Source organism: Arvicanthis niloticus, chromosome 3 (genome assembly GCF_011762505.2).
Source record: "Arvicanthis niloticus isolate mArvNil1 chromosome 3, mArvNil1.pat.X, whole genome shotgun sequence".
NCBI classification, from domain to species: Eukaryota; Metazoa; Chordata; class Mammalia; order Rodentia; family Muridae; genus Arvicanthis; species Arvicanthis niloticus.
The window spans coordinates 108,831,547-108,972,477 of NC_047660.1; the positions used below are offsets into that span (position 1 = coordinate 108,831,547).

General features: G+C 48.2%; 5 protein-coding genes and 2 long non-coding RNA genes across 13 annotated transcripts in view; 4 read left to right on the forward strand and 3 right to left on the reverse strand.

Annotated features, from left to right (window-relative positions):
- The first annotated feature begins 14,742 nt into the window (after positions 1 to 14,742).
- Ihh (Indian hedgehog signaling molecule) lies at positions 14,743 to 21,561 on the forward strand. Of its 2 annotated transcripts, none has more exons than XM_034498453.2 (3): positions 14,743 to 15,900; positions 18,277 to 18,538; positions 20,100 to 21,561. In XM_034498453.2, the coding sequence occupies exons 1-3, from the start codon at positions 15,586 to 15,588 to the stop codon at positions 20,756 to 20,758; spliced, it is 1,236 nt and encodes a 411-aa protein (XP_034354344.1). In that variant the 5' UTR covers positions 14,743 to 15,585; the 3' UTR covers positions 20,759 to 21,561. The 2 variants fall into 2 exon arrangements, with proteins under 2 accessions (XP_034354344.1, XP_076787767.1); XM_076931652.1 differs by lacking the exon at positions 14,743 to 15,900 and adding an exon at positions 17,087 to 17,227.
- LOC143441791 (uncharacterized) lies at positions 21,554 to 31,307 on the reverse strand. 2 transcript variants are annotated; one of them, XR_013109476.1, is made up of 4 exons: positions 30,855 to 31,307; positions 25,435 to 25,520; positions 24,266 to 24,315; positions 21,554 to 22,180 (listed from the first exon to the last, which is right to left on the reverse strand). It is a non-coding gene; the product is annotated as an uncharacterized LOC143441791 (long non-coding RNA). The 2 variants fall into 2 exon arrangements; XR_013109477.1 differs by having other exon boundaries at positions 24,266 to 24,336.
- On the forward strand, positions 31,199 to 65,300 carry Cfap65 (cilia and flagella associated protein 65). Of its 4 annotated transcripts, none has more exons than XM_076931648.1 (33): positions 31,199 to 31,294; positions 33,592 to 33,766; positions 34,818 to 35,002; positions 37,650 to 37,752; positions 38,539 to 38,705; positions 38,818 to 39,017; positions 39,279 to 39,424; positions 39,879 to 40,101; positions 40,471 to 40,736; positions 41,495 to 41,695; positions 41,906 to 42,280; positions 43,848 to 43,985; positions 45,302 to 45,547; positions 46,681 to 46,905; positions 47,590 to 47,748; positions 47,951 to 48,101; positions 48,393 to 48,521; positions 49,533 to 49,758; positions 50,049 to 50,177; positions 54,939 to 55,115; positions 55,359 to 55,425; positions 55,592 to 55,702; positions 58,882 to 59,073; positions 59,180 to 59,338; positions 60,227 to 60,370; positions 60,651 to 60,764; positions 60,949 to 61,056; positions 62,337 to 62,381; positions 62,591 to 62,793; positions 63,233 to 63,361; positions 63,836 to 64,270; positions 64,889 to 65,026; positions 65,139 to 65,300. In XM_076931648.1, the coding sequence occupies exons 2-33, from the start codon at positions 33,638 to 33,640 to the stop codon at positions 65,245 to 65,247; spliced, it is 5,529 nt and encodes a 1,842-aa protein (XP_076787763.1). In that variant the 5' UTR covers positions 31,199 to 31,294; positions 33,592 to 33,637; the 3' UTR covers positions 65,248 to 65,300. The 4 variants fall into 4 exon arrangements, with proteins under 4 accessions (XP_076787763.1, XP_076787764.1, XP_076787765.1 ...); XM_076931649.1 differs by having other exon boundaries at positions 58,951 to 59,073; XM_076931650.1 differs by lacking the exon at positions 45,302 to 45,547.
- A 6,212-nt stretch (positions 65,301 to 71,512) lies between these two features.
- On the forward strand, positions 71,513 to 77,209 carry Cryba2 (crystallin beta A2). 2 transcript variants are annotated; one of them, XM_076931653.1, is made up of 5 exons: positions 71,513 to 74,220; positions 74,422 to 74,586; positions 75,241 to 75,382; positions 76,533 to 76,675; positions 77,007 to 77,209. In XM_076931653.1, the coding sequence occupies exons 2-5, from the start codon at positions 74,426 to 74,428 to the stop codon at positions 77,152 to 77,154; spliced, it is 594 nt and encodes a 197-aa protein (XP_076787768.1). In that variant the 5' UTR covers positions 71,513 to 74,220; positions 74,422 to 74,425; the 3' UTR covers positions 77,155 to 77,209. The 2 variants fall into 2 exon arrangements, with proteins under 2 accessions (XP_076787768.1, XP_034354621.1); XM_034498730.2 differs by having other exon boundaries at positions 74,157 to 74,240.
- Positions 77,210 to 79,432: 2,223 nt separating this feature from the next.
- Fev (FEV transcription factor, ETS family member) lies at positions 79,433 to 84,272 on the forward strand. Its single transcript, XM_034498787.2, is given in 5 exon segments — positions 79,433 to 79,480; positions 80,397 to 80,531; positions 80,534 to 80,633; positions 81,304 to 81,378; positions 83,144 to 84,272. Coding segments are annotated over 5 exon segments (945 nt in total). The 3' UTR covers positions 83,731 to 84,272.
- A 19,338-nt stretch (positions 84,273 to 103,610) lies between these two features.
- On the reverse strand, positions 103,611 to 106,063 carry Cdk5r2 (cyclin dependent kinase 5 regulatory subunit 2). The gene has a single exon (XM_034499248.2). The coding sequence runs from the start codon at positions 105,933 to 105,935 to the stop codon at positions 104,826 to 104,828; it is 1,110 nt and encodes a 369-aa protein (XP_034355139.1). The 5' UTR covers positions 105,936 to 106,063; the 3' UTR covers positions 103,611 to 104,825.
- Positions 106,064 to 133,580: 27,517 nt separating this feature from the next.
- LOC143441792 (uncharacterized) overlaps positions 133,581 to 140,931 on the reverse strand; it is a 9,112-nt gene continuing 1,761 nt past the window's right edge. Inside the window, exon 2 of the long non-coding RNA XR_013109478.1 lies at positions 133,581 to 136,776. This is a non-coding gene — a long non-coding RNA (uncharacterized LOC143441792). The remainder of the gene's footprint in view (positions 136,777 to 140,931) is intronic.

A 140,931-nucleotide genomic window follows, 5' to 3' on the forward strand; every position in this document is an offset into this window, starting at 1 on the left:
GGCTAAGCCATAATGTCAGGACAATTATAATGTCTTCAAGTAGTAGAGCTAAAGTCAGGTCTCATGGATGGGAGAAAAAAATTGACATTTGTATGTGTGTGTCTGTGTATCTGTGTCTTTGTGTGCCTGTGTGTGTCTGTATGTCTCTTTCTACACGCACACATAACACCACCACTCTGGCTCAAGACACTCTGTGTAGCCCCAGCTGGCCTGGAACGCACTATGTAGACCAAGGTGGCCTATGAACTCAGAGATCTGCCTCCTAGGTGCTGGGACTAAAGGCGTGTACTGACTTAAACTATGTACAGGAGGATGACCTTGAACTTCTGGTCCTTCTGCCTACATTTAAGTACTAGGATTATAAGCGTATATGCTGCCACACATGGTTCATGCAATGCTGGAGATCAGTCCAGAGCTTCCTGTATGTTAGGCAGACACTGCCAAGTAGACTACACCCACTCCTAAATTTCACTTTCTCTTTCTTCACTCTACTTTAGATAATGAAGTAAGGATAGCTAGGGTGCTGAGGAGCAGGAACTGACCCCAGAAGACTCCTAGAATAGTGTCTAGTAGGGAAAAGTGTTAAGGCTAGGATTCCCCAAGAAGGTTGCTATGAGTTCGAGGCCAGCCTGGGCTGCAGAGTAAAAGTATCTGAAAACAAGAGATGGTTGTGTGAGACAAGCAGAATCTAAAAATCACTCCTGGGCACTTAGGCTTGTTTACACAGCCTCTTGGACTTCTCTACCATGTCTTTCTACATAGTAAGACCATCTGAAACCTGACCTTGATAGCAGTGGAGAGTGAACTCAGGACTGCTGGGAACACTATGGTAGCAGGACAGGCAGAGGCAGATGCAGAAGCCACTTTGGTGTGCTTGCTTTAGAGGGCTTCCCTATCTGTGTCTCCTCCCTCTCTCCCTGAGAATGATGTCTCTGCCCAATGTCAGTCCATGGAGACAGGACCATACAAGCCATGATAAAGTACTAATTATTACAACATTAGAACAACAGTAATGAGCCAGGCGGTGGTGCCACATACCTTCAATCCCAGCACTTGGGAGACAGAGAAAGAACTCTGAGTTCAAGGTCAGCCCTGTTTACAGAGCTAGTTCCAGGACATCCAGGGCTATACAGAGAAACCCTGTCTCTCACAAAAAAAAAAAAAAAAAGGGGGGGGGGGGGGCGGGGGAAGAGCCACAGTAATAAATGGCTAGCTTTCTTTGAGCAGTTTGTGTACCAGGATAGTCTGTCCAGATGAGCATCTCACAACATCACCTGAAGATGGACCAGTAACCCAGTAGGAAACCTAGTCGTGAAATTATTGACTTGTTGAAAGTCATGCAACTAGTGAGTGACAGCACAGTTCATCACACCTTATTAGGTGCTTGACTAAAAGTATTTCCAGGAAGATTTTTCATCTTCTTGCAGTCTTCCACAGTCCACACCTCTATCCTGGACCCTGCCTTCAAGCAGGACGGCTTTCCTCCATGCAGGCTTTCCAAGGCAGGAGCCCCTGGGGATGCTGGAACTTTCTGCCAGCCACACATTCTCCTGTTGCTGCTTGCATTGCTTTACCTTCGGGCAGGGCTGCAGCACCTCAGGGTGTGCCCTGTGGTAGACACTCTCACCACAGTGAAGCTCTGTGTCCTCCCCTGGCTAATCCTTCTGCCCAAATGGCAGCCTCAAGCAGGCATTTTTAATTATGAATCTCCTAAAATTACAAGGAAAGTTCTCCAAACAACTTTGTTCATCTTCTCATGAGATTGTGGAACTCTGTCAAAAGAGTATGCCTAATCACCTTCTAGTCCACTGCTCCTGTGTTCCCAAAGGCTGCTCCTGCCTTGGGGGTATTGGAAACATTACTGCCAGAAGCCCTGGCTCAGGCATCACTGAAGCTCTTACCCCTGAGCTAGGGTGGTGTTTGAGAATCATTCATCCCAAGGCAACTCCAGGGAAATCCCCGCTTTGACAAATTGGCCAAGCCAGGCTCTATTCCAGCCCTGCCCCCTAGCTTGGGCCCCTCCCTGAGGCCCCCAGCCTGGCCCAACCCCCATTCCCCATGCACATAAAAGGGTCGAATTCTCGTGGCTGCTCCATAAATTTTATTCCGTAAATATTAGTTTTCCCTGTGTTTAATAAAGCAGTGGCCCACCTCCCCGCCTACCCTCCCGCTCCCCGGGGCCAGGGCTGGGGCCAGGGCTGGCTGGTGGGAGAAGGGACTCTTTCAATTGCTTTGGAGTATTTTTAGAAAAAAAAATAATATAAGGTGGTTTACATGAGCAAGCCAGCAAGCCAGGAGCAGGGTTTGGGACCTCGAGGAAGTTCCTGCAACTGGACCTAAAAAGTAGAGAAACAGCGCCACCTAGGTCGCAAGCCCTACTTGGCCTTGCTGCTGATTCCCCCATGCTGTCAGCTAGGGACCAGCCCGCCGGCCAGCACAGATCACTCCTTGCTGAAGGGAAAGTCCTCTCTGTACTCCAGCTGGGTAGTACTCCCTTACCTGGTGTCTTATAGGGTTTCCCAGCGGCCCTTCCAAGCAGAGACCAAATTGGGTTCTGGAAAACCCCCACCAGGGCCATTCCTTTCTCTTGACACCAGGAGCTAGCCCCCTGATCCAGGAGTGTTTTCAAGGGATAGTGATGTAACTGAGAAGGAGGAAACCACCTCATCTCCATCTTCCCTGGAATTCCTAGAGCCCAAGGCGATGAAGAGAGAGGTCTGTGCTTCTGTACTCTGGACTGTCGAGGTGCAGCCTGGCTAGACCAAGATCTTTGCAGGATGGCTGGCAAGGCTCATCCCAGTGCACCAGGGAGGATACTCCTTGTTCATTTAAGCCTCCCTTAGCTCCCAACCCTTTTTCACCACTACAGGTGGAAGCCATCAGGAGAGTCTATCAGGAGCCCCTGTTTATGTTGCAGAGATGGTGGGTATGGGAGGGACAGGGATAAAGAATTGCACCTCTCCTACCTGGCTATTGATTCTCCATCATTCCTGGGGTTGCCAGGGGCAGTTCCTTCTCTTCACTCTGTCTTTTATTTTCTCCTACTCACAAAACTGCAAAGATTTGTTCCACAGAGTTTAAGGGAACCCTAAATGACTTCAACCTGACATGAGCTAACCTCTGCTAACCCTATCACTACTAATGTCCCCTATGCCAACAGACACTTTTCTTGTGTGCTTCGGCTTCCTCTTTTCATATGAGAGTTTCTAACTGGCTGGGAATGTCACCGTAATGATGTTATGGTACTAAACGCACAACTATGTTAACAGCTGTTTCAACAATCAAAGTGTATTTTTCTAGGTTTTTCTCTGAGTAATTTGTCTTTTGTAATGATCTTTAGGGTGGGAGGAGCCTGTTTGAAAGGAGTAAATGACATAGTGTGAGGAAGCCATCAACCATAGTTACTCATCCCTGGTACCTGGAAACGTTAAACCAGATTATACTAGATAGGCCCTCAGATACAGGAGAACCCTCAGGCAAAGGAGGAAGTTGCTTTTTGGGAGTGGTCCCTGGTTGTCGATCCCAAGTAAACTATATGGTACACAAAATCAAGGTTGTTTGTTTAGCTTGCCACCTTCCTTGGTCCACTTTCCTGGGCCTCAGAAGACCCTCCCGTGAGTGAATGAGAGGATTGGGTTGAGGCAGCTTGTCTGTATGTGAGGGATGGGGACCCCAAGGAATCCCTGTTAGAGAAGCTCCAGTACCCATCTTCTCTTTAATCTCAGAGCTCTTTTAGAGAACACTTCCCCTCACAGGTACTGTATGGCAGTCTTTTATGTATCTTCCCAGTTCTGAGTTTTCTACCTCTCATGGGATGTCATTAGATGCTACCAAAGTATTCTACCAAGTGCTTGCTCTGTTTTCCGAGCTGGTAAGCCGCACACTTTCTGCTTTTCTTTATCCCTGCAGACTTTTGGTTGCTTCCCACACCCCTGGACCCCTGTGAGTGAGTGCTGGCCTCTAGACACCCAACTCTCATGGACTTCTGAGAATCAGACCAACCTACCAGGGGAACCCGGAAGAGGCATTGAAAGAACTCCAGGGTGTGGGGAGCACACAGCCATTGACTCACCTGGGAAGATTGTGCCAGGATTACTTGTCCTGCTGGGCCAAGGGCCAGTAGTTAAAGGAGCATGCAGTACACTCTACCTCCTTGAGCTTTGGGGCCCAAAAACAATGGCAGAGCTGGAACTGGGGAGTGGGACTTGGGGGCTTCTGGGAGTCTCTTCTGAAATCTGGGTGTTATATTTACTTTTTCATATGGGCAGCTGGAAGGGGAAGCCCATCCCAGCCCAGCATTGTTGTCTAACATGGTTAATCAGATCCTATAATCCTGCTGTGGAAATATTGGGCCTCACTCAAAACAATAGAGACCAAGAATATTGTGGTTAAATTTCAACCAACTGCCTCCCTGGCCTGTTTGCCTAACCCCTACCTCCCTCTCTCGGGCCAGAGTCCTCCCAGCTTTATGGACCCCTGATAGGATCGACAGCCTGGTCAGAAATCAGTGACAGGAGAGGGGAAGATAGAGGAGGGGAGAGACAATCCTCTCAACTGCTGTTCCATCCTCCTTCCCTCCCTCCCCAGGCCTTGAATGGGGAGCAGGGCTGATGAGAGAGGTCAAGAACAAGCACCACTTGGTATCATGAGTGGTAAGGAAGTTCCATATTCAAGACATGGTCAGGAAAGACTTCTGATATTATTGTTGTCATCTGATGTCCTCAGGACACTGAGCAGTGCCAGTGGGTCTTGCATCACTCTTGGGAGGGATGGGAAGGCACTGATTGGGAAGGTGGAGTGCTAATAACCCAATAGATCAGCAGCCTTGGGGCTAATAACCTGAAGGTCTGCTGAGGTGATGCTCATGACAGGTTGAGTGGTTTAATGGTGGTGGCTAGCTCCGTTGTATTCTAACTTTGATAGCTGTGAATTAATTGCAGCAAGATAATTTAAGTAAATATAAGTCAAAGGAATAAATTGAAATTAAAAAGAAAGTGAGTTGTGAGTCAAAAGATAAGAAGCAGTGTCTGGGTTATGATGTGTTCATCAGGAGACAGAGAGAGCTGCCTCTGCAGACTCTGAGCCTCCTTGGGTTTGCACTTGGCCATCGTACACCCCAGATGTACAGGCCACAGGTTGCAGCCACACTGCTCCTGGAGGTGTTACCAGTCTGTGACGTGAGTTACAGTGAGGCCCCAGTTCCAGCACTGTGGACTATTGAACGGTCAAAGTATACATGCATTTTTAGGATTTGAAGAATGGAAATAGCAGACTTGTGCCAAGTGAAACTGTATTAATCTGTTCGTACAGGGCGGGGCGGTACAACAGTGAAGAAGTCTTGAAACTGTTTTTTTCCTAAGGGTGCTGAGTGATGGGTGCCAGAGTTCCTGAAGGAAACTCTCCAAACCCATTGTAAAGCAGACACTGCTTAGTGGGAACTGAACTTCCCACCAGAAAGAGGCCTGGAGAGCAAGCAGTTCCTGGAAGTAAGCATCTAAGACAGGCATATGCTTCTGGGTGTGAGTCCCCAGAATAAGTTAATGGCGGTCAACAGCTGAGACTGAAGCAGGTACAGGCACAGACAGCTTGATGATCTAAATAAAATAGAAGCACATTCACATTCAAGTAGTTGAGACACTGAGTGGGAATGCTTCAGTGGGAGAGAGGTCCCCACAGAAGCTCTAGACAATGGGCCATGTCGTTGACCAGAGAGTAGGACATGAGAAGCCAGAACGGCTGTTTAGACCTCATGGTGCCCATGGACTTGAATTGTACATGGAAAAGACCAGTGGGAAAGAACAGTTACGATTACTACAGAAGACTTGAAGGGGCTGGCATAGGTTTGTTGGCGAAGTGTTGGGAACAGATAGAAAAAAAGGAATTACTGAACTCACATTAACTCAAACCATATATATAAAGAACATCCTTACCAACTGGTGTTGTGTTACCTCTGTGTGGCCACATAGACACATGCCTTGTTTTCAACAACCTTCAGAGGCCCAAAGCAGACATTTAAAGGACGGGTTTTGTTTGTTTGTTTCATATACTCAAGTATATGAAATAGAGCCTCTCTATCTCTTCTTTCCCTCCCTCCTTCCCCGTCCCTCTTTCTCTCTCTCCTTCCATTTCAAAATCTTATAACTATTATCCTATACTTACTCTGAACTATGTTATATTTATCTACTTTTACATATTAGTACCTTTAAAGGGTAGAGTATCTTCATTTTGAGCTTCATAAAAAATTGGAAATCAGCTTCGTGGGCTGGAGGTGTAGCTCAGTGGTGCATCACCTGCCCAGCATGCTCAAGGCCCTAAGCATGCTGGTGGGAAAAATGAGTAAGGTGGAACTTTTTAACAATAAAATTTCTTTTTAAAAAGAAAGAGAAAGCCGGGCAGTGGTGGCGCACGCCTTTAATCCCAACACTTGGGAGGCAGAGGCAGGCGGATTTCTAAGTTCGAGGCCAGTCTGGTCTACAGAGTGAATTCCAGGACAGCCAGGGCTACACAGAGAAACCCTGTTTCAAAAAACCTAAATAAACAACTAATGAATTAATTAAGTAATTAATTAATAGCAAGAGGAGGGGCTGGTGGATAGGGTGGTTCAGAGCACCTACTGCTCTTGCAGAGGACCAGGGCTCAGTTCCTACTACCCACATGGTGGCTACGTAGCCACTCCTAGCTCTAGTTCCGGGGGATCTACACCCTGTCCTGAACTCCATGAGCACCAGGTATACATGTGGTGCACATTCATATGTACATACAGGCAAGACTCCCGTACACATAAAATAAGTTAGATCTAAAAACAACACATTTTAAAAGGAAGATGAACAGCAGCAGGAGCCAGAAAGGAAACCATTCTTGCTCAGAAAGTAGAAAGTCAAGCTCACTCCCTGGGCTGACATATCTTATCTTTCTCAGTCTTTCTCTTTGCTCTGTTGGGGGCTTGTCAGGCTTCTCAGGGCCCCACTCTAGGCTATTCTGTCTACTTAGACTGATCCTCCCTTAGTTTTGTGCCTGTGTCAAACCTCTGAGTCTTTCAGGTCTTTGCAGAGTGCCCCTTTCCAGGGAGGTCTGTGCTCACCACTCTACCCGCTGACCGCCCTTTCCTACACAGGGCCCTACAAGAGGGTTGATCCTCAAGCCCTTGCCTTGTTCACATGTTTTATTCATTGTCCTCTCTAACACAATGTATATTTTACTTGATTCATGTTTGTTTTTAATTGTCTATCATCCTAATTCTTCCAAGTAGAATAAAGTTTCATGAGAGTCAGAATCTAGGTTTAAAAAAAAAATTATGTCCCTGTTCAGTGAGTGATTTGCACTTACCATCAAGCTTGGAGGCCTGAGTTTGTTCTTTGGGACCCTGGTGGTAGAACACAAACATACAGGCACATGAGTGCTCACACACACACAAATGTGTACACACACTAATTTTTATCTTCTTATATCCCAGCGACCAAGAAGAATTATGTATTAAGTAAAAGTCTTTTCATTGAGTTAATAAATGAAAAAGATTAACATGCATTTCCATTTTTATATCAGCAGGATCTAAGAATGTCTTAGAAATGTGTGGGTATTAGCAATATATAATTTGAATTGGGGGCGATCTGATGCAGTGGGGCTAAATATCTCTTATCAGCTATTACTGTGGTGGAGTGAGTTTTGGTTTGTAAAAACTAAGACTGTCGGCAAGTAGAAAGAAGTAAGTATGTTCCTTCTTGCTTTTGTTACTCCAGGTCAGCAGTTCTCAACCTGTGCCTCTCGACCCTTTTGTGGTTTGGGCAACTCTTTCACAGGGGTCACCTAAGACCTTTGGAAAACACGGCTGTTTACATTATGATTCATAACAGTAGCAAAATTACAGTTGTGAAGTAGCAACGAAAGTAAGTTTATGGTTGGGGAAAGTGTATTAAAGTGTCAGGAAGTTTGAAAACCACCGCTCTGGGTCTTCAGCATCCTTTGGGTGATATCTACTAGAGGCACTGGGTGGGAGTGGGAATGGAAAAGTACAAACCAAGCATAAAAAAGCCGACAGGCGTGGAAGAGCATTACTCTAGTGTGGGATGGTGCCCATGGCTGAAGTCACTGAACTAGTATTTTCCAAGATTTTCTCCTAAGCAAATAATTCCAAATAGAGCCACTAGGGCACAAATAAAGCCCACTAGTAAACACACCACCATCCTGTACAGAAATACATTTTAAATCAGTTCTTCAAGAGCTGGAGAGATGACTCAGTGGAAAGAGCCCGTGCTGCTGCGGCAAAGAACGTGAGTTTGGGTCTCATTACCCATATCAGGCAGACGACAACTGCCTTTAACTCCCGTTCCAGGGGGATATGATGCCTTCTTTTGGTTTCCATAGGCCTATGCACACACACACACACATGCACACACATGAAATATAAATTTTTTTAAAAGTTAAAATACAAAGTAACAGATTTTGTTAATGACATGTGCATATGTTCATAACATTTTTTTGATTCTTTCTTAGTCATCCTCTTCCCACTGCCCCACCTTCCTCTCTCTTTCTGGTCCCCTTTGTCCCCCCCAACAACTTCCCACCCCTGCTTTTATGTCTGTTACCCTCTCTTTCCCCCCCCCTCCATTTATTTTACATTTATGATACTGGACGTTGAACCTCGGGCTTGCACTTTCTGGGCAAGCCCTCTACCATGAGCCTTTGTGAGCCTCTCTTTTCCTTTTTCTTTTGAGATGGGGTATCATTGTGTTGTCCAAGATGACCTTGACTGTTTTCCAGCCTCAGCTTCCTAAGGAGGTAGGGTTGAAGGCCTGTGGCCCAAGAAACACATTTGTATGATTGTGTATCTACAAATGTTTGTCTATAGGATGGCTTTTCCACCATCTTTGTCTCTGACTTGAGGGATAAACACTCTGTGACTAATTCTGCCTTTCCTTGCTGATTCAAAGTCATCAAAGCAAAGTCTTGAATGCCCGAATCTCTCTGAAGTGCCTTGTAATGAGCTTATTGTTTGGCCAAAGGTACCTTGACATTCTCATTTCTAATCAATAGCTAACTTTCAAAGCATTGTTAGATTTGAGTGGCTCTAATTGGGTCTCTAAATGTGTTCTGAACTTATTTGAGGGATGAAAGAGAAGCACACTTCTTCCAGATAGGACAAACATGTTGGGAGTTGCTAACCTCTTCCCAACCCCCAACCCCAAAAAGTCAAAATAGGAGTCAAAATGACCTCAACCAGTTGTGGAATTAAGAGTATGAAGGCTTAAAAGCCTAAGGTAACAACTCTTGAAAGGAAAAAAACAATTCTCTAGATTACACAGAAAAAAAATAACTGGCTTGAATAAAGGTCAGCAACCCAGCATGCTTGTGCAAGGAGTCACTCACCAAGAAAGCATGCCATTGCAGACGCACATGAGTCTGAGTTCCGAGTTCCACTCCCTCACGTGCAAGGTCTGAGCCACACTTGGGCCTTTTGTAAATTGTTTCCTCATCTATACAATGGGTGAGGTGCCAGCTTTCCTAAGGGTTTTGCACTAGGTCCTGCCACTTGACTCTTCATTGCTAGGGCTACCATTGTGTTTGTCTCACACCTTTGAGTGGCCTTTTTGTCCACTACAATCTTCCTTTTCGGCTCTCAAAACTGATCTTGCTCTGGAGGTTTCTGTCCCTGAGCTAATTGTTTCTTGATTCTCGATGAAGTTCGTTTTCTCTATTAACCTATCTAGTTTACAACGTGCTTCCCTATGCTCATTTATACACAGCATTTATGGCTTCATAATCGCCCTTGAATGTGATGGTTTTTCTAGAGACTAGAATAGTAAGTTCCTGGGGATGAAACTGTATCTCCTGTTTTGCCAGTTGCCTTCTCTTTCCCTCCATGCCTCTTACCCTATCATGTCCAGGTGTTCCCTGACAGAAAGATGCAGGACCTGGGGATGGGCAGGTGGCTAAGTGGGCAAAGCACACGTGTAAAGATCTGATGACAGGTATCTGCAGTCCTGGCCGGTGCTCCCACCAGGAGATGAGAGGTGAAAACAGGAGAATTCCTGAAAGCTCACAGGCCAGCGAACCTGCTGTACCCACCAGCAAACAGCCAGGAGGCCCTGTCTTAAGGAATGTGCAGTGCAAAGACGAACACTCAAGCTTGCCCTCTGACATGTACACCGTGATCACCCTGCCCTCACATATGAACACATGCATATGCTTGCATACGTGTACATATTACACACACACACACATACACACACACACACACAACTAGTTTGTTGTTGGTGGTGGTGGTGGTTTTTTGAGACATCATTTCTCTATGTGGCCCTGGCTGTCCTTGATTCACTCTGTAGATCAGCCTGCCTCTGCCTCCTGAGTGCTGGGATTAAAGGCATGTGCCACCACCAACTGGCTAACATAACTGATTTGGAAGGAAGGAAGGAAGGAAGGAAGGAAGGAAGGAAGGAAGGAAGAAAGGGAGGGAGGGAGGGAGGGAGGAAGGAAGGAAGGAAGAAGAGAGGGAAGAAGGAAGGGAGGAAGGGAGGGAGGGAGGGAGGGAGGAAGGGAAGGAGAGAAAGAGAGGAGAGAGAGAGAGAGAGAGAGAGAGAGAGAGAGAGAGAGAGAGAGAGAGAAAGAAAGAAAGTTAGTTGCAGAGCCTACTAATGGCTGTTAGTCACACAAACCCAATGTCTTCAACTATTCCCAGTAGAAAGATTATACAAGTCAGGGAAGCGCCTCCGTTTCTAGTGAATGCAGCAGAGAGTGAACGCAACTTACACAACAACACAGCAACAGTCAAGGATAGCCTTGACTGTTCGTGTTTTTCACCTTTCTCAACAACTCTATGAGGTAGGAATTGTTTTTGTTTTTGTTTTTGATTTCTTGAAATAGGCTCATGCTTTGTCACTAGCCCGGAATTCCTGGTCCTCTTGCCTCATCTCCCTGGGTGCTGACGTTCCAGGCAGGTAACACCACGCCTGGCATTATTCTCATTTTATGAATGAGAAGACTGAAATTCTGAAAGGTCATGTGAGCAGAAATTACAGAGACAATGTTCTGCTCCCCCCAGGTCTAATGCTGTTCCTGCTGGGGGGCGGGAGAGCTGCCGGGGGAGTGGCCCTGAGTCACTAAGGACACTTGACTATTCCTGGAACCTCTCTGGTTGTGACCCAACACCTCTGGGGTTAAAGCTGAATTAACCTGCTCAGATGGCATAACTGTGATGGGGGGATGGTACTTTAGCAGTATGGATCCTATGTAGTTCTTATGTGTACATTAGTATATAGTCTACATATATATATATCATATACCATAAATATGCTGCACTTCTATAGCATTAAAATAAAATTTACTAAAAATGGCAAATGGTTGTTTACCAAACAGATGTTTAAGTTATCAGGTCCTATGGTGTATTTTCAGATTCTTTATAAAACATTTTTTTGTTGTTGGTTGTTTTGTTTTGTTTTGTTTGGACTCACTGTGTAGACCAGGCTAGCATGAAACACATAGAGATCTGTTTGCCTCTGACTCCTGAGTGCTGGGATTAAAGATGTGTATTACCATACTGGTCCTTAAAAACATTTTTATTAAATTTAGAGAGGAGAGGAGAGGAGAGGAGAGGAGAGGAGAGGAGAGGAGAGGAGAGGAGAGGAGAGGAGAGGAGAGGAGAGGGGACGGGAGGGGACGGGAGGGGAGGGGAGGGGAGGGGAGACAGAGACAGATAGCAACAGAGAGACAGAGAGATGCACACACACAGATGGGGGCAAGAAAAAGAGGGGATATGTTTGTGTTTGTGTGGGCAGAGGACAACTTGTGGGAATCTGTCTCTCTACTGACCATGTGGGACCCAGTACTCAAACTCAGGCTCTCAGGCTTGGCAGCAAGCACCTTTACCTGCTGAGCCGTCTTGTCAGCCCTTCCAATCCTTTACAACCCATTTTTTCAGACCTTTGCACCATGACATGAAAATAAATTGTATTTCTAAAGCAATAGCTTTTTCTTTGTTTTTCAAGACAGAGATGACTGAGGTGTAGATGAGAGCTAAGTGGGAAAGAAACACGCACCCTTGCTAACAATCCCCAGCCTGAGCCGCACTGTGCTCTGATGAGGCAGCCACTGATGCTGGCTCCTGAGTATGAGGACAAGGTATCCCAGACCATCGGCGCCTCCGGAATGACACATCTCAGATCTCTCGTTATAATGCTAGCAGCTTGCTGGTAATCAGAAAAAGCATTAGGCTTTTTGATATGATGCAGGGACTGGCTTAGTTCAGAAGCCATCCAACATCTGAGTGGCTAAGAACACCAGCAGCCACAAATTTGTCTAAGTTCTTTAAATTATGATTTTTTTATTATTATTATTATTATTATTATTATTATTATTATTATTATTATTATTGGTGGTGGTGTATGTGTTTTTCCTGCACATGTGCCTATGCACCAGATGTATGCAGTACTCATAGAAGTCAGAAGAGGGTGTTGGATACCCTGAGACCAGAGTCAGTTCTGAGCTGTGGGCGCTGGAACTTAGACCCAGGTCCCCCACAAAAGCAACAAGTGCTTTTCTCTGCTGAGCCATCTCTTCAGCTCCAGTGATCTAAGTTCTTAGAGCCCTGACTTGAAGTGCTTCAGGATGCAGGGTATAATGGTGCATGCCTATAATTTCAAAGTAGAAGAGACAGGATTGCCAGTGCAAGGCCAGGTGAAAGCTTGTCTCCAAACAAATAAGCAAAAGGAGCTCCAAGTGACTTCTAGAGAGTCCCGCCACATCCCTCCAGCACTGGGGATTAAACCCAAGGCTTGGTGATTTTCCACAAGCATCCCAACACTCTTTTCTTGGATGAAATGGGAGCAGGTAAATATGACCATATGTCCTTTTATGCATTCATGAAACTTTTAAAGAATACCATTTTTAAAGGACTGTTTTGGGGTTCTAATGTCTGGCTATCTATTCTCTTTAACTTGTTTCCTCCTTCAAACTGTGATTCTTCTCCTTTTGAATGTAGGTCTCTAAAGATCTGACACATGTCAGATAAGAGCTACTTAGGCAGTGGAGCTGCTGCTGGGCATCGAGTGTGCCTCTGCAGAGCGCTGTCTCCAAGACTCAAACCTCGGCCAGGCTGATCACTTAGACGCAGGAACTGAAGATGTGTACACGTCAAGAGGCACACTGGGGGTTTACCTGTTGCAAACGTTCCTTCTATCTGTAACAGGAGCGTTATCTAATTAGCAAAATCTCCAGAGTTACTTCTCTGTTCCTCTGAGCATAGGTTGCTGGTGGTGGTGGCAGTGGTTGTGTGTGTGCTTCTGCGCGCACACACACACACACACACACACACACACACACATGCATAAGCAATACATGCATAACCCCATGCCCAGCAATTATTTCTCTCATTTTTTTCTTTTACCAATTTTTACAGCTGAGAAATTTACTTTGAGATTACTTTACATGTTAGGCTACACCTGAAACTCCAGCTCAAAGAATTTGGAGTTTGGTTTGGTGTAACATCCCTGTGTTCCTAGCACTTGAGAGGCAGAGGCAGACGTGGGTTCAAGGTCTACATGGAGAGTTTCAGGCGGTGCAGGGCTACGTAGTGAGACTTTGTCTAAGAGGTGGAGGTGAGGGGCTGGAGAATGTCTATACTCCAAAGCCATCCTTTTATCAGGATGCAATGGCGCTGTGCGATCTGAATCTTCAGCAAGGCAGTAGTGGCACCTTAAGCGCTTATAAGCCCTGCACTTGGGAAGCAGAGCTAGGAAGATCAGTAGTTCAAGGTCGTCCTCAACCCTGTGGCAAGGGATCAGCCTGGCTACCTGAGGTCCTGTTTCAAATACATGAACAAAATAAACAACCTGAACTTCAAATATAGATTAGCAGCAACAGACAGGTCTGCTTTGATAGAGGAAGCTGTGCAAGTGTGTGTGTGTGTGTGTGTGTGTGTGTGTGTGTGTGTGTGTGTAGCATCATGATTTCTCTAGCATGTCTAGCATGGTGGTACTCTCTTGTAATCCCAGCACTCCGGAAGTGGAAGCAGGAGAATCCAGAGCTAAAGGCTATCCTGGACTACATAGCTGAGACTCCATCTGTAAACAGAGGAAGGGGGTGAGGGTGAGGGAGAAAACCTGAGCTTTTTAATTCTAACTTTATTGAGTTTGTGGAACCCGTCACAAATGGCACACGATTTGACATTGTGGTGGTTATCTTTGCCCGTTAGCACACTTCTTCTGGTTTGGGCTCTATAGATTATAATTCATTCTGCCTTCCTGAATGTTTTATTAAAGTGCACAACCCTCATTCGCTTCCCTGGCAGCCTCTGTAGAGTCCATGGCTTCTAACACTTGTGAAGTAGAGCAAAGAGCGAGTGATTCAGGTGCAGCGCCTGTCTGCAGGTGGTTTGGGATCCTTTTGGCTTTTTTTTTTTTTTTTTTTTTTTTTTTTTAAATCCAGCACGCTCAGTGCTCTTCCATCTCTGTGGATGCCCTGCTTTAGATGTTCTTCTGCCTTGGCCTTTCCCTTTTCACCTTCATCTCCCTTTGTTTATTTTAACAGGGTTTTCAGCCCTATTTGACCCTTGACAAAGCTACATTGCCTCCACCCCCATCCCCCAGTTCTGTGCCCCGTATAGGGTCCCGAGCTGTGCATCGGGTCAATATAGAGCCCTGCTCCTCCAAGCTGAGAAAGGGAATGTTGCCAGGGCCAGGGTGGGGCACCAGGTTATGAATGACCTCCAGCTTTTGGGTTTGCTTCTCCGCAGGGGACACCGTAGGCGGTTGTGCGGTCCAGCCACTGCCCCCCGCCTCTTGCGTCCGGCTGCGACGTGGGTTGCGGTCTCCGTGGGGGTGGCATCTCCTGTCCAGGAGGTTTGCGCCTGGTGGGGCTCCCCGGAGCCGCGAGGAACGGGAAGGCGAGATCAGGGTGGGGTGAGGCCCATCAGGACGACAATCGCAGGCAGCGCAGGGGGCGCAAAGGGCAGCGGGCGGGTGGACGCGCGGCTGAGGAGCGCGCGGGACAGGGCTGGCTAGCCTTGGGGCCGCCCGCCCGAGGGGGAGGAGGCTGTGCCGCCCTTGCTGCAGGTTCGCTGTCGGGCGCGCAGGAGGCAGGGACATGGATAGGGTGCGGTCTGCGCGGGTCCCGAGCCCGGATCTCTTCCATTTCCCCTCTCACTTGACCCCGGGCTGCGCCGCAGACGGCAGCAGCTCCCGCTCTGCCCGAGCCGCCTGACCGCCGGGCCGGGGTGCTAACCACGGGTCCCTCCAGTCCGCCGGCCCGGCCAGCCCAGCCCAGCCCGCCGGCCCGCAGCCCCGCCGCCCGCCGCCCCCCGCCGTCGCCGCGTTGCCAAAACAAACGGGCCGGCCTATTTATTGGCGGCCGGCGAGCCGGGCAGCTCAGAGTCGAGGCGCCGAGGGGGACAGCACGCCGCCACCAGCCAGGGCCCCGGGCCCCCGCCCCGCACCTGAGTCCCGCCGGCCTTGAGCCGCGTCGCGCTGCCCATGGCGCCCCCGCCTGGAGTCCCCAAGAGCCACCCAGACGCCTGAGTCCCCGAAGCTGTCCCAGCCACGCGCCCACCCATCAGCCCACCAGGCGCCCTCGCCTGCTGCTCTCTCGGGCTACCCGGCCATGTCTCCCGCCTGGCTCCGGCCCCGACTGCGGTTCTGTCTGCTCCTGCTGCTGCTGCTTCTGGTGCCAGCGGCGCGGGGCTGCGGGCCGGGCCGGGTGGTGGGCAGCCGCCGGAGGCCGCCTCGCAAACTCGTGCCTCTTGCCTACAAGCAGTTCAGCCCCAACGTGCCAGAGAAGACCCTGGGCGCCAGCGGGCGCTACGAAGGCAAGATCGCACGCAGCTCTGAGCGCTTCAAGGAGCTCACCCCCAACTACAATCCCGACATCATCTTCAAGGACGAGGAGAACACGGGTGCCGACCGCCTCATGACCCAGGTGAGCGCGATCGGTCCTCCCAACGCGCCATCGAAGCATCGCCACCTGCCCGGCCCAATCCTCCCGCCTGGCACCTTTTCTCGACTGCCTGGCACGCCCCTTGGCACCTGCCCTTCTCGTGAATCCCGGGTGTCTTTCTGCCCAAAATGGGCTGGCCAAGGGACCCCGCGGGAGTGTTGGCATCCGGGATTCCGCCCGGTGTCTTTGAGAGGAGCTCTTTACTGCTGCCAAGGCCCACAGCTCAGCAGGTTGGCGGGCGGCCCCTCTGCCCGCGAGTGCTGGCAGCTAAGGTCAGATCTGGCACTTGAAGGTACCTCGACCTGGCTGCCTCTTGTGCCTCCGGGGACCACGAAATCCTTCCCCGCCTAACATTTCTCACAGCCCAGCCCTAGTCATTTCGAAGCCTTTTGGCACCCCCCGAGGCGGAAGAAGCCCAAGACACCAGGGACCCCGTGGCCTTTCCTCCCCTTGTGCCCTTGGTTAGCTGCGCTGCCCCCTCCTGGAGCAGCGTCTTGGCTGGTTCTGGGCTTAAGGACTAGCAGGGAAAAGTTGAGTGTGGAGGCAGAGGTAGGAAAGGGAACCAGCCGAATGAGCCCACGTGTCTGTCGCGAGGGCTGAGCGGCGCGGTTGCGGTTAAAGGGTGGGGTGCTGGAGCCGTCAGGCTCTGAGACCAAGCTTGGGGGATCCTCGAGCTTGGTGGCACGGACAAGAAGGATTGGAAATAGGAGTAGGGATGCCTAGGAAGGCAGGGAGCATAGCTGACATTAACTTATCTCTGCATGCTCGGAGCAGGACCCGACTCCACCAGACATCAAGGTCGCACACTTCTTTCTCAGAAGCCTGGTGTGCCTTGGGAGATATACACCCCTTTCTGCTAGGGTCTATCGGCTCTTTCCCGGTTAGTAGGCTGCCTTTAGGGAGAGCAGCTTAACCACGGCCTTCAGCATGCGCCCTGGCGCCGGGGCCGGCCGGCCGATGTCGGGGCCGAAGGTTGGCCGGTGGCCGGGCCGGGCTGGGCGCCGAGGAATGCAGATAAGGATCCGGGCCACAGGCTGGGCAATCATTGACAGCGAGCGCCCAGGCTCTGTACCCGAAGGAGGGGGTAGAGGGGAAGAGTCAAGCGGCCGCTGGTTAGTAAGGCAGACCGATGTACGTGAGGTCAAGAACTGGACCACAGGGATCTGGAAGGAGCTAACGGAGCCGAGCTATACCTCCCGGGGGGCGGCGAGCACCCTCAAGCCAGGCCTCACAATACGGAAAGCCTTGACTGTTGACTCCTGAGGTTAAGTCCAAGGGTCTGTAGGGTCTGAGTTCCCTGGGGGCAGAGGTAGGTTGATTCTTGGCGGGATCTCACACCTTACCTGAGTGTTAAAGACTGGTGGAGGGACCCCTCCTCGTAGGGTGGAGACTCCACCCCCTTTCCTCAGTCAAGTGCAGGGTCCTCTGGGCAAAGGACGGGGAATCCTGAATAGGCAGCCACCACTGCTGATCTCTCCTGTCCCCGGGGTGCAGCTCTACACTCACACCGTTCAAGGAAGATCCGAAGATTCAGAGCCAGTGTCTTCAGGTCAAAAGCTCGGTTTCTTCTAGATTCTTTCCTAAACAGAGACACTCCTCCCTGATAGAAGTGTGAGAGATCCCTGGTCCCTTATATGGGGGGGTCCCCTCGTGTTCAAGTCAGATAGGAGGGGTACTGGCTCTCTGCCTGAGGTGTCTCCAGCTAAGCATAGGCAGGTGTGCGTTGAAAAGAAGGTTCCAATGGGAATGTTTCGTGTCATTTGCTGGCGGGATCTAAGTAGAACTAGAATTTTCTTCCAACACACCCCCAGACCCCACTGGCTGTTGGGTCTGCACCTGCCAGTGCTGGCAGGGCTCGGTGTCTGGTGGCCTCAGCTCTGGGACTGCGGTGACACCTACTGGGCACCTTTGGCCTTGCATGCCCAGCAGGCCAGCCCGCAGGCAGTGAACTGTTCAATTTTCCTCCCTCGCGGCAGAGGACCCACCTTGCTGCCTAGGTAAAGCCTGAGCTACCCGGCTCTGGAAAAGCAGAGCTCCATTTGTGGCGAATCCAAACGCCAAGCAAGGGAGAGGGAGGGAGCCAAGCGGATCTCCACAGACTGGAGAAGAGTCCCCTGAGAGTGCGTGACTCCATGCGTCCTCCAGATTGGTGGCGCCACTGTGGCCTAGTTCCCTGGGGACTCCCGGCTGCTAGACGAGGAGAACACATTTAGAGTCCTCTATTCCCAAGGGAAAATGGCAGAGGTCCTCCCAAGCTTTCCAAGTCCCTTGGGTGCTGTGGGAGAGCCGGTCGAATCTTCTGTCACCTGCACCCGGGTGGGCTCCTTTCCCTAACTTCGAGCTCGCTCTCCTCCACAGCGCTGCAAGGACCGTCTGAACTCACTGGCCATCTCTGTCATGAACCAGTGGCCGGGTGTGAAGCTGCGGGTGACCGAAGGCTGGGATGAAGATGGTCATCACTCAGAGGAGTCTTTACACTATGAGGGCCGCGCGGTGGATATCACCACCTCAGATCGCGACCGAAATAAGTACGGACTGCTGGCGCGCTTAGCAGTGGAGGCCGGCTTCGACTGGGTGTATTACGAGTCCAAGGCCCACGTGCATTGCTCTGTCAAGTCTGGTGAGCCGCTGCTGCCGGGGGGCTGGGCCCGGGGTCGGGGCCGGGGCCGCAGGGCGTGGGCAGGCAGCGCAAGGCCCGCTAAGGCCAAGAAGGAGAAGATGGCTTCCAGGGAATGGAGGCGGGGACCCAAGGGAAGAGGATTTCCGAGGCGACAGCAGCGCTCTCTGCAGCTGCTTTGGACTGCTTGCTCCTCCCATGTCCGGTAGAGTTGCGGCAGGAGCCTAGTGAGACAGGGCCTATTCCCGAACCACTGAGTGCTGACCTGGTGGTCCACAGCCCAGAGACGGCCACAGGAAGTGCAAGACAGAACAAGTTGAAGAGATGGAGGAAGCCAGGTTGGCAGGCACCACTGTCCCCCATCCAGGCCCATGCAGAACAAGGCATGATGGGGCTAGGGGCCAGAGTGTGTCTAGACATCAGAGTGCCCGACCAGAAGCCCAGAGGTTCAGAACCTACCACCCAAATGCAGGTCAGGCCTCCCAGTGGGACGCAGGCCCAGTGGGGCGCAGGCGTCCCCGATCTCCTCCCCAGAGCCCCAAAGCTGGACATTTTGGAGGTAAATGGACTCAATAAAGTGGATTTTCCCAGATTGGCCGCCTTGTTGATCAAAACTGGCAGGCACCGGAGCCTTGCCCCTCATCCCCAGTCTCACCAGTGTCCCTGTCACTTACACTTACCCACTCATGAATGCTTCACATGGTTGTTCTATGGGTCCCACTTGGCTGCACACCCCCTCTACATGGGATTATATAGTTGTTACACTCCCAGACCGGCACACTAGACTTTTTTTTTTGAATTTTTGATTCATGTGGGTTCAAGAGGGTGATCCTACCTCCCCCTAACCTGACCCTTCCAACTGTATGTACCTGAAATCATACCCACTTCATCTGTAAACACCATCCAGAGGTCAGCTCGCCAAGTGACCCCTTCTGTTCATTACTCCTGACTCCAAACACCGATCTCAGCCCACCATCTGATGCCACTATACCCAGCCAACACATGAACTGAAAGTGATGGGTTTTGTCCTTGCCATTGACCCACCCCTGAGCACTCGCTCTGAGGATGCTTCAGGAACCTGTTTTCTCTATGGGCTGGTATTCCTCTAACTTGTATAGACTCAAATGGTCAGCTCTGTCACAGCACTTGGAATGTCAGTCTGGGAGGGCCGTTTCTTGGAGGTATTTGATTAAGTCAAATCTAGACCCAGCAAAGCTAAGCCAGCTTCCCCATTTACACAAGTCTGCAGCTTTCCTCTGTTCAGGTCACAAGTAACCAGCAGCTTTGCTGACCTCCAACCTTTGGAATTCATGGCAGAATCTAGTGGGGACATAATCTGGTGTTCCAGACCCTGTGTGTTCCTCTCATTGGCCAGGGTTTGGGCTAGGGAGATTCAAGCTATGGGTTGTTGGTAGGTTATCAGAGGCTGAGGTATAGTGATGGGGGTGAGGGGTTATCCTAAAACAAGAGACGCTCTCCTGGGCTAGGGAGCTGGAGGGAGGGACACTGTGCCTGAGAATGTGAGCATCCAGCAGTAACACCTTCATGTCCCTTCTACCTACAGAGCATTCTGCTGCTGCCAAGACAGGCGGCTGCTTTCCTGCCGGAGCCCGGGTCCGCTTAGAGAATGGGGAGCGTGTGGCCCTGTCAGCTGTGAAGCCAGGAGACCGGGTGCTGGCCATGGGGGAGGATGGGAACCCCACCTTCAGTGATGTGCTCATTTTCCTGGATCGTGAGCCAAACAGGCTGAGAGCTTTCCAGGTCATCGAGACTCAGGATCCTCCCCGTCGGCTGGCACTCACGCCCGCCCATCTGCTCTTCACTGCAGACAATCATACAGAACCAGCGGCCCACTTCCGGGCCACATTTGCCAGCCATGTGCAGCCAGGCCAATATGTGCTAGTAGCAGGGGTACCAGGCCTCCAGCCTGCTCGGGTGGCAGCTGTCTCCACCCACATGGCCCTTGGGTCCTATGCACCTCTCACAAGGCATGGGACACTTGTGGTGGAGGACGTGGTAGCCTCCTGCTTTGCAGCTGTGGCCGACCACCATCTGGCTCAGTTGGCCTTCTGGCCCCTGCGACTGTTTCCCAGCTTGGCATGGGGCAGCTGGACCCCAAGTGAGGGTGTTCACTGGTACCCTCAGCTGCTCTACCGCCTGGGGCGTCTCTTGCTAGAAGAGAGCACCTTTCATCCACTGGGCATGTCTGGGGCAGGAAGCTGAAGGGATTCTAACTACTGCCCTCCTGGAACTGCTATGCTGGATCCAATGGCCTCCTCACCAGGAAGGTTCTGGCCCTAGAAGGTACCTGGCCTGAGGATGTCTCCGTTCTCTGCTTCGAAGTGGAGACACCATTGAGACTTGACCAGGTAGTGCTGGGCCCCAAACCTTCATCTTGGTGTAGAGCTGTGAACTGAGCTGACAAGGGGGTGCTAGGCTCTCTTTTCCTAGAGACCTTAAGACCCAGCTAGCCCTGACTGTGATTCTTCACACCTCCACCTCCCTGCACGGGAAGGTCCCATTCCATCTGTCTTTGGACTGCTTATTCCAGTGTTTCTCGGGGCCTGGGTTTGTGACTTTACTGTTGGCAATTGGTCACAGTATGAAGAGAGGCTGCCCGTAGGTGGGCTTGCACCTCAGTTGATGCTGCTAGATTCCCTAGGAGCCAGCAGGGAGCTGGCTGGACTCACTGCCTCCCAGAACTGAAAGGCCACTGCCAGCCTGGATACCCTGAAACATGACCTCCCTGCAGGCTACACTCCGCCAGACTCCTGAGTCTTTGCTGACAATGGGCAGAGTCTCTGATCCAGGCAATGTGACCCTACTACCTGGGACTGGGGAAGGAGCCTGGATGTCCTTGCCACCCTTGCCCAGGCTAAGCTCCTTCTTCTGCTGAACCACACCCCAACCCCTCCTCCAGTCTGTCTCCTTCACCTTATTTATTGGCATGGAGGGGGAAACCCATGGGAGAATTTTGGAAATGTTTTGGTCTTTCTTTTGTAATAAAAATTATTTAAGTTGTTAGAGCCATGGAATCCACCCTGCTGAGTAGGACCAATATACAGGTCGCTACAGCTACGAGGCAAATGTCCCTACAGGCCCTTCCTCACCTGGCATGAAAATGGGGAGAGACTTTCACACAATTCTCCCTCAGCACGGCTGTGCCAGCGATAGGACAGAGGTAACCATCATTATTTCAAACACCCAGAGCCGCATACTGTGCCCTTGTGAGAGTTAGCTCTCCTGTTTCCTCTGAGCCTTCTCAGGCTCTGGGTTCAAGACTCTTTTCTACTGGTAATGAACTCAAGTATGAAAAAGAAAAGATTCTATGGAATTCATGTCTCTTGGTGGCCCATTCTGACTTCTTGGGTATGTCAGAGGTCCATGGCAGCTGTCAGCTATCATAATTCCCTGGGCAGCTTGTTTAAAGGCTGTTCCTCACTTCAAGTCTTCTGTCTTCATAGTTCTAAAGTTAGGCCCCAGGAGTTAATTTTTATAAATATCCAAAACATGGTGAATGGTCCAGGTGGCTTTTTGTCACCAGAAAAAAATACTTGAGAAAACAAGAGAAACTATGTATCTTGTCTCATGGTCTTTGAGGTTCCATTCTGTGGCCTGACAGCTCCACTGATCCCTTCATGACACCTGGGAAACAGAGACAGAGAGAACAGAAGGTCTGGGGTTGATATCTACCCTTCAGAAGCATGCTTCTGACTACCTACTTCTTACAGCTGGGTGCCACCATCTCACAGCCCGTCAGTTATGAACTCATCATTGAAGATGTTAGTGCCACTATCTGGGACCAAGCTTTCTGGGGGGGGGGGGGCATTTCCTTCCTATCCAAACCACACACAGTGCTGCTGTGTCTGGAGAAGACCCAGACATAGACAATGCCAAGTCAGAACAGCACCCTTCATATTCAATTCCTCCAGCCTAAGACAAATATTGCTGCACAAATCAGATCAACTGAGCAGTAGGCAATGATGGCCAGGGAAAAGCAAGGAGATCAGAAAAACAATACAAATCAATGCTCCTCAGCTGGATAAGGTGTTACATACCTATAGTCCCAGTGAGGCTGAGGCAGGAGGATCATGAATTGGAGGTCAGTCTGGGCTAGGTCATGAGACCCTGTTTCAAGACAAAATATAAACATCTTTGGTTGGCTATGGCAGCGCATAACCATAATTCTAGCACTCCCGAGGCAAAGGCAGGAGGATTGTCACAAGTTCCAGGCCAGGCAGGGCTACATAGCAAGACTTTGACAGAAAATAAACAAGCAAGCAAACCAACAAATAATCACTGCTCTGGGGGTCTGTGACATATGCCCCCACAGGCTGTGATCTCATGACGAGTAGTAATTGCTAAGTAGTTTTCTAGACTTTATACTTGCAGCCTTTTTAATGCTTATGACAACATCATGTGTCATTTTTCAAATGACTAAACACTGGCAATGATACAGCAAGGAATTTGTATCCTTTTAGTGTGTATCCTTCTCTGGCCCACCAGTGTCATGAGCTTTCTTTTCCTAGGGTGAACTTGTGATCTAGCATTCTTGGAAGTCTGTTGTATTGACACATCTAGAACGGACCCATCTCTCTCCGGCAGATTCTTGCTCACCAGGCTAAAATGTCCAAAGCTCTTATATAATGAGAAATATAAGGTGATGGTAATGATGTCCATTTTCTTTCTCATTCTTTCCCAGTAGACTTTCTATCTGGTAGATCAGGTTATCATGACAGTTGGAGAATGTGGATGGCCCTCCAGGTCATGGAGGACAGAGGGAGATGGAGACGGGGAAGAGAGAGGAGGAAGGTAGGGACACAGATCAGGGAGGAGAGAAAACAAAACAAAAATAAAAATTAAATTAATAATAGTGGTTATGGTGACCATCATCTTCATCACTAAGGTGGCAGGAGTGGGGTGGGGGGAAGGTCTGGAGTCAATGAAAGCAGAGTGGGGGCTCCTGAGCTGAGTTTCTCAAAGATCTGTAGGGAAGAGACATTTAGTTGGGGCAGCACGGAAGGAGGGATCCATTAGCTGAAGGAAGAGCATGGGGTTGGAAAAACTGGTGATAGATTGAAGACATTCAAGTAACACCACCAAAGACTGAAGGCAAGATGGGGGGAGGGAGGAGTCATGGTGTTCAGGAGAGGACCAAGTGAAGCGCAGCAATTTTAATCATGGGCGTCATCTCTCCTACTCACAAGTGCCTTCTGGCCTCAGTGGCTGCTGAGAGAGGTTTCAGATACAGATGCTCTACCTCCTTGTTTCTGAAAACTGGTTTTCCCCATGTACATGAGACCTCCTAGACCGGGGTTCTGCTCTCTCTGCCTGTACCCCACCCCAACTCCATCTTACTTTATTTAGTGCCACCGTGAGAGTCAACTGCAGGCAGAGTAGTTAGCAATGAAAAATCATTTCCTTCTCACAGTTCCTGAGGCTGGATGTCCACTATCAAGGTGCTGGCATCTTGGGAGGGCTTCTGTGCTGTGCCAGCCCGTGGCAAGTGCCAAATGGCTAGAGGGCTAAAAGAAGGGGCCGCACACGTCCTTTCATTGGGACCTCACTTGCAATGACTAAGCTATCCCCAGGACGTAGGTATTTATGCACACACAGGAGCAGAGCCCCCCTAACGACGCTTACAGGTATCTTAACACTCTTGACAATGATACATTGAGGATTATTTTTACAACACACGAATTTTTAAATTGAACCATTGAACCCCCATACCTTGAAAATGGACGGAGAAGGAACTCAGGCTATGCTTCTGTCCACATGTCCTGGGGGAGAGGGAGAGAGACCTGGAGAGAGTGAGATCTGGAGTGTTGGGGGTTCAGGAAACAAAGTTAGAGAACTTTCTAGTTGTGGGGGTTTCTGGAGCTGCCTGGGAAGACTGCCCTCAATGGGAGACCCCCGTGCAATTAGGTACCTCCTCTTGTCTATGCTGGGGCCTCTCTGAATGTACCCACCCCAAGCCATTCCAGTAGCTTTCCTCCTTGTTTAGAAAGAAGTCTGAGCGAAGTCCCCAAGTGGGCTTCACTCCTCTCCTTCTGCACGCATTGAGGGTGGACAGTGGGTGGACCCTGTTTTTATCAGAGCTGAACCCAGGCAACAGCTCTTTAGGCGGTAGTCTAGCACCTGGGAAACAGAAATAAGCACTTTCCATTATAAAGAACTAAGGCTTGGCCTTTATGGCCCTGCTTTACTTGGGCAAAGGTAGGCGAGTAGATCGTCAGGAGCTAGTGTGTGGAAGAGAGGTTCAGGGCACCCCTAGGAGCAGAAGGACATACATAATGGCTGTAGCTACAGGTGTCAGAGGGAGACTAGGATGTTGAGTGGGAACTAGAAACCATTGCAGCAGCAGGGCAAACAGCCCATGTGACCTGCCCAGCAAAACTGCCCAAAGAGGACAGATTCTAGCAATGGAGTCTGTTGATGGAGAAGCACAAGTCCTGTTTTTCACTCCAGAGGGTTCTTCTGTGCAGATAAACCTCCCACCACCCCGTGCCCTCTGGCCTCTGGATGGCTGCACCTGCTGAGGCTCAGCCCCCACGTCCCACACCCCAGTCAGCTTCTCAAAGCCTCTTTGTTTCTCAGACTGAACCTGGCCAGCCCAGATCTGATAAGGCCTCTATGGGTAGATAGCAGCCCAGCCCCATGTTCTGCACTGCCCTTAGCCACACCCACTGCCTCGCACGCACGCATCCACCGCATGCATCTACCCAAGATGGGCAGAGATTGGGGGGGGGCTTTCCTATCCCAGTCCAGGCATGTTTGTCTCTGGTGTAATCCTACCCACGGCCCCCTTAAAAAAAACTCTGTCATCCTACGGAGAGACAAAATAGAATGAGTATCACAGTTTCAATGATGAACAAATTAGCTTCCCAGGGAGAAAGTACCTTGTTTGCCTTTGTTTCTTCCAGTCTGGAACTCTTTCTATACATCAGGTGTGCTAGACGCACTATTCACACCAGGGCTTCAAGTCCTAAACACAAGTGAGGATAGCATTATTTCCTCATTTGCATGAAGAAACTAAGGCCTGGAGAGGTGTAGTTGATTTCCTAAATGCAATAGCAGAGCCTACATCAGAACTGGTGAGTCCATCTCAAGGGTACGAGAAGAAGACACTCCTACCCACTAACTAAAGGACCAGGAGTCTAGGAATGATCATAACTCTGTCAGAAAACAGTGGCCCTTGGGGAGGAACATCATAAATGCTGTGGGGTTTGGTATGGGGTGCTTAAGATATATCCATGAGTTCTCTGCTATTCCTCATCTTCAGGAAGGGCAGGAGCGGGTGTGAAGCTAAGTGACATCTAACAGGTAAGCTGTACGGCGGCTTCTGTCTGGTTCCACCTAAGTTGGGTGTTCTGGTCCATGGCCTGACAGAGCCCCTGACCAGCAGACAGCAATAACTGTCAGCATGGGAGGGCGCCTTCTGGACATCATTCTAACATGATTCTGGGTGTCAGACTCCTTGTCAGGCTTGCCCAGCAAGCCTCGTACCCGCGGAGCCACCTTGTCCCCACAGCTTTAATCTTTCAATCTTACGAGGAGCAAACAGTGGGCAGAATTAAAATCTAATAAAGAATAAAGTAGCAAGTTAATACTGGAAAAGCTTGGCAGACACACTTTAACAAAAAGATCAAGGTTAACAGCACCAATAATGCAAACTGGCATGATAAAAAAAAATTCTAATGAAGACAGAACCTTGCGCACGGACCACAAGTGAGCTCTGTTGCCATCTTGGTTCAGGAGGTCTTTCACATCCAAAAGAAGCCTGCTGTCATGTTAAGATATCTTTGCTTTAGGAAAGAAGGGTCTTGATCAGAAGTGGTCCTTTCTTTACCTTGTTGTTTGTTGTTAAATCTTATTTTTAAAAATCTGATGTGCATGGATGTATACGGATGAGTGGCCTGCATGTATAGAGGCCAAAAGATGGTGTTAAATCCCCTGGGACTGAAGGCATAGATAGTTACAAACCACCAGATAGGTTCTGGGGATCGAACCTGTGTCCTTTGAAGAGCAGCTAGTGCTCTTACCCACTGAACCATCTCTCCAGGCCCTCTTTTTAGAAGTCCTGTATCTCATGCTTCACAAGCTTTGAAACAGCTGTTCAGTTTTCTCTGTTGGCAGATGTCTTAGTTTCTTTTCCTGTTGCTGTGATAAAATACCCTACCAAAAACAGCTTAATTGTAAAGGTGTTCAGTTCAAGGGAACAGTCTAGCATGGTGACCAGCATGGTGAGTCAAAATGGGAGACGTTTGAAGCAGATAGTGATGAATGTCTGTCTATGGAATGTTGCCACCCACAGTGGGCAGACCTTCCCACCTCAGCTTCATCTAGATATTCCCTCACACGTGTATCTTGTCTTCTAAGTGATGCTAGACCCTGACAAGCTGACAATTAACGCTAGCCATCACAACTAATAAGGAGACTGGATCTTAAAAAGTAAAGGAGCAGGCTTTTATAGTAAATGAGTGCCGGGGTTGAATTCATATTTAGTGTGATGACCCCCAGGCTCTTTCTTAAGCACCCCAATTTCCTGTCCTCTCAGGGGTACCCTCTCTCAATTCCTTTTGTATTCTGGAGACTTGGTATTAGGGAAGAGAAGCTGGAAAGCAGAAGGAGAGAGGAAGGGGGATGGCCAGGACTTCTGGAGCTGTCCGTGGTGCTGGTGCCTCAGTAAGCATGGAACTGGTGAGCCAGAAGATCACGTGGGCAGAAAGGGAAGGACAGTTAAATGTGACATGCCCTCTGCCAATGAGGAGGATCAGTAAGTGGAGACTCAGACTTGAAGGACTTCATGTTGAAACAAAGACCTGGGTGTGCGGTTGCTAGTAAGGTAAGACTGTCCTCAACACTGAGTTGAAACTCATAAAGCATATCTTTACTGCCCATTAACCGACCACCACAGCCCCACAAACTGTAAGTTTGGTTTCTCAGTTTTTTTCCCTACATACCCAGGCTCTATCCCATGGCCAAAGAACTAAAAAGTCAATACCTGGCACAATGTAGGCTCTAAGACACTGCTCTGGCCCATGGGAAGGTGATGTCTGATCTGAGAAACCCAGTGCCTATACTTTATCATTTGTTAAGGTTTTTTTTTTTTTTTTAAATAAAACTCTCATTTGTTCCAATTTTACAGATGAGTAAAGAAAGGCTTTACAATTTGTCTCATATTGTCCAGCTATTGAAAGATGGAACTACATGCCTTTACACCCAGCACTTAGGAGGCAGAGCCAGACAGATCTTTGAGTTCTAAGCCAGCCTAATCTACAGAGCAAGTTCGGGATAGCTAGAGCTACTCAGAGAAACCCTGCCTCAAAAAACAAAAGCAAAAAATCAACCAGCCATCCAACCCCCCAAACAAACAAACACCAAAGAGAAAGATAGAACCAGAACCTAAACGTGAATTTTCTAAGAAGATGGAATGTCGAGTGGTTTTAGTCTCCATTTCCTTACCCTTGGCCCACGTGGATTTCTACTCTGTGGTAATTTAGGGAGTAGGTGGAGGGAGAAAATTGTCTGAGAGGTAGGCTTGCATAGGAAAGGTAGAAACCCACAAGTTGGTCCTGAGCAGGTAGAAAGTCTTTCCTTTGAATTCTCCTGTCATATGACAGCTGTAATGGCTCATCTCTGTTGTCAGCTTGGCTGATTCCTTCCAGAGACATACCTCTGGGCATGCGTACGAGGGTGTTGACAGAGAGGTTTACCGAGTAGGGAAGATTTACTGTGAATGTGAATGGCATCATTCCATGGTCTAGAGGCCCTGGGCTGAATAAAAGGAGAGACGTAAGAAACTCGGAAGAGTGAAGAATGTCAGCACTGCCCTTTCCTTGCTTCCTGATCTATGAAGATGTGAGGGGCCCCAGACACATGCTCCCACTGCTGTGAACTCTGCCATGCCTTCTCCACTGTGCTGGACTAGGTCCTCTCAAGTCTTGAGCCCAAACAAATCTTTTCTTCCTTTAAATTTCTTCTAACATGTGTTTTGTCGCAGCAATGGGAAATGTAACGAGTGCTCTTCGGTTGTGGAGGGGCAGTCATTTCATCTGCAAGGGATGGGTGGACTTGTTTACTGGTCAGCAAAGCATTCCTGGCACTTAGGTACACTGTGTTTGGCTTTCCATACCTCAGGACAGCAAAAGCAGCCTCCATCCTCGGAGAAACAGAGGAGGGGGTGTGGAAAGGAGAAGATGCTCCCTTCCGAGTGCACTGCAGAGAGGCTGAGGCTGGTAGAAGGAGAAGGAGCACAGACAGATGCGTGGCTTATGTATAGAGATCAGAGGGAGAAAGTGTTTGTTCACCCCGTTTTCATGTGCTTAATCAACGAAACACTGGGTTTTGGAAATTAATCTATAAACCCTTTGTGTTGAAGGCCTACATCCCTAGAGGCCAAGGCAGGGCGATTTCAAGTATGAGGCCAGTATGATCTACAAAATGAGGACCTGTATCAACAGACAAACAAAAGAGAAAAAAATTATCCACAACAAATAGATAAGGAGGTCGAAGGTCAGAGACATTGTGACTTTTTCAAAGCCTCACATTCAGAAATTAATAAAGGTGGATCCCAGGCCTGTCTGATTTTCCAGTCTGATCTTCTCTATTCCAGGGGAAGCTAGTGAGAAGACACTTGGGAAGGAAACATGTAGTGAAGCCCAAATTGCTAACTGTGCTTTGTCCCCCAGCCCCAGGCTTCAGACAGGGGTCTCAGGGTTCCCATCTATCCTTACTTTTTCCAATACTTTGGTTCTTATCATTTTTCTGAATCATTCACAGCCTTGAAGCAAACAGCACCTGTGTCTGTGGGCCTAAAGAGGACATGGCCACTCAGATCCAATGCCTAGTATCTTCTAAGGGGATTTCCAAGGCAAACCTTCCCTCTCCTCACATCCAGTGACCAACTATGACCTTCCCGGTATTCACCTTCTTGAGCAAAGCCCAGTATGTGGGGGCCTCTCCTTGGGAGTCCCCAGATAAGTGGAAGTCACTCTTCAGAGCTTCCACTTAAAATTTCATAGAAGCACAAGCCACAGGGCTTGGGAACAAAAGAAACTGTCCTTCTATCGTCCTAGCCTAGAATTTACCAATATATAAACAGAAGATACAGTGAAGGAGTTCCTCAGGGGGAGAAGACCAAAGGACACGTGGGCTCAGAAAAGTCTGATGTTTATCATCAGCTTTTTCTTACTGGGATCCCTGAGGTCCCCACCAACCCTGCACCAAGGGTCAATGTTCTCAATCTTTTTTGGCAGTAAGTATGGAAAGGGATTTTCATTTATTCATTTCTATTCATCATTTCATTATCTGTTATTCCATTATATCATCATTCATTCACTTATTGCCATTTACACCCCCACTTTTTTGTCCATAAGGTCCAGCCGAGTCAGGCTGATTTAAAAAAAAAAAAAAAACTTGAAGAAAAACAAAAAAGGAGAAATCATTATAGAAACTCCAAACAGGAAAAAAAAAAAAAAAAAAAAAAAAAAAAAAAAAAAACCTGGCATCACGTTCAAAGTACAGCCTCCAGATTCTGAGAAACCAGTGAAACACTCAACTGAATTCCACATTCCTTAATCCCGAGAGAATTCCAGGCTTAATCAGGCCAGCATGACTTAACTGACCTCCTGGCCCTCCCTTGAAGCAGTCCTGCCCTCCCCCAGTCATGTGATCCCTCAAGCAAACTCAGGTCACCTTGTCACTTCAGTCCATCGCCCACCTCACATAAGTGAACCCCAATCCTCCAAACTTGCTTGCTTATTTTCTGGATTTGCTTGCAGCTCTCCAAGTTCTCCCTCTATAACCATACCACACCCCTTTCATTCTGAAGAGAAATGGGTTCACTGTTCAGGCAGTAAAACTCTTTAATTGCCAAAGAATGAACTTTGAGATTCTTGGCTTTGTCTACGTCACCTTCGCCCAATGATACCTTTCTCGCAGCATGTACACCAATGCGCAAGCAAAAAGAATTTCTTCATACATTAACTTTTGTCTCTCTTCAAACAAGTTAATTTATCTTGGTCTTGGACCAAAAGACACCTGGAAGAAAATGCCAAAGACATTCTCTTTCAGCAGCAGAAGGAACACATTTATAAGTCCTATGCGGTAAGAAATAACCAGAGACCGTTTTCAGTGAACCATTGTGACCATAGGGTACTAGGCTCTGAGTCTCGATCAGTGTCTACTTCAAGAGATTAGGAATGACTCCCGTTCAGGTAACCTGTGAGTACTGAGCCCAACAGTCATCTATGAATAAGGTTGTCAACTAAAGTAATAATTGCCAGGACATTATGAAAATTGGGGGAACCGTGTTTACCTTGTCTGGAATGGAAGAAGACCACAGCTGATACCACAGCAAGGACAGTCTTGGACTCAAGACTTAACATTAGGGAGATTAAATTTGAGCAGGCATTGACTGGGTGATGCTTAGTGATGCTCAAAGCTTTAGTTCTTAGCACAAAAAGAAAAAAAATATAAAGAAAGAAAAAGAAAAAAGAAGAAAAAGAACAGGAAAGAAGAAAAAAGAGAGAAAATAAAGGAAATGAAATGAAATGAAAAGGGAAAACAAAACAAAAGAAAGAAACGGACTCATTCGCTTTCTCTGATCCTTGGCTCTTTTGGGTTGCCGTCGTTGCCATGGGATACCAAGAGACGCTGTGTCCCGCGCGTCCTGTATCTATGGAGACGTCAGCCTGGCGTTTGCGTGAGTTCTGAACGTTGGAGCCCAGCGAGAGGAACAAGTGTCAAGAAAGGAAGGTATCTGTACCAAGGCCCCCTTTTACAGGAAATCGTCGCGGGTCCTCAGAAAGCCTTTTTGTTGTGGGCGAGATTAATTAGATGCAGGAGCCAGGAGACCCTAAGAAGCCCCCTAAGTAAATTTTGTTCCCTTTGTTTTCCGGTTTTCTCCCTCAGCTCTACTTGACCACTTCCTACCCCTACCTCTACTCCCTGGTTTTTCACCGGTCAGTTTGGAAAAATTTAAGATCAGAAATTAGGCAAATAAAAGAAGCTGGTGAAATTCTTCCAACCCCTGAAACTTAGAAAATTGGTTTAAAACACAACCTCCCCACCCCCCGCCGCAAAAAAAAAAAAAAAAAAAAAAACCAAACCCACAACTGCATGGTTTTTTTTACAGCAAAATGTTGGAAATGATTTCATTTGTCACCGGACAGGCTCCATGCTTACTGCCTTAAGCCCGGGCTGGACCACTTTTCTACCCTATTTCGTCTCTTCTTTGGCCTTTCAGAGATAGATCTGTGTGTTGAGTGGGGACTTTTTCAGAGGGGTGAGGCAGGAACCATCTATTGAATCTCCTGGTGTCTGAGAGGGCAGGGACTAGGGACAGGAACTAAAAGCTATCCAAGGACAGAAAAGTAGCAACTCTCCTCCCTGCCTCCAGCTTGCCTTTCTTGGGTCCCGTCTGAACACTCACTTTACATTTGGGGTAGGAACCTTACTTGTTTTGTGTGGAGTGCGTGCTATATCCGATGTGTTTGGTAAGTGCTCTGTGAAGGAATGGATGAGATGAAAGCAGGAACCTGAGATGGTTTCTCCAGTGGTTAGAGAACCCTCTAGGAGCAAATGAGTCAACAGAGGGTTTCTCTGGTTGGTGGAGAGAGAATGAGATTGTCTGTGGGAAATGTGTAACCTTCCAAAGGTGATCATGAGATTGTTACATCTCATGGAAACTTAACATGGGAAGCTTAACTAGACATCAACTTGAAGGAGATTTTTAGGTCACAGCCAAGCATGATGGTGCAGACCTTTAATCCCAGTGCTAGGGAGGCAGGGGCAGGTTGATCTCAGGGTTTGAGGCCACCCTGGGCTATAGAGCTAGTTCCAGGACACCCAGAGTTACACAGAGAAACTTTGTCTAAAAAACAAAACAAACAAAAAAAAAAAAACAGGGAAAAGAGGCAAGTCACATGCAATCATAAACAATTGCAGGGATTAAAACATCTGTCGAAAACCTCAAAACACTGCCTGGCTCATTAGTTCTCAGTAGATGACCAGCTCAAACTGATACTATTTGGATATGGATAATCTTACTTAAAGAAGTGAAAAGGGAGCTGAACAGGGTGAACTATCTAAGTAAGTTCAAACTAAGTATTCCAGCTTCTCTGTCCAGTGTGGTGGCTACTAGGCAACCTTAACTATTGAGCACTTGAAATTTGGGTGGCCTGAATTGAGATAAATTGTGAATATAAGATGCACTGGACTGGAGAGAGGATTCAGTGCTTAAGACATTAGTTCTGAACACACACGTATTGTGTTCACAATACGTGTCCCACAGCTACCTCTAACCAGAGCCAGGGGATTAAATACCCCCTCTGGCTTCCACTAGTACCACCTGCATGTGGCACACACACACACACACACACACACACACACATATATACACACAAATTTAAAAATTAAAAAAGAAATAAGATGCACTGTTGGGTGCACTCTTTTAATCCCAGCACTTGGGAGGCAGAGGCAATCTGATCTCTGAGAATTCAAGTCCAGCCTAGTCCATATAACAAGTTCCTAGCTAGCCAAAGCTACATAGTGAGGCTATGTCTAAAAAAAAAAAAAAACAAGAACAAACAAACAAAATAGCAAGCTAAACAAACCACAGAGTATGCCAGTAAGCAGTATCCCTCTATTGTTCCTGCCTCCAGGTTCCTGTCTTGAATTCCTGCCCTGACTTTCCTGAGAGTTGTAAGCTAAGATTAACCCTTTGCTCTTCCAAGTTGCTTTTGGTCATAGTGTCTATTACAGCAATAGAAAGCAAAGTAAAACACATGGTAATGTCACGTGTAGCCATGCAAGGAAAGGGCTGAACAAGCCTTATACAAAGCCCCTCCTCCATGTGGTTTCTGGAGTGGTACTTTAGGCCACTGAGCAAAGCTCTGGATCTTGTGTTCAGGCTTGTCGCTCATGGCTCCGCCCCTTATCAGTAGCACTTGTCAAAATAAAGAGCAAACCTCTCCTCCGTCTCCACTACAGACTCCACTGGGGTCTCCTCCACCCAACTCACTCTTTCACTTCCTCCTCTGCTCCTCTCTCAGCTCCAGATTCATATACAGATCTGGTAGGAATTTTTGGCTTTGCTAGATGCACATCCAGACAAACCAATGCCACATCATAAGGACCAGGGACAGTGGAGACTGTACTGTGAACACCATGAATGAAGAGTCCTGCCTGAGTGCCAGCACACTGGGAAGTAGCAGTGTCACTACCCAGGTGAGGGTATGGATGGGGTGGTAGATCAAGTATGACAAGGCCAAGTAGCGGCATGGTCATAGTATAATAGGGTGAAAGTCTGGGGGACTGACTTTCCCATGTATACTCTGACACTCACCCCCCCCCCCCAGATGGAGCCCTGGGCAGACTTGAGTGCAGGTGGGTGCTGGGAACTAGTTTATAGTGCTATAAAAGGTAACTTTTATTCACCTGATGTAACTGTCATCTCAGAAGCATACTGCCTCCATCTGTTAACCTAGGCCTAGTCCTGGAAGCCTGTAACCTCCACACAGTCTTACCTAAGCCTAGAATGTTTTCAGCCTCAGAGGCTCACTGCTGAATAAGTGCACCCTTTCTTGTTCTTTCTGACCTTTGGCTGGCTGGTTCAACTCAGCTGTTCTGGCTCAGACTCCTCTTCACACTGACTGATTCAAACTGGATTCTTTCAGCTTCTCCTGAGTTGTTCTGCTTGATCTCAAACTAACTCTGGAAATCTGTTCTAATCTTCTGGCCCCTTTTCATTCTCTGGCTCATTCTGTCTTCACCTGTGTCTAGCTTGGTTTGTATCTGCAACCTGTCCTCTATAACTGTCCTGATAAAACTGCCCCCCACCTTCTGTATTGTCCCTCAAGTGGCTTCTCTTTCTGCTCTCTCCTCATGAGAGTTGGGCATATCCTACTCTGTCAAATCTTTCTCTGATTTGTCGCTTTGTCTGCCACTGGATTAGACATCACTTTTAAACATGGGTACTTCTTCTACAAACTTTACCTTGGTTGTTTGGGATTAAAGATGTGTAATAAAGGCCTGACTGTATTCCAGCCAGAGGGATTAAAGGTGTGTGCTAAGGCTGATCCACACCACAACTAGAAACAGGTTTGTCCAGTAAACAGCACAATCTTGGGGTTCACAGTGTGATCACATATCCTGCAATGCTATGCCCAAGGGTGAGGCGACGTCATCATCCCTTAAGTGCTAAAAGCAGGATGGAGCTTGGAGATCTTCGTCTGTTTCCTGAGACTCAGTTTCTTCTCCTTTTATGCCACCTGAACAGCTTGTAGATCCCCTGACCAGGCAAATATGCTTCATAAGGAAGCGAAATGATTCGAAGAAGAGAGTGATCTGGGGCATCGAGGTCGCCGAGGAGCTGCACTGGAAAGGCTGGGAGCTGGGGAAGGAGATCACAAGGACCCTGGTTCTGAAAAACCTCTCCTTGAAAACCCAGAAGATAAAGTACAGGTACCAGAATGAGGGACCAGGGACCTAGCACCCGAGCCTTCAAGTTCCCAAAGTGGGTTTCTCTTAAAAAGAAAACAAAACAACCTTTAAAAGGTCACCCAGTCAGAAGAACATTCAAAACACGTGCAGTGTGAAGAATCCTAGAAATAATGACTAACTGGAGCCCACACCCTGGGACCTTCCTACTTGCAGAGAACAACTATCCTGCCTCCTGTTCTAATGACTTTCTTGCTTTTCCCAGATGAATTTGCCATGTGTGTTGGCATCTTTAAACAATACAGTCCAATTTACATTATCAACTTCAAAGGAAAGGGTATGATTTGCCTTTGTAACCTTTTCTTTTTAAATGCAATTTGTCTTTCTGTGTGCACCTCTAGTATTCCTGTTTTTCTAAAGAGCCTTTCAAAATGTTCCTTTATCTATATGTAATTGCTTTTGGGGAATGGTTTGGTGATGTATTTCTTCAACTGAATGTGCAGTTTTCTCAGCACTATTGTTGGCCCCGGTGCACTCCAGTTGATGGGCTCCCTCAACTGTGGAATACTGACTGCCGAACTGTGTAGGTCTCTAGCTGGAATATGATCTGTGCTCCTGATTTACCAGTAGAATCCTGTGGTTAATTGGTAGAATTTGCAGTAAACTTACTTGGTCATGTAAGTCCTTCATCTTCTCAAGATTACCTGTTGTTCTTATCCCTTTGAACTTTCATAAAAACTTAAAATCAGCTCAATATACATATAGCCAATTTTTGGTGTGTGAGATTTGTGATTTGGCTGAACACATGAACGGACTTGAGAACTTACTACACATTACAGTACTGAGTCCTCCTACATCTGGTTCTCAAGTGCTGGCATTATAGGTATGTGTCACTGTGCCCGGCTGTATGTGATGTGCTTTAAAGTTGTTTTCATCATTTGTTGGCTGATAGTTTTTTTTGAAGGTTGTTGACTTTTTTGTTTGTTTTGAGATAGGATCTTATAATATAGGCCTACCTGGCCAAGAACTCACTTTATAGACCAGGCTAGCCTCGAACTTGTGGCAATCCTCTTGCTTCAGACTCCCAGGTGATGGAATTACAAATATGAACCGCCATGACTGGCTAGGTTTTCTAATACTTTCCAAACGCTTGTAAGACTTACTTTTATTGATATGCATATGTGTGTATGCCTGCATGTGTATACATGCACATGTATGTGGGCAACCTTGAGGCCAGAAAGGGGACACCATTGGATCTCCTAGAGCTGAAGTTACAGGCAGTTGTGACCTACCATGTGGGTGCTGGGAACCAAACTTGGGTCCTCTGAAGGAACAGCAAGTGACCCCAAGTAGTGAGTCAACTCTCCACCCACTAACATTTTTTTAATTGGGTATCATTTGTTTTGTCTTTTCCCTATTTTGATTATATGGTAAATTATATCAACTGACTTTCTGCATTAAAGTAGTCATGCATATTTGGATAATTCCACCATTATTTTCCTCCTCCTCCTCCTCCTTCTTCTTCTTTCTTCTTCTTCTTCTCCTTCCCCTCCTCCTCCTCCTCCTCCTCCTCCTCCTTCTTCTTCTCCTTCTCCTCCTCTTCCTCCTCCTCCTCCTCCTCCTCCTCCTTCTCCTCCTCCTCCTCCACCCAATACTTGTATCTGAGTAAGAGTAGTCTAGTTTTGTTCTGCCTCTGTTAGAATTTGGTAATAATATATGGTTGTTTCAAAAACAGTGTTAGGGAGTGTTTCTGTATTATCCTGAAGAGTTTAAAACCAGAGCGTCTTTCCTCTAGTGCAAGGCAGTATTTGCTATGATCCCTCTGTTCTAGCATGTTCTTTATGGGAACGTTCTTGCCTACACTTTCCGTTTCTTCAGTGGTTTTGAGTGGCGTGACTACAAAGTTGATTGACTAATTCTCGGGTTGGTTTTGTGTGCTGCATTTTCTGTGAATATGTTTGTTCTACCCACACTTACCAGGCCACTGGTGCAGCCATTGTCAACATCATGTTCTTTCTAACACCCTCAAAGTCTGCTGCTCCTGTGCACCCCTGCTGGGTCCCTCTAAAGTCAGGACAATTTATCCTAGCTCTTTCCGTGACCGTCATCCTCAGCAGAGACACGAGTCTTGGTGTGAATAACGGGAGGAGTAGGGAGTAGGGAGCCAGGTGTGGTGGCACATGCTTGGAGGATCAGGAGGAGTTTGAGGCTTCATACAGCAAGTTTGAGGCCAGCCTGTGCTATATGAGACCCTGTCTCCAAGCAAACAATGAACTGTGTATATGAATATGTGTCTATGTGTATACATACATGTGTGTATGGTGGGAAGGACTTAAGGATATAACCTATTTGGTAGACTGCTTAGCATGTATCAAGCCTGGATTTGATCTCCAACACTGTATAAACTGGACATGGTGGAACATGCCTGTAATCCCTGCACTAGGGAGGTAGATACAGATTTGAAGGCAGAGGTCACATTTAGCCACATATCAACTTCAAGGCCAGCCTGGGCTACATGAGACCTTGTCTCAAAAAATAAAATTACTAGGAGTAGGTACACATGAGTCCCCTTACAATTCGGCCCCTTAATGAGTGACTTCAATCTTCCAGCTTCCTCTGGTGGTTCTGAGCCCCGCCTCAGACGTGCTCACCACCTGGCTCTTCTCTGCAGGCCTCCCAAGACCAAATTCTTCTTCACTATCATTGCACAGCCCATCTTCCTGAGCCCAGGCATAACGCTCACACTCCCCATTGTCTTCCGGCCTCTGGAAGCGGTAAGATCAGCCCGACACGACACACAATGCAGTGTGGGGAAGGGCAAGAGACCTCAGAATAGAAGGAATGTCTGAACAGCAGGGGTCTCCACACACACCTGTACATCCCACATTTGGGAAGCAGGAACAGGTGGATCTCTCTAAGTGTAAGGCCATCCTGGTCTACATAGTAAGTTCAAGCCAGTCAAGGCTACAGAGTGAGATCCTGTCTTACAAAAATAATCAACCAATGAAACAAAAAATAAAAGAAAAAATAAAAGAAACTACAGCTTGTGAAGACCCCAAAAGGGGCTCCAGACCTTGATCTTGTTCAATAAAGGGGTGTTTCCCATGAGACATGGGGTCAGAAAGGCTGTAATTATCACCAGAAAGCTCTGACTCATTAGGCACTGAGTCTCTGCAAGGTTCCTCAGAATGTGTTTGTGTAAAACTTTCTGTCTTTGAGGCTCATTATATTGGGTTACAGCTTCACTCTGTTGCCCAGGTTATCCTAGAACCTCTAGACTCAAGGGATCCTCCTGCCTCAGGTTCTTGAGCAACTGGGATTACTGGGGTTACACCTGGCTCCTCAGAATTCCTTATTTCTCACAAAAGTGGCTTTTCCCCCCTCAGAGGCCAAGACAATATAAGCATTCAGGAAGTTCTGACATGGTGGGTTACAGCCCAGCCCTCCTGCCAGGGATTCACTGGAGGGGTGGCTTAGCAGGAGTGGAATGTCCAATTCCTGACAAGTGCCTGAAAACCACTCCCTGGTAAATGCCTCTTCCTCTGCTTCCTGTCCTACAGAAGGAATACACAGACCAGTTGTGGTTTGAAAAAGAAGAGGGGGTGTTCTGTGTGACCCTGAAGGCCACCTTGCCTTGCTACAAGCTAGCCTGCCCGTCATCTCTGCAACTGCCCATGTGTGCCCTTGGGGACACAGTGGAGACTTGGTTCTGTCTGAACAATGTGGGGTGAGAAGGCCTTGAAGTAGAGATAGTAGCCCCAGGGGAGAACTGTAGTGAGCAGGGGAGACAGGCTCCTGCCAGCAGAGCTCCAGGACCTGACCTACCCCCTCACTCTTAGGGACCTGCCCACCTTCTTCACCTGGGAAGTCCCAGCCCCATTCCAGATACTTCCCACTACGGGGTTACTGGAGCCAGGCCTGGGTTGTAAGATCAAAGTGACCTTTGAGCCCCTCATAGCTGTCATTCATGAAGTTGAGGCACTGTGCTGGTATGGAAAGTCAAACAAGCAGAAGAACAGCATCCACATACAGGCTGCAGGTAAACCTGCCTTCCCACCAGAGACCTTCCTCAGCCCTCCCTGAGCTTTAGAGCTCAGTGACCTGCCCCCAGGTCCTCCCCTGCCTCTTGCCCTTCCACCTGCCCTAGGCTTTATCTTCTTTAAATCATAGACTATCCCTGGGAGGGGGGGCAGGGGACAGGGGCAGGGGCACATAACATGTGCCTTGTAGGGACTCTTCAGTTGGGGCTATAGAGGCCCTGAGAGGTTCTCCCCAAGACATTACCCCTTCTCTGCCCCAGCTAAATGTGCACAGCTGCTGGTGAGCATAAAGCACAAGCAGCTAGAGGACCAGGATCAGGAAGGCGTCCAGAAGGTGTTACACTTCGGCTATGTCTCCGTGGGCTTCGTCGCAGAGCGGCAAATCACGCTGTATAACCCATCTGCGGTGTGCATGCACTGGGAAGGGATAGGCAAGCGGGGATGGGCAAGGCTCAGGGACCCCAAGCCTGGGTATACTTACAGATCCCCCTTCCTCCCCTGCCTCAGACCCAAAGCCTTGCACGTTCCTGTCTCTTGACACAAACACAGAAAACACATCTGTCAACAGCTGTCTGTCCTCTCAGCAGAACCTGGGTTCACGTGTCTTGTAACCCACTGAACATCCTGACCTAAGGCTAGCTCTCATGCTAACTTTGAGAGAAGTAAAAGATACCCCCGCTCTGGGCAGCCTTGAGATGGGACACGAGAGTGGCCCCTTTCTCCTAGTGTTACCTGACACTCACTAAGCCAGCCTGGATACCATGTGTCCCTGATCCCTCATGTGGCTTCCTCAGTGTGATGCACAGACCGACCAAATCTGTGAGTAGAACCTTTCCTCCCCGCAACCCCTGGCTCTACAGGTTAACGCCCCCTTCAAGATTGAAATGGCCGAAGACATGCATATTAAAGACCAAAGCTTCTCATGTCCCACGAACCAAGGCATTGTGCCCCCAGGGGAGAAGAAGAGCCTATCACTGTTCTTTCACCCCAAGACCTTGGACAGCAGAGCTACAGACTACTTCTCCATTGTGCCTTCTGGCTGTGCCACCCAAACTCTGCTCCAGGTTGTTGGTTTCAGTAGAGGTAATGGCCATCCCAGGATGTTGTGCTCCTCAGAACGTGAGCATCCCACTAGGGAGTCATTCCCTTGAGCTCTTTGTCTGCTCCAGAAAGACCCATTGCTTCCTGGTCCCTGAGCCTGGGTATCTGCTGTCCCCTGGTGGCCATTGTGGGGAAGCATTGCGGATATCCGGTGATCCTATCTTTCCATACAGTAATGATGGAACTGAGAATTTTGCAGGGGTCCTGGGCCTTATCCAGCCTGGCCATCTGGCTCTAGGGAGGACTCCATCCAAGCAGTGGGATTTCATATGAGATATCTTTGAGGCTGGCACCCCAGCCCACCCAAAGGGCAAGGCCTTCTCACAAGGACCCATCATCTCCTCTGCCTAGGTCCTGATGTAAAACTGCAGCATTACTGTGTCAACTTCAACTGGGTTGAGCTCGGGGAGCACCTGGAACAGACTCTCTGGATTGAAAACCAGTCGGACTGCCCGGCTCACTTCCAGTTTGACATTGACTGCCAGGAGAGTGTCTTCAGCATCAGGCCTGCCTTTGGAACCCTGGCAGGCAAGACCCGTATGACCCTGCTCTGTGCCTACCAGCCCACTCACCCTATCATCTGTTTCCGGAGGGTGGCCTGTCTCATCCACCACCAGGTGAGTGATGGAGAAGGGACCAAGAAGTAGGGAGGAGGCCCTGAGACTCAGAGGTGAAGGCAAGGCTTGGTGGGCACTCTCCTCTTTGCAGAACATCTAAGGAATCTGACTGGGTCATCTACCCCCTTAGAACCTCTGCCATGGCTTTGGGGGCAGAGCATGGCCAGGGGCATGAAAACTCACTGGTCCAGGTGGGTGTGCCAAGTTCTCCTCGACTGCCCTCGGGCCATAGGCTCTGCTGCTTCTGACGTCACTGCTGCCAGGCAGTGAGCTGAGAAGGGGATGCTTTATACCTCACCTCACTCGGGCATGTGCAGGGAGGGGAGACCTCGGAAGCTAGAGCCCAGCCCCCATGAGCATGGTTCTCACAAGTGCAACATGAGCTCTGGGAGGCCTTGGAGTGAAGGGACAGAACAGACATAGTTTGTGCCACTCCACCCATGGGTGGGGCTAAATGCTGGGTCCGATAGGCTCCTAGTTGTCCCTGGTCAGCATGGGAATGGCCAGGAACCATGGGTAGTGGGAGAAGAGCAGCCAATAGCTGAGCATCCTACCTCACGGTCTAAGGCTACCCTTGACTTGCCCTGGGATACCACTATCTCCTCAACTAGCAGGCAGCTCTCAGGATGTTCCCCTGACTGTGTTCCCCTGACTGCTACCTTTCAGCCTCTGCTCCCTGACTATCCTCTGTCCAGCCCCCACTTCCCCTTGCCTCACCACCTACCCTGGGTTCTGTCTTGCATGGACAAATGTCTCAGGACCCACTGTTTCTGGACCTGATTGGGACCTGCCATTCAGACAGCACCAAGCCAGCCATCCTGATGCCTCAGCACCTCACCTGGTACCGAACACACCTCGCTCGGGGTCTGACCCTCTACCCTCCTGACATCCTGGCCGCCATGCTAAAGGAGAAAAAGCTGGAACGGGATGAGACTGGGGCCCTCATGTTGCCCATTGAGGTATGTGAGGTGCCAGCATTCCAACCCCACACAGAGGCAGGCTGCTCTCTCCAGCATCCCAGCCCCTCCTTAGCAAGTCATTGAGTAGGCCTGTGCCCTGCACTACTGTAGCTGGGGATGACCTGCATGGAGCACTTGAAGTCTTTTCTGGAAAGGAGGGAGCCAAAGAAAGTCATCGGCAAGAAGAATGACATTTGAACCCTGTCCCAGTCTCTCCCTATGCAGGATCTGGAGGACTTGGCAGGCCAAAAGTACCCCAATATCCCCCCCATGACGGAGTACTTTTTTGACGGCACCAGGGACCTGGCCATCTTTCCCCCAGCTGTCTGTCTAGAGCCTATTGACGTGGACTTTGGTGCCTGCCCTGGGCCTGAGGCCCCCAACCCTGTTCCTTTGTGTCTGAGGAACTACACCAAGGGCAAGATCACCGTGGTCTGGACTCGCAGATCTGACTGTCCTTTCTGGGTGACCCCGGTCACTAGTGACGTGCCCCCACTCAAGTCCATAGCCCTGCGCCTGCACTTCCAGCCATCCTCCCCCAACTGCCTCTATGCTGTGGAGCTAGAAGCCTTCGCCGTTTATAAGGTGTGTGCATACAGACTGAAACAACTGTGGAAGTTAAGTCTCTCCCTGGAGCCCAAGTAGCAGAGTCTGGTCACAAGGATGACTGGTGGCTATAGGACCCGTCTTTCTCCATGCGGCTTCTATTTTTTTCCTTGGCTGGACAGCGCCCTCTTCTGGTTTTATCCTCCCAGGCCCTTCTGAGTTTCACTTCTGTGTGGTCTCCCCTCCTCCTTCTCGTTCCTCTAGGGAAGAACTCACTTTGGGAAAATTTAGTGCCTAGGGAGGAGCTCCCTAGGGGTATCAGGTAGGGGTCCCTGGCTACTAGTTCTTAAAGAAGGTATGCAAAGCAAAAACATTGTTTTTATTTTGTAGTTTGTGGGGTTTTTTTTTTTGTTTTTGTTTTCTGTATTTTGCTTGTTTTGTTTTGGGTTTTGTTTTGTTTTGTAAGACAGGGTTTCTTTCACTATACAGCCAGGGCTACTAGCCTCAACTCCTTGCAATCTTTCTGCCTCAGCTCCTAATTCTGAGATTACAGATGCAAACTCACAACTTGCTCAAAGCATGGTTGTGGGGTTTTTGTTTTTGTTTTGTTTTTGTAGAGAAGATCTTGTCTGGTATAAGCTAGTCTTGAATTTGCTGCATAGCCAAGAACAACCTTGAATTCCTGTTTTTTTATGCCCTCATTTCCTGAGTGCTGAAACTACAGAGATGAACTACCACACTTAGTCAATCTGGTGCTGGGGTCCAAACCCAGGGCTTGATGCAGGCTAGGCAAGAACTATACCCTCGGTGTCCACCCCCCTCTCTCTCCTTCTTTCAAGACAGGGTCTGATTGTGTAGCCTGAGCCTGCCTGGAAGTCCCTATGTAAACCAAGGTATACGCCACTGTTCGACCCAGACAAGTTAGAGTCTTTGACCAGTCCATTCTCATATATTAGCAGGGCTATGGGAGACAGGTAGAAATATGATGCTAACTTCTGCTGGCCAGGACTGAGCATACCAGATTATAGGCTCTAGACCTGTGCTGATCCATAAAGCAGGCAGGCACCAGCCAGTCATTTGTGACCAGTGAACACCTGAAATAAAGTGATCCAAGTAGAGACGATGCACTGTGAGTATAAGATATACCCAGATTTCAAAGGCTGAATATGAAAATGGTGTAAAATAGCTCATTAATAGCCTTTATAATGAAATGTTTGCATGCTGAAGTGACTGGAGTTTGGAACTACTGAGTTAAATTTAAAAAAATATATTATCGATATTTCACTCTTTAAAGAATGTGGCCATGGAAACATTTAAAATTGTATTTTTAGCAGAATGTGTGGCTCATGTTATATTTCCAATGACCAGCACTGTTCTGGGTTCATTCCTATAGAACAAACCCGCTTAGCCTCCCACCCTACTCTCCTCTCTACAGAGGCTCCAGGAGGAGGGATTATGCATGGCTGTCCTAGGCAGTCTCCCTCAAACCTTCCTTTCTAATGCCCAATATAGGATGCCTACAGCACAGGGCTAGGGAGGGGCAAGGTGACTGTCTTCTAGGGTCAGACCCTGGATTCTGAGTCCCCTCGTGGGCTGGCCTCTGCAGGTCCTCCAGTGCTACAGCAATATTGAAGAGGACTGCACAGTGGTCCCGTCCTGGTGTCTGAAGGTTCGGGCTCGAGGCCACAGCTATTACCCTGCCTTAGAACACCACATCCCTCACTATTCCCTGGATGCACCCAAGGTGAGCATGGCCCCAACAATACCCACAGCAAGATGAGAGAGGGACCCCAGCCTGTACTTCCCTATTTCTCTTTTTAATGGCCTCAGTAATAGATCTCCATGTCCTTCCTGGCCATCCTAGGGATCTAGGCCAGTGAATAGCTTGTTTTTGGATCATGTGCCCCAGCACAAGAACAGTCTAGAGTCTGGGCACCAGCCATTCCCCTCTCCACCTGGGACCTATACTCTCTGACTCCTTCATTTGTCCTGGTCACGGAGCGCCTGCTGGCTCCCAAGCCCTAGGCTAGACCCTGGGGACTGAGCGCCTGCTGGCTCCCAAGCCCTAGGCTAGACCCTGGGGATGAACCAGCCCAAAGCATGAGCCCTTCTAAGGGTCAGAACTCCCAGACCTCTTCCCTAGGTCCTTGGAGGTCTTGTCTGTCCTGGGACGTAGGATGACATAGAGCTAATAAGTGCACAATCTGGGTCCAAGTTCCCAGAATCCAATTCTGCTTTTTCCCTCCCAGATTCTGCCTGTATAATAAATTTTTCACTATTTTGTTATTGGGAAGATATCACTTTGAGACAATGGCTTGAGACAGTCCCATCTCCTCCACCAGCTGCATTTCTGCTCTCTCATCCCAAGTCTATGTGGCCTTGATACCCATCCCAAGGTCACCTCTCCCTAAAATAAAGCTCTCCCCGATGCTCTGAGTGCCTGCACTGATGCCCTTGGCCCCTTGGCAGTTCCCCTCAGTGTGACCTGATGCCTTTCTACAGTCTAGTGGCAGCCTCTGTTGCCTCTGCACTGACTCACATAAACTTGTTGGTGCAACTGGTTGGGAACTTGGATCAGGGGTTATAGTAGGCCTTGCGTTGTGTAGCCTGTTTAATTTTTAGCCTAGTTATGGCCAAGAAGTGTGTAGGAGCTGGAACCATTGGGGCTGACATCATCTGAGTGACATTCATCTAGAAAGATCGAATGACCCCAGACTTCTGAACCAGGATAGCTGATTCTCTAAAGAGTAACTGAAAGACATTGCTAGAAACTACCTTCACCTCTAACCACAAGGACAGACCTTCAGAGGCCTGGCTTTCCCTGGGACCTGGGATCATCACATCCCTATGTCTGGAGGTCTTTGGAGGACAGAAGTATTCTTTGGTGGCAGGCTGTGACCTCCCTTAATTACCAGGAATTCTTTGCCGGCTGGGCTGTACGCAGAGATCTTGGGTCTCCTTGCAGATAGCATCATCCAAACCTGAGTGGCCCCAAACGTGTGTCTAAGGATGTAGATCTGAGAAAGAATCCCTTTTCCTCTTATTCTCCCCAATTCCCAGACCTTCCCAGCAGTGTCTTCTGGAAAACTCTCCTACAGAAGTCTGCTTTTGGTCAACAAAGGCTCCATGTTGCTGACCTTCAGCCTGGCCCCCAATAGTAGCCCGAACATCACCCTGAGACCCTCCTCTGGTCTCATCGCTCCTGGAGCCCACCAGATCTTCCTTATTAGCACATACCCCAAGGGCACCTTGTGGAGACAGCACATTTTCTACCTGAAATTCAACTTTTATCCCCAGTATCTCAAGGTAGGAGGCAGGGACAGAGGAACAGGGTCTTCACTGGTTCTTTAGGCCACAGTTTGGCACTTTTTTTTTTCAAAACCACATTTTTAGGGTCCCTGCCAGCATAGATGGTGGGAGAGGGGTGGGGAACACTCCCCTAATAAGGAGGAATGTTGGGGAGGGAGCTCTGGGCTCCATCCCTGACAACTCAGCTGCTTCTCAGTGAGTTGTCTGCTCCATGGAGTTTGGGGTTAGGAAAAAAAGCTGCAAAGACCCCAGACACATACCTGAAGGGAGTAGAGGGGGTGTTTGCAGCCAGCCCAGGGACAGGAATGGATGGTTAGACCCATATCTGACCCCATGAAAAACTGATACATCCTCTCTTGATCCCTGAGGGTTCAGTGTTTGTTTGTGTTTTTAAGACAATATATCTACCAGGCAGTGGTGGCATACTCAGAAGACAGAGGCAGGTGACCGTTGTGAGTTTGAGGCCAGTCTGGTCTATGGAGTGAGTTTTAGGGTAGCCAGGGCTACACAGGGAAACTCTTATCTTGTAAAAGGAAAGGAAAGGAAAGGAAAGGAAAGGAAAGGAAAAAGGAAAGGAAAGGAAAGGAAAGGAAAAAGGAAAGGAAAGGAAAGGAAAGGAAAGGAAAGGAAAGGAAAGGAAAAAGGAAAGGAAAGGAGGAAAGGAAAGAGGAAAGGAAAGAGGAAAGGAAAAAGGAAAAAGGAAAGAGGAAAAAGGAAAAAGGGAAAAAGGAAAAAAGGAAAAGGGGAAAAAGGAAAAAAAGGAAAAAGGAAAGAGGAAAAAGGAAAAGAGGAAAAGGAAAAGAGGAAAGAGGAAAAGAGGAAAGAGGAAAGAGGAAAGAGGAAAAAGGAAAAGACAAGACAAGACAAGACAAAGACAGGACAATATATCACTATATAGCCCAGGCTGGTCTTGGACTCAAGGCAATTCTCCTGCCTCACCTACTCTAGTCTCCACCACACCTAGCTCTGGGTTCTTTTTAATCTGCTTTTGAGAGAAGCTGATGTGTCCAGGCTGGAAGACAGCTTAGGCTGTCTCTTCTCAAGTGTGAAAATCTGCACAGATGCTTCCTAGAAATGGAGGGAGAGCCAAGAGGTCATGGCATTGTCCTTCCTTCCTTCCTCCGGCTCAGGAAGTGAGCATACAGAGCAGAGAGGAGCCTCTGGAGCTGAAGCTGGATACCTGCAAAAGCATCTTCTTCAAGCCTACCTGGGTGGGCTGTTCCTCCACCACCAACTATACCTTTCACAACCCCTCACGGCTGCCCCTGCAGTTCGAATGGAGAGTCTCCCAGCAGCACCAAAAGATGCTGGCTGTCCAGCCCTCCAAGGGTATCATCCACCCTAATGAGAACCTTGTGAGTGCATGGGCCCGTTATCAGGGGTAAATAAGAGGGTATTTGTCACCTTTAACTTTACCTGTCTTACCAGTCCTGTGGCCTATAATGTACACCTGCCTAAGCAATCTCTAGTCACACCCCCAGCCTGTGAGTGGGTTTTAGTAGCACCTTCCTCACCCCCATGTCTAAACCTCATCACTCATGATACCCAAGCAACAAGATTCCTGTCAGGTAGTTTGAGTCAGCTGGATATGGGCCAAATGGGTGACTCTCTCAGGAAGGGGTTAGAAAGGAGACTAAAATAACAAACATTGTCCCTGTTCTGAGGTAGGTCAGACTCAGAGCAGTAACTACCAATACATGGTACCCGTAAATACCCAGGGGTGGGAAATAGGAGCCTAGGAGATTACACAGATGTAGAAACCCACTTGAGTTCTGAGCCCAGCCTCTGGACACCAGGTTTCTGACCCTGCTCAAGATATTCCACTTCTCTGAGGCTCCAGTTTCCATCAAAATGAGTCTGGAAAATACCACCAGGTCCTTGTCATGAAGATGTAGGAGATGAGATTATATAATGTGTACAAGGTGGATAAACAGGCAGATGGAAAAGTGGTATAAGCATTTGTAACAGGATCTCCTCCAGCCAGGATGGGGACATCCTGGACACATGCATGCAAGAATGAACTGTCTCTGTGACCCCAGACACTGACATGGATCTTCAGCCCTCTGGAGGAGACCAAGTACCTGTTCCGAGTGGGGATATGGGTCTGGGAAGCCAGAGAGCCACAAAAGACCAAGCCCCTAGCCACCGTGCACTACAGGATTCGGCTGGTGGGCATGGGTGTTACTGGATGCCTCTCTGTGAGTAGAAGCCCTGTTGGGGGAGGACCCAGGACCCGGGTGGGAGGGAAAGTCGCCAGTGCTCAGCCCTAAGAAGGCAGGCGACAAGGTAGAGGACAAGATACAGATTCTTGCACACAGCCTCAGATCTGCTTTTCCTTGGGGGATGGTCTGAAGACAAGGGGTTGGGGCATCCCCAGAAGCTAGCTGGCTGTGATCTCAGGCAAAGCCAACGGAGCTGGACTTTGGGAACGTACTGGTGAACAGCCAGGAGGTCAAGTCTTTGGTGCTTATGAATGACGGCAACTGCACCCTCTATTACCGCCTGGTCCTGGAGCAGCACAGGCCCAAGGGCCTCAACAATGACCCCTGTGGTACTGAGGCCTGGGCTGGGTCTGGGGCCAGGGAGGGGTTTGTGCATGTGTCTGTATGTCTGTGTGTGCTTAAGATAGATGGCCCATACATGGTATGGGTCAGACAAGACAGCTGAAAACCTAGCATTTCCACCTTTTAACTGTGACAAATGCCAGTGGCCTCAAGATGCATGGCTCTTTCTGCCCTGGCCTGCTCTGCCATTGGGGAGTGCTGTGGTGACCCAGGGGAGAGTTTACCTGAGGAGGACACTTCTGTCCAGATACCACTGATGACACCTCTGCCTACCCCAGCTCTAGAATTCGACCATTCTGAAGGGACCATGCCGCCTCATTCCCAGGATACCGTCTATCTGACTGCCCGTCCAAAAGTCCGTTCCAACTATTCCTGGACAATTAGCTACTGTCTTCTGTCCCAAAGAGGTACCGGGGCACTCGGTAGAGATTCAGTGCCAGGAAAGTAGAGAAAGGAAGAGGTGAATTGTGAGATGCAGAGCTAGAGGCATGCTAACTTCTAGACAAGCTGGCGCAGCGAGTGGGGGCAGGGTGGGCTGTGCCTTCAATCTGATGTGCGGAACTGTGTCTGTCCATGTGATGTCTACATATGTGTTCCTGAGCTGTGGAGACATGAGAGTTAGTGAATTCGCTGCCTCCTGTTAGAGTCACAGGCAAATCCTCAGTGAAGCTTCAGCTCTCTCCTCCATGGGACAGAGTTGCTACTTTCCCCCATGCCAGCATTGGGATTGAATCTGGACTCTCCCACATTTACTGGCAGTGTGGCACTAGCTAGTTGTTTCAGTTAAATATGCCTCAGCTTCTCCATCAATAAAAGGGAGATGGTCACAGACTATAGGACACACACACACACACACACACACACACACACACACACATACACACACACACAAATAGCATATGCCACCATATTGATGGACACTGACAGCAAGACGCTAAGTGAAAGAAGCCATTCAGAAAAGGCCAAGCACTGAGTGTTTGAAACATTCAGAAAAGATAAAATACACAGGTGGAGAATAGATTAGTAATTGCTGGGAGTGGGGTATCGGTAGATGGGGGTGGGGAGTGTTAACTAGTTGGTACTGAGTTTGGGAGGGGGACAATGAAAACTTTCTAAAATTAGTGGTGGTTGCATATGTCCGTGAATACATAAGGCCTACTGAATTATGTGTGTTAAAGAGTAGTTTTTACAGTCTATGCAATGAGTCTATGTATTTATTGCAATGAGTTTGAAAACAGTGGTGTAAGTTAAATGCCAGGATCTATGTTAAAACAGGACAGTGCCCTGCACATAGAAAGCCTTAGACAGGAACTGTCGGCCACTGAAAAATACACTCAAGATGGAAGCTCAGCCGCTGTTTCTGAGCAGGGTTCTGCACCTGACCCTAAGGGAGCTAAGCTCTCTGCTCTGCCTGACAGTTACTCCCCCAGATAGCACAGATGGCAAAGCGCAGGAGCTGTGCCATGTCTCCCTGGCAGCGGTGTACCCTTTACTCTCCATCCTGGATATCTGCTCCATGGGCAGTGCCGAGGGCATCACTCGCAAGCATCTGTGGCACCTCTTCTCCCTGGACGCACTCAATAGTTACTTGGCACGTGACCCAACTGTCAAGGAACTCACCTACAAGGTGCCCACCCGGCACAGGTAAGCTAGGCTTGGGGGCAGGGCAAGAAACACTGGATGTTCACAAACCATCTACCAACACCCCAATACCAGGCCTTTCCCAAGAAGCTGAGTCTGGGCGGACGGGGGCGGGGTGGGAGCGGGGTTAGCAAATACTTACTGGAAGACAAGGATTGACTTCAGGGCTAAGACATTATCTCACTCACCCTGAGTTCCAAATTTTTCTCTTTGTGCCTGGGGATGGGCACACAAGGTTAGAGTCCTGAGTTGTCTCCATCTCCTGCACCGAGCCATTTCTCTCCTTCACACAGCATGAGCCGTACACCCCCCGTCTTCACACCTCTGAAGCTGGACTTCAATTTTGGAGCAGCACCACACAATGCCCCTCCCTCGGTGGTGCTCCTCGTACTGAAGAACAGTGGGCTGGTGCCCTTGGACTGGTATGGCTACGCAGAAAGGGGGCTACTACGGGGGTCTGGGGACAGAGCCCTAACAGCCAGGAGTAGAGAATACCCATTTCCTGGGTCTTCCCGGGAAACCCACATGTGGTCTGCAAGTGGGACTCTCACTGACAGGGTAAAAGGGCTGGGAGGAGACTATGGTTGCCCACAGCACTCAGAAGATGTGACTGTCTGCAGCTAGGCTCTGGGCATTGTGCAGTTCCTGGAAACTGACACAGCTTTATCAGTAACTGACTGGATGCTGCAGACCCAGGCACTATGCTTTTCCAGCTTTCAAGTCTTGATCTTTACAGTGGCCCTGTGAGAAAGACCTTTCCTGTTAAAAAAGAGGGCCTGAGGGTCAGAGCTCAGGCAAAGCCACACAGCTCATATAGAAGCAGAGCTAGATTCAGATCCAGATGTATCAGCTCCAGAAAGCCTGCCTACACTACTCAGTCAGCAAGAAGGCTTTAAGTTGCTCCTGTACATCAGGACTGTCTGTACACCAGGACTGTCTACGCATGCACCACGCTGCTTCCTGATAGATTGCAATTCAGGGGCTGGGGTCAAAGGCAGGTGAGTGTAGGTTATCATGGAAGACAGACGTCTGCTGCCGCCGCAGAGGATCCTGCCACTAGAGGGCACGCTTGAGCAAAGCTGCGCTGTTGGAGAGTGACTGGAAGCTGGCCACAGTAACGGTCACCTTGCAGGTCAAAGGAAGCCAGGCTTAAGGCCCTGAACCTGTCAAGCCTGTCCATTGTCCTGTTGCCCTGCCCTCTCGTCAAGGTCCAGAACACATGGTCAGCAAGCCGCCCGTTACCGTGCCAGGCTTGTTTGAGTTCCCGGTGTGAACACGGGTAGATTTCTTAGCAAATGTTAGTTTCCGGACTTTCAGTTCTGATTGACTAATGAGTATAAAAGGCGGAGAGCAAGTCAAGGCCCACCCTGACTGGTGGGCGTTGGGAAGGTGTGTGTGTGTGTGTGTGTGTGTGTGTGTGTGAGAGAGAGAGAGAGAGAGAGAGAGAGAGAGAGAGAGAGGACACAAGCAGGGCATCCGTGGTGGGAACCTGCTGCCTGGATCAGGTAGAGGACATCTTGGGAGTATAGGGTGAAGAAAAGGCTCTACACTGACAGGTTACCCCCAAACTCTAACATTCCTCTGCTGAGCTCATAAAGAGTAGATGGAGCCAGGACGAGTGGTGTAAGGTGTAAGAGTATGGAGCTGGGCTTGAGATGGCAGTAGGCAAGATGAAGGGCGATCCCAAGTCTGGGAGGTGGATCAGAGAGTCGTGAAGCTGCTTTCTCCCTTAACCTTTCTCCTCCCGACGCCTCTGCTCTGTTTGACTCTAGGATATGGTTGCATAGCACCTTGCCTTCAAGTTGACAGCCTCAAAGACAGCAAATATTCTGCTTAAGACCATTTGTTCACTAGTGTGCCTTTTATTTCACTGGCTACATATGTCCCGGGCTCTCCTGGGTTAGTTCTGCAGAATAGAAATGTGGACCAGGCCAGTCCCTGCCCTCCCAGGACAGGGTAGTATACTGGGAAGGAGGAAGGTGTGACACTCACAGGGTCCTTGACCACTTTTGGCAGGGTAATGGTGAGATCAGAAAGACTTTCTGGAGGGCTGGGTGTGTGGTGTTTCAGTAGTAGAGTGCTTGCCTGGCGTATACAGAGCCCTGGGTTCAATCCTTGGCATGGTTAGAAGGGAAGGGAGGAGAAGGGGGAAGACGAGGGGGAGGAGAGGGAGGAGGAAAAGTTTTTGAAGAAAGCAAGAAAAAGGGGGCCTCAAATACATGTGGAGGTACAGGCAGGGGCAGGACACAAAGGGCCTGGAATCTTCCTCCAGAGAGTTTGAACTTAAGGGTCTAATGACATGTGAGCTGCAGAGGGGATAAAGGCCCAGTTAACATTCCATGACCTTTCACACTGATCTCAGGGGATAGTGGGTCAGGAAGGTATTATTGTCTTCCAGGTTATGGGGAAAAGCATGCACATTAAAGGAGGTGCAGGAACTTCCCAGAGGATCCTACAATAGCAAGAGCTCCCACTATTCTGCCACTGGTCAGCATCCCCTCACATAACATGAGAGACACAGCGCTCACCCATGCAGGCCAACCATGCAGCTGATGGGGGAAGAGCCAGAACCCCAGCCTCAGGCTCAGCTCCACTGCTGCTGTGGGCGGAGCTTGGGATCGTGCCCCATACACAGACAGCTGGATGCTTAGCGGAGTGATTCCCTCTAGAATGTGTGCATGAAGGAAGAGCATATATAGTGTAGAGTGCATATGCATCTAGAACATTCTTTTTTTATCAGTTGCATGATATTCTACAATAGAAAAGGATTAAGCCACTCCTTTATTGAAAGATTTTGTTCCCAAAAAAAGGAACAAAAAATACTTTTTTTTTGTCACCACAAGGAAAGTTTTGTATACGGATGTGTGTACAGATAAGAGTGTGCAGGACTGAGGAGATAGTTCAGTGGGTGCAGTAGTTTGGGCCCCATAGGCTTGTAGAACTGGGCACTATTGGGAGGCGTGGCCTTATTGGAATAGGTGTGGCCTTGTTGGAGAAACTGAGTCACTGTGGAGGTGGGCTTTGAAGTCTCACATGTTCAAGCTAGGCCTAGTGGGCCAGTCTCCTGCTGCTGCCTGCAGATCAATGTAGAATTCTCAGCATGCCTCCATGCTTCTCACCATGACGACAGTGGACTGAACCTCTGAAACTGTAGGCCAGCCCCAGTTAAATGTTTTCCTTCGTAAGAGTTGCCATGGTCATGGTGTCTCTCCACAGCAATTAGAACTTAACTAAGGCAGTGGGTAAAAGGCTTATTGGACTAACATGAGATCCTGAGTTTGGAGTCCCAGAACCTGCGTAAGGCCAGCCACGCTAACACACATCTGTAATTCTAATGTTGCTGTGGTAAGGTGGGAAGTAGAGACAGGACAGTCCTTCCCAGCAGCTTGTGGGCCAGCTAGTCTTGACATCCACAGTGGTGGACACACCAGGTGTCAAACAAGATGGAAGGCAAGGGCCGACACCCAGAGCTGCCCTCTGACCACCCACATGGATGGATGCTGTGGTACCATCTGCAGCCATGTCCGCATACATGTACACACACATCATATACACACACACTCAAAAAGATGTTTTAGACGTTTGGCTTGTGTTGGTATATTTTCACGCCTGTATTCTAATCATGTAGGCAGATCCCTGAAAGTAGAGCTTCTGGGCCAAAGGACATGCATTTGTTTTATCTTCGCAGATGCTGCCAAGTTCTTTCCAAAAGCAGCAGGACTTCCTCTTCCTCTGTGTGTGATGATGTCTGTCCTTTCTGAACTTTATCATCACTCTGTGCATCTATTTTTTTTTAATTTTCCATATGAGAGGGACGAAGACAGACCCCCTGTGAGTTTGGGGTACTGTTCCCTGATTTCTGTGAGGCTTGTTGGCCCTTTTGCCTTCCATTTCTGGGTGCCCTGTCTTTAGTCCCTGGCCCTGTTTGCTGCTGGGGCCAATTCCCTTCCATCTCTCTGAGAGGGTGTCCCATCAAATGATGGACTTGGGACCTTTCCTCACTTTTTTTTTTTTTTTTAGTTTCGCCCGCTGGTTGAGGGACAATGTCTACTTTTCTACAGTGTGAGGCTTTGTGAGGGCGTTCTTCACACTCTTGCTTGCTTCCAGGTCACCAGCTCTCTGGGTAGACCTGTTCTCCATCCCGTGTCCAAGCTAGCTTCAACACCCTCCTTCTCAGCAGCTCCTGGGTGATACTACCTGCCAGCACTCCCAGGATTTGCAAAGGGACCCAGGATGGACCCTTCCCGAGAGCTTATGAGAGAAAGATGAGTGATCAGTCCTAAGTGACTCACATATACACGTGACACCCTTGGCTCCTGGTGCCTAAAATAGAGCCCCAAGTCTTGTTTTCTTTATTCTTTCTGGCTTTTCTTGTGTCTTTAGTTAGTTTTTGTTTGTTTCTTTAAAGACAATGTCTTAGTCATTGTTCTATTGCTGTGGTGAAACACCAGGTCCAAAATAGGTGTTATAAAAAGAAGCATTGAACTGGACACTTGCTTACAGTTTTAGAGGGTTACTCCATAATCATCATGGTGGGGAGTAAATGGATGCTGGGGTAGCTAAGAGCTCACATCTTTATCATTTAGCAGCAGGCAGGGAAGGAGTGAGACTGGGACTGGCATGGGCTTTTGAAACCTTAAACCCACCCCCCAGTGACACACCTCCTCCAACATAGCTACAACCCTCCAACATGGCCACACCTCCTCCAACATAGCTACAACCCTCCAACATGGCCACATCCCCTCCTACATGGCCACACCCCTTCCCACATGGCCACACCTCTTAACCCTTCCCAAAACGTTCCACTAACTCAGGATCAAGTATTCAAACATATGAGGGGCCATTCTCATTCAAACCACCACACAGGGTCTCACTGTTTAACCCTGGCTAGTCCTGAACTCACTATGCAGCCCAAGTTGACCTTCAGTTTCAGTGGTCCTCCTGCTCAGCCACCCTAGTACTACTATTACAGATACGAGCCACCATACTGGCTGTTCCTAGATTTGGGAACACTTTTTTTTGAAAGGAGACTGTTCCTAGCTACAATTGCTCACCAGAACATGGGTCAGCTTATAAAATGGAGTGCAAAAAACAGAAGGTGTGGTGAAGGCCCCTCTGTCTGCCTGTCTTTCTAACTGACCTATCCTTTGCTTGGCTTCACCCCTCCTGCTTGCCTTCTCCAGGTCTTTCCTCTTTCCAAGTGACCAGCAGCTGGACCTGGAACTGTGGGCAGAGCAAGCGGACCTCAACAGCACTGAGCTCCACCAAATGCGTGCAGAGGATAATTGCCTCTTCTCCATCAACCCCAAGACTGGGAGTCTGAACCCAGGGCAGGAACAGATGGTGGAGTTCAAATACAGGTGTTCCTGCTCCCCCTACCATGCCCTTCCTCCAAAGAGGTTCCTAGCCCTGGCTTCTTTTTTCTCTGTGACTCTGGGGTACCCTAGACAATCCCTCCTGGGGAGCCATCTCCTGCAGAGAAGGTCTGTGTCATTTCTGCCTCATCCCAACTCAGAGGTGGTTGTTCGGCTCGAAGCCACACTTGTTTTCCCATTCAAAGAAGATTCCAGAACTCACTGTCCAACTTCTCTCCTCCCTTGAAGACACCTGTTTGTCGGCACCGATCGCCTCTCTGTGCTCTTCAAGGTGTCCCATGGACGGGAGATCCTGGTGAGACCTCACACCCTAGTCCTGCTGGGGACTGGCTACAGGAGCCTTCTGAACATCCAAGAGAGAAGCTAGGAGTGGTGCCTGCTGGGAACCTGGGGCCCGTATCTCTGTTGGGTATGCCCATTTTCACAGGGCAGCACGCCATCCGTGGGCTCTCTATCTACAGCTACACTTCATCGGCGTGACAGTGAGGCTGGAGCAGAAGTATGTGCACTTCACCTCTACCATCCACCAGTTCATTCCCGTCCCCATCGGCGACACACTGCCCCCACGCCAGGTCAGTGGTCTGTGTGAGCCTGTCACCGAGAGGCCTAAGTATTGATCTCTATGTCAGTCCTTACAGGATGACAGACACTGCCCCACATGGGACAACTGGGGAGATGCAAGGACAAAATCTTGTGGTACTAAAGTCTTTTTGTCAGGCTCCATTCCGGTGCAGAAGCATTTTCCCCATTAGCACAAGGGTTGGTCTTCCAATTTCTTGACCACAGACCGTCACACTAATAATATATTTTATATCATTTGTGCTTCACTCCAGTGTTTACATAGACACTCAACTAGAATTACTATGCATCTGTACGTAGGCTCTCATATACAAAGTACACAGTATCTCTTTTATTTTAGCCTGTCCTGTGTTATACATGCCAGCTATGACCCACTCAGTTCATCTAGACCTATTTACTAAGAGGTCTCAGCCATAATGAAAACCATTGCTCTTAAAGAGCAGAGGATAGGGATGGGAATCTTTAGAAATTGCACGCTTTTCTTTCTTTTGTGTGTATGTGTGTGTACATGTTTGTGTGTATACATGTTTGTGCGTATGTGTGTGTACATGATTGTGTGTGTACATATTTGTGTATGTATGGGTGTGTACATGTTGGTGTGTGTATGTGTGTACATGCTTGTGTGTTTCTGTAGGCCAGAGCTGGGCATCACCTTTTTTTTTTTTTTTAATCATCCTCCACCAATCAGTCTAGCTGATCTGTGAGCTCCAGGAAGAGACTGATTGAGGAGAATATACTGTTAATCTGGCCTCCACATGTATGTGCAAACATGTGTACATGCACACACATGTGTGAGAGTGAGAGAGAGTGTGTGTGTTCTTATGATAGAGAGAGAGGGAGAAAAAGGGAGAGAGAGACACACACACACACAGAGCGTTCTTACAGTTCTTACAGTTCTGAGCAAGTCCAAAACAATGTCCGGGCAAGGGCCATGATTTAGTAGTGTCCGGTATATGCTTGTACTCCTGGCTCACACATCACGCTTTCTCCATGTGTGTTCATGCAGGAGAGAAGGCAAAGAGGTTTCCTTAGGCCTATGTGAATTTCATTCGTGAAGTCTCCATTCTTATGACCTAAGCACCTCCTAAAAGACCCGACCACTGTATATGTAATATTTTCATTAATTTTTTTTGAGAATTTTATGTATACTTTGCATTGTATTTTGTAGACAATGTATTTTCACCTGCCACTCCTCCCCCTAACTCCCCATATCCACCCTCACCTCCCCACCTCCTCTCAAGTTCCTGGCCTCTTTTTTTTTTTTTTTTTGAATGACCCACTAAGTCCATTTTGTGCTGCCCACATTGTCATGGGTGTGGATCCATCCATGGTCAACTTGGTCAGCCATCAGTAACTCCTCAGTGGGAGTGGAGGCAGTTGTAAGCCCCTCTCCCCTTCACGATGTTGACTAGCTTGATCTTATGCAGGTAACCTTAGGGTCTGTGGCTGCAGCCATCCTGTGGTGTCCAGAATTTACTGGTTTACTCTGTTCTCTGTTTTGCTCTGGTCACGGCCCCCCCCTCCTTACCCATTGTCTGGCTTCTACCGTCTGATTACCCCTCTTCTGCAATAGGCGTAAGCCTTGCCGGAGATTATGGTATAAATGTCCTGTAGTATAACTAGTTTAACTTACAAATGAACTCACAAATAAATGAGACTCAGACTATGGTTATTTTATTTGGCTTTGACAATTACTGGGCGGGGGGAGCCCCTGATCTGCTTTTCTAACTGCTGGCCTGGCCACCTCTCCAGTGATGCTTCCTAACTTGCTGTTCGTCCTGGCCACATGTATGGTACATGGCCTCCCATGTAGCTCCTCCTCTTCCTCCTCTTTCCTCCTCAATCTTCCTCCTTTCTTCTCCACCGCCAACCAGCTAACCTAAAATTCACCTACCTCTAACCCCTCCAGTAGTTGGCTGTAAGCCACTTTTATTGAAATTAGGTTTAAATTGCCTTAGTTTTAAAATCAGGAACAAGGTTTGCACGGCAAAAGCTGGTCAACTGTGAGAACTCATAGGTAGGCCTAGACCTTGTGTACAGAATTATCCAAGCATTACAATCCATAGCAACGGACCAGACCTCGACAGCATCCCATTTGTAGCTGAGCACTACATGGACAGTTATTTTCCACCCTCTGATCAGTTGTGAATGTCCGTATGAGCCACCCACTGTGTAAAGAAACTTCTCAGATGAGGTTTGAGAACCGCACGAATTTCCGGGCGTAGAGATGCAAAGTTGGGGGGACGTTTGCTGTCATTTAGCGCAGTAATAGTAGCAAGCTCACCTCTGGGGCCTGTACGGTCTCGAACCATGGGTTAGGTCCATGACTTTCAGGTCATCATTGCAGCCATGGACACATCTTTGCCATGCTGGTTATCACTGTAGTTTGCGTGTTCACAGTTGAATGGGACTGTGGACTTTCCCCCTTAGCAGCCTGCATTACAACTCCCCACACCGAGAGCTAGCCAGCAAGGAGGCAGGCTCCAGTCAGTACCGACTTGATTGGATTAGGCTTCAGCCTTTGAAACTGGGTACAGAGTAGATGCAAACATTCACCCTGCAGCATCAGATCTGGAGGTCAGTGTGATGGGCCAGGCCAAAGAAAAGGAAAGCCCAAGGACCAAACCCAAGTGAACTCTTTGTTCCTCTCTGGTTTGAGTATTCTTAGCTCTGCAAAGAAGTGTTAGATTAGAACACTTGGAAAAGATGTTCTTTTCCAAGACATCTTTTGGAGGCAGTCTTCAGGTCTTCAGAGCCCTTCTGCACTCTCCTGAAGCAGAATTTCTTCTAATAACAGATACGGGATGTGACAGTGCCCTCTAGATTGAAAGTCTTAGATGATAAAGGGTCTGGAGGGTGTATAGATGTATGTGGACATTTCCCCAAATCCCAGTGTGAAGGACACTTACACTAGGGTCTTTTATAAGCTTGACAAGTGTCAACTGAGAGCAAATGACGCAAGCTGCTGCTTTACAAACAGATTTGCTGATTATCCTACACGGTTACAGGCTGGCTGACTATCCGTGTACTGAGCCATAGGGAAAGGAGATTGGGTGGGAGCAGGACTCAGAGACCTTCAAAGTTATTATGGGGATAGCCTGCTCTCCCAAATGGACAGAGTCCTAGGCTATCTGCTCTACAATTAACTGCATCCCTATCCCTGCCCTTGCAGATTTACGAGCTATATAATGGTGGCTCAGTACCTGTGACATATGAGGTCCAGGTCAGCGTTCTGTCACAGGTTCAAGAAAAAAATTTTGACCATCCTATTTTCTGCTGCCTGAACCCCAAAGGGGAGATCCAGCCAGGCACTACTGCTCGGATCCTGTGGATCTTCTCACCCATCGAGGCCAAGACCTACACAGTGAGTAGTGGCCCAGATAATATTGGGGGTGGTTGGAGTTGGAGCTGTGACTTCCTTGCTGCGTCCTGATTTCACCACTTCCTTACCCACCTCTGTAACTTCCCAGGTGGACGTACCCATCCATATCATTGGATGGAACTCAGCTGTCATCTGCTTCCAAGGAGTGGGATACGACCCTTGTGTCATGGGTGACACTGCCCCTTTCCACAGCATCTCTTCGTGGGACAACAGTTCCATATCCTCTAGGCTGATGGTTCCTGGGCAGGTGGGAGAAAGGGAGCTTGGGAAGCCAGAGGCAATGAAGGACCTTAGAGTCAAGGGTGGCCAGTACCCAGGGCTAGGGAGGCTAGGGAGGCTAGGGAGAAAAGGAGGGTAGAGGGGTTTAAGGGAGTACAGGGGTGGAATTAGTCTGGCTCCAGCTTGAAAGACAGCACCAGCTCCACAAGAGGCTTATCCTGTCCGCTATTGCCTAGTATCCCTGTTTGGGACACTGAAGTGGAAATCCACCCATTTCAGGCCTTTTCTGGGAGTATAAGGCTGAGGGGTGTTGCAAGATTTATAAAGAAATGATCCTATTCTGGGTACTGTCCTCATATAGAACAGTCCTGTCTTCTGGGTTCAAGTAGATTTTTCTCAAGATATTAGTGGTCACCAATACTACCTTTAGTCCACATGTTTCTTACTGTTGGGAGGCCTGGTCTATTCAGCTAGCCATCCATCTGTTCACCTACTTATACTTTCCCATACAGCCACGGAACCACATATCATTTACATAGATTATATGTATTCATCATGCAGCCGTCTACCCATGGATCCATCCATCCACCATTGCTACACTACATACTTTTCCATTAGATCCCTAATTCAGAATGAACACTGAAAGCCCTGCAGACACAATAGGCTTTGGGGTAAGGCTTTAGGGAGTTATCCTAGCTCTGAATGTGAGAAAAGTTTGGAAAAGTTTCCCGTGTCCCCTGAACCTTAGCAATGCGCCCAGCACAGGAGAACAACTAGGCCTACAATATAGGACCAATGTGAGGGTCAGATGTGTGGAAATCTCCGGACATAATAATTGGCCAGTTGGAACCAGTTGTGCTTCTATGGCTTCCTCCTCATGACCCCAAAGCTGGTGCTATGTTGTCTTCACCAACAGAACGTCTTCCTGTCCCAGTCTCACATCTCCCTGGGAAACATCCCCGTGCAGAGTAAGTGTAGCCGCTTGCTGTTTCTCAACAACGTCTCCAAGAAGGAGACAATCGTCTTCACCTGGCAGCCAAGGTCTTTAGACTTTGGAGAGGTGAGAGTCCACATCTATGCCCAGAATCAGAACTTAGGGCTAGGCTGCAGCCTCACCCTGCACTGCTCCATCTCACCCATCATATCATCATATCCTGTGCCAGCCCCGCCCAGCCCCGCCCCACCCTGCCCCGCCCAGCCCTGCCCCGCCCCTCCCAGCCCAACCCTGCCCTGCCCTGCCCAGCCCCGCCCTGCCCTGCCCCATCCTGGACCACCTTGCCTCATCCTATCCTCTACCATCCTTCTTCCCAAATCCACAATCTCTTTCCCTAAATCCCCAGATATCTGTGAGTCCCATGGAGGGAGAAGTGGCTCCTGAAGAGGGAGCCCCAATCCTAGTGACCCTGAAGGCCTCGGTTCATGCCAGCTTCTACAGCATAGACTTGATATGCAAGGTAAAGACTAGCTACAGAGAAACACATGGAGTTGAGACATAGCTCCCAATTACAGGACAGAGGAGGATTCTGAGGACTCCAAACCCTCAGAGAAAGGCAGGAGCCAGCCCTTGGAGAGGCCCAAGGTAAGCTGCAGCTGAGACCCTCCAGACCTCACCTTCTCTCATCTTGTGCTGGGGCCCAGGTGTACCAGCAGGAACTCATGTGGCAGTATCACAAGGAGCTACAGGAATGGGAAGAAGAAAAGGCTCGGCAGGAGGTGGAGTTCACCATCACAGATCGGAAAATACAGGTGAGGAAGGGCTGAGTGGACCGCCCATTCCCAGATCCCACTGGCCTTGCCAGAGGAGATAGAGGTGGTGTGCTGAGGTAGCCGTCTGTGTGAAACTGGCCAACTGTCCTGAGATTAGATTCTATTCACCAGACTCTGCAGAGAAGTACCACCGTGTGAGGAAGGCTGGCTGGAACCCACTGCTCCACACAGGAGGAGTTCATGGGTACCTGCTGAGCACTGAGAACACAGGGAAACAACACAGGACTCACCTTCTGATGAAGGACACTGTACTCTAGTGGCATTTGGTGCAAGATCTGGAGACAGCCTTAGATTTGATTCTTGCTTTCAGCCTTTGCTAAATATGTGACCCTGCCTAAGCTACCTACTCTCTTTGTCTCTTGACTGTAAAATGAGCATAACATAAATTAGGAATTTTCTTCAAGATAATCCACAGGAGAGAGACAGATGAGACTGGACTAGCCATGAGTTATTAATAGTTAGAGCCGAGTGACTGAACAATGAGACTTCTTGGCAGCATTTACCCCCATTTTATATACATAATATGAGGTGGGGTGGGGGCTCAATATTGCTTTTTTTTTTTTTAAACAGGGAGTCAAACTCTTCTTGTCCTAGCCCCTTAAGTGCCCAAGTTCTGGACATGAGGCACTATCCCCAGTCTACAATAAATATCTTGAAATCCATCCTAATGCTAATGAAAGATCTACTTTGGAGTTACATCTGTGAGCATTGATACACAGTGTGCCTGTAGCTGAGCCTAGTATCCAGCGGCCATTTCTGAATCATGGGCTGCTATATATCCGCAGGGAAACAAAATGGTAAACATAAAACATGGAGGCTCCTTATTCCACCGTCTGCCAACGTGCATGGTTTCAGCCCTTGGTCTTGTCTGCGGCCACAACACAGAACTCTCAGAAAGGCTCCACTCTCCTGAAGCTTGGCCCTCTGTGATACGGCTCATATAGGGGCTGCTCTCTAGCTGTCTTCAAAATGCAGGCTCTTTGCTTGTCTCTTTGATCCCAAAGACCCAGGGTCCTAAGGGCAAGCAATTTGGGGGCCAGCTTCCCTACATTTGACCGCATTTTCTTCTCTATCGTTTACTTGACTGAGCAGGTTTTCCTTGTCTCTTCCCAAGCAGCCCTTACCTAGGGAAAGTTCTAGAAGAGGGTAGCACTAGGACCCAGGTAGGCAAAACCAAGAGGGGAATGCAAGGTCTGTGTTATTCAGAGAGATGGAAGTGGCTGGGGCTGTCACATCCTAAGCTGGACTCTCTCTTACAGAGGAGAGCACACTGTGTAGTCCGTGAACCCGCAAAGAAGTATAAGGTGAGTCAGAAAGCCCCAGGTCGTTCTCAGGATAACTGAAAAGGTTCTCACTTGTCCCCAGAGATATCCCCAAGCCCTGATCCAGCCTCCTAGATGGAAGGGAGGAAAGTACCACTAGACAAATCCACAACCCTAAAGAGCTAGGCCAGGGGACCCACTGACCATGGAATTATAGTTATTCTATCACCCATGCCTCTGTCTTCCCAAAGACGCTGCCTCCCATCACAAACCAACCGTCTCTCAGCCGGCCTGCTACCTGGAACCTGAAGATGGCAAAGGAGGACACATTGTGGCCGTGTCCTCAACCCCCTGTGCCAGGCATCCTCTGTCTGGGCCTCACTGCGAGGGCCCATGCCACCGACTACTATCTGGCCAACTTCTTCTCTGAGTTTCCCTGCCACTTCCTGTACCGGTGAATGCCTGGGGAAGTATGGGCCACCTCCCTCTTGTCTTAGTCCTCTCCCCCTCTGTAGAGCATCAGATCTCCACATTCAGCCTTTAGGGGTGGTTGAAAAGAGAGCAGGGCCGATGAGAGCCATTGGGCACCGTGTGCCCAGGAGATTACCATTACTGCTTAGGTCTTTTTGAAGAGAGTAATAGAGAGGCCCCCGAGGAACACACCAAGGCTTCTCATTGTCTCCTTTTGCCAACTTGGAGCCTCTGGGTCCTGCTCTCACTTGAGGGTTGGGTGTGGCTCTCTGAATACAGTAAGTACATTCTGTTAAGACTGGGAGTGCGCCTGGCATATTCATGTCCTTATGACTGGGCAGCTACTGTCATGCCTTGTAACCCCCGTTGCTACAGCCTAGTAGTTTTCCAAGTCCACTCAGGATATCAATGGTCTACCCCAGGGAGCTTCCAAAGAAGAAATCCTCCAAGGAAGAGTCAAAATCTTCTGAGGAAGAACTCCCTGACTTAGAAGGTCCTGTCTCAAGGCAGAAGAAGCAGCTTCTGGTTGACTGCCTCACCACCATCATCAGGTGCCCACTGTTCCATGGCCTGTGTTCTTACCTCCCGTTTCTCCAGCTGTGCTAACCCAAGCTTCAGAAGCCCTGGGACTTCTCTCCCTGAGGAAAAAAAGAGAGAGAGAATTCTGTTGCGAGATCCCTTGACTGGGAGACGCTTGGGACAGATCAGGTCTAACAGAGTTGGTTAGGTGGGTCTTCAGGTTTGAATCTTGATTCTATCACTTTCTGTGGCAGGCTTGAGGATGTCTACAGGAGACCTGTCCTTTATCTGGGTCATTCTGGCCTGCTGGCCCTGCCTGCATCCCATCCCATCCCTCTAAGATGCCACAGGGTTCAAAGATGCCTTGTTCCAAGGGCTGTCCCCCCTGACTTAGTACTTGATAGTAAAAACAGCAGCCAAAACTGTTCCTTGGGCAACAGGGAGGCCAAAGTTGACCTGGCTGTAAGCCCTTTCATTAGATTTCATCTTTCTTTTTTCCTGCCCAGGGGTCTACTGGAAGACAAGAATTTCCATGATGCTGTGGACCAAAGCCTGGTAGAGCAGGTGCCTTACTTCTGCCAGTTCTGGAATGAGCAGTCAGCGAAGTTTCTAGCCCAGAAGAGCAGCTTGTACTTAGTGCCGATCCTGTCCCTGCCATCCAGCTATGAGGATGGGAAAACCAAAGAGCAGGAGGATGACCTTTATGGGAAGATGACAGAGGCACAAGAGGATGAGGAGGAAGAGGAGGAGGAAGAGGAAGAGGAGATAGAAGAGTTGAGCAAGGAGGAGGAGTACATAGACAAGGATGCAAAGTTGACCTGGTCAGGGATAAAGGCCACAGAACCATCATCCCAGCAGTCTCTGCAGTGGCAATGGCAGCAGGATCTGAAAACCATAATAAAGGAGGAGACTGAAAACGACGAGAAGGAGGCCGTTGGGAGGTGAGCAGCGGGGACCGGAGGAGGACTGGGGAGAAACTGACACTGAGGCTGGCCTTGGCTTGTGTATGACTCTCTTCTTAACTCAGGTTCTAGTGACAACTTCTTGGTGTAGTGTAAGATTTGGGTGGGAGGATTTTCAGAGGAGCAGAACCCAGCTTTGTGTAGTGTGTGATACCTGATTGATAGCATTTACCAGCACAGCACTACCGGGCATGGAGTGGTTGTCTTCAAAGTCTCTTCAGTGGACAATTAGGACCAGTGAACAAGTACCACTTCTGACACCACTGTCTCCTGGGGCCTCTTGGGGGGGGTGCATTCTGTCTTTTGGGGATTCCTTGGTCCCACATAGCTTCTCCTGCATCCTCTCATCCCTACCATCCTCCAAACCTAGCTCTGGGGTTGCAACTACATCACGTAGGTTTGAACCTTAGCCACACAGCTAGCATCACAACAGGATGCCCCCCTCCCCCGAGTGTTGCCACGGGAAGCAGGGCTTTCTGTGGGAATCTGTGCAAAGCCCATTGCACAGTACACTTGCACAGAGATAAGTGGGGAGGTGGCTTGCAGGTCTGTAACCTTGATAACAAGAGCCATATCCTCCCCCGCCCCCCCCCCCAGGCTACCAGCTTTTGCCAACCTGCAGGAAGCAATACTCGAGAACATGATCCAGAATATACTGGTAGAGGCAAGCCGTGGAGAGGTGGTGCTCACCTCGAGGCCCCGCATCATTGCCCTACCACCAGTCAGCATGCACAGGTTGGGGTCTTAGGGTTACCCTCATTGGTTGGTGGAGTACAAGTGAGGAGAGGCATTCAGATGCCATTGAAAGCCTCACCCTCATTTCTACTTGTGACTTTCTCTTTTGCAGGACAGACACCCTCTTGCAGATGTCACAAGGGGAAGTGCTCTGCTCTGGGATACAGCATCCTGACTGTTTGCTGGCGTCAGCATCCAGTCCTTCTTACATGACTGCCTAATTTGCCCCTGGTCCCTTTTTTACTGTTCTGCAAGTAAACCATTTAGTTCCATGCCCCAGTCTACCTGGATTTTATTTCCTCCTGCCTGGAGAAGTATCTTGAGATATGTAGAGGGTGAGAGCTGTGGGTGTGGACCGCAGAGACCCATCCATTTAGAAATAGGAAGGGTGCATTTCCCCTTGACAGGCAAGACTTCTTCATACTTGCAGCGAGGTGTTATTCTTAGTCTGGCCAGTGGAGGGCGCCTTAGGAGCTGCATAGCTGATCTTTGCTACAGTGTAACTTGGTTGACAAAATATGAATCCCTAGGCCTGGTGGGCTAAATGGGTGGCCATGTAGAGAAGATCTTCACATGTGTTCACCAGCACCTCCAGGGCTAACCTGCTTCCCTGAACTATGCTAAGTGGTTAAAACTAAGCTGGGCGGTGGTGGCACAAGCAAGCCTTTAATCCATGGGATGCAGCGAGGCAAGCGTATCTCTGTGAGTTCGAGGCCAGCCTGGTTTACAGATCCTAGTTGTAGGACATCATAGCTACAAAAAGAAACCCTGTCTCAAAACAAACAAAACAGGTCAAAACAAAACAAAACAAAATTGAGGTACACTGTAGAAGCCAGAATTATGATCTTGGGCACTTTTCGAAGACAAGGTGTAGTGGGCTACGGATGTTACTAAATAACCTCCATTACAAACCACTCCTGAGACCCAAAGGTGTTCTTCCTTCCCTAGGACACCCGCCTGTTTTCTCCCTAAGCCCTGCCAGGCAGCCTCTGTCTTCTGCTCCTCCCTGAGCTCAGAGCCAGGTGGGTGGAAAAGTGACATCTGGTGTTGTTCCAGAGGCGCTCCTGGTCCCGGCACCCTCCCCTGCACCCCTGTCCCTTCCTCCCCCCTTCCCCCCTTTCTGCTGCCAAGGCCTCTGCAAAGGCTGGCTCTTTGAGCGCGGCGGGGGGGGGGGGGCAAGCAGTGGCGGGGAGGGGGGAAACTCCGCCTCCATGAGTCAATATTTGCCCCGAGCAAACGGGCACCCGGGCACCCGGACAGGTGTGTGTGTGTGTGTGTGTGTGTGTGTGTGTGTAGGGGCGGGGACTGAACTGGCAGTATAAGAGTGCTCTGAGCCCTGGCTCGGGCACAAGCTTCGGGGCGTGGGCTGGGGACGAAGCCAAGCCTGGCTGGTTTGGGTGGAGGGGCAGAAACGCTGTGGCGGGTGGCCCGGGAGGGAGGGGCCGGCCAGGTGTGCACCTGTGGCGTCCGCCGCTGCCGCCGACGTGTCAGCCACCGCGGTGCGCAGGTGAGAGCGGCGGCTAGCGGAGCGCTGTGCGGCGCCGCACTCGAGGAAGCTCAGCCACCAGACACCTCCGACGACTGCCGCCAAGCCCCGGGTCCTCCGCTCCGGCCCCGCGACGAGCCCCTCGCACAAACCGGACCTGAGCGTTTTGTTCGTTCGGCTCGCGTGAGGCAGGGGTGGCTTCTCAGCATCAGCCCCGGGGCCGGCCAGATCGCCACGCAAACACCGGTCCGCCATCGCCACCGTCACCATATGGGTCCCAGAGACAACGCACTGTCCCCCATGGGGGAGGGGGACAACTGGCTCCCATCAGGCCACGCCTGCCCTGCCCCCCTGCCCGCAGAATCTGAGCTGCCAGACATAGCTCGCTGCAGGGTAATGCGGGCTCAACAGGCTCCAGCGGGGTGGATGGAATGGGCTGAGGTCCGAAACAGATCCCCTCCTGAAGGTGGAAACTGGGATTCTAGTCCCGCTCGGTCCCAGTGAATTCTGTGGCAATTGGGGGAGTGTTATCAACGCGTCTTGGTTCTCCCATTCGCAAAATGAGGCAGGCAGACTTGTTTCTCACTATAGTCAGGGCCTCCACTAACCTCTCTATTCCGGTTCCTGGGCCCCTAGCAACTCTGTGGAGTTCCTTTAACCCTTTAACCTCACCGTGCCCGGGCCGTGAGGTGTGGAAAACCTGGGGGTGGTGAGCTGAGGTCTTCTATGCAGACTCAAATCCACCCCCTCAGACACTCTCCGCTGCCATGCGAAAACTTCACCTCTCGGGTCCGTCTTCCAGTCCAATCATATCTGAGATTAGCAGACACCAAAAAGGGCAAACAGGGTCTTCAGGCACAGGAAAGAGCTCACCACCTTGCTCAAAACCCCTAATCTTGTATTCTCTGCAGCCCAGTCAGACGGGCTAGACTGGGTCTAGGTAGCACACAGCTCAGCCAGAGCTCGCCGTGGATCATTAGCCACAACTGAGATCTGGAATGGGCCACCCCCATTCCAGTTACTTAAAACGCTGTGACCTGGCTTGCAAGTAGGGGATTGTCTTACACTCTGGCAGAGGAGCCCAAACCAAGCGCTCCACACAAGGCCTGAGAGGCCAGGGGTGAGCGAGCCTGTCCTGTGATTCCAGGTGCCTTCCACTGCCCCTCATGACAATGTATGGTGACAAAGGCCAGCTGTAGGTCAAAGGTAGACAAAGGGTCCTCATACAGAAGCAAGGGGTCCCTGACTAACGGTTTCCCGTTAGGGTTGGGAAGCAATGGTGGAAAGCAGTAGCCCACACACCAAGACAAAGACAATGCCAAGGGAGATGGAAAGTACAATCATAAATCAAATTTTCCTAGAGCTGCCATCTTGTCTCATAGCCACCATATGCTCTACTGTCCAAATCCCTAGCTACCAGGAGGTCCCGCAGGATCTGCTGAGTTCCTGAGGAATGTTTGCAAAGTGGCTCTGATGAGGCAAGGGTGGCTTCTTGACTGAACTAGTCCCAAGACCAGGCTAGACCCAGCTGTCCTGGGACGGGCATGTGTAGCCTCCATTCTGGCCCCCACGACCAGGTTCTTCCCGTGGTGCAGCCTTTCCCCTTTGCCCTTGCTGGCATCGAGCCATTTAGCTGGATCTCCTTTCCTGTCCCTTTGACAGCACACCTCCCAGCCATGACATAGAGGTAGCACACCTTGTGGGGCCAGTGGTGGGGTGGTGGTGGTGTGTGTTCAGATCCTGAGTCTGCACCACTAAAGTCTGTCCTTGGAACGGTCCCAGAACATACAAAAGCAGCCCTTGGAAGTAGGGTGGCAACAGAGAAGCCCCTCAGTGGGCTGAGGATCTGGTCTGGTGCCACCTCCTCAAGCCTCCTGCCCCATATCCCCACCCCTAACCATTTCCAAGATTCACTTTTCCAGGCCATCAAGGGGCATCTGGCCTCTCCTCTGGGTCCCTCCTCCCCCATCAGGCTGAGGTGGAGTCTGTAGGCGCCTGGCTTGCCTGCAGGTGCTGGGACAGAAGGGGGGTGCTGAGCAGCTGGTGTGCGGGCTGCCCCTCCTCCTTCCTGCTCCAAGCCAGAGCCTGCTTCCTGTCTTCCCTGTCAGCACTCCTGGTAAAGGGAGGGAACAGGTTGGGGGGGGGGGGGGATGATCAGCTAAGTGCTGCCCTAGGGGAAGAGGTGGGGGCTGGGGGACAGCAGAGGAGGCAAGGCCAACGGGAAGGCTGAGGAGGAGACGAGAACAGGGCCGAAAGGCAGATAGTGTGGCTCGGAGTCTAGTCTGGTACGGAGCAAAAGGGAGCCGCTCAGGCAGGGCAGGGGAAGCAACAGAACAGGCAGAGCAGAGGCAAGACCAAGGGAACCGGAGGTAGAGACAATCAGAGACAAACCATACACACGCCACATGCGCGAGGGAGTTAGAGGTCCTATGGACAGACATCATGTGGAGGGGAAAGAAAGTGTGAAGCAGGGTGTGGTGGGGAAATGACCCCAAGGGAGGATGGGGGGGGGGTCACAAATGGCAAACCCCAGTGAAAAGCCAGAAGAAGACTTGAAGGCACAGGGCTCACGCCTACAGCCCCTGAACAGAGATGGGCTTGACTCCATCTTTCCCTGAGCAGGTGCCCTGCCCCCACCCACTCTGGAGCATCTGGCTCAGCCTTGGAACCCCTGGGCTCGGAGGCCTCTCAGGGTCTGTGTGAGAATGGAGAGGCATGGGAGTGGGGGTTCACATCCAGGTGCTAATCCCTATGCAGCCAGGGTAGTACCAGGGCCTTGGTGACCTTCTTGGAGATTAATCCCCATGGAGACAGGGCAGCTCGCCCCCTCATTCTGCCTAGGCCAGGTGGGTAGCTAGCTGGCAGGGCAGGTGGGGCAAGCCAGGAGCAGGCTGAGGAGGGAAGAGAGCCTACCTCAGACATGGCAGGGTCAAAGGCAGGCATGGCTGAGAGGCCCCCTCCAGCAACCAGATTAGTTTACAGGTTAAAAACAAGAAAACAAAAAACTGAGGTTTCAAACAGCGGATGGGGTGGAGTGAGGACAGGCAGAGGCCATTTATGGAGCAAAATCAGAGGAACCAGAAGCTAGGTCTTCAGGTCTACGCCTCCATCTTTTTTTTTTTTTTTTTTTTTTTAATTGTTTCTTGACACCATAGGCCTGAGAATGAATAGGGGACTGTTAAAACACCTACCCTGACCCTGTCAAACTGAGCAGGCAGAGTGGCTCCCGGGAAGCAGAAGGCCATAGTGGAGGGTGCTCTCCTGCCTTCCTGAGAACCAGGATAGGGTTAGAAAAAGAGGCTAATGACCAGAGGGTTATGCTTTCCGCCTTGACCCCTCCTAATCCAACCCCACGCCATTTCAGAGGACGTGGGGAGAACCTCCCAGACCAAGACATCTATTACCTGAAAATATACCAACAGTAACTGCTACCATTGAGTGTATATTGCAGGGTGGTTCTGCGTTTTACATACATTTAAATCTTCACTGTAGTCAAGACAATGATTCCCATTTTACAGAGGAGAAAATGCAAAGGTAAAGTGGGGACTAGCCCCACTTTTAAACAGCTGAGCTGGGTCTGCTCTCAGGTAGCCGTGTGGCTCCAGAGACCACCTAGCCTTCAGTACCCGGGTGATGCCTCTCTGGGCAACTGCAGAGGGGGCATGTGTGCATGTCAAATCTCATGAGGGTGTGCTCCAGTGTGAGCCCTCCCCCCGATGCTTGGCACATGATAATATAAGTGACTGGACATAGTCACTTTGTCTCTTCACAAAGGAAGTGTCTATTGAGTCCTGAGACAGGGCAGTTAACATATCAAGTTTATAGGATCCTGCCCATGTACCTATTACTGAGGACGACTCTACCTACACTCAGCTGTGAACCTGTGTGCATGTGTCCTCTCCCTGGCATCCTAGAGGAGTCTAGCAGTGGTCTTGTGTCTAGGTGAGGGCATAGTAAAAGCTGCTTCTCTCCTCTCTGGATGGGGATCTATCAGTTCTCCAGCCTTACTGAGGGACAGAGAAGATGGTGGGATAATAGGTCTATGTGGGTGGGGCTCCCATCTGCATGATGAACTGAGTTATCTCTGTCTCCTGGGAGACAAGGCTTGTACAGCCCCAGGGAAGGAGCTCACCAGTCTGTTCCAGACTTGGAACAGGGTGGGGACAAGAGGAGCCAGGCTGCACTGAAAGGCTGGCAATGGGACTGGGGTGGGTGAGGGCACACACAGAATTTGCATTTTCAGCCCAGAAGGCCCTGGATAATTTCCCTGTGAAATGAGGGGAAGAGGTGGGATCAGAGGAGGAGCCTAGCCACAGGCACCTCAAAACTGTCCTGCAGCACTGAGAAGTATCCTTCTTCATGGAGTGGGACTTTATTTAGGGGCAGTGACCTTTCCCTAGGCATTCTCTGGACATTTCCTGAGATGGAGATGTGAGTGGGAACCAGGATTGGGTCTGGGCATTTGTCTGCAGAGTCTACTGGTCCCCACATGGGTGAAGTATAAGATCCCTACAGAAGCCTGGAGGTTTCTTACGGATCTAAGGGTCAACATGGAATGAATATTTTCTTAACATCATGGAGCCGGGTAGCCAGAGTAGAGCGGGATGGAAATGCATGCGGACGAGGTCTTCAAACTTCTGGGGCTTGTGTGTCAAATAGCCCCTTATATGAGATGATTACCTCAGTGGGGGCCACGGTGGACATTGTCATGATGAGATCTTGTGAGATCTCCAGATGACCTGGGGGTACAGATCTGAGGTTGCTCCCCCCCCCAGGCCCCCCCCCCCCCCGCCTATTCCCTGAATGTCAAATCTGTGCATGTGGAGGAGGTGACGGGGATGGTACTGAGCTGGCAAACAAAGCCACCTGGGCATCCATCCTTCAGGAAGCTCTAAGCTCAACTGATCTGGGAGAGCAAACAGGAACAGCTGCTGGGGGTAGGAGGGGGCACCAGGAGCTGGAATTAAAGCAGCCTGGTGAGGAAGGGATGCTAGGAGTGAGTCTCCAGCACAGAAAAAGAGTCTCTTAGCTGTTCTGGCACACCAGGGTGTGGGGGCTGCCTGAGAGTCTCTTGACCTTTGTCCTTTATTAGTGTCCTTTCTTGATCTCTGAGGCTTGGGGTCAGGTGGGGGGACATGGACCTCAGTTGCTGTAGGCAGTAGCAGTAGGTGTAGTGATAGACAGATATAGACAGATAGGCCCTTTAGCTAGTTGCAGATAGAACTAAAAGCCATGGATGGGTGGTGAGATCCGGCTTCCTGATGAGGACACGCAGGTGCAGACAGAGGGGAAAGTCTGGCTGCTGCCAAGACAATTTCCAACTGGAAGGAGTAGACTTCTTGTATAAATCACCACCCCCAAACCCAGGTGACACCTAATTCTAAGGAATCTCTCATTTTCCCTCTGCCTGAAGTGAACACGCATATCTGGGGAATACTGGCCAACACACAGACTGGAAGTTGCACACCCCCCCCCCCCAGGCTCAGCTCCTGATAAACATGACAAACACAGCCCCACATTCACCAACAACACAGACAGTACAGCCTGTTGTCAACACCTCAGCCTCTTCTGATCAACCACCCCCCCACACACCCCCCACACCCCCCACACACAGTTTTCTGGTCAGAGCAGACTGGCCCTGCCCCCTAGTGGCCACGTCTATAATTGTCTGATGGAGGGAGAAAAGAGAGGGTTTTTGTTTTGTTTTGTTTTGTTTTTGTTTTTGTTTTGTTTTGTTCCGTTTTTGCCTAATCCTCACTTCCGTTTCAGCCAGGACTTGTGAGGCAGAGCAGAGGCTAGAATATTAAGCATCCAAGATTAGCTGTTGCCCGGTATGGAGTCTGGGCTTTCCCCTATGTTCTAGGAAAAATTACAGCCCTTTTGTTTTTGGCTAGCTCTCTTTAGAATAGTCAAGTGGCTAAAAGCTAATTCTGGCTCCTCCCTCAGTCAAACGTACTCAGGTTTGTCCCATTGTCTATCCTTGTGGCCCCAGCTTGGCTTATAGACTCTCTTCAAGTTTGTAGATGTGAAACCAACAGCCATTTCTCACCAGGGAATGGAGAGGCCTGAGAGAGGGGCTGCCTGCCCCTCCTCCCCTCAGAAGCCCCAAACTTCAGAAATGTAATTAGTGAGATGGGTCCCCACCCCACTGGAGACTTTCTTATACACTCCTCCGTCGACATTTGGCCCACAGTTGGCCACCTTGTTAGTCCACTCCAGTTTATGGGGTTCCTACTCTGTATCCAGCACCGTGCTAGGTTTGAGCGTAACTGGGAGCAAGGCAGATGCAGTTCCTACCCTTTTGTGTGGGACTTGCAGTCTAGTAAAGGAAGCACCGGCGAATTCACAAACTAAGAGGAGGATATCTTGAAAGTGACAAACTCTAGAGAGGAGACAGTTGTGATGTGATGGGTGGCATTTTGTGACTAGAGTCATCCACAGAGTGGCAGGGGAGCTAGCCACACCAAGATTGTGTGGTTAAAACATTCCTGGGAATTCCAAGAGCAAACGTAAGGGCTCGGCTGGGAATGGGTTTGGCAGATTGGGAGAAAGCAGGTGCCAGTGGATAAACTTCCAGGAGTTGGGGTGGGGGTTGGGCAACAGAACAAAAAGCCTCCTGGATTCTCTTAACTCTGAAACTGGCCAATTACGAATTTGAAGAAGCCCACCCCCCCCCCCCCCCCCCCCCGCACCCGGTTGAGTTTCAATTTTTATGTTTGTGTGTGCAAACTGAACCCACCCGGCTGTTGAGTCTACAGAGGAGGCATTTGGCAAACAGGAGTAACAACATATTTCCCACCCACCTCCCTCACTCTCCTGCTGGGTTAGCTTTTCTCATCATTAAGGATCTGCAATCAGCCTGCTTTCTAGATGACCCCTAAAAGGGTGAGGAGATCGCCTTTGGGGTTCTAAGCCTTTTCTGTTCCATCTCCCCACCTCCCCGCTGCTGCGGATTCTGGTGCTCTGGGAGCCTCGGTAGGTAGTCTCGAGAGTGGTGGGGGAAGATTGAGAGGCCGTTTCTACCTAGGACAGTTGGCCTCTCCCTTGGCACTTGTATTCTTAAAATCCACACAAACTCTGCATTCCCGGGTGCTTTCCTGTGTTTAGTGCCGCCTGGTGGCGAGGCCTGGTCTCGACCTCAGAGCCAGAGAAGACTCGTTGGGAAGCCCCGCTCAGGAAGAAAAGGGTAGCAGCGGACAGACCTTCCAACGAAAAGAGGCCTGAGGGGCTTGGCGCAGCGTCGTTAGAGAAGGATCTTCTCTTCCTCCTCCCTAGTGTCTCCCAAATGAAAGATTTTCACCTAGAGAGTTTTGACTTTGGGAAGAACTGTGGTGGGCCAGGCTCACCGTGGTCTTAGAAAAGGCTGAACCTTAGGTTTTGGGTCACGCCTGAAGGTCTGTGCCGGGGAGTGCTTGTTCTGCCCCTAGGCTAGGAGACTCTATCAGGCTTAGGGCACATTGAAAGAAAGCGCAGAGTCAGCCTGGGCTCCGGCAGACACGCGATGTGCGCCTCAGCACTTTCCGTTGTCATCCATGCGGGCTGGGGGACCAGATCGGTGACTCCGCTGCCTATGCAGACCAGAGCTGACCAAAGCCTGCCAGCTGACTCAGCTCGCACACCCCACCCGGATTCCACAGGGAGAGGCAGCCAGACATGACTATAAAGCAGCTAACTCCAGTCTCGCGCGCAGCCTCTCCATTTTCCGTAGGTGAGGTGCTCACTCACTCGGTGAGTACTGGGGGGGAGAGAGGGAGTAACAAGGGAACCTCCCTTCAGCCCACCCCGCACATCAGCAGCCTGTATCCAGAGCCAGGCCGGTTCCTCACACCCTACTGGGGATGGGCAGGCTTAGGCTAAGTAGGGGGGTCCCCGAGAATTTAGCCGATGATCCTGCCCTTCTTTTCTGCAGCGACATGAGCAGCGCCCCCGCGCCGGGCCCGGCGCCCGCTTGCCTCACGCTCTGGGACGAGGAGGACTTCCAGGGTCGTCGCTGCCGGTTACTGAGCGACTGTGCCAACGTCTGTGAGCGGGGAGCCCTGCGCAGGGTGCGCTCAGTCAAGGTGGAAAACGGCGCGTGAGTGATCCTGCTGTGGCACATGAGCTAATTTGGGGGGTTTCAGGCTTCTATCCCTCCCACCCTAGCCCAAGTCAGAGCCCAGGACTTCAAGCTACACTCCAGTACGCCATAGACAGACCCATCAAGGAGAGAAGTCTTTGTCCTCTCCAATACTCCCAACCCTCCCCAAGACAAAAGCAAGAAACAATCAAGGGGCCTCCCTGAAACCTCAACGTTTTCTTTGTGCAAAATCAGGTGACTTTGTGGAGACAGATCCTTTCTGGCATGCCTATCTGAGCATCCTAAAAGCCAGCTTAGGGTCCTTCGGATAGCTGAGGCTCCTTTACCGCTATAGCAGAATGGAGAACGGTTGGCTGCCTGCGTATGCAGTTACATAAAACCCAGAAGAACGTCCTTGTTCCGGTGATCTTTGTAACCTGAAACATTCTTTCTAACTTCGGAACATAAATGAAGCCTAGGCTTTTCTAACCTCAGAGACACTGGGTTTGGGGCTTTCAGTTTCCAGAGGAGCTGGGTGTATCTGGGAAATGGTCTAGCGTTGGAGAAATAGTTTGGGATCTTGGATTTTTTTTTTAAACCAAGATGATGATGGAGGGGAGGGAGATGCCTCCCAGTTCTTCTTCTTCTTCTTCTTTTTTTTTTTTTTTTCAGATGGGTGGCCTTCGAGTACCCCGACTTCCAGGGACAACAGTTCATTCTAGAGAAGGGAGATTATCCTTGCTGGAGTGCCTGGAGCGGCAGCAGCGGCCACCACAGCAACCAACTGCTGTCCTTCAGGCCAGTGCTCTGTGCGGTGAGCACAGCCCACTTTCCCCCACCTCCTGCTGCCTAGCTCCAGGCCCCAACCAACGTGTGGTGCTTTGAAATACCTACTGCTCCCGATATATGAATACACTCTTGGGTGGGTGGTAGTGGCATTACTCCAGAACCAAAAATATCTGAAAATTGGGATTGTGGACACAGCTCTGGATCAGCACCATGGACAGCACAAAAGACCAGCGGGTTCTGAGCACGCAGTCGTCCTTCTGTTTCAATCCACCACAGGTGTTAGGCGCCTAAGCTATAAGATGTCACGCTGCGGTTGACCCCATGCACAGTCTTAGGACATGCAGTTCAGAGGCATAATGTGACTTACCAGGGTCAAACGTGTGTGTGTGTGTCCTAGAAAGGAGGTCCTCACTCTACATTGGTTCTCAGTTAGGTATTGATGAGTCCTGGGGCTTGTGGTGAAGGTCAGAGGACCCGGCCCAGTCCATTTTCTCTGTTCCAAGAGACCGTGAGAGACCATAACCTCTCAGGAGGAAGGCCCTTGTTTTAGGCCAGATGCAACCAAACTGCCACACCCGCCTGTTCTGTTCCATCCAATACCCTTTAGCAGAGTCCCAATTTGTGGGAGACATCAATGGGGAGCTGAGCAAGGGGTTGGGTTGGGGAGTCAATGAGACCTTTAGAGAAATGTCCTAGTTAATAGGCTAGATCTTTTTTCCCAGACTCATGATTTACTCCTAAAAATAGGCTCAAGGGAAGATAGTGGTACAGGCCTATATTTCCATCTACTTTGGAGGCTGAGGAAAAGGGATCACAAGTTGAAGGCTAGCCTAGCATACTCAGGATCCTGGGTTTGATCCCCATCACCACAAACAAAACAAAGAGCTTAATACAACAAAAAGGTTCCTGTCACAGGAATCCCTTTAGCATTGACCTCAAAGAATCTCCAGGAAGTCTCTAGTCTTCACACCTAACACAGTGTCTTGGTAGGATCCAGGTAGGATCTCTGAGCATGGCAGCTGGCTAGACTCACTAGGAACTGATGAAGCAAACTCCTGAGGCAGCATGATATGTGCTGAGCAGAAAGTGCATGGCTAGGGTAAGACTATCTGGGAACACCATTTTGGAGGGCCTGATATATCTATAAACCACCCCCACCTATTTCTGTGTCTCAGAACCACAGTGACAGCCGTGTGACACTGTTTGAGGGGGAAAACTTCCAGGGCTGCAAGTTTGAACTCAATGATGACTATCCATCACTGCCTTCCATGGGCTGGACCAGCAAAGATGTGGGTTCCCTCAAAGTCAGCTCTGGAGCGTGAGTCCTGGGGCTGGAACAGAGGAGATGTGAAGAGTGGGAAGTCCATGAGAACAAAAGAGAAAATGGGGGGGGGGTGGAGGATGCTAGAGGCTAACTGAGAATTTAGGAGATGAGAGGCAGAGAGAGTAAGAGGATAGAATGAGAAGAGGCAATACAGACCAGGAGCCAGGGGAGTGTGGTGAGATGTGGGGGTTGAGTAACGAGGAAATGAAAGGTACACGCAGAAACCAGGCTAAGACATCACAGGAAGTCACAGAGCAAAAGGCAAAGAAGTTGAAACAATGTTTTTGGAGTTGCCTACCCCCTACCATTTTCTTTGCCATCCTAGGTGGGTGGCCTACCAGTACCCTGGCTACCGAGGCTACCAGTATGTCTTAGAACGAGACCGGCACAGTGGAGAGTTTCGTACCTACAGTGACTTTGGCACACAGGCCCACACTGGACAGCTGCAGTCCATTCGAAGAGTCCAGCATTAGGCTCCACATTCCCAGTCATCACCAGACAGACTCTCAATAAAAGCCCTAGAATCTACCTGCCTCTCCTGCCTCTTTCCTGGTGTCTTGCTGTGTGTGTGCATGTACATGTGTGTTGGAATCTAGAATGTTGTGTATTTGAGCTAAGTAATCTCCATTCTTACACTTCTGAGGATTGTTCCCTCCAACCGTGGACTCTCATAAGGCCCCAGAACCCTTACCTAACTTAGACAAGCGATACACTCTTGGGATCTATAGGGGAACAGTTAACGAGAGCTGTGGGATCCAGTGACATGGAGCCAGTTCCTCATCTTGCCCTGGGACAGACCCATCAATATAGGTCAAAGCACTGAAAGCCCAGATGGTACCTTTGCCATTTTCTAGATAGATCAACAACCCTACCCTAAAGTAGGGTCCACAGCTGAATTTCAGCCACCACACAGTCCCTGGACCAGGAACCACCATGTAGGATGGAATATCATCAGCTGTATACAAAAGCTCTGCTTGGTCCTACAACTCTCCTCCCCCCACACACATCACCAGCACCCAGGCCATCTTCAGTTTGCATCTTTACCCTGGCTTCCAGACAGCCAGGGAAACCTGCCAATGTCTTTCAGTTCCCTTTCTTTCACTCCCTTGAAAAGAATTAATGGGAGGTCTCAATCTCCACTTCTACAGAAGAGGCTTCATCGCTCTGTGCAAGCCCCCAGACTATAATAGCAATCACTTGTATCTCCTATGATATTAAACTTTGACATATACTTGTAAACAGAAGCTATTGGTTCTCTCCCCACCCCCGTGTGTGTGTGTGTGTGTGTGTGTGTGTGTGTGTGTGTGTGTGTGTGTAGGGGTTGAGTATATAATAAGAACCCCCTGAGAATCTGTGGGATGTTATGAGAAAGCATTAAGCAGTGGATACAGGACCCTCCACCTGCCCTGCCAGTAGTCTAAGAATCAAGGATCCACACTCTCAGTGGGTATGAATTTTGCCTAAAATTCTGAATGGACTCTAGAGTCCATGGCTCCTGTTAAATTTGATCCTCCAACTATCCTCCATCCTTTATCTATCCATTAGCAAAGAAATTGGGGTTTAAAGGGGTCACCAATCCAATCAGTGACTATGCCAGGTTTTGAAGATAGGACCCCAAATGCCCAATCCAAGTTCAGTTAAGGCTAATTTGAGCTGTGATTAAAATTTTCAGTGTTCAATACATACACACCCACAGTGACACACAGAAACACACACACACACACACAGAGACACACATACACACACACACACATATCAGAGAGAGAGAGAGAGAGAGAGAGAGAGAGAGAGAGAGAGAGAGAGAGAGAGGTGGGACCACAAGAGTGGGAGTGAGGCAGAGCCTGCTCACTACTCTTTTCTTTGCTATCCTAAGTAGGTGGCCTACCAGCCCTGGCTTCCACTATGTCTTAGAATATATATAATATATACACAAATATTGGCTAGTGCCTCACTCCTTTCCTTCAGCACCCAAGATCCCGGTCAGACCGAACACAAAGCCTGAGCTGAACTGGTGATACTTGCCCAGCATGCAGCTAGTGTCTCTGGGTAGACACTCCCTCTGACCTCTTCTCCCTTCTGTCTCAGCTTCCTGCTGAGAGTATTAACGGGTGAACCTCGGTGTCTCCCAGCTCTTCCCACTCTCACCCTCTTGCTGTTTCTTTCCGTCAGCAGTATTTGGAAGGAGCACTAAGAGAACACGGAAGGAGGACTGAGATCTTGGCAGCACACCAAGGCTCCTTTCCATGGTGTCCTAAGCTTGTTCCCCTAAAACATTGCACCCTCTCTGCCTTTGCTCCCTTCAGATTCCACCTCTGCATTCAAATCTCCATCCCAGTTTCGATAGGATTCTGTTGACTATATGTCTCACCCTTCTCATCTACTCCTTGGTACCTTTGACTGGCAAAGATGAACTCTTACTGTGATTTACAGCCAGTGGGGGTTGCACAGGAACCCTGGAGAACACGTGTAGGATATTTGCCGCAGCCCCTCATATAAGCACCCTAGGAACAAGGACCCTGCAGGAGATCTGCCCATTTCCAGCTCCCCCTCACCCCTTTATTTAAGCAAGAGAGAGGGGGACCCAGAGAATAGCAGGTCTGACAGTAGCTACCCCACTTCAGTCACAGATCTAGGAAGTCTCACAGGTACCCAGATACCCTGGTTTACTTGGAAGCCGCATCATGAATTAGGGAGGGCACAACCCTATTGTGATTCCTGTTAACCCTGCAGTGTGATTCAGCCATAAGGAGCATGGGAGTGTTTGTGAGGATGGGGAAGGATGGTAGAGAAATTGTTGTGGTGAGAAGCGGGGAAATGAATAGGAACCTGCAAGAAAAGCCGCAGCTTGTATTCAGCACATATTGGTAGCCAATTTATAAGAACTGAATAGATTTTTAAAACAAAGTAAAATAAGGACGGAGGAGAGGAAGAGAGGAGACGAGAAAACAACAGGCACAAAGCAGAAAGGAGACCTAGAAAGAAGGTGAGGAGAATAAAGAAGAGAGCTACTCAGAAGTTGCCAGGAGAGATACCCCAGTGCCCTGCCTGAGGCCCGGGGCCAAACAAGACAGGAAACCAGAAGATCGAGGAGGGGATCGGGTCTCTAGGGACCTACAGAGAGTAGGAAAAAGGAGGGAGAAGGCACCGGGGTGGGCAAAGATAAAGGGAGTCACGGCAGCGCGGCAGCGCGGCTGGGAGCGCAGCGACAGGCGAGAGGGAGGGAAGCGGAAATTTAAAAGTGAAGATGCAGATAAGGCAGCCTGGAGACGGGGACCCGGGTAGGGGGAGGAAAGGGGCGGAGAGTAAGCAGTGAGAGAAGGGAGGGAGATGGTTAGAAAGAGGGCTCTGGGGAAGGGACTTGAGGCTGTGGCCTCAGAGATCCAAAGTGGGGCCAGCATTCCCGCCCCACCGACGTTTGCTGAGAGTCAGGGAGGTAGAAAAAGACACACACACTCCTGGTCCCTTCTGAGCTTCGAACGGGAGCCCATCCCCCGCGTGTCTCCCGGGCTGCGGGGCGCGGGGGGCTGCCGGGTGCGCTTGGCTGAGGCGCCGCGCAGCGCGTTGGAGACTTTATTGCGATGGGAAGATAAGAGGGGCGGGGGCGGGGTCTGGGGGGCCGAGGCGGCCGCACTTTAATTAAAACGGAAATTGCGGCCCCTGCCCGCGCGGGGCCGGAGGGTTGCAGGCGGCCTTGTAGCTGGGAGCAACGCTCCAGGACCCCCTCCCTCCCCGCCACACCCTGGCTGCCCGCTCCCGCCAGGCCTTGCCGGACCTGGTGGCGTCTACTCTTCCCTGTCACCCACAGTCGCCACGGGCGGGGATCGGCACCCCAAGCGCAAAGCTGACGTGCCCCCCCCCGTGCCGTCCCCCCCATCTCCCACCGCCCAGTCCCCGGCAGCGATGAGACAGAGCGGCACCTCCCAGCCCCTGCTGATCAACATGTACCTGCCAGGTACCAGGGACCAGCCGGGGGCTGGAAGCACCAAGACCCTGGGCGGGAAGTCTAGGCCAGAGCATGGGGCAAGTTCAGTGGACAAAAGGAAGGGGACGCTTCCAGTGACTCGCTTTGTGGGTGTGTGAGAGGGTCTGCTGGTTGCAGTTTGGGTCATTCGGGGAACCTGCAAGGTGGACAGCGAGCTTCGGGGTTTCGGTGTGGGTCTAGAAGACACGCAGATTCAGCATCCTAGCAGGCTGAAAGCAGGGGTCTTTGGCGCGGTTGACTCCAGGCTCCAGCCTTGCCCGAAGGCTGTGATCCGCTGGGCGTCGCCCCTGAGCCCTCAAGGGTCCTCACCTTCGTCCCCAAGCGTTCTCACCGGCCAAGACTTCCAAGCATCCCTTTCCTCTTTACAAGGGGCTCCGCTCGCTCAGACTCGGGCTAGCGCGATCCCCTCTGGGTTTTATAAGGCTCCAGCCGGCCCCTTCGGAAAGCGGATTTCCTTTTTCCTGGACGCGTTTCCTGACTTGGGCGCTACAGAGGGGCTCTGCGCCGGCTCGCGTCGCAGCCTAGCTTGGGGAGGAGGAGCTGGTGGCCTGGACCCCCAGAACACTGCATCCCCGGGCCCTTTCGGTCAAACCCTCAACTTCCGCCTAGGTCTGCTTGACTGTTTTCTTCTGCGCCGCAGATCCCGTCGGAGATGGTCTTTTTAAGGAAGGGAAGAGCCCGAGCTGGGGGCCGCTGAGCCCTGCGGTACAGAAAGGTGAGCTAGCTGATACACTGGGCTGATGGAGACGACGGTAGTAGATGGGGCAAGGGTATGAACCCCAATAAGGCGGGGACTACTGGCACTAGACAGAGGGGCAGAGCGGTGTGCATCTCACGTTATGGAAAATATAAGGCCGTGGTCAGATTGTGCAGAGGTCTTGAGGAGACATTGATTTTTGTCTTTAACTTGTCCATTTTCTGAGCCCCGGTCTGGTGCTAGGTTTTCGGGACAGGTCAGGCAAAGGGGATCTTGGCCTCCAGTCCTTTTTCTTTCAAGTATGGTTTTCCCAAGCTTTCATGCTATGAACGTTGGTATTCCTTTTGTGTCGGTTGTGTTTGGACCAAAGTCGTCGCACTTCCTGGCAAGAAGACCCCAACTATTACTCTCCAGCCACCCTGGGCCTAAACCCTAGCCTGTACTTCATGGTACCCCTGCCGACCGTGCTGTCAGCCCTGGTGTTGTGTTTGCTGCAGTAGATGACCGGCCTGTCACTCAATCACCCCGTCGGTGGGTGGCATTTCAATTCTCTCCCATAGCGCCTGCCCCAGCCAGTACCCAAATCTCACAAGAAGGCAGAAAAGATGAGATAGGCAAGTGCTTTTCTTTCCCAGAAGGAGGGAGCTGTATCACCCAACAGGGACGAGGACCAAGTCTCTGTTGTTGCTCCGGCTTGGTCTCAGATGCACCTTTTAGACCAGAGCATCCCATGCTCTGCTCTAAACCGAAATCCTGGCTCCAGGGAACCAACTAGCTCTTCACTGGCTTGGTTTAGAGGAATTGGGGTAGAAACTGTGGGGGGAAAGGAACTTTTGGGGTTCTGAGTCAGTGACACTGAATAGAGAGGAAGCGGGTCTGTTTTATTCTAGAGAGGAATTATGGGAGGGGTCAGTTTGTCTGCTTAAGGCTTCAAAACAGGAAAGTGTTAGTTCTGGGTCATTCACCCCCTCATCGCCTGCATGTGGCACTTGCCACTATTAGTTCCCCTGAGAGCTGTAGGAAAACCAGCCTGGAATCCAGCATAATCCTTTCACAATCCTACTTCTTTCTTCGGGATTGCCCACCACTCTTCCCGTCAGAGTTCTGGCATCTTCCCCAGCAGTACAGAGATCAGTGCACCTGGAGGTGGTGAGAATGGGGGACCTCCTAGAGTTTGTCTTTTTTCTCAGTACACAGGGCCTCTCTCTGTTCTTCTTGTCTGACATAGTGCTTCTTCAAGCTGGGCCTGTTTTACTATAAGCCTTTGGGTGGTAGGGACTGTCTACTGCCTGTATAGGTGGGGCCAGAACATTCGCCTACGTGCATGACTGCCTATTCTGTCTGGATCCCTGGTCAGGACCTCAACTGATTGGGCAGTTCAACCTCTCACACCCGGCTGGCTGGCTTGCGCCACTGTGCAGTCTTTGCCTTGAATAAAGGAGACTGGTCAGGAGGGTAGGAGGGTCTGTGTCTGCTCCTTACCTAGGAGAGCCCAGAGCTGGTTCACCACCGCTTCTCCACGAAGGAGACAAGGCTTCCCCCACATCCAAACAACCACAAAACAGTGTGCCCTAGGTCCTCCACAATGAAGACGTTTCCGTTGCGCTCTGCTGGTCTACACTGGTTGACCAACTGCCTTCTGCTACACACAAGGACGCAGTCAGACATTCCCTTACCCTCTCCGATGTGGGTTGCTACTGGTTTGGGTTGTTTTCTTGTTTCCCCTCCATCCCCCTAGTTCCAACCTGCCCAGTCGGTGGCTGACTGCTCCCCTTCCCCACAGGCAGCGGGCAGATCCAGTTGTGGCAGTTTCTACTGGAGCTGCTAGCAGACCGCGCGAACGCCGGCTGCATCGCGTGGGAGGGCGGCCACGGCGAGTTCAAGCTCACCGACCCGGACGAGGTGGCGCGGCGCTGGGGCGAGCGCAAGAGCAAGCCCAACATGAACTACGACAAGCTAAGTCGCGCGCTGCGCTACTACTACGACAAAAACATCATGAGCAAGGTGCACGGCAAGCGCTACGCCTACCGCTTTGACTTCCAGGGCCTGGCGCAGGCTTGCCAGCCACCACCCGCGCACGCCCACGCCGCTGCCGCCGCCGCCGCAGCCGCCGCCGCCGCCCAGGACGGCGCACTCTACAAGCTCCCGGCCGGCCTGGCCCCACTGCCCTTCCCCGGCCTCTCCAAACTCAACCTTATGGCAGCTTCGGCGGGCGTCGCGCCCGCTGGCTTCTCCTACTGGCCTGGCCCGAACGCCACCGCCGCTGCTGCCGCCACCGCCGCGCTCTACCCCAGCCCAGGCTTGCAGCCCCCTCCCGGGCCCTTCGGCGCGGTGGCAGCTGCTTCGCACTTGGGGGGTCATTATCACTAGACGGGACGGCCGAGGGCAGCGGGGCCTCTCCCACACGGCCAGTGACCGATCCCATCCTCGTCCTCGGAGAAGCCCCGAAGCTTTCCCCGACGTTCCTTTAACACAGATTTCATTGCAGCAGCCGCGCCCAGCCCAGGGAAGAAAGGATGGGAAGCCTCTGAGGTCTTCCTCGAACGCCGGACTTCCAGGCCCCCACTATCTTCACCCCAGGAAGGGTGCATGTGCTCCCCTTTTAATTTTTCTCTGCCAAATCTCCAGATTCTGGAACTTCTGTGTCTTTTTCTCTTCTCATCTGCACCCCTGCCTCCCTCTTTATGACCTCCAGTTTTCTGGGTTTTTTTTTCCTCCTCATTTTTTTTCTCTCTCTCCCACGACCTACTCCAAACGGTAGTACCTCGAGGCTTCTTACACTCCCCTTTCCGGGATATGAGAAGGCTCTATAAACATCTCTGCTGTCCCCCTATCCCAACACTCTGGTTTCCCTTTATTCTTACCGCACTCTGGCCCAAGGACCCCAGCCTGTATATATCTATCCCTTCTATCTAGCCCCATTAAAGCTCCCAAGCTCCCTGCTGCCTCCTCTCTCTGTTCATTGCTGTACCGGGGCTTCTTTCAAGCAGGCCAAGAAGGTTAAAGGCTCGGAGCAGGCAGAGCAAAAGCGTGAGAGTGAGGGCAAGCAAGCCTGGGCGTGGGGAGGCTTGCAGTGAGAAGGATCCGGTGGGTGGGATCCTGAGAGGGTGCCTCTCTCACCCTCACCCCATCCCATTTCACTCCAGCTTTCAATCCAACGAGCATCCCCCTCCGCCTTCCTCCATCTCCTCCATCTTTCTGCCATCTTCTCGCAGCATCTCATCCAACTTCCTTCTTCATTCCATCTGAACCTTCTAACAGCCACTCATCATTTTGCCCTAATTTAACACCTTTCCCAGCCTCCACTCCCTGCTTTGTGCCTTTCTCATAAGACCATCTCTCATTTTCCTTCACAAATCTCCTGCTGCTCCCAGTAGCTTTGGCTCAGACCCTTCCTTTTAGATGCCTCTGCTCTTTAAAGGCTCTCTTGGACTGTGTTTGGCGACCGGTCCACTCTTTTCCCGCTAGTGGTGCGCGCCCTCTGCTGGTCCGAGAGAGGTTAAACCGAGCTACGGTTAAGTCTAGGGAAGATTTGGTGGAAGGCCATCAGGTGCTTTACCTACTAAGAAAAATGGACGAGTACCGGTTGCCTTCACATTTCCTTTAGGCTTCAGAGTGAGGGGCAAAAGGAGGGACCCAGGCCCTTCGCCATGGATCCAGCCTTGGGAAGTCTAGGAAGTGGGTTGGGTGATCTTTCTGAGGCTTCCGGGCTCACCATTCAGAGGCACTTGTGACCCTTATCTCTGTTTTGTATTACAAAAACCTGTTGTCTGGGAAGCGACCTTAGATGAGTTCCCTCAGAAGAAAACTTTCAGGAAGATAGCTGTAGCTCTTTCCAGAACAACAAAGGGTCTTCTTTATTTGTGGGAGAATGCCTTGGTGCCTTGGTGCCTTGAGCCTCTGGCAGGCAGGCAGGCAGGCAGGCAGGCAGGCAGGCAGGCAGGCAGGCAGATTTCCCTGTGTTCTGGACCGAAAGGAGAAATGAAGGTAGAAGGCTGGCTAGTTAGAGTTTGGAGTGAGTATGGGTGAGCATCCTTTCCTAGATTGCCTATGAACCATCCAGGCCCAGGAATATCATCCTCCTCTTCCTCCTCCTCCTCCTCTTCCTCTTCCTTCTCCTCCTCCTCCTTCTTGTTCTTCTTCCTTTTTAAAAAATTATTTATTTTATGTATATGAGTACACTGTAGCTGCCTTCAAACACACCAGAAGAGGGCATCGGATCCCATTACAGATGGTTGTGAGCCACCATTTTGTTGCTGGGAATTGAACTCAGGACCTCTGAAAGAGCAAGCAGCCAGTGCTCTTAGCCACTGAGCCATCTCTTTGGCTCCCCTCCTCCTCCTCCTTCTCCTCCTCCTCCTCTTCCTCCTCTTCTTCTTCTTCTTCCTCCTCCTCCTCCTTCTCCTTCTTCTTCCTCTTCTTCCCCTTCCCCTTCTTCTAAATAGTACATGCTTACTGTAGGAAATCCAGTGCCTATGGTCCTAACACTGAGAACTAAGAAGCAGGAGGAGCCAGACTTCGAGGTCAACTTGGGGTCAAGCAAGACCCTGTCAAAGTAAACAAAACAAACAAAAACTTGAAAAAAAAAACCATGCAAAGCCTCCATTAAATATTTGTTAACTAAAAAGTAGATTGAGGCATGGGGCAGGGAGAGAAAGCACTGTACCTCATGTAGAGGCCTTCCTTTTCTCTATGCCTTTTTATTTGTTTTTGTTTTGTTTTGCGAGACAGGGTTTTTCTGTGTAGCTTTGCCTGTCCTAGAACTCGCTCTGATAACAGGCTGGCCTCAAACTCACAGAGATCTACCTGCCTTTGCCTCCTGAGTGCTGGGATTAAAGGCGTGCACCACCACTGCCCCATTTTCTATGTTGGTTTTTTAAATTTTTATTCATTTTATTTTATGTATATAAGTGTTTTGCCTTCATGTGTGCATGTACCCCACACTAGGGCCTGGTACCTGACAAGTTCACAAGAGGGTGCTGGATTCCTGTGAAACTAGAGTTATGGGTGACTATGAGCTACCATGTGGGTGCTGGGAACTGAACTCTGGTCCTCTTCCAGAGCAACAAGTGCTTGTAGCTGCTGAACTATCTCCCCAGCCCCTATCCATGGCATTTAAAACATCAGAGTACTCTGCTTTTTCCAAGAACATCCTGGCAAAGGCATGCTCCACGCCATGTCCTATAGAGCTCTTGAATTGGAGAATGGACTCATACAGTCCAGACAGTACATGGGCCAGGGGCAGTCCTGCCTGCTAGAGGCTTAAGCCTTGCAGAGGGTGCTGGAGGAACAGCATGCTCACAGAGACAGAGCTCACCAGAGGAGACCAAGGCAGGATGGAGAAATCTGAGCTGCCAAGAATTTCCCAGGAGCCGGGCAGTGGTGGCACACGCCTTTAATCCCAGCACTTGGGAGGCAGAGGCAGGCAGATTTCTGAGTTCAAGGCCAACCTGGTCTACAGAGTGAGTTCCAGGGCTATACAGAGAAAACCCTGTCTCAAAACAAACAAACAAACAAACAAACAAACAAACAAAAATTTCCCAGGAAGGATTGAGGTCCCATTCTTAAATCTTTTAAAATGTATCTTTAAAGATCTGTTTATTTTATGTGCACTGTTGTTTTGTCTGTGTGTCTGAAACTGGAGTTATACACAGTTGTGAGCTGCAATGTGGGTGCTGGGAACTGGACCAGGTCCTCTGGAAGAGCAGCCACTGCTCTTAACCCATCTCCTCAGGTCCCTGTACTTAGATCTTTATATGAAACAAAAGACAGAACATGAGTCACAGCAAGGTTGGGTCTGGTAGAGGCTGTGTACAAAGTCGTTGTGATTTAGGAAACAGTAAAATGCAGAAAAACTGGGTTTGGGGATTGATAGGGGTATGGCATTTAGGGTGGAGGAAGGGAATCCACCTCCTGGAGCATCTGACTGCCACCCCCACCCCCAGAATGTGATGCCCAGTGTAAGTAAGCATTTCTAGAAGGACAAAGGGAAGTCACACAGTGTAGCGGACTAGAAAGTGAAGAGCAAGAACCCTGGAGAGACAATGGCAACACTTCTGTAGTCTGGGAAATCACCTGGGGTGTGAGAACTGACCTCACTTATCCAGAGAACAGTCCCAAGGGAGAGGACCTGCAGGAGGATGGTTGAGGGCGTTGCTGGGCATGTGCACAGAAGCTGCAGTGGTACTCTGAGCTAAGGAAAAACCTCAGGCATGGCACGTTCAAATCCCTTTGGGAATGGTTGAAAGTGGGCAAGGATGGGCCTGGTGGCTTGTCCAACCTTGATCTCCTTGAGGTCGCTGTAAGTTGCTGAAGAAGGGATGTCAGTCACTGCGGAATAGCTGGAAGATGGTCAGCTAACTGATCTCACTTATGAAATCTCATTTTTATATCCACCCAACGCTCTTCTTTCCTGTTCTTATATCAGTCTGGGAGATTGATACAGACTGGGGACAGTTACAGCCATGGCTTATCAATGAACTTGCCACGTGATCCTCAGATACACCTCTGGATTTCCATTCTCACCTTACAAAAAGTCGGCAGCAAACCATGGTTCTGTGGAACCTCGGGGGTCACATGGACTCTCTCGAACACATTTGTGTGAGCTGATCATAGATTAATCCAGCCTCAGCATCTTAGAAGTCTATGTCCGTCACTTTCCCTAGCTCATCTCATCCCTGGTAGTTCCCCTGCTGTCTGAGTCTCGAGGCCACTGTTTTACTCAAGCCCCAATGAAGACATAGTTTTGCATTGCTGAAAGTTGAACCCAGGGCTTCCAGAGTACTAGGAATTCTCTACCACATTCTCAGCCCCAAGAAGACACACTGTAACCACACCCAGCATCCTGATAATCCAGGCCTTTATTGACTGATGCTTAACCCCAAGGTTCTTGGCCCTCCGAGGTACTGTTCCCGCTATTGTTTCCAAGAGCTGTCCAGAGGACAACTCTTCTTTCAATCATTAAAGTTCTGAACCCTTTATTGGTTACCTCATCCACTTGACTAATGACAAGATGGCATGCCCCCATGCCTTTCATCATGAGCATCCAGCACAGCATTTACAAAATATTTCCAAGACATCCTTCCCCTACGGTTAGGGAGGGGAGAAAAGGGACCGCTATAACTTCAACAGCTTGGAGAATACAACCCAAGCCCCGCCATGTTAAACAACTTGGCCAAAGATGAGGAACTGTTCTGGGACCCGTGTGGTCTGGTTCCTCTGCCAGACCATTTCTCATTCCTTGGATGACTTCTTCCTTAGTCCCAAACACCCTCAATGGCCTGTGCACTGACCCATGTCTTCTCTGATGCCCCGTGTGATTGTGGAGATGGTATCCAAAGCCCTGGTAACGTGGGAGTGCTGTCTGAGACGTGAGCGGCACAGAGGACCCATACCACCTAGAGCACTTAGTCTGAGAGAACACTGTCCCACCAGCCATCTCTTCTGACATAGATGCTTCCATACTGGAACACATGTTCCTCAGAGCCTCTGCTCTTCTGGTTCCATATTTTGTTTTTCTCTAATATGTCCTTAAGATTCCTGAGGTGCTCTTTAGCTTACCTGTATGAGCTGCTTAGAATTCAGTCACTTGGGGCTGTTGATACTAGAAGCACACCCCACTCTTCCATGAATCTGGCCTGACGCCAGTCTCTGATTTATGTTGATGTTGTCCAAGTCTTCTGCTGTCTGGCCTGATCACACCTTGATGAGTCACCTCAGTTTTCAGGTGACCGAGGCTTGGAAGAGTGAAGTGAATGGGCTAACCTGTGGACCCTGAGCCAAATTCCTCTTCTGCAAGCTCTTTTCATGCTGGTCCTGTCTGGATTGTTTCTTCATGTAAATGTGTGTTGTATTAAATGTTTAATCTCCATCAGGGGTTTGTACCCCTGGTTGATCATTCAGTTCCCAGATAAAGGACACACAACCTTTATATTTATAATAAGCCTTTAAAGCAGTAGAAGTGTGGATATCTACCCTCTATGCTATTCTGACCACTTCCCTGTCAATAACCTGAAGATATGACTTGCCATGCTCCCTCTGGCAGCTGTAACTCCAATTGGCCAGCCCTCAGGGCCATGTTTTCATAACTCACCTACCCCATGGCATCTTCTTCTCTCTCTACTTTCTTCCTCTCCCTCTCTTCTCTCCTCATGGTCCCCTGCTTCAGACCCCAAGTCCAGGAACCAAAACCCCACCTATCTGTCTTCTGCCCAGCTATAGGCTAATGGCATCTTTATTCAACCAATAGTTTTAAATTAAGAAGCAAGGTCACATAGCATCACTTTGATGATTCTCTGGTTCCTGGGGACAACCAGGCTTGGGGGACAGTATTTAGCATTACAATACACAACAACAAACCAAACCTCAGCAAGTGTGACCTGCACTTGCCCATGGCAGAGGTGTCATCACAGTGTGAGGTACTGGGTTAGAAAGGATAAGCCTAAAGGGCAGCTGGTCTCCTCAGCACCACCTCTTAGGCTTCTGATAGGAAAGAACTGAGCTCTCTGGCAGCTCATGGCCTTCTGCTAGCCTTCACCCCACCTGCAGTCCTCCAGGCTTGGAGTGGATCACTGTGCTTTGGGGGTGAGGTGGGGTCTCACTCTATTTGATTCTGATGGCATGTTCTACCTTGTTTGGGTTAGTACAATTTTCCATGACTTTCATGGTTAAAGGAAAGTGGCTCAATGCCCTATTGATTGTGACTTTTTCTTTTGTTGAGCATTATTTCTGACTAGAGACAGTTTTCCATTTCCTCTTTTCCCATTTTACTACTCTCGTAATTAAAAAGTGGTATAATATTGCATCTGAGCAAAGGCCATGGGCTTAGTTTGAGTGCTGGTTTTCTCACTTCAAGCAACTCATGTCTATGTGCCTCAGTGACCTCATCTAAAAAAATGGGTATGAGGAAGCAGTACCTACCTCATAAGTTATTGTGAAGATGAAATGACCATAGAAGTACCTCTGTATGTCTATTAATGCTCTCTACTATTTAAACAAACAAATAAAAACAACACCAAGGCCAGTGAGGTGGTACAGCGGGTAAAGACACCTGTCACCAAACCTGAGCTGAGTTCAACCCCCGAGATCCGCACGGTGGAAGGAGGAAACTGACTTTCTCAAGTTGTAGTCTGACCTTCATATAGGGTGGCAAGCTTATAACACTTCCAAACACACACACACACACACACACACACACACACACACACACACACTAAGTAAATAAGAACGTAAGTAAGTTGCCTCCTTCTTTTCTAGTCCCAACCAGCTGCCCCAGAAGGAACTTGAGTGGCCACACCTACTTTCCAATGGCAGTCTAGACCTGGCCCTAGATCCAAATGGTGAATCCTCTTGACTGGTAATGGAGCACTTGGGTTGGCTTCCTATCCTCAGAGCATCTTCCAGTTTCTTTGTGAGCTAAGCAGAGAACATGCAGTATTTAGAACTACAAGATTTCACCAAAGCTGAAGCTGTATGACTTTGGGGAGCTGTCTCACCACTCTGAGATGCTTTCTACAGGGTGAATAACACTACTGCTTGATTCCCGTTGTTATTATGTGGAAGACTACATAAAAGCCAGAGGCCGGTAGCTTCCACATTCACAGTGACTCACATCACCACAACCAATATTTAAAATCGTGTTTGAGTTTTAAAAACCTTCTGTTTTTTTTTTTTTTTTTTCTTCTCATTTTGTGGATGAAAATGCTGAGGTGCACAAGGAACAAGTAACTTGTCTCATGACAAGGAAGGATATAGTGCAACATCTGAGGTCATCCCGATACATCTCTTACCTCAGGAGAAGTGCTTCATACACCTAAGACTTCCCAGAAGTCAGAATAAGGCTGATACTGAAAACACGTTCTAGGTACCATTTAACGATATTTACGTTCTCTTTACCATCAGAACACTCTGGGGTTGGTTCTAGCACCAGTTTTAATTTATAGACAAAGAAAGCCAAGGCACAAGATTACAAAGAACTCAGAGTTTGCCAGTGGCAGGGATGGGATTCGATTACCATACACTGTTTACTCTATTCCTGACCCTTTGGTTATCACATTCATGGCAGAGTGAAGATTCTGAAAATCAGAGTGTCCGCAAGTAACGGGCCAAAATGCCCACCCACCGACTGCCCAAGGACTGAACAGGTTCTTAATGCCAGCATTCACCAAAAGTTCCAGACAAATAGCAAGGTGAGGAAAGCATGCTGAAGCCTGTAAGCACTGCACGTCTCTGCTGGCATGATCTAGCAGAAGTAGCCTCGCAGGAGCTGCTGCAAACCTCTCCACCTGTTCTTTGGAGATGGTTAAGGCTACTTATTTTTCTGATCCTCATTGACATCATTATAAAATAGTGGTTCTGCTGAGACACCTGTTAATGGAGGACAGCCTGTGTCTGAACAGTTCAGCTCAGAGCTCTAGGCAGTCATTGATCAGTGCAGAAGCAAGACTGAAAAATCATGCCATTCTCAGCATACTGTCTGCACCCCAGCTTTCCCATGAATCACAGAAGCACAGAAGCATATATCTTTCTGTCTGTCTATATCTGTCTGTCTATCTATCTATCTATCTATCTATCTATCTATCTATCTATCTATACATCTATTTCTGGATGTGTATTTCCACTATTTATTTTTTAATTATTTTTTATTTTTATTTTATTTGTGTGGGTGCTTTGTCTGCATGAATGTCTGCACATCACTGGCATGCTGGGTGCCTGCAGAGTTACAAGTGGCTGTTAGCTGTCACGTGGATGCTGGAAAATGAACACCAGTGCTCTGTGCTCTCAAAGGTTGAGCCATCTCTTCAGCACCCCCTGCTTTCTTGAGGCTGGAGGAGGAAAATGTAGCTAAAAGAGGCTGGAAGGCCAGGGAGCACCAGGTTCCTCTTTCTGGATCAGGATGCCAAGTTGCTTAGCAACACAGTAGGAATTGTCAAGGAGGCTCCAGGCAGTACTGTCTTTTTTTTTTTTTTTTTTTTTTTTTTTTTTTTTTTTTTTTTTTCCCTCTTCATACTGCAGCATAAAGTGATCTGGGAGGCACAGGGTGGGAAGATAAATGGAGAAAGTGCTGAAGGGTCTCGGGCTTGGGTGGTAAGTAAGATCTGGAATGCATGCTCATGCCCTGTGATTATTTTCCCAATCCCCATTCCCTGCTATTTCGCCGTGGTTCTCTACCTTTGACATAACCCCTGTTCTATATAGGATCTGTTCTATATATGTCATTTGTATAACAGCCACATTTGTGATGGGTACTTGAGGACTAGAGCCAGGGCAGGGCCATCTTGTGTGATTTACAATGTATAAAGTATATCCATTTACATGATTTCATCTAACATTTGCAACAGTGCATTTTTATTATATTGTATTGTATTTTACTTAGCGGATGTATGTGTACATTTGCGGGCAGGGGGAGGTGACTCAGTGGGTAAGGTGTTTGCTGCATAAGGGAAAGGACCTGAGTTCAATCCCCAGCACCCATGTAAAAACAAAACAGAGCAAGCATGGCACACACCTTAACCCCAAGGGTGATGGTGGGGACAAGTGGGTCCTGGGAGCTTGCTGGCCAGTTGGGCCAGCCAAAATGCCAAGGGAGAACTTGTCTAGAAAGAAAGAAAAAAAGAAACAAACAAGCAAAGGGAAAAAAGAAACAAAGAAAGAAACAAGGAATGAAGGACTGAATGAGAGCCAGGGAGATTGACACAGGAAAACATCCCAATGTCAACCTCTGGCCTCCACATGCAAGCACGGCACCTACATGGCAAACACACCTGCACACACATGTAGACATGTAAACACCACACACAAAAAAATTGGGGGAATCACATATGTACTGAACATGTAGATTTTTCCCTTATTGGTATCTCCTCTCTTTAAAGTAAGCACAGCAGCTACTAACATAGTATTTACATTGTACCAGGCATTATACACAACCTAGAGATGATCTAGGGCATATGAAAGAACGTGCATGGGTTCTATGTAAGCACCATCTGTATATTTTGTTATAGAAGGAAGGTCATACTTGAATACATTCCCACAACACTAAACAGTGTTTCTTTTCCCTATATAACAGCTTAGATTTGGGGGCACCCCAAGGTCTTACAGCGAAGAAATAGCAGAGCCCAGATTTCCTGCAAACCTCAGGTTGTTTTTACCACTCTAGAGTCTAGTGTCTAGAGTGGACAGTCATTTCAACAATAGTAGCAGGTATGAACACCACGTTTAGGGTCAAAATTCACCTCTCTTCAACATTGATCATAAAGTAGGTGAGTAGGTCAGCCCATGGCCCACTTCTTTAGTCCCAGAATTTAGGAGGCAGAGGCAGGAGGGCTTCTATGAATTTGAGATCAGCCTGCTGTACATAGAAAGTTCTCAGCCAGGGTTACATAATGAGACTCTGTCTTTAAAAAGCAGGTGAGTTGTGTGGATTGGGACTCAGCTCTCAATCCCTTTGCTCTCAGGAAGCTTGGAGGGATTCCTGGAGTGAGGAGACCTAGGATGAGCCTGTTGCCCACAGGCCTAGCCTCAGGAATGTTGCTGTGCTGGTCTAGGTTGATGGGAGTCCCCACACAGCAGCAACTGAAGCAAGTCCCCTGCCCGGCACTCCAGAGAGAGTCACACAGGTCCCACTGGGCTTCAGGCTTGGCAGCAAGAAGTAAACACATGTTACCCAGGTCACAGGAAAGCTCATTGGGGATTCAGTCTCCAGGGTCCCCAGGGCCTCAAGGGCCAGCAGAGGTGATGGGAGCATCCTGGGACACCATACTGAGCGTTGTCTCTATCCCTTAGGCCCCTGTCAATATTTATTAATAGCTCGACTACTATAGCAATAGTTATCATTTCAACAACAGCCCCATTCCCATTACAGGCATTTGATTGACACGAGAATTATGAGAGTCTTGCTTCTCCTGAATGGATTTAAAATAAAACCAAACAAACCTGAAATTCACAGGTGCTGGTAACTGTCTGGGATCAGCAGCTGGAGATGCAGCCCCTGCACAGGACAGGACACCATGCTGTCTTTAAATGTCATGAGAGATAAAGGAACCGTAAGGACATCCCTCAGGCCTCTTCTATTGGCAATCTGCACATCTCCAGGATCATGCCGTCACGCGGGATTCAGCCGGTGCTCAGCCCAAGACGAGAAGCTCGAGGGATTACACTGATTAAGATCGCATCAACTTCTAAAGCTTGGCCCGAGACAGCGTACTGCCCACAAATGTACACGAAACTGAATATTCAAATTTAAAAGACAAATAAGAAGGCAGTTGTTGAAATAGGAGAAACATTGCCCAACTTAAGGCTAACGTGCTGCGTGTGGGAGCTCATGGCTTTCACCTCAGCACTTAAGAGGCTGAGGTAGAATACGAGTTTGAGGTTAGCCTAGGCTACAAAGCAAATTCTACGCTATCTTGGAGAACATAGCAAGACTGTCTCAAACAAACAAACAAACAAACAAACAAGGCTAGAGCAACATCTCAGTAGTTAAGAGTACATTTTGCTATTGCAAAGGACCTTGATTCAGTTCCCAGGTTCCTCAAGACCACGTCACAGTCATCTGTAACTCGCGTTCTGCAGGGATCTAATGCCCCCTTCCGGTTTTCTCAGGCACTGTGTGAACATGATTCCCATCTGCAGGCAACCAAACATATAAATAAATTAAATAAATACGGATTTTATTTTATTTTATTTGAAACAGGGTTAGCCCTGGCTGTCCTGGAACTCTGTCTGTAGACCAGGCTGACCTTGAACTCAGAGATCTGCCCACCTCTGCCTCCTGACTGCTGGGATTAAAAACATGCAGCACCACAGCCCTGTCCACTTTTTGTTTTGTTCTGTTTTGGTTCTTGTTTTGTTGTTTTTTTAAATAATTATTTTAAATGTCTCATTTAAAAACAAAACAAAAACAAACAAAACTATAAACAGAAAGTTTGGAGCAAAGAAAGAAATTTTCAAGTCTTTTATTCTTGTTCTACCACAGAGCACTGTACAGTCAATGCATTAAGACAAGAAAAGGCCTGGAGAGAGGGCTTGGCAGTTAGGAGTACCCATCCATCACTCTTTCATGGTGAGCTAAACACGTGTGCGTGTGCATGTGCGTGTGTGTGTGTGTGTGTGTGTGTGCAGTTGAGTTTATTACTTTGTTAAGAATTTCATGCAACATGTTTTAACCATATTCCCCCCACCTCCCCAGATCCAGCCCTCTCTGTTGCCTACCCTTTTTTATTTTTTTAAATATTTGTTTATTTATTTACTTGCTTATTTTACATGAGTACACTATTGCTGTTTTCAGACACACCAGAAGAGAGAAATTAGATCTCATTATAGATGGTGGTGAGCCACCATGTGGTTGCTGGGAATTGAACTCAGGACCTCTGGAAAAGCAGCCAGTGCTCTTAACTGCTGAGCCACCTCTCCAGCCCCGCCTACCCTTTTTTTAAAAAGCCCTTTCAAGACCAGTTTGTGCTGCCTACATATTCTTGGATGTGTGGTCTTCCACTGGAAGGTGACCAGCTTACCAAAGGCTACAATATACTGTTAAAAAAAAAAAATGTCTCCCCCTTCCTACTAGCAACCAACTGCCAGTAGCTCCAAGGCTAGGAATGGGTTGTGTAGCATCTCCCATCTACATCATGTGATCTTGCAGATCAATACTAAGTTCTTGGCCTCAAGACAGGTTCTTAGCACCCAAGTCTGCCTATAACTCTAGCTCCCTAAGACAATATAAAAAAAAAAAAAAAAAAAAAAAACTTTCACTTGCTCACACACACGTACACACATACACACATACACACACACAAAATAAAATAAATCTTCAAAACAGACAAGATAATATATACACATTAGAGGAGCTATTAAAATGGCCTTGTATGCCAGAGGTGGGGGTTGGCACATGCCTTAAGTCCCAGCACTCAGGAAGCAGAGGCAGGCAGATCTCTGTGATTTGAGGCCAGCCAGCCTGGTCTATAGAGTGAGCTCCAGAACAGCCAGGGCTACAAAGAGAGAACCTGCCTTGAAAAAACAAAACAACAAAAGAACAAAAAAGACCCCCCCCTTTTTTTTTTTTTTTTTTTTTGGACAGTGGTGAACTGTCTGCCTAGAAAGTTTAAAAAAAATTAAATTAGAAAACAAAACTAGGGCTGGAGAGATGGCTCAGCAGTTAAGACTGCTCTTCCAAAGGTCCTGAGTTCAATTCCCAGCAACCACATGGTGGCTCACAACCATCTGTAATGGGATCTGATGCCCTCTTCTGGTGTGTCTGAAGACAGCTAACGGTGTACTCACATAAATAAAATAAATAAATCTTTTTTTTTTAAAAAAACAAAACTAACAAAATTCTACTAAAATATAAACTCAACATTGTTAAATCTATTCCTTTCCTATAACTTTGCATGAGAAAGAAAAAGAAGTGGGAATCAGATTTATAACAGTAGTAAAAATAATACTCCCAAATCCACGTAACAACAAGCAGGAGAAAATTCCAGCATCAGTCTCCACCAAGGCCCAGCAAAGGCTTAGGAAACAGAAAACAGAGGGTGTTTCTGGGTAGAATGACCAAATACTGTAAAATTCTCAGATCTTTCCAAATTGATCTGTGAAAGCGATAAAGGTTTCAACTCAACTATCAAAGAAATGTTATAAAACCGGACAAGATCCGGTTTAAAGCTCTTTTACCAAAAGAATAATAAGGTCCAGTGAGGTAGCTCAGTGGTGTGATCCAAGGACTAGGAGTTTATCCCTGGAGCCCAAAAGATAGGAGGAGAGAGGGGCCTCCATGTGTTGTCTTCTCATCTCCATGTGTGCAACACATGCGTGTGTAACACGCATGCGCCCTCCCCCCCACCGAGATAAAGAAATGTTAAAAGAACAATGAATATAATGCAAAACTAAGTCTCTTTTCTTTCAGTGCTAGAGTCAAACCCTGGGTTCTGTACATACTAGGCAACTGCTCTACCACTGAAGTATAACCACAGATAAAACCACAACACACAGACGTAGTTATTAAACGGGTAGCTCTGTCCATCAGTAGTTGGAGCAGAACACAAATACGGCAGCACTCTGAAGTGTATGCACGTGAGAAGTGAATACCTGATAGCAGTTGGTCAGGATGGCACACACCTGTAATCCCAGCATCCGGAGATGGAGGAAAGAAGCTCACGAGTCTGAGGCCAGCCTGGATAACACAGCTAAACTCTACTTCAGAGTAATTACAACAACGGTGGTGGTGGTGATGATGATGATGATGCCATTATAAGGCATTTACTATGAAATAAAAGGCTTCAAAGTTGGAAAAACATGCTCTTAATTTGGGAAAACATAGTATATTTCAACTTCCCACCATATAAAAATAAATTTCCTGGGGCTGGAGGGATGGCTGTGCAGCTAAGAGCACCTTTTGCTCTTACAGAGGACCTGGGTTCAGTTCTCAGTGCCTACATGGTTGTCTAAACCATCTGAAACTCCAGTCTCAGGGGATCTGGTGCCCTCCTCTGGTCTCTGTTTGCACTAGGCACACATTAAGTAGGCAAAAGTCTTACGCAAATAAAATAAAATATAATTTTAATAAAAGTCCACCAAATAGATCAATTAACGAAACAAATATACTATAAGGAAACCAGAAAAAAAAACTTAAAGTTATATGCAAATTTTTAATGCTCTGCCAGGCCGTGGTGGTGTACACCTTTAATCCCAGCACTCAGGAGGCAGGGGCTGACAGATCTCTGAGTTCAAAGCCAGCCTGGTCTATAGAGCTAGCTCCAGGACAGTAATGGCTACACAGAGAAACCCTGTCTCAAAAACAAAAACCTCAGTGTTCAAATATAGCATAAGAAGAGAGAAATCTGAACACCAGGGAGCCATCCCCATGGTTATGTTCTAAAGATGCATTTAGTCACGGGCTCACTGGCAATGAAAGAGAATGCAGGTCGCTTTTAAAAGTGCATTTAGCGGTTGCTCTAAGGAAGTAAATGGGAAATGGATGAAGCTTGCTGGTGTTTATCACACCTGGGTAAAAGCTGTATATCAGTTCTCATTTATTTACAGCCTATCACATCCCAGGTGCTATGCTGCCCTTTAAAAAAAAAAAAGACAGGATATCAGTGGCTCACCTGGAGCTCACTATGTGGCCCAGAACTCATAGACGCCATTTCCTTTGCCTCTGGGATGTTGGCATTAAAGGTGTGAATCACCAAGCCCAGCCTATATACACGTTTTTACTTTAATATTTACTATTATGTGTTAATTTCAGTTCTCTCTCTCTCTCTCTCTCTCTCTCTCTCTCTCTCTCTCTCTCTCTCTCTCTCTCTCTCTTTCTTTCTTTTTCCCTGAGACAGGGTTTCTCTGTTTCTCTGTATAGCCCTGGCTGTCCTGGAACTCGCTCTGTAGACCAGGCTGGCCTGGAACTCAGAAATCCGCCTGCCTCTGCCTCCCGAGTGCTGGGATTAAAGGCGTGCGCCACCACTGCCTGGCTTTAATTTCAGTTTTCTAACTGTGCAGAATACTAATAAAATTTACTGTAGTTATAATTTTATTTTATTATCTTGTATGTATGGATGTTTTGGCATATATGTGAATTACTGTGAATGCAATACCCCTGAAAACCAAAAGAGGGCATCAGATACCCTGGGACTGGAGTTACAAGACCATTGTGAGCTGCTGTGTGTGTGCTGCAGATCCAACTCCAGTCCTCTGGGTGAGCAGCCAGTGAGTTTAACTGACGAACCTTTGCCTTAGTCCCTATTCTCTATCTATCTATCTATCTATCTATCTATCTATCTATCTATCTATCTATCTATCTATCTGAGACATGGCTTTGCTATGAAGCCTAAAGTGACTTCAAAGTTATGATCCTCCTGTCTCAGCTTCATGAGCACAGAACTCACTGTTGTGTACAGCCATGTCTGGTTAACTCATTCATTTTAACTGAATAATGTAAAATTCAGTAAGTGGGATATCTCAAAGTTTACTTAGCCCTGATTAAGTACTGGTGAATATTTAAATTGAGTCCTACTTTTCTCTCTCCAGGGTATAATAAAGTAAAAAAGGAAATTTAAATCCCTGTCATGTCTCTGTATTTCAAGTATTTCTCTAGCACTGAATCTATAAGTTGAAACTCATGAGGGAAAAGTCTAGATATTTAAAATATTACTAGATATTTCTGAATTACCTCCTCATCTAAGGCTGTATAGCATATTTCTTTAAATCTTTGACTGGATTTTGATGTATTTTGAGGATAAAGAATGAGCCAGGGAGCTGGGTGGTTGCATGCCTTTGATTCCAACAACTCACAAGTCAGAGGCAGGCAGATCTCTGAGCTTGAGTCCAGCCTGGTCTACAGAGTAAGTCTCAGGACAGCCAGGGCTACACAGAGAAATCCTGTCTTGAAAACAAAGGTTGACCTGTTTCCCCCTTTATCTAAATGGCTACCCAGCCCTCCTGGTCAATGAGTTCTAAGTGGTACTTTCACCCTATGCTAGACTCCCAACTTGGCATAGTTTAGCTTTGTTTAGACTATCCTTTTTCCTCGATGGTACTGTCTATTCATGTACTGGAGCTATCTATTTTAGTAAGCCCTCTATACTCTCCTCTTCCCAGACTTGACAGGACTTCCCTATGTAATCCAGGCTGACCTTGAACCAATGTGCTCCTGCCTTAGCCTCTGAGGTGCTGAGATCACAGGCATGCCATGGCTGACTTTATTCACCCCTCTGAGGGTTTCCTTGGTATTGTGTGGTTTCTGTGGGATAATATGTGTATGTGTTTGATTGGTTTTGAATTAAGGGTATCACCGTATTATGCAGGCTGTTTTGATCCTGTGGGTCAGCAGTTCTCAATCTGTGGTTGAGACTCACGGGTGTCACATATCAGATATCCTGCATATCAGACATTTACTTTACAATTCCTAACAGTAGCAAAATTACAGTTATGAAGTAGCAGTGAAATAATTTTAGGGTTGTGGGTCACCCCCACATGAGGAATAAAGGGTGCAACATTAGAAAGGCTGGGAACCACTGCTGTAGGCTCAAGGAATCTTTCCACCCTCAGCCTCCCAAATAGCTGTGAGCCTTCATATTGTCCTGCCTATCCTCTTTTTCTTGGTGGCACGCCATGCAGGAAGTTTATTTTGTAAAGAGATGCTTATTTCTCTATTTATATTTTACATCATTATTCTTCTTGACTTTTAAGTTGCCATATATAATATGTACAGAGGGGGACTAATTTTAAGATTTATGGTCTTCATGCTAAATATTAACCACAAACAGCTGACTAAGAGGTGTGAAGAAACGGGGAGGGTACTCCTAAGAGAAACAGATCATCCGTGTGGCCAATATCTTGGTGCAGAAAGAGGTCTTAAGAACAGCTGACCACTCAAGAGACAAGCTGGGAGTTGGGGTGGGGAGTTGAAAAGATGAGCCAGTGGTTAAGGGTGTTCTAGAGGCCACCCACAGCCATGACGGAGCACTGTATGTAAGGGAGGGAGGACTACTTCTCGAGGCTGAGTATGTGGTACCTGCCTGCAACAGCACTTAGAAGGCAAAGACAAGACAACCAGAGGATTGTCTCAAGTTCCGGACTAGCCTAGTCTATACAGAGTTCCTGGCCAGCCCTGGCTACATAGTGAGATCCTGAAGGAACAAAAAAGAGTACACGAAGAAGGGGGTACTTTAAGGTCACATCCTTACACGTAGCTGCCTTTATATTCTGTATATTCTGATAGTCTGACTCTGTGTGGGGGCATCGTTTTGGGACTTTATATTCTGTATATTCTGATAGTCTGACTCTGTGTGGGGTCGTCATTTTGGGAGGCTCCCTGGCAGAAACCTTCCAGAAGTACCCATCTGAATGCCTGAGGCAGAGTCCCAGTAGGCAGAGGCCATAGGATATTCTTCTCCTGGATACTGCCAGATGCTCTGGTTGCTGGGCACCCTGGCTGGCAGGCAAAGGGGTTTCCATGACAACTCCCTCCCATATCTGGGAGTTTTTTTTAACATTTCTCCTTTTCCAGAAAGTACTAAGGTATTCTGAGGACAGGCAAACATGGCTCTCAGGACAGAGTGTTCTTTGTAATGTCCAGCAAGGGGGACACAGAAGGGAGAGCACATATATGTATATAATTGAATGAACCTTTATCAGTATAAACACATTCATGTCTGCTTGGGTTAAAATATATGCCTCTGGCCGTGTAGGGATGTATGCATCGTGCAGAGGGGTGCATCTCTTGTCAGCCACCTATTTGCTTTCCCATAGCCCACCACTCTTTCTGGGCGATGTGCTTTGGTCCTTTGCAAGGAAAAGTGCTGAGTCATGGCTACAACTGAGCTTCTCCCTCCCAACCTCCGGTTCAGTTAGTCTACTCCTGGCCCTTCTGGGCTCTCTCTCCAGAGAGTTCTAGGCCTCTTTACCAACCTGGATGCATTTACCCCCAGGTTCAATCTCTGTCAGGAAAGGAAAGGCACTTTCGTTTATGTTTCTCTTTCATTTACAGTTTTTCCTTGTTCTGGGCCCTTCTTCCTATTGCCATCCACCCAGAGAAAACAGGACTCCTACCAAATGTAACCCAGAAAGCTAATTGTTCCGAGCAGTCCTGTTGACCATCTTCCAGAACCCCACCCCTAACTCTAATCGGATTATAGCAGTGTGTCCTGCTTTGGGACGTAATAGGGCAAGCTGACACCACTCAGTGATGCTTCTCCCACCCCCCTTCTCATCTGAGTTCTTCAGTGCCAGACCATAGGTTCCAGGAGGCACGCGAGGGCATCTACGTGTGCGCGCGCACATACACGCCCATGAGAGCAGAAAGAAGACGCTGTGTTCATGAGTTCGGGGCAGTAGGCAGTCACCCAAGGGCAAGATTTTTTTTAAATCTCTATCGGCTTTCGAGTCTCTTCCTCATGCCCTTTAGGCTGCTCTAACTCTGAAATGCCAATCAAGTAGCTAGTCTCCCTAATTAGTTCCAAATTAGGAAAACCAGGATGCTTTCCCCACCCAAAGGTAAGAGCTTGGAAAGGTGGCCCCGCCCGCTCAGTCTGGTTACCATAGCGACAGCCGCGGAGTGACCCGAGTGATCTTCCTTCCCTCCTCCCAAATCCAGAGAGATGACGGCACCGCGTTGACTGCGCCAAATTCCAGCCAATGAGCGGCTGCTCCCGCCTTCCCTTCCGCTAGCTTTCCCCCTCCCCCTCGGGAACTCGATTCACAAATCTGGACCGAGGATTTCCGCCTCCAGGCCGGGTGCTAGAGCTCTAGGTACAGGCCAGGTGAAAGCCAAGTCCTGTCCTCCGAGGAGGGCAAGGGTGTGGCGACACTCCTGGTTCTCGGGCAAGACTTCTGTAACTTGCCTTCAGAATAGCTTACACCCCACTCTTAAATTATTCAGAAGATCTGTGGCCGAGTCCTCCTCTCTTGCAGCTAGTGCAAGTCCCCACCCTGCACGAACGCTCCCTTCAGCACCACGGACAGCGAGCCCGAGGCCTTTCCTTTCCCATCCCCTTCTGGGACTCTCTGGATCTTCGTGGCCACGGTGGCGACCAGGTTCGCAACCACAAACGTTCTGCCTGCAGTCAGTCCTTCTCAAATGGACGCAATACTAAATGTGCTGTTTCGCTATGTAACTAAGAGGGAAATGGGCACTAAGCCGAGATTTGGAGCCAACTAGTTTAATTCCTCCCTATTTTTCTATTGGAAATGGCTTTCATTTCCCCTTTTGTTTCTGGTCAAGGGTCAAGGTCTGAGTCTCAAGCAGGAATGGGCCTCCAAAGACTGCTCTGGATGGGCCTGTGACTAAAGCAGCCTCACAGGGTGGGGGTGGTACTCATATCCCAAATGAGAGAGGTAAGCACAGGCTTAGTCAGGCCTGACTAGACTCCTGACTCAATCAATATATGGTGGGAAGAACGGAAAGAAACAATAACAGTTATCATGGCTAGCCAGCTCTGTCTCAAGGGTCACCTCACAGGAGGGGAGACTTTTATCTCTTTACCATTTGTCCTTAAGTAGCCTGAGTATTAATAAGGAGGTAGGGCGGACAAGATAGAGGCCAGGATGGGGAGGTAAATTCAACCTCAACCCTCGGCTTATCTCGCTTTACTCTAAAATGAAGGCCAGTGGGGGCTGGTAGCAGGTTGCAGATCTCAGGGACCTGACTTTCCCTCTTGATCCCTGTTTCTCGCCCTCCTGCCCTACCCCTGACAGTTTCTCTCCTACGCCCATTCCTTTCCACCCTCCGGGGACCCAAAGAGAGGCCGGCGCAAAACCATCTGTAGGCGCTTCCAGCGCTTTATAGTTCTCTCCAGGACAGACGGACAGATAATGCGGCCTGCGCCGTCGGCCCACATCATTGGCACCTTGGACAAGGCCCCAGGCCCAACCCAGTCCCTGGTACTCTCCCAGGAGGATTCCGGTTCCGCCCAGCTCAGCACCTCGGACAATTCCCGGCCCAGCCCCCTCCCCACCCACCCTCCCTCCTGAAACAGCGAAATAAATTAAAGTGTGGGGAGGGGGATATAACAAGAAATCTAAAGACAAGGGAGAGGACGCCCCTCCCCCAGATAAGAAGAGTTTTCTTTCTCTTTCTACCCATCCACAGAGAAAACACCACCGCCGCAAGCGGGGTAGTCTACCGGGTTGGATCTTGCCCTCAAATCTCAGCCTCCTAAATGAAGGCAGCAGCCCTTTCCCCCTCAACTCCCAGCATGCAACACGTTGGAAAAGGTGGGGAGAGGCCGTGGGGGGTGAAGGAAAGGATCACCCTGATCTTTGCCTGGACACTCGGGACTGCAGATTTCTGTCCAGTCTATTTAAATTAAAAAAAAAAAAAAAACCTAAGGGTCTTTTTGATTTGGGGAAAGGGGTGTAGAGTCTTGGGGGTCGTTTGGAGGGGGGGTGCAGGATGACACAAGCAGAGAAAGGGAAGGCAGACAAGAGGGAAGGTGGTGACATATGACCTGAGGAAGGAAAAGGAACAAGAAGGATACTTGGAAACATAGGTGCTGGAGAACTGGGGACGGCAACGGGGTACCATCAGGCTCGGGGGTAAGGTAGAAAAGGTAAAGCCCAGGGAATGCCAATGGACAGGCAAAGAGAGGGGGGCTGCAGACAGGAGGAAAGACGAAGACACAGAAAGGTGAGGGCCTGGACAAAACCCAGGGTGGTGGACTTTAAGATGCCCACAGCGGGGGAATGGGAGACCAGAGCAGAAATGGAAAGATGGAGGCGCAGACAGACGGAAAGGGTGAACGAAGTTGGGGGTGCACTTCCCGCGATCATCCCCCACGCCCACCCCACGCCCAGTAAATCCAGACACCGCGGCCTCTGGCGTCCTAGCCTCCACCTTCCCCTGTGGGGCAGGGGCGGCTCCTCCTCGGCCCAGCCTGGGCGTAGAGCAGCGGTAATAGCGACGGTGGCTTGATGGTCCCGGGGATTCCGGGTGTGTGTGAGGGGCTGGGGCGGGGGGCGGGCGCGGCCCCTGGGAATCCCTAGCGGTCCAAGTTCATAGTCCAATGCTTGGCTCCGGCCGCGCAGCTGTCCCTGGCGGTCGAGGAGGAGGTGGTGGACGCGCTTCCGCTCGGTGGACCCCCGGTGCTTGCCGCGGCCTCGCCCTCGTTCTTGAGGTCTTGAAAGACTTGCGTGAAGAAGTGGGGGTCGGCGTTGAGCCGCAGCATCTGCGGGCTGAGCCGCTGGATGAGGCGCAGGCAGCGCTGCCAGAAGCGCTCCTTGTCGGGCTCCACGAGGAAGGGCTTGAGTGGGTAGGAGATCTCGTTGCCCATGTAGGAGTAGGCGAGGTAGAGGCAGGTGAGGAAGGCGGCCTGCAGTTCGGCGGCCGACGCCAGCTCGTCCCCGCGCAGCGACTCGCGGCACAGCAGGTACACGAACACCAGGTTGGCGGGGGTAATGAAGGCCTGGTCTTGCCAGCCCTGCAGCAGCAGCGAGCGGTCCACGCCGCGGAACCAGCCCACCAGCTCGCCGGGACTCAGCTCCTTGAGGCGGTAGCAGCGTCGGCACACGAAGTCGCCGAGGCAGCGTAGCAGCTCGCCGGTGGACGCCTGCACGATGACCCGCCGCGGCGAGCCTCCGGGCGCCGGCGGTGCCGCCTGCGGGGCTGGGGGTGGCGGCGGCGGCGGCTTTCCCCCGCCTGAGCCCGGTGGCGGGGCGGCTGCGCTGCCCCCCGACGGGGGCTCGCAGGTGGCAGCGCTCGCGGGCACCGTGGGCACCGGCACGGCCAGCGGCTTGGCTGTTCCGCCACCGTCGGGGGCGTCGCCGCGGCCCTTGCGGAGAAGGTTCTCGCGGTTGCGTTGCTGGACCAAAGGGTCGGGACCGGTGGACGCTGGCTTGGGCGTCACCTTTTTGCTGCCTTTCTTCTTCTTGGCCGAAGCTGCCACTAGGCGCTTCCAGGTGAGCGCCGAGATGAGCACAGACGGCCGTTTGAGCCGGCTCTCGCCTTTGCCGCCCTTGCCGGCCGGCGGTGCGCCGTAGCCCCCCAGCGCCTCGTCCCCCGCGGGCGGCGCCTTCTTTTTCTCCTCCGGCAGCCCTCCCGGCCTCCGGCCCTTGGCCGAGGAAGCAGGGGAAAGCGACAGCACCGTGCCCATCCTGCAGAGCGGGGCCGGCGCCCGGGCCCCAGCGGGAACCGCGGGCGGCGCCGCTGCTGCTGCAGCCCCGGGGGACCCGGCGGTGGGGGGCCTAGCCCCGGCCCGGGCGCGCGGACGGGCGGGGGATGGAGCCGCTCTGCTGCGCCGCGGCGGCTGCTCTGAGCCGAAGCTGCGCCAGCTGCAGCGTCAGCCCCACCCCTTGGGCCCCCTCTTTCGCCACGCCGCGCCCCGCCAATCCTGACTCTATCTGCCTTTGATCGACAGCTCTTCTAACCAATAAGATATTGCATACTAATCGCCTGTACCGCCTTACCCACCGCCTGGAGTCTTCAGTCCCTTACCTTTACCCAAAAGGGGAAAGGGGGGAAAGGAGGAAAAGGAGAGAGGGAATGTGTGTGATTCTGCGGTCTCTTTCTCTGCCTGAGCAGGGGGATGAAGTGAGGTGAAAATGGTTCCCATCTCTTCCTCCGGATCCTAAGACCGTGGGTCTGAATGTTTTGATACACTGGGTCCAAGCCTCAGTATAGAGGCCATAGGAATAGCCTACCTTTGAGTTTGTTTAGTGAGCAATATGGCAGCGAGTGCCCTCATCCAGACACCCCAGTTGTACCTTCTGGCTTCTCCCAGCTGGAGGTCTGGTTGCCTCTTCATCGTCCCCCACCTTGGGGACCGCGGGGGTGGGGTGGGGTGGAGAGACTGCTGCAGGCTCATTCCTGCTCTGTGAGAAAATGCTAGTGTGTGAGACTTTGAGCAATCGAACAAATGCGCCCTTTCTCCTTGGCGGAGGGAGAGGGTGTGTGTCTTTGCTTCACGGGGCAGGAACTGGAGGAAGTCTAAAGACACCTTAATGCCTCTGTACGTGATTCCCTGCTTCTGGCTCTGGCCCCTGGACAGCTCCTTTTTGATTGGTTGTCCCAACAACACATTCATCTCATCCTTGGATGCGCGATGGATGGCTGGACTCTAGGGAACTCTGGAAATGGGATTAATTGATGACCCCAGTCTGGAAAAGCAAATGGGGTCTTCTGTGTGGAAATAGGCACAGGAAGGTTGGCCCAAGTCAAGATCAGGGTCCAAGTTGAAGTGGATTTTAACCATTAACCGGCTTCCTGATGCTCAGGTCCCAGATGCTCCCACTTCCAGCTGCTAGCTGCTAGACTGGGAGCTGCCCGTTTCTCCGGATCCCTCCATTCTTGCTACAATCCCCCCAAGCCACTTGTCCTGGGCCAGTTCAGTGTGCCTTGTCTGACCCTCCTCCCAGACTGCTGTCTGTGGCTTCCTCTTCAGGAGTCTTGGTGATGGCTTGGGGGTGGGTTTGGTGGACAAAAGAGTACCTGTCTGCTCAGTAACAGTTTTCAGAATTGTTCTTGGATCTCTCTCTCTCTCTCTCTCTCTCTCTCTCTCTCTCTCTCTCTCTCTCTCTCTCTCTCTCTGTGTGTGTGTGTGTGTGTGTGTGTGTCAGTCACACTCAAGCTGGCTTTGAATTTACCATCTTTCCTCAGCCTCCCAGATTCTGGGATTATAGGCACCATCAGGCCTGCCTCCGTTCCCACCAGACCCAGCACAGCCCCCAAAGACCCACTGCTGTCAGGATCAGTGTGTGCCCACATTCCTCTCTCTGTATGTGTTTCATCACAGACAGGCTGTTCCAGAATCCCCTTGGGTTTCAGCTCACAGCAACAGAGGCCCCAGCTTTTCTCTGCAGTCTCATAGTCACGGCTCACCCACCCCTTCCGGGAAGCTGAGCTCTGGTTTCCTCAGGTCTTCTCCCATGGTCATGTATAGACATTTTAAAAGTTGTTTGTTTGTTTGTTTGTTTGTTTATTATAGGGGAGGTGCACATGCTTGTCACAGGTCAGAGGACAGTGTTGGAGTCAGTTCTTTTCTCCTGCCATAGGGATTATGGAGACCAAACTCAGGTCCTTAGGGCTAGGCTGCAAGTGACTACCCATTGAGCAATGTCACCAGTCCCAATGTGCCCTTTCTCAGCAGGGTCTCACTTGTGCCTTTGAATCTGGTTGTTATTCTCTTGTGGACTTAGTTGTTCTGTTCAACCTCTCATTCTCTCCATAGCCACGGGAAAATTCCCTCTTTGCAGCTCCTATGTAACTGGCCCCACTTACTCCTGCAAGGCCTTCTGAGTCAGCCTTTATTTGACACACAAGGAACAGTTGGTTCACTGGTGGTTAAGGACAGGCCCCAGAGAGACTCAGCTGTGCTGGCAAAAACCTGTCACATGAATCTGAATGGCACGTGGGTCCTCCTAGCTCCCAGGAGTCTTTCATTGACGTAAGGACTATTGCTGGTACCATTTAGGACATGGTCTCTGCACACTCATGGGTATCATCATGTTGGTACCCCTACTCCAGGTCTTTTGTTATCCTGTTTGTTGGAATCAAGAACTTTTTCCTGTTTCGGGGTCTCCAGATCAGGTGCCTCTGATTGTCTCGTATCCCCTCTTTACTCTTTAGCTTACCTCATCTGAGACTCTTTCTGGCTTGCAAGCACACTCCCCTCTCCTCTCCGATTATCCTCCTGGGTCTCTGAGCCTCAACTCTAAAGCCACAACTCTCAGAATACCATATTGCTTTCTATCAAGCTCTTGGAATCCCATCTTCTCCAGGAAACTTTCCTGAACTTATTGGAAGAATCAGCCAGAGGCACTCAGAAGAGAGAGATGTATTCTATTCTACAGGGTAGAGGTCTAGAGGAAAGGTAGTGGAACCAGGAAGACTTCACAGAGGAGGTAGGCTTTATGGAAGGTTGATGACTTTCTTGCCACATTTGTATCTGTGTTTTTCTGGTTGGGTTATGTTTAGAACCTGTGTATGATTCATTAATTATGTTGATTTCTGGATATTTCTTATCTGACCATTTCCTGTATTGGCCTTTGGAATAGTGCTTGAGAACAGGCTCCCTAGGCTGTCTGTGACTCCTCAGGTTATCCAGAACAACCCACTATCATCAAGGCTAAGGTAACAGGTCCAGACTGAGAGCTACAAGGCCCAGTACAGAACTCATCAGTGAAGGTCTCTACCAATTGACCTTAGAATAGCTCCTCACTCACCTCCCTGGGCAGCTGAGCTAGGAATGTCTCCAAGTCATGCAATGCAAACTCTTCATCCATTTAATCAGCCTTCCCTTCTCCCTCTTTGACAGGAGTGAGGAGGTGTAGCCCAGGGCTTGCCAGTTATATGACCTTGGGGAAGTCATTTTGTCTCTCTAAGCCTCTGCTTCTTCATGATAAAACTCGATTTAGCATGGCTTACTTTTAGGAGAATAAAGTAGAATTGAGTTACCAAAGCCTCTTCCGATTCCACAGCTCTGACTCTGAATCAGATCTGCCCTACGAATCTGTTTCTCTCTCTAGCTCTGGCCCTGTCTGCCTCTCCCTAATCTGTTTCTGTCTGCTGGGCTCAGTCTTTGTGTGCACAGCATCCATGTGAGGCCTGCACTTCTGCAGTTCAGCCAGGGAGCTCAAGCTTTTAGCAATGCAAATTATTCCTCTGTCCCTGAGAGCTCTAGAGGAGCCCCTGGAAGGGAGGGGAAGACAAGAGAGGAGGCCTAAGCAGTTTGAGGTCCAGGGTCTCCCCAGTGAACATCAAACCCGGAGTTCTCAGACCATATATAGAGGCTAGTGACAGCATAAGTTCTTAAAACAGCCAGGATGGAGATGCTGCCTAGGCATCTGACTGCTGGAGCCTGCTGCCTACCTACCCCCCACCTCAACAGCTCCACCTCAGGCTCTTGGCTATGAGGTGTACAAGCAGAAGGTGCACCAGCCCAGAACTCCCTCCTTCCCTCCTTTTCTCTCTCCCTCCCTCTCTCCTTTCTCTCCCTCCCTGTCTTAAGGTCTTACCTCAGGAGACCTGAGTTAGTGAGGCACAAAGCCTTGGGGAGGTGATGGGGGGGGGGGAGTAGAACCTCTCCAAAGATGACAAAGAAGAGTGAAGTAGGATATGCATGGGGAAGAAATGAAACCGACAGAGGAGGTGTGCTAGCTGTCAGGGAGGACTCCCCATTTTTACCTCTGTCCTTAACAGAAGGCTCTGTGCTAGAAGGAATTGATCAAGGAGTTCACATATAGAACAGGGAATAGAATTGGGAACACGGAAAAGGAATGTGATGTTCTGGGGTAGAGATGGGACCAATGCTAAGCTGGTGGAGGGTGCAGGAGAAGGCGCAGAAAAGGGTACAGGTAAGTTGGAAGGTCCTTTGCCCTGCTGTGAACTCTGGCCATATCAGGATGGGAGGGGGAGCTTCATCCTCCCCATTAACCACATTGGCGTCTCTCATCCTGAGCCCCATTGCTAACCCCAGCTGCCTGGTTTCTGCTCCTTTGACTTCCTAGACCTCAGAGCCCTTTGAAGCGGTTCTTTCTTAGTTCACCTCCTGCCTCCAGCCAAGCCCATTCTTAGCCTCCTCTCCTTTGCCTTGCATCGCCCCACTCAATCTCCCCAGTGCTCTCAGGATAGCACTACAGATGCATGAGCAGATCAAGGAGGGCGGGGGTGGGGGCTGCTGCTCTGCTGAGATATTCTTAGCCTGTCTGGGGGCTGGAGCTGGAATCAGCGTTTCCATCTCAACCAGGCAGGTGGCTGCTGAAGGCTCCCACTGTGACTGGATCTTCAGCTAGTACCCTTTACCTTGTCCCTATTCCGCTCGCTGAAAACAGCCCCTCAGAGAACCCCACCTTCCCGTCTCTGTGTCCTAGGCTAGGAGGCTCCTAGGAAGGGCTACAAACCCCACTTCTAAGGATTCTTGGGGGAGGGGAAAACCTTGAGAACTCTGGTTCATATGCATCCCAGAGCGCCACAGAGATTTCTTCTTAAAGTTCCGAGGCCCACTTCTTCTGCCCTGTAACAGTCCCTGGGGGCTATTTGGTCCTTTCTTGTCTTGGTTTAAAGGGATCCCTCAGGAATCACTCCTGACCTCTGGGCTCCAGTCTACCTATGATACTGAATAAGAGATCCACTGGCCCAGACTTCTCTTTTAACAAAATGAACAACCAGGAAGAAATCTGACTGACTCCTTCACAAACAGCACAGAAAAGGAGACAAAGGCTCCTATGTGAGTTTCAGCGTCGCTTGGGTCTGGGTTCTAATCCAGCCCTCCACTTAGGAGCTGCAACCTGTAGAAATTGTCTTACTGCCTTTGAGATCTATAAAACTTCATCAATATTGCAATTTTTCATTCTTCTTGTTTGATTGTTTTTTGGTTTTGTTTTGGTTTTGGTTTTTGGTTTTTGTTTTTAAGATATAGTCTTATTTTTGTAGCCCTAAAGGCCTGGAACTTAGTATATTGACCAGGCTGGCCTCAAACTCAGCAAATTTGTCTCTGTCTCCTGAGTGCTGGGATTAAAAATATGTACCACCCACCCAACTATGTTATCTTACAAAGTTCAACAGTGCATTCACTTGGTGTTCAAAGTGTTAAATATTACGAGTCATATGATCTCTATTTTATAGGGTAGAAAAGGGTTGCCTGGCTCACACCACTGACACGGGCTTCTTTGCTGTTATTTATTCTCTGAGTAAGTCAATTTTTTTTTTTTTGTTAGAAGGGTGGGGATGGGTGCTCTATTATGTTTGTTTGAGTGTTTCTGAGGCCAACACATACAGCTGCTGCTAATTCTTAGCTGGTGCTCTGACAGGCAGGACAACTCAGATTTGGGGGCGGGGTTGTTTGATTTGATTTGTGGGGTCAACTGCTGACAGTTTATCAGACACTGGTAGCCTTGTCTGGCCCCACTGCAGCCCCTTTAACGTGAACATGTTCTACACCAGCCTCTGTGCTCACCCCACCTTCTATTTAAAGTGTTTCCAGCTCCCCACTCCACAGCTCACAGCCTCTCCAAAGATCTATACACACGGTGGAGAGTCTGTTCTGCTTTTTCAAGGGCTGGGAGCAAAGTGTTCTGCAAACCTAGAAAATCCATGTGAATAAAAGACTACTTGAGATACTCGAGTCTATAAAGTATTGGGCATGTAATAAAGTACAGAAAAATACGAAGTAGGGTTCAGCCTACAAAGGAGGTGCAACATGGGCAACAGAGACTAAAAAAAAAAAATGACAATAAATAGCAGTAAAATGGCCAGCACCCTGGGATCAGTTACAGAGGCCAGGATTTAGTGACTAGTTAATCCTGCCCATCCCCCTCTTCCTTCAACATCACTGCTAATCTAACTCCTGCTTGGCCTACATTCTCGTATGCAGGAGTTCAAATTAACTTCTAAGGAAAATCTAATTCCCCTCCTTGTTACTGAGTCCCCTCCAGCCCACTGCTTTTCTTGTCCAGTCTAAAGCAGGATGGTAATTTCTAAGGTCAAGTCAGAGTTTAGCAACTCCCTGCCCACAGCAACAAAGAATCTACGCTCTGAAGATGATACCAGATAGTCACTCACAGGAAGGTGATATCGGTTAGTTAGTAACTAACTCACAGGAAGGTGATATCGGTTAGTTAGTAACTAACTCACAGGAAGGTGATATCGGTTAGTTAGTAACTAACTCACAGGAGGATGATATCGGTTAGTTAGTAACTAACTCACAGGAAGGTGATATCGGTTAGTTAGTGACTCACATGAAGGGCCCTGATGAGACTGTTTATAGCTTCTACACCTTGTCTGGATAAAAGCCACCTGTGTTTACTTATTTGTTCAGCATTAGAGGCATGTGGGGAAATGAGCTTTGAATACAGATTTGATAATTTATGCTAGCCTCTCCCAGGTTCCAAAATATGACAATTTTCCCCCCACCTCCCCAAGATAAGGTCTTATCAAGTAGAACAAGATTGCAGGCATGCCACCTGTCTTAGGGTCACTATTGTGATGAAACACCATAACCCAAGTAGCTTGGGAGACAAAGGGGCTTATTTGGCTTACAGTTCCACATCACAGTTCATTATCAAAGGAAGTCAGAACAAGAACTCAAGTGGGACAGGAATCTGAAGGCAGGAGTTGATACAGAAGTCATGAAAGGATACTGCTTACTGGCTTGCTCTTCAGGGCTTGCTCAGGCTGCTTTTGTATACATCCCAGGACCACCAGCCCAGGGAAGGCACTATCCACAATGAGCTGGGTCCTCTCCCATCTAAAACTAATTAAGAAAATGCCCTGCATACTTGTCTTACATCCCGATCTCACGGAGGCATCTTTCCTTTCTTTCTTTCTTTCTTTCTTTTTTTTTCTTTTTTTCTTTCTTTTTTTTTTTTTTTTTTTTTTTTTTGGATTTGAGGTTCCCTCCTCTCAGATGACTCTAGTCTGTGTCAAGCTGACATAAAACTAGTCAGCACACCACCTCACTTTGCTAAGGACTATTTATTATTTATTTATTTTTATTTTGATATATGATGATAAGATCCAGGGTCTTGTGGAATCTTATATACAATCACTCTTGATGCTGACTAGGGAGCAGAGAGGACAGAGAAGACTGTTTGTCGGTGGGTCTCATCCTTCCTAACACTGCGACCCTTTAATACAGTTCCTCCTGTTGTGGTGTTCCTCAGCCACAAAGTTAGTTTTGTTGCCACTTCGTAACTGTAATTTTGCTAATGTTATGAATAGTAACTATTTTTGGAGATAGAGGTTTGTCAAAGGGGTGTCAGCTCACAGGCTGAGAGCCACTGGTATTGAGTTAAGTCTTTGAAATGACTCTGCTCAGCAAAACCAACTGAAGGAGGTTTGTCATAAAACATATGACCTTCCAGCTCTACCTCTGAACTAGTAAAGTATTGTTTGTTTAGGTGGGCTCAAAAATGAAACCACTGTAAGAAAAGTTTGGGAGAATATGTCTGTATTCCACCTGTTTCACTAGAGGGTACCACTATTGCCTCATGGTCTGCACATCCTAAACTGCCTTCAGGAAGCCACTTCTTGCATACTCTCAACCCAAGTGATTTACTTGAAACTAACCCCATCAAAGCCCCAAAGGTTGAGTCCTGCCAAGGACCAGGCCACCTCCTATGGTCATCTTACTTGTTTAAGGTCATGCCCAGCATTGTATCTGTTGTTTGGAGTCTTCACTGGGTCCCAGTGACCCTTCCTCATGGTAAAAACTTTGGCACAAAAAAGCCACTATGTCAACTCTTCCTTCTGGGCTGTTGCCAGGTTTCATGCCAGAGGTGTCTGCTTCCTGTTCAATCATGTAATTTGAAGCCTCCCTCTGGATCATGCTTCTGAATCTCATGTACCTGCCAGCCAGAATAACATCCAGCTGTGGTCACAGAGAACCATTTGTTGTCCTCAGGGCTATTAGCACAGGGCCTCTGAGGGTAGGATGTGGGGGTGGACTTGAGCTCAAAGCTACTCCAGAGAACTTATCCAAGACTGCAGGACGGCCTGTCTGGTTTGCATCTGGGGAGTATCTGAGAGTTTCCATCAACCCACAGCTACCTGTTTTCATCGTGGGCCACCTCTATTGTTTTTCTTTTACTTTAAATCCCCCCAGTTGTTTGCTCTGATATATCTTGTAAAGTAGCCTACAAGAAGCCAGTCATTTCCTATCTGATCTCTGGGAGTCCTTGGGTAGTTAGGCGTTGCTGTAGTTTGAATAGCAAATATTCCCCTAAATCTGGTGTGTTAAAAGCTTGATCCATAGAACAGTAGTGTTAGAAAGTAGTGGGAACATTAGCTAGTAGGAATTAGTGGGATATCTTAACTCACCGGGGACAGACTTTCACAGGCAATAATGGATTCCAGTCTTTCTTTCTTTTTTTTTTTTTTTAAGTTCCCTACCATAAGGTGAGATAAATGATTTTTCTATAGCCATGAGGTGTCACCGTGTCACCACAAGTAAAACAAAACAAACAATTTAAAACCAGACCAAAGCTATCATGGATGGAAACCCTAAAATTCTGATCAAATGAGTATCTCATATTTTATCCACTGATAATCTCAAGTCTTTGTTGCATTAGCAGAAATGTGGTTAGCACAAGCATCATCCATATTTTCCTGGTTTTGTACTCAGTCAATACAATTTGAGTGTTTAAGAAATGTTAATCTAGTAATTTCAGACTGATCCCGATGAACAGAGAAACTCCTCCCTCTCTTCTGTCTCCATCTTTGTTTGTCTGTCTTTCTCTCTCTCTCAAGCCAACATGCCTCTCTTCCCCCCTCTCTCTGTGCTCTGTGTGTGTGTATGTGTGTGTGCTCATGGGTATAAATGTGTGTGCACATTAGACCAGAAGTCAATCTTGGATATCATTCCTCCAGAGCTGTGCATCTTGGTTGTTGGGAGCCAACTCCTAGCAGAAAGCGGCTATCATCTTTGCAGCCATCTTGAGCCATATACCCTGACAAGAGACTTGTTTTTTAACAGCCTACAACAGCTGAGCACACTCTGATAAACATCTTGTTTATCTCACATATCTTATTTTGCTGTTTAGTGACCCCAGCTGCAAGGCACACATGATATCCATGCCTGCAAGATGCATGTGGTATCCACACCTACAAGGCACGTGGCAAAGCATATAAATACCCAGGATTTCCTTTCAATAAAGGAGACAGGAGATTAGAGACTTGATCAGACCCTCTGTCTTGTCTCCATTCTTCACGTCTCTTTCCCTTCCATCCCCACTCTCTCTCTTGCTAGACCCTGACCTGGGGACCGGAGCAGCAGCTCTGGCCGTTACAAAGTGGTGCCTAACGTAGGGCTCCAGTAAGCAGGATACAATGAAGGACACTGCGGGAATTGGAAACTGGCATCCTCACGCCTCCATATTATTTTTTGGTCTCTTACTCAACTTGACATTGGCTAGACAATGCCACCTGGTCATGAACCCAAGTGTGAACTCTTTATTCTTTTTTTTTTTTTTTTTTTTTTTTTTTTGACAGGGTTTCTCTGTGTAGCCCTGGCTATCCTGGAATTCACTCTGTAGACCAGGCTGGCCTCGAACTCAGAAATCTGCCTGCCTCTGCCTCCCAAGTGCTGAAATTAAAGGCGTGCGCCACCACTGCCCAGCTTGAACTCTTTATTCTTACACTGGCCTATTTAGTTAGTATAAAAATCTTTGCTAGGATTGGGAAGCCCAGTGAGTTACACATGCTTAAGGCTCCAACTAAGGCTTGTTGTGTTGTCTTCCCAGAGAGGGCAGAGATACTCTCTGGATATTGCATTAGGAACTAGACCTCTAGCCTCCCCTGGCTGTGGTGCACCTGCTCCGACCATCACCACTGGTCAGAGCCCCTGCCTCTCTGGCTTCAAAACCCTTGCAGTTTTTCCTTGACAGTCTTCTCACTGGAAGTTGAGCTTTCACAAAAGGCAGGCCAAGAGGCAGTCTAGAGCTGACATCTGGGACGTCAGCTTTCCCCAAGGTCAGGATTGCCACAGGGCAGGTAAAGCATGGAAGGTCTGAGGTCCCACTCTTCCCCGAGGAGTGCTTGGAAGTTGTTGGTGTGTGGAAGGAAGAGGAGTCCTTTTCATCATTGGTGTCGCCTCCTGTAAGTTGCCCGTGCTCCAGTCAATATTCCCCACCCATAGGAGAGGTCTTGCTGAAAGGAGGGGGGTTCTGAGAAAGCCAGAGAGGAACTGGGGTGAAATGATGCAGATGCATTATAGACACATGAAACTTCCAAAACAAAATAATAATAATAATAATAATAAAACAGATTTGAAAGTTTTTTTCCTGGTTTTATGTTTGTGGTATTTACCTATTTTTGGAATTCATCATTTATTACTGTTGCTTTTCTCATCCTAAGTATTAACTTTTTGCCTAATTTTATACTCACAATTTTGAAATCTTTCTTTAAGAAATATTTTTACTTATGCACACATATTTAATGTGTCTTGATTGTACTCCCCCCAGCTCTCCTCTCCCACTCTCCCCAGACTCCCCTAACACCTGCCCCTCCCACGCTCACAGCCTCCTTTGCATTTACTTTTTATAAACCACTGACTAGCACTGCCTGCAAAAGCATGGCCAACCCACCAGTGGCCATACCCATGAAGAAAAAACTCTTCTTCCTGTAGCAATCATCAAGCGGTACCTCAGTTAGGAGCAGGGCCTTATGAGACCCTGTCCCATCCACACCAGAATTAATGACTTTCTCTTGTGTAGGTAACTGCAACTGCTGTGTGCTCATGCGTGAAATGGCCATGTCACCTGCAGAAGATGACATTTTACAGCACACCCGACAGTATGTCTAGTTAGCAGAACGATACTTGTAAGCTCCCCATTAGGCCCTTTATGTCCTCTCCAGTCATGGACTTTGGCCAGGTTTACAGTACAAAGCATAAATTCCTGGTGTGGAGCAGGCCTCAGAGCCAACCAGAAAGCAGTTGGTTATCCCAATAAGAGCCATACCACTGCTGCATTATGAACACATCTTTCCAGGAAGATCAGTACTGCAGCAAGGTCCATGGCTGGATAAGTCCATTGGTGGCTTTTTTCCCAGCAGCCCGCATAACACCTTTCAGCACTATGAAAGCTAAAAAGCAGAGAAAAAGTTTCCAGGTCAGTTCCTAATTAATTTCTCTGTCCTGCAATCAAACTATATCATATCATCAGCAACAAGGTCTTACCATCTAATGATGGTGAGCAGCTAAAAGCAATGTCAATAATCTGTGTTGTTTTGAAGTTCCTCTGTGGTTTCCCTAACCAATATCTTATAGGAAGATATCCAATACCTGGTTCTGATGTTTTCATTTAATGACCAATGTCTTCTAGGGGAAGCATTGTCTACCCATTCAGATGGTTCAACTTTTAAATATATCTATATCTATATATCTATATATCTATATATCTATATATCTATATATCTATATATCTATATATCTATATATCTATATCTATCTATATTTATTAACTTACAAAGTAATGGGTTTGCACAAAGCTTTATCATAATCCTTAATTTAGTTATCTCATCCCCAACTCCCTGCTAATCTCTTTTTAAAGAAAGATTCTTGAGGTTGTACAACATTCATGTTCCTTAAAACTAATCCTTGTCCTAATAAGACCAAGGCAGGAGCTGGAGGTATGGCTCAGTGGTTAAGAGCACTTCTTGCTCTTGCTGAAGGACCTGAGAAAAGCTTTTATTTGCAGTAGACGATGATGAACACAGAGACCCACAATTGGCCAAAGTATAGACAACAGAGACAGTGGAGCACCCAGACCTAAGTGGGGCATCTACATCACACCCCTGCCTCCCAAGGCTCAGGGATCGTTGCAGAAGAGGAAGGCTAGAAAGAGAGTGACAGCCAGAGGTGGCGGAGGACTACAGCGCCCTCCGAGCACAGCAGGGCAACTACACTGATGAACTCACACTAGGTGTAACAGCATGCACAATCCCCATGCATGCCCAGCCCTCAGTGCAATCTCAGCACGGAATACAGAGCAAGCGTGAGGTCCCACCCTGAGCAGAGGAACTGTTGACAATTGAAAACTGCTGGAGAAGGAGAGTCAGGTGTTCCTTGCAAGTACAGTCCCTGGTCCGTTGACCACACTACAGTGGATGGCCATACATCCAAGAACATGCAGGTGGCACAGATTGGACCTGATGGAGGGAATGGGGTGGGGTATTGGACAAGGACACACCAATTGGATGGATAGGGAAGGGAGGTAACTTTGGGAGGAATGAATATGATCGAAAAGTATTGGCCAAAGTTCTCAAAGAGGTAATGAAGAATGATCTCTGTATCCAACTGATGGTGTGACTCAACCGAATCTGGGGTATTAAAAATCATCAAATAAAAGGATATGAATGTTCAAGGATGTCGATGTATGGTCCATAATGGTTTTTAAGAAAAAGCACGCCGGGCGGTGGTGGCGCACGCCTTTAATCCCAGCACTTGGGAGGCAGAGACAGGCAGATTTCTGAGTTTGAGGCCAGCCTGGTCTACCAAGTGAGTTCCAGGACAGCCAAGGCTACACAGAGAAACCCTGTCTCGAAAAAACCAAAAAAGAAAAGAAAAAAAAAGAAAAGAAAAGAAAAAGCACACCAAACTACTTTGGTCAGTACTGTGCTGGAGTATGGATTTTTTTTCTATGAATTTCCTCAAATAATTTGTTTTCTGTTTTCTTTCATCTTGCCTATGTTTCTGTTCTTTTTGTTTTGTTATGGCTGTTGTTTTGCTTTAAATTTTTCTTTGTATGCATGCACTGTGTATGGCACTTTGTAACATAAAGATGTTTTCGTACAAGAGTGTATTGTATTGAGTGTCTGCCCAATGTCCACTCGGTTCCAGTTTCCCCTACTCCCCCGTCATGATGGTTCTCTTTGTTCTCCTACACAGCTTTGTTTCTGTTTACATACATACATACATACATACATACATACATACATGATTTTATGGATCTATAGAAATCGAGGAAAAGAGAGAAAAATCTATGATGTTTGTCTTTCTGAGACTGGCTTAATTTGTTTATCGTGATTCTCTCTAGTTTTCCTCCAAATTACATAAATTTTCGATTTGCTTTAGGGCTGAAAAAATTCCACTGTGTCCGCATGCCACATTCTTCTTGTCCATTCCTTGGCCATATTGGTTCCATAACTTACCGATTGTCACCAGTGCTATGGTTAAACATTGATGTGCAAATGTCTCTGTGACATGTGGACATGGAGACATTGATGTGCAAATGTCTCTGTGACATGTGGACATGGAGACTTTGGGCTAATACAAAGAACTTTTGTATTTGACCTGTTGAGAGTAAATTGGCAACATGACACCCCATAAACCCAAACACTTTTCTCTGAATTTCCTTACTGTCTTAGTCCTTTTGGGGTACTATAATAGGATACAAGAAGCTAGATGGTTTACGCACAACAAAGGTTCTAGAGGCTGGGAAGCCTACTGGTCCTGACGGACTCCATGTCTTCCTCCTGGACAAGCATCTTTCAGCATGCCTTTACACAGAGGAAGGGAAGAAGATTTTAAAGACATCTTTCATAAGGGCACTAATCATTTTTATGAGGGCCCTACCCCGTGACCTAATGATTTCTCAGAGACACTGCCTCTTGATACAACTGTCTTGGTGATCAGGATTTTAGTGTATAAATCACAAGGAGGGACATAAACAACAAACACATTTCAAAGGAGATTAATGTTGACACATTACTAACTTACAAAGTATTTTTATATTTTTCTAATTCACCTGTCATCCCAGCAATACCCCTCCCCACACCTGGGAAGCCAATGTGAAATCCACATTGCATTTAGCTGTGTGTCACTCCCCTGATGGTCTTAACCTTATTATTTGATGCAGGTGGTCTCTGCTAGCTTCTCAGTTGCAATGTCACTCTTTTTAAATCATTTTCCCCCTTTGAGACTGTATTCCATTCCTCATAATATGTTTTAATTAATTTATTTATGTCATTGCATTTATGGGTTCCTGTTTTAGGCAGTATGTTATACTATGTTACTATCTTTATTTCCATGTTCAAATTGTCCCAGATTTAGCCAATGGGAGCGCCTTCCAGCTCGTTTCTATGCTCCTTTGATAGAATAGATATAATTCTTTGAACACTTTAAGATATTTTAGGCTCATCTTATAATTTCCCTGTCTTAGATCTGGAAGCAATGATTTCTTTGAAAAAGGCTGGTTTCTGCTAGGAGAGAAAGAAAAAAAAAAGAGATTGAAAAACAAAGATTTAGGTATTGTATGTGCTCACGGCCATGGCAGTGCTTGCAACTCCAAGACCCTCTAAGTGACAAAGCTAGGAAACACCCTGCATCTCCCACACATCCTCTGTTTGTGTGTGTTTGTGTGTCTGTGTGTCTGATTCTACCTCTGTCTCTATCTTTGTCTCTCTGTGTGTCTGTTCCTGTCTCTGTCTCTGTCTCTCTCTCTCTCTCTTTCTCTCTCTCTCTCTCTCTCTGTGTGTGTGTGTGTGTGTGGTGCCTCTCTCTCTATCAGTATGGACACATTGGAAACTTTATGTTCCCACTAACACCTTTCAGTTTTTTTCAAGACAGGGTTTCACTGTGTAGCCTTGGCTGTCCTGGAACTGGCTCTGGAGACCAGGCTGACCTGAAACTTACAGAGATCTACCTCCCTCTGCCTCCCGAGTGCTGGGATTAAAGGCGTGCACCACCACGAAACACCTCAAACCCTAACCAGCGCCTGCAGAGCACTGCGCCTGTCTCTTCTGTACTGACTTCTTCCTCCAGCAATAAGAACATGACCCCCATTTTCCTAGGTATGTTTGCCCTTTTTATGTTTCCTGTCTTGTGTTATCCCCAGTTGTCTTCTCCAGCCTTTCCACTTGGGTTCTGATGGTATAGATTCTTTGAAAGTGATTAAGCCTTCCTCAGCTTTTGGTAAGTTTAAACTCTGAGGAGCTAGGGTGCCAACTGGTGGTCACCAAATCCACCTGAACCCAGTGGCTTCAGAGTTTGTTGTCTCAGGCCCAAAAAGAATAAGGAAACTTGGACAAAAAGAAGAGTGAATGTAGACCTATTACAGAAGGTGAGATTGAACTCTCGGGAGTGGGCGGGGCTGTGTGGGAAGAATATTGCTGTGGTGCTTTGTCTAGTGGTCTTTGATGGGTCTTATGGTGGGAAATGGTTGGAGATTGAGTAATATCTGTTGGGACTGGTCATTTTTTAATACATTGAGACTGAACCAATAAAGAGTCCACATGTTCTATGCATGCATGCTCTGTAGACTCAACTGAGTTACTCATCAATTCAAGGAACAGTCATGTGCTATATGGCTAACCCATGATCTGCCATGATCAACCATGACCCCTGCCCTTAGACAGCCTAAAGGAAGCTGTCTTTTGTGTCACTGACACCCCTGTGCTGGGTCATGCACAATGGGGAAGCTCTCCTGTGTTCTCAAGGAGTTAGGTGATTTATGCCATAGAGGGCCGCCTCATCTGCACATGCTGATATCAATTCCTGGGCCCTGCAATCCTGTACTAAACCCTGTCCAGAGGATGCCCTCTGTACTTAATGCAGACTCCTTCCTACACCAAGGCTAGGTGTACGCCTCGCTATGAAGATGCTGTTATTACCCACACTTGGGCTCAGACACCGGGTATATCCATCCCTACATTAACTATGATAACTATAAGGAAACATTGTAAGCTTTCCTCCCAATAATTAGGACCAAGAAAAGAATGTTGCTGTCTTTATTTCTAATGAACGTTACACTGAGATCAGAACTAAAAATAACAGACATTAAGGTGGAATACAGGAAATAAAATGTGTTCATTATTCAGAGACTACATGGTTTTGTTTAAAGAAAGTTAAAAAAAAAAAAAAGACTGGAGAAAATCAATAAACAAGTACAGCAAGGTCACCAGATACAAGGTCAATATCTGCAGGGTAGTGGTGGTGCACGCCTTAATTCCAGCACTTGGGAGGCAGAGGCAGGCAGATTTCTGAGTTCGAGACCAGCCTGGTCTACAGAGTGAGTTCCAGGACAGCCAGGGCTACACAGAGAAACCCTGTCTCAAAAAACCAAAAGAAAAAAGAAAAACAAGGTCAATATTTTTTAAACTGTGTTTATAAATACTATGATAAAATACTTTAATATTTTAATAATATCACTTATATAGCATCAAAATATGCAATGTTAGCCAGGGTGGATGTTGGTGTATCTTTAATCCTAGCTACTTGGGAAATTGAGGTGGGTGATGGAAGAGTTGAAAGTTCAAAGCCAACTGAGGTGGCTTAGTGAGATTCTTTTTCAAGATACACACACACCACACACACCACACACACCACACACACACACACACAAAACACACACACACACTAAGAAGAGGGGTAGGTGGGATGCACTTTAGTGGTAGAATGTAGCAAGTGTGAGGTTCTAAGTCAGTTCTCTTACCCTCACAAAAGGAGACAGACCTAGAAATAAATCTAGCAAAATACACAGAAACACTGCCCCCCACCAAAAAAAAAAAAAATCAAAGAAGCCTAAATAGACAGAAAAAATGCTAATAGACAATAAGACTCCAGTGTTGATTTTTCCAAAATTTATCAGTAGATTAAATGCAATGCCAAATAAAACCTCGGGGGTTCTTTCAAGGGAAATAGGCTGATTCTAAAAATTTCCTGGAACTCAGAACTGAACTGCAAAGATGATATTGAAGAATAGGAGGCTGGATATAATAATGAATGCTTGCAAGCCCAGACCAACTACATAGCAGGACCCACCAAAAATGGAAGAAAGGAAGGAATGAAAGAAGGAAGGAAGGAAGGAGGGGGATGGAGGGAAAATGAGAATGGAAAGAGGAAGAGGAAGAGAGGAATGGTTTATCTACTTATAAATCAATAATAAGACATTATGATATAAGTGCAAGGGATATCAATGCAATAGAGTGGAGAGTCCAGAAACAGATTTCTAGATTTAGGGATATTTATTTTATTGCCTGGTATGTGACAAACACCTGTAGCACTTGGGAGACTGAAGCAGAGAGGTTGTAAGTTCAAAGTCGTACCGTGAGAACTATCTCAGAGAAAACAAAGAGCCAGGGAGAAGGCTCAGCTGGTAAAGCCACTTGCCACCAAGCCTGATCACCTGAGTTTTGTCACCAGAACCCACATGGCGGAAGAAGAGAACTGACTCTTACGAGACAATCTCTGACTTGCAGGTACACATGTCATACATAGCATCTCCCCAGGTAAATAAATATATGTAACAAAAAAAAATGTTAAAAATAAGCTATTCCAGCACTCTAAGAAGTATTGTTTAATTTAGTTTGTTTTGTGATGGGTGCTGCTGGAGCAATTACAAATTTAATTTCTACTGCATGCCACAGGTAAAGCTACTATACATAGGTCATAGGATAAACCTCCCTGCCCTCCAAGACTGAACCCAGGGCCTCACACTTCCTAAGCCCGTGTTCACCACGGAGCTCCACCCTCAACCTTGAGTGAAACTTCTGTAAAATAACACAGGGAGATATTCTTCTGACTTGGCGGAGGCAAAGACTTCCTAAACAATATAAAATCATTAACTTTATGTGATTGGTAAATTGGACCACACAACTTTCATTTGTCACAAGTCACAACTGAGGGCTGGGGATACAGTTAAATAGAGGAGAGCCTGCCTAACCTGTGAGGCCCCAGGTTCAATCCTTGGGACTCCTGAAATGAGTAAAGCTGGGCAGTGGTGGTGCATGCCTTTAATCCCAGCACTTGGGAGGCAGAGGCAGGTGGATTTCTGAATTGGAGGCCAATCTGGTCTACAGAGTGAGTTCCAGGACAGCCAGGACTACACAGAGAAACCCTGTCTTGAAAAACAAAAAAAAAACAAAAAAACAAAAACAAACAAACAAAAAAAGAATTATAAAAAGAATACACAGGGACTAGAGAGATGGTCCAGTCAGTAAAATACTCATCACACAAGCATGAACCTGAGTTCAGATCCTGACACCTAAGTAGAGATCAGGGTGAGGTAATGTATCTGTAATCTTAGTCCTGGGGAGGTAGAAACAGGAGGGTCCCTGGAACTTCCTCTTCAGCTAGACTAGCCAGCCAGTGAGCTCCAGATTCAATGAGAGAGATACTTCTGCAAAAAATAAGGCAGTGGGTCAGAAAGACAGCATAGTGATTTAGAGTACTTGTTGCTCTTAGAGGACTCAGGTTCAATTCCTAGCCCCAACATGGTGGCTCACAACATCCATAACTCCTGTTCCAGGGGATCTGGTTTTCTCTTCTGAATAGGAATGCACATGGTGCACATACATGAGGCAGACATTTATATGACCTTCCAGAGGTATTAAATTAAATTTAAAAAAAAAAATAAAGCAGAAAACAATAGAATGAGACATCCAACGTCGCCCATGGCAGCATGTGCACAGGACCTGAATGCATGTAAGTGAGCACATATATGTGCATCCACCACACACACACAAGAATAAATAAGTCAGGAAGGTCAAGCATAGTGGTACGCACCTTTAATCCCAGCACTCAAGTTCAAGACCAGTCTGGTTTACATAGTGTGTTCCAGAACAGCCAGAGCTACACAGTGAGATCCTGCCATTAAAAAACAAAATTAGGGGGCTGGAGAGTTGACTCGTCAATTAAGAGCACTGATTGCTCTTCCAGAGGTCCTGAGTTCAAGTCCCAGCAACCAACCAAACTGTAATGGAATCTAATGCCCTCTTCTGGTGTGTCTGAAGACAGCAACAGTATATATATATATATATATAAAATAAATCTTTAAAAAAAACAAAAGAAAACAAAACAAAAACAAAATTACCCAACCCAACTTTGATAATAGGATAAAAGACTTGACTAATTCAACATTTTACAAATGGAGGTGTCTAAATGGCCATTAAGCTTTTGAAAAGGTACTAAATTTCACTAAACATTAAGAAAAAAATCTAAATTTAAACCATGATGAAATTTCACTGTTATCTATTATAATGGGTGGGATAAAAACAGTACAAAACAACACCAGATAGAGCCTAAGCTGCCCCACGCTTGGGGGCCAAAATGTCAGGGACCGCTCTATCAATGTTGGAACCTGCACTGCCAAAAGCCTTGGGGGCTAAATTGTTAGAGCCCGCACTGCCCCAAGATGCTCTGGTCCACAGGTCGAGGTTCAACAAGAAAGAGAGTGAGGATGGACACGAAGAATGGAGACCAGACAGAGTGTGATTCAATCCCGTTTATTCTTCAGTCTCTCTTCTTCTCTCTTTCCAAGTCTCTAGTACCAAGTCTCAGGTCCTGGGTTTCAGCACCAAGTCTCAAGTCCTAATCCTAGTTCTAAGTTGCTAGTCTCTTTCCCAGTTCCAAGTTGCAAGTTCTTTTTCCAAGTGCCTCCTTCTTCTGTCTGCCTCTCACCTTTTATATGTCTCACTTCTAAGTCATGCCTTTAAGTCACGCCCTTAAGTCTCACACCTTTAAGTCTCACACACCCAGGGGAAAATCCTGGGTATCTAAAACAAGATGTTATCAGAGTGTGCTCAGCTGTTGTAGGCTGTTGTAAACAAGTCTCTTGTCAGGGTATATGGCTCAAGATGGCTGCAAGGATGATAGCTGCCTTCTGTTGGCTCCCCACAAGAGAGAGTGTGAGCAGTGGGCTTGCCTCTGTGCTGCTGGTGAGTATGAGCTGACACAGGGGACACTCTCAGAGTGTTCACTAAAGCTACTCAGATGCACATCCTGTGACCCAGCACTCTTCCTCCCAAGTGTACCACCCACAGAAGTGCATGCATATTCACCACAAGGCATAAGTCAGGATGCACTTAGCAAGGATATTCTAAGTAGCTCTCCATGAGAAATTACTCTGCTGCCAATTACCTTAGTTGTCTGTTGCTACATAGGACAAAAACCAGTTCAAAACCCAGTGGCTTTAGATGATAACCCTTTTTAAATGTACTTCTTTTTATTTTGTATGTATGAGTGTACATACATGCATGTAGATATGTGTACCATGTGCATGCCTAGTGTCCATGGACTAGGACACTAGTGCCTGGATGTTCCACCCCAAGGTCTTTGCACAAATGGTTTCTTCTGCCTGTAATGCTATCTTTCTATCTCATCCAGTTAACTCCCACTCACCCTTCATATGGGTTGCTCCTCTGACAGGTCTTCTCTTATCCCCACTCTAAAACAGACAGTTTTCTTCACAGTCCTTATCCACCATACACCTCTCCTCTGTGCTGATTTGATTGAGATGTCCCCCACAAGCCTCTGTATCTAACTTCCTCTCCAGCTCACTGCTGCTTAGAAGGATTAGGAGAAGTGGCCTTGTAGGAGGAGATGTATTGCTGGAAGAAGGCCTGTCACCTCCAATACACTCTCTCTGCCTCCTGCTTGGTAGATCAAGATGTGAGCTCTCCACTGTGGCCTGCTGCTGTGCTTTTGCTACATTGTCATAAACTCTATCTTTCTGAATTCAAAGGCCAATCAAACTTTCTTATATATGTAGTCTTAACCATGGTGTTTAGTCACAATAGTAGAAAGGCAACTAAGATGCTCAGGTCGGTTGTAAGTATACACCTACTTAGCATTCACTGAACTAAGCTCCATCTCTCCCGTAGACTGTGAATCAGTAAGCTTCTGTTCTCTATTATACCCCCCACACCCAGAAGAGTGCCGATGGCAAGAATTTGCTTTTCTTAAACTAATGGAAGTGAGTCCTAACACTATCTGGAGACACTAACAGAGTCATTTCAGCCATGAAGATGAGATACGTGGTGGTTTAAATGAGAATGCTCCCCAGTGGCTCATGTATTTAAATGCTTGGTCCCCAGTGGGTGGAACTGTATGGAAAGGATTAGGAGGTGTGTCCCTGTTGTGGGAGGTGTGTGACTCGGGGTGTACTTCACAGCCCGTGCCTTACCCAGTGTTCTCTCACGCTTGTGGATCAGGATGTAAAGTCTTAGCTACTGCTCCAGCGCCATGGCTACCTACCTGCTGCCATGCTCCCCACCAAGACGGTCACAAACTAACCCTTTAGAACTGTGAGCTCCAAATTAAATGTTTTTGTTTTTGTTTTGTTTTTTTTTATAAGTTGCTTTGGTCATGGTGTTTTGCCACAGCCATTAAAGAGTAACTCAGACAAGATGTGAGGCCACGTGGCTTGATGCAAAGTTCTGAGCTTTGCAGTCATGGCCAGTCTGGATTATCTGGGTCCTCTTGGGTGTAGAGAGTTGGCTGCATGTATTCCATATCACAAAGCTTGATTCTAGCAAAGGTAGCATTGCCCTCTTGCTCTCTGACTACAAATAGATCTGCCAGGCTCTTAGCTTGCTCTCTGATGAACTTGCATTAAAGAAAGAGGAGGAAGAGAAAGAGAAAGAGGAGCCAGACAGGTTGAATCTTGCCAACTTGCATCTCTGCAGATACCCTCATATCTGCATCTTATGACTGACTGGATGCTCTGCAGCCAGGGTGTGCCAACTAGACACCACATGGAGCAGACAGGAGAATTTCTACAGGTTCATGCTCTTTTCCCAGTCATTCTCGACCCAATTCAGAGGTCTCCTTAGACCTTAGACCTATAATGAATCCATGGAATTCTTCTCACGTATAAAGAGTCTTGGAGGTCAAGCAACCCAGGGCTCTAAAATTTCAATTCTCTACACGGGACTAAGTTCTATCCTTAATTCTTTTTTTCTTTCTTCCTTTTTTCTTTCCTTCCTTCCTTCCTTCTTTAATCTGTTGTGCTTATTCGTACATATTTAGGGCAGCACAGCTCAGATGTAGGTCTGAGAACAAGTTTTGAAGAGTTGGTTCTTTCCTTCTACCTTCTTTTTGAGGCAGAATCTCTTGTTTTTCCTTCTACTGTGCTGCATACAAAAGCTTTGGATCAATTCTCCTCTCTTCCTCCCATCTCCCCATAGGATCTCATTTTAAATAAACAAGCAAACAAATAAATAAATAATCTCCACCTCTTATTTTCTTCTTTAATAATTTATTCTGGATAAAAAAAAATCAGAGTATCCAAGCAAGACTGCCGTCAGACCCTCTGTAGTCCAGGATAACTTTGACTTTCCTACCCCACAGCTTCCAGAATGCTGGGATTGGAGGTGTGTGCCGCCACACCCAGTTTGTTTGGTCTTGGGTTCTGGGCATGCTAATCAAGCACTCTGCTACTGAGCTCCATCCCTGCCCCTGAAAATCAACCCCAGCACACAGTTATGTTAGTCCTTGATTTTTTTCTATACAGAATAATATTCCATTTAAAAGAGACAGTGTAATGTACGCAGCTGGTTCTCCAGTATTTACTATGATGAACAAGGATGTGATGGATATTTGCACATAAGACATAAGTGTTTGAGGCTGAAGATAAATTTCTGGAAGTAAAATCACTGGTTTATAATTGTGTGCAATATACTTTCTATAGAGGTCATATCAATTTGCAGCCATTCCCCAAATGTGCTTCACACTTCTTTGATACCTTAAACAGAACACAGAAACTGTGTTGGGTGTCTCCATGGTTTCTGTATCAGGAAGCAAAGATGAATGTCTGGGAGATGGCTCAGTGGTTAGAAGCACACAACACTGTTGCAGAGGATCCATGTCAGGTAGCTGCCAACTGCATGTAACTCCAGCTCCAAGGGATTTGATGTCCTCTTCTGGCCCCTAATGACACTACACTCAAATGCACAGATCTCCACACAGACAGACAGATGCATGTAAGCACATGCACAAACACATACACACACAAATAAAAATTTACATAAAACCTAAAATAAACAAAAGGTCTCTCCTCTCTCTCTCTCTCTCTCTCTCTCTCTCTCTCTCTCTCTGTCTCATTCTCTTCTCTCTCTCTCTCTCTCTCTCTCTCGTGTGTGTGTGTGTGTGTGTGTGTGTGTGTGTGTGTGTGTGTGTTGAGACAGGGTCTCACTATATAGTCTTGATAATCCTAGAACTCACTATATAGACCAGGGTGGCCTTGAACTCACAGAGATGTTCCTGCCTCTGCTTCCCAAGTGCTGGGATTAAAGTTATACACCACCATGTCCAGCAGTTTTGTTAATCTTAAAAAAAAAAAAAAATACAGGCAAACAACTCAGTAGTCTATTAACCCAATCATGAGAACTGGTTTCAACATGAGCCTCCAATCCTGAATCCCAGTAGACCCCCACCAACCCTTACCATTGACTGAGGCCGCTAGGTGATCCATGTACAGCCTCAACATCAGAACTTACATTGTTTCTACAGCTTGGTTGTCCTGTCCACAGGCTCTCTGCTCTCCGTGTCTTTTCTCCCCATCTCTACCTGACAATCTCCTAGCCTTCCCTCAGACCCGAATGAAGTGCCCTGTCCCCTCTTTAACAGAATCATGACACTCCAGGGAGAATTCTCAACTCAATCATAACACCAGCCGCTGAGAACATAATCACCCACTGGGATGGTTAACCTTAATGGCCAACTTCATGAGCTATGGAGTTACCTAAGACACATCTCTGGGCCAGTCTGTGAAGGGGTTTCCAAAACTAATTAGCAGAGTAGGGAAAGGTCCTTCCTCATGGTCAGTGGCACTTTCCAAGGAATGACCCTCGAGTATAATGGGCTCAGACAAAAAAGCAGCGTCACCTGAGGACCTTTGCTTCTTGTTAGCATGTGTGACGCCACCACTCCTGCCATACTCCACTGAAATCATACCAGCTTCTTTGACCTTCTAATGAGGCACAGTGACTCTCAGGAATCTTCCAGGACTTCTGCACCACATCAGGACACAGCTGTGTCTTCTGACTCAATGACTAGGCAGATACCCATTCCCAGGCTACCCTTGAGCTATTAAGTCCTGTTCATGAAAGCCACTCTAAGTACAGCAAGTTTTATAACGCATATACATTCTGTCTGTTCTGTTCCTCTAGAAAACCCTGCCTCATCCACCCACACGCCTGTCCCCACAGTGTGCTTGAGGACAGACGCCTCTTCTTCCTCTCTGGGCCAGCACCTTGCACATTGTGCCTGGCATATCACCTTCACAGGAAGTTCGCTGCAGAGTGTGGGAAGAGTACAGCCGAGTGGGGCCTTCCAAGTGGGCCAGAAATATGACACTTTCAGACGTTGGTTACTGTCTGTATCTGTGGGATTTCTTCTCCCTGAACCTTCTCTGGTAAAAGCAATATCTTCAATGCCTATCATGGTATCTAGGGGACAGCAGGTGCTCCCTAAATATTCTCTGAAAAACGCGGGGAGCAGATATCTGATCAAAAGATCCTCTACAACACAGCTGGGAATTATTTCTGTATGCTAGCCCCAAGCTTTGGATTCTCAAGTGACAATTCTATGTATTTTATTTACTTGTATATGGAGGAGCGGAGCACAGATCTGAGCATATCCATGAAGGATTATCTAGGCACCAGCACTCAATGCTCTCTGCTTCCTGAATGCGAATGTCACGTGACTTCGCCACCGTGACTGCACGACCAGATGGACTACATATACCCTCAAACTGTGAGCCAAACAAGCCCGCTCCCCCTTCCGGTGCTTTTGTCGAGTATTTCTCACAGCCTTGGAGAAGTAAATAATACAGAAGCCTGGTGCTGCACCTGCAGCCCCAGCACTAAGGAGGCTGAGGCAGAGACACTGTGGTGAGTTTGAGGCAAGGCAAGCCAGTGCCACAAGGCAAGACGTTTGGGACAAACAAACAAACATGGCTCCCCATCAGAACTCTACACCTAACAAGCCAGTGAAAAAAGAGGAAAGGGGAACAGAGAACAGACAGGACAAACAGAAACACAGCACAGTAATGATAATCTAACCGTATTTGTAAAATCACATTAAATGGAATTAACTTATCAAGAGATAGAAATGTTCAGTTTGAATCCAAGACTCAACTATATGTTATCTAAAAGAAGCACATTTTATTTTTTTTATATTTTTGAGTTATAAAAAAACAATTTTATTGAATTTTAACTATATTTTTTAAAGTTATGGGTTCTCCTAAGAGTCACAGGTCTCATTCTTCTGATCAAATGCTTGTCTTGCTAACATTCCTCTACATGATTATATTAGTAAAATGCATGCAATATATCTGCTTACTACAAAGTATTTCACACTGTTCAGAACATATAAACTCTCATATAAAACTTGTAAATACTCATAATAGGATATTCTACTTCACTAGTTACTAATGACAGAGACTTGCGATTTCTTCATCTGAGTTTTCAAAAGTTTTTTTTTCCCAATATATCCTGACCAAAGTTTCTCCTCCCTCCACTCCTCCTACTCTCCTCTCCCTCCCCTCTCACCCAGATCCACTCCTTCTTTTCTCTTAAGAAAAGGGCAGGCCTCCCAGGGATATCCACTGAACACAGCATAAGATTCAATAAGACCAGGCACAAACCCTCACATCAAGGCTGCTGGGAGAGGCAACCCAATAGGAGGAAGAGAGTCCCAAGAGCAGACAAAAGAGTCAGAGACACGCCCACTCCCACTGTTAGAACAGCAAGATAACATCGTAACATACATGCAGCGGACCTAGGTTAGACCCATGCAGGCCCCATGATTGCCACTTCAGCCTGCGAGCCCCTATGAACCCTGCTTAGCTGACGTGTGGGCCAGAAACATATTTTATATGTAAAGAAACAAGGCTGGTAAGATGACTCAGTGGTTAAAGGCACCTACCACAAAGCCTGACTGCCCCAGGAACCACACAGTGAAAAGAGACAACAACCCCACCCCACCCCCAAGTTGTCCTCTGGTGTAAACACATGCAATTTAAGATTAAAAAAGAAAAGGGAACAAGTTAAAACTAAAAGGATACCATGCCAACAGGAAAAGGAAACCACGTGGCTATATTAACATCAGATAAAATAGACTTGGGGAGGGGGTGTAACCAAGAACAAAGAAGATTGTTTTAGAATCTTCCACTCATGAAGTGAACATAATGGCCCAACTGCTTATGTATCTAGCCATGGTTTTAAATGCCTGATCCCAAAAGTGATAGAACTGCAAGGAAAAACAGACACGGGCACTGCTATCTTCAGATATTTTGGTATCTCTCAATCACTGATTGAACAAGCAGGCAGAAACTCACAGAACTCTGAGGGAATACTACCAACCAACTAGCTTCACCTGCCTGACAGTTACAGGACACTCAAAACCTGCAGCACACACATTCTTTCTAAGAGTGCATGGACCCGTTACCAAAGCAGATCTTATTTTGAGCATAAAGCAATTTAAATTATTTTTAAAATTATCCAAGCCATACAATAGTCTCTAATCACACTGGAGTCACATTAGACACCATTTACAAAAAGCTCTCTAGAAAACTTCCAAATATTTGGAAATTAATTAGCAATAGTGTATTTATAAATAGCTTGTGAGTGGAATAAGAACTTGAAAGGGAAATTATAAAGTATTTTGAGTTGGACGGAAATGGTAACATGAACTAGGCATTTGGCACACAGCACTCAAGAGGCTTATGAAGTGCGAGGATTTGAATTCGAGGCCTGTGAGACTCTGTCTCAAAAATAAACAAATAAAATATTAAGAAAACATGACATCTTAAAATATGTGAGATATTGCTAGATGTATAGTACTTAGAACTATGTCTTGTTGTTGTTGTTATTTGTTTGTTTTTGAGACATGGTTTTGTATAGCCCAGGCTATCCTTTAACTCACTATGTAGCCAAGGATAACCTTGAACTTCTTATCCTCTTGTTTCTACTCCCTGAGTGCCACCATAGCTGTATAGTGCTGGCAGATCGTCATGAATGCTAGGCAAGCGTCCCCCAGGCCAGCTCTACCTGGGCTCTAGCACCTATATTAGAACTTCTAAAAGGTTCAAATCAATGCTAGCTGCCCTCATAAGATAAAAAGCCACATAGCACGATGTAAAACTGGAAACAAAAAGAAACAGAAATGGAGACTAGAAGGGGGAAAAATCAATAAACTAAAAATAGGTAAGTGCAAGTCATAGTGGCCTCGGCTTTAATCCCAGCACTTGGGAGGCAGAGGCAGGCAGATCTCTGTGAGTTCAAGGCCAGCCTGGGCTACAGAGCTAATTCCAGGACAGTCAGAGATACTCAGTGAGACCCTGTCTTAAAAAAAAAAAAAAAAACAATAATAATAGAAAAGATAAAATCTTAATATTGATGTAAAAGATTTAAAACAGATTCAATCATTTCTAAATTCAACAGGAAGAAATTTAAAATAATAGCTAAAAATCAAATTAAATGTTTTTTTTTCTTTTGAGAAATATTGATAAACTGACAAACTTCTTGCAAAATATCCTGGTATGTTTTTCTGTTGCTGTGATAAAGCACCATGACCAAAAGCAACTTGGGAAGCAAAGGGTTTATTTGGTTTACAAATCTGGATTACAGTGTCTTATGAAAGGAAGTCAAGGCAGGAACCTAGAAGCAGGAGCTGAAGCAGAAGCCATGGAGGGCGCTGCTTCCTGGCTTGTCCCCACGGCTTGCTCAGTCTGGTTGCTTACATCTTCCAGGTTCACGCCCAGGAGTGACACCTCCCACAACAGGCTGTCCCTTCCCATATCAACCATTAATTAAGAAATGGCCAGGCCAAAGGTTTGAAGTTATTTCCTCAACTGAAGTTTCTTCTTTCCAGATGACCCTGGCTTGTGTCAAGTTGACAAAAACAAAACAAAAACAAAACAAACAAACAAACAAAAAAATGAACCCCTAGCCAGTGTACCACACTAGTCAAGAGAAATGGATGGGAGACTCAGATTACTGATATTAGAAATAAAAGATGCATTACCCCAACAGAATCTAAAAATCCCCAACACTTTCTCAGCAACAGAAACCAGAGTTCAACAACTATTAAAGAAACTGAATGTGTAGCTAAACCCTTCCCATCAAGGAAACCCTAAGCTTGGATGCCTCTGACAACACTTAAAAGAAGAAATAGGACCCGTTCCTCAAATTCTTCCAGACAACTGGACACGGGTCATGCTAAATGTTCATGATCCAGGTCAGGTTTTTCTCTTTTTAAGATTTATTTGTTTTTACTTTATGTGTATGAGTGTTTCCCACATGTGTATCAGTGTATACTGAAGTGCCTGTGGTCGCCAGAGAGGGTGCTGGATCCCTGGAACTGGAATTACAAAGTTTTGAGTAGCCACGTGCATGCCGGACACCATGCTAGGTTTCTGTGCCGGAGCAACACAGTGATCTCAACCAATGGACATAATGGACAGACCTCTGAATCTGTAAGGAAGTCCCAACTAAATGCTCTGTAGATGAGAGTTGCCATAGTCATGGTGTCTCTTCACAGCAGTAGAACACTATAAATGAGGACAAAGTTTCTGGGGATAACAACAGTCTCAAATGTGGTGACAGCTGCACAATCAAATGTTCTGAACTGAACTGTATACATTATATGTAAATTTCACAGTATGGGGATTATGTCAATGAAGTTATTATTTAAACATCAGTAAATTCCAAACTTGTAATTAAAACAAAAGCAAACATTTATTTATTTATTTATTTATTTATTTATTTATTTATGCGCCTGTGAATTCATTCCTTCCACCATGCTTCAAAAACCAGGCTTGTTTGCAAACATCCTTCTCCCAGGATTCTTACCAGACGTTGACTGCTCTATCGGCTGTTGTAACTCCAACACCAAAGTCTCACAAATGGTAAGTAAAATTAAATAGTGACTGAAGGAATGCGTGCAAAAGCCCCTTGTCAGGGAAGAGCACAGTTCACAGGTTCATCAGAGAAAAGAAAGCTCCCAGTGTGCACTGGGATTGACACTGGGAGTCTGCAACCAATTGTTTCAGTCTCACTGCAGAGCGGTGAGGAGCCACAGAAGGGTTTTAGACGAAGGTGGATCAGATTTACATTTGAAAAGAACGCTGACAGCTGGAGAAAGCTGGAAAGATTAGGGATTAAAAAGTTGGACTCTGCAACAAAGAAAAGTTAGTGACCTTGGAAAACTCAGCGCAGGTGGAGCCTGAGACTGACTGGAGGGGGCTGGAAAGCAAGTGTCGCAAAGACACCACTCTCAGCAAGGCCTCTCCTTCCGCCCTATGTCTCCAGGGAAACAGGCCCAAAATACACTTGGCTTAAAAAGTAACAAAGACATGTTCCTATGCATATTCACGCACAGCCGGCTCGCTGCTCACCGGTCCATTCTGAGTCTGTTCAAGAATTGCTCCCCCTGACAGAGGGAAGATTCATCGCTCTCAGCTCCCACCAGATGCCTTCCATTGCTGGAGGAGAAAGGAGGACAAAGAGAGGCTGCAGGCGACAGAAAACACAAAGTGTTCCCTTATAGTTTCACCAGGCCTCTCATTCAGACCTTAGAACCCAACCCAGGACACGAAAGACAGTGGAAAATTCTGGAATAAGGTGCTTGGCCACTGGTGTGACTAAATGTCTTGAACTCAGAACTGAAAAAATTGGTTTCTAGTTGAATTTTCTCCAGCCACAGGCAAAACCATAAGCAACCAATGTAATGTCTCTGGGTGTCCATCTTCTCATGAATGAAGAGAAGAACCACATGCCCCGCCCTACTGAGAGATGTCAGGAGGGGACAGACATGCAAGGAGAGATGTAGACCGTGTGAGGCCAGAACTCAGAGTTTCAATGAGCCCCTTAAGAAAAAGACTGTGAACACAGGCGGGCCGTGTGGCACATGCCTGCAACCCTAGAGACAGAAGAATCTCTGAGTAGGTGGCCAGCCTGCTCTACAAAGCAAGTTTCAGGAAATCCAAGGCAACACAGAGAAACCACCTTGGGGTGGGAGAGGGGTGCATGGGGCGGATATAAGCACAAACAAACAAACAAACAAAAAAAGTAGATACAAAATCTGAATGTTTACTTATAAAAATAAAAATTTACACCCAAAGCCCCAGACCTGAGAGTTAACACATATGGAAAACACCACACAATCTGTGTTTAAAACAGGATCTGGCTATCACTCAGGCCTCAACTCTCAGGCCTTTCAAGCAGCTGGGACAACAGATGCACGCCACTGTACTGGGCTAAGCAGCACATTTCTTTCATCTTTTTTTAATATTTATTTTATTTATGTGTATCTGTATCTGGGTGAGCATAAGTCACATGTGTGCAGACACCCACAGAAGCCAGAAGAGGGCACTGAAGAAGGCATAAATCTTTTGCAGCCTACTTTAATAAGAGTTCAACCTCTCCTCTAGCCCACCACCCAGCAGAGGTAGAGGGAAAGTTATTAGGATGTGGCGGCAGTGGGCCTGTTCAGCAATAGTTCTTTAGGGGCAAGTTCAATTTTCTTTGGCAGCAGTTCAGCCTTGTAGCCAACACCAAATATGACTCAGCAACGGTAGACCAGTCCTCTAGGCAGGCAGACAACACACAGGAACTGGCAGCTACAGTCCAGTCCTTTCAGCAGGCAGACACCAAGCAGGAACACCCAGCTGGCCTGAGGAGAGGCTGAGGAGGCTGCAAGCTGCTGAAGGAACCTCACAAGCAGTTCTCGGGCGAGTTTCTTTCAATGGCGTCATTATCGCCAGTTGAGCTCAGCAACACTATTCAGACAAACCAATACATGCATGTCGTTAGCGAAGATCGTCAGGGCGGCAGGGCAGTGCTCAGTGCTCACCTCCCACTGTCTGGGGTCACATTCATACTCCTTCATCGTGGCTCCTTTCACATGTCTGCTTTATCAAGAGACCCTTTCACCTGTGTGCCCCAGCAAACCATCATTTGACATAACTTATTTCCCAAATAAACAAGAAGTTTCTACTTTACTGGATTCCCTGGAGCTGAAAGTCACAGGCAGATGTGAGCTGCCCAGTGTGGATGCCTAGAACCAAACTCAGGTCCTCTGGAAGAAGAGGAATTGCTCTTGACCTCTGGGTCACCTTTCTAAGTCCCATCTTTAATGACTCATCAATGACAACCACAATTTTACATTGTTTTCTATGGAGTAAATAGGAAGCTCATTCAATTTTTTTCTCTCTCTCTCATGATTGATCAAAATGTGTTACTACCGTAGTGCAGCCCTTATCCTCAGGAGATAGCCTACAGCCCCCAGTAGTTCCTGAAGCTACACACAGTGCCAATCCCTCTGCATACCATGTTCCCCCTATATATACATACCTATAATAGATTTAAATTTCTAAATCAGTCACAATGAGACAGACGAGAGAGGACCACCTCTCACTGAGGTACTGGAGTAGCAGCTAAGGGGCCCTGTGAGACACTGTTAAATTGCTGTTATTGTAACCATCCCACTTTCCTTTTTAAAAGCTAAGATGGGGGTTGGGGCAACATGAGTCTCTAATTAATGGTTTTTACACACTTCCCCGGCATTTCAGTTGCCTTGGGCAAAGGACTGTCTCCATCCCAGCACTGGCCACTTGGAACACTCCGTAGGTACACTGAAGAAGCTGCACCAGTCACAGCTGTTTGCTGCTGACAGACAACTGCAGGTCCAGAAGGTCCTGCCCCGTTTGTGACTGCTTCAAAACAGCTCGCACCAGACTTTTCCCCACCACAGACCTCGGTGAACTCTAAAGACCCTACAGCCATTTCCACTGAGGCCAGAAGAGATACTCTGGCCTGGTGTTGTGAGAAGAGGACAATGGCTGGTGTAATGCACTCCTCTGTTTATTAGGGGCTGCTTTGACAGATGCCAGTGTGGCTCAGAGTTTGAATGAAGGACTGGCATGTTTGGCACAGATAACCTTGACGTGCTCCCTATGGTTTGAGTCTGAAATGTCCCCCAGAGGTTCATGTTTTTGAATATCTTGTCCCAGATGCCAGCACTGTTGTATATGGTTGTGGACTCTGGGAGTTGGGGGTGGCTGGTGGATGTGGGTTACAGATGGGTGGAGCTTTGGGAGTTACAGACCAGCCTGACTTCTAGTATCACTCCCTGTTCTCTGATTGGTAAGCAGGAACAAGCCTACACTACAACCCGTCACAGAAGAGTCACTCTGCCATGCCTTCCTGGTTGTGACAGGGCCGAACTAAGCCTCCTCCTCTGTTTCTACTAGGTATTTAGCCACAAAGAGGAGGACGGTAACTAACAGACTCGTTCTAACTACATGAGCAGTCCTTAGACTAACTTTGTGAGTCACTAGGTAGACACCTCCCTGCGCTCACCCCTTCCTCAGGCTGTAACATTAGGCCCAATAAGTGGCTTCTCTCCAGTGGCCTTTCCTTGACTACTTAAAAAAAAAAAAAAAAAAAAAAAAAAAAAAAGATTTATTTTATGAATGTGAGTACACTGTTGCTGTCTTCAGACACACCAGAAGAGGGCATCAGATCCTATTACAGATGGTTGTGAGCCACCATGTGGTTGCTGGGAATTGAACTCAGGACCTCTGGAAGAGCAGTCAGTGCTCTTAAACACTGAGCCATCTCCAGCCTTCCTTGCCTACTTTAATAGAGTAAGTTGAGCTCCTAACACGAAGAGAGGGTGACAGACATGGCAGCAGAGCCGTGTCACTGGGCACCGCAGTTACAGGAGCAACAGCAGCAGGAGCCTTAAGAAGACAGCTAAAGAGCTCTAGTGGTCAGGCCAGAAATGACAGGAAACAGAGGTGTTGAGGGCTGAGAAAACCTTAAGAACGAGACGGGAAGCCAAGTTTTAAGGATCAAGGGTCTCAGCGCCCTAGTTCCAGAGATGTAGTACTTGCTACTGCGGAGCTGAAGGGTCACAGTGTGTAAGGCCTGTTCAAGAACGGAAGCCACTGCCTCTCACTGCTGCTCAAGTCAACAGTTTACAATGGCGGCCAAATGCCAGGGCTTAAAAGCCAGAACATTAAGCCTTCAAGATGTGCTCATAAATTTCTGGATTCTAATTCTGTAGCATAGGCCCCTAACTCTCAGGGCTTAATGGAGTCCACCCCTAGACCTTGAGTGCTCACAGGCCGGGACTGCCAGCACTGGCTTATGTTTCCCCACTGACTCACAATTTATTCCTGTTCTTTTCTCCTCTTATTCTTCCTCCTCCTCCTCTTCCTAAACTAAGTTTCATGTAGTCCAGGCTGACCTCAAATTCACTTTGTAGCCTTTAATCCTCCTGCCTCTATCTCCCAAGTATTGGAATTATAGGCAAGTGCCAACCACAGATTTTTAACTATAATTTCTGTCTGCGTAGAATAAAAGAACCCTAGCCAACAGATTAGTAACAAGATACTAACAACTAATAATAAAACCAGTGAGAGTTATTTGAAACTACAGATTTCCCAGCAGAGGCAGGCAGATCTCTCTCTATGAGTTAGAGGCCAACCTGGTCTACAGAGCAAGTTCCAGGACAGCCGGGACTACACAAAGAAACCCTGCCTTGAAAAACCAACCAACCAACCAACGAGAAATCTATGGATTTCCCGCTGGTGAATTAGTGGCATGAGCATTATGGGATAATTAACCAACTGTCCAGTTGGGCCTGTGGCTCCCTCCACTGGGAGAAATTGATGCTTGGTACAACAAACAGTTAAGCCCACGGCTAGGGAGTCATTGCCCTTAGCAGCGAAACTACTATTGTTGTTTTGTGGAAAAGACATGTCAAACTAGCTTCTAAATACTTGCTTGTATTTGTTTATATCCATGTGTCTTAGTTAGGATTTATCATTGCTGTGACGAAACACCATGACCAAAGCATGGAGAGGAAAGGGTTTATTTGGCTTGAAGAAGTCAGAACAGGGCAGGAATCTGGAGGCCGGAGCTGATGCAGAGGCCATGGAGAGGTGCTACTTAGCTTGCTCCTCGTGGCTTAGTCGGCCTGCTTCCTTATAGAACTCAGGACCACCAGCCAACCCACAATGAGCTGGGTATTCCCTCATCAATCACTAATTAAGGAAATACCTTACAGCTGGACCCTGTGGAGGCGTTTCCTCAACTGAGGCTCCCTCCTCTCTGGTGACTCTAGCTTGTGTCATGTTGATGTAAAACTATCCAGAACTCCATAGGTTAGTACTTTTTACAGCCTTGGTCACAGATGCTTCTTTCTACAGTGGGCAGTAAATACAAGATCCATAACTAGTCAAAACACTGAGAAAAGATTGTTAAGTGCTAAGAAGACATCTACATTACCACCCCTAAAGACTTAGGGCACACTGCCGAGGAGGAAGCTGGGAGAATGTTCTACCCAAAGACTGGGCGGAGTGCTGGGAGGTGCTGTCTTCTGGACATGTCATGGTCTGTCATTCATTAAGTCACAGCAGCTGTGGCTGCCTGCACACTGTGGGACTCATCCACAGTCCAGCAACATAGAGGAACACAGGGGCCCCCCAACACTCCTGAGTAGCTACTTGCAGTTGATGGCTACTAGGAGGGGAGGGTCATTTTTCTTGGGGTGTGGGTATGTAGTGATAAACCAGCCTCCATCTTAGGCTTTGAAGCCATCTTACAGTAAAGACAAAGTGAGCTCATTCTTGTTTGATTAAACCTGTTTCTCAAGAACCAGCTATGCCCATCTGTAACCTTAACTACAAATGGTTCTGTACTGCCTGTCCCAGGAAACAGCAACCATGTCTTTGTTTTTAAAAGTTGTTGTGACCATTGTCTTAGAGTTTCTATTGCTGTGAAGAGACGCCATGACTGTGGCAACTCCTGTAAGGAAACATTTAACATATAAGGGCTGACTTATAGTTTAGTCCATCATCATCATGGCGGCATGTGAAGGAGCTGAGAATTTTATGTCTATGGGCAACAGGAAGAGAGAGAGGCAC

Excerpts from the sequence above, each read along its gene's own strand:
- Ihh (XM_034498453.2), top strand. The coding sequence starts at position 15,586 with ATGTCTCCCGCCTGGCTCCGGCCCCGACTGCGGTTCTGTCTGCTCCTG. Across the intron at positions 15,901-18,276 it reads CCGACCGCCTCATGACCCAG|CGCTGCAAGGACCGTCTGAA; the intron begins GTGAGCGCGATC and ends TCTCCTCCACAG. Across the intron at positions 18,539-20,099 it reads GCATTGCTCTGTCAAGTCTG|AGCATTCTGCTGCTGCCAAG; the intron begins GTGAGCCGCTGC and ends TTCTACCTACAG.
- Cfap65 (XM_076931648.1), top strand. The coding sequence starts at position 33,638 with ATGCACATCCAGACAAACCAATGCCACATCATAAGGACCAGGGACAGT. Across the intron at positions 55,116-55,358 it reads ATGGTGGAGTTCAAATACAG|ACACCTGTTTGTCGGCACCG; the intron begins GTGTTCCTGCTC and ends CCTCCCTTGAAG. Across the intron at positions 55,703-58,881 it reads ACACACTGCCCCCACGCCAG|ATTTACGAGCTATATAATGG; the intron begins GTCAGTGGTCTG and ends CTGCCCTTGCAG.
- Cryba2 (XM_076931653.1), top strand. The coding sequence starts at position 74,426 with ATGAGCAGCGCCCCCGCGCCGGGCCCGGCGCCCGCTTGCCTCACGCTC. Across the intron at positions 74,587-75,240 it reads GTCAAGGTGGAAAACGGCGC|ATGGGTGGCCTTCGAGTACC; the intron begins GTGAGTGATCCT and ends TTTTTTTTTCAG. Across the intron at positions 76,676-77,006 it reads CTCAAAGTCAGCTCTGGAGC|GTGGGTGGCCTACCAGTACC; the intron begins GTGAGTCCTGGG and ends TTGCCATCCTAG.
- Cdk5r2 (XM_034499248.2), bottom strand. The coding sequence starts at position 105,935 with ATGGGCACGGTGCTGTCGCTTTCCCCTGCTTCCTCGGCCAAGGGCCGG.